The 142,941-nt window shown below is 44.5% G+C and overlaps 6 protein-coding genes, 1 long non-coding RNA gene and 2 pseudogenes across 21 annotated transcripts; 2 read left to right on the plus strand and 7 right to left on the minus strand.

Annotated features, from left to right (window-relative positions):
• Positions 1 to 303: 303 nt before the first annotated feature.
• otomp (otolith matrix protein) lies at positions 304 to 5,220 on the minus strand. The gene is made up of 10 exons (XM_052486987.1): positions 4,939 to 5,220; positions 4,611 to 4,747; positions 4,298 to 4,400; positions 4,110 to 4,188; positions 2,821 to 2,927; positions 2,537 to 2,711; positions 2,235 to 2,302; positions 1,888 to 2,072; positions 1,539 to 1,698; positions 304 to 1,459 (listed from the first exon to the last, which is right to left on the minus strand). Exons 1-10 carry the CDS (start codon positions 5,015 to 5,017, stop codon positions 1,449 to 1,451), a joined length of 1,104 nt encoding a protein of 367 aa, XP_052342947.1. The 5' UTR covers positions 5,018 to 5,220; the 3' UTR covers positions 304 to 1,448.
• Positions 5,221 to 10,581: 5,361 nt separating this feature from the next.
• Positions 10,582 to 13,689, minus strand: LOC118363192 (uncharacterized; annotated as a pseudogene).
• Positions 13,690 to 13,942: 253 nt separating this feature from the next.
• On the plus strand, positions 13,943 to 24,761 carry LOC118363859 (activin receptor type-1-like). The gene is made up of 11 exons (XM_035745134.2): positions 13,943 to 14,092; positions 18,594 to 18,635; positions 19,194 to 19,264; positions 19,359 to 19,613; positions 19,735 to 19,946; positions 20,035 to 20,134; positions 21,420 to 21,566; positions 22,904 to 23,179; positions 23,355 to 23,552; positions 23,697 to 23,827; positions 24,043 to 24,761. The coding sequence occupies exons 3-11, from the start codon at positions 19,207 to 19,209 to the stop codon at positions 24,172 to 24,174; spliced, it is 1,509 nt and encodes a 502-aa protein (XP_035601027.1). The 5' UTR covers positions 13,943 to 14,092; positions 18,594 to 18,635; positions 19,194 to 19,206; the 3' UTR covers positions 24,175 to 24,761.
• A 3,047-nt stretch (positions 24,762 to 27,808) lies between these two features.
• LOC118363861 (D-2-hydroxyglutarate dehydrogenase, mitochondrial-like) lies at positions 27,809 to 32,264 on the minus strand (annotated as a pseudogene).
• A 4,494-nt stretch (positions 32,265 to 36,758) lies between these two features.
• On the minus strand, positions 36,759 to 58,594 carry LOC127914031 (uncharacterized). The gene is made up of 3 exons (XM_052488714.1): positions 58,478 to 58,594; positions 37,799 to 38,454; positions 36,759 to 37,451 (listed from the first exon to the last, which is right to left on the minus strand). The coding sequence occupies exons 2-3, from the start codon at positions 38,087 to 38,089 to the stop codon at positions 37,044 to 37,046; spliced, it is 699 nt and encodes a 232-aa protein (XP_052344674.1). The 5' UTR covers positions 38,090 to 38,454; positions 58,478 to 58,594; the 3' UTR covers positions 36,759 to 37,043.
• LOC118363862 (uncharacterized) lies at positions 48,945 to 71,595 on the plus strand. 2 transcript variants are annotated; one of them, XR_008087672.1, is made up of 4 exons: positions 48,945 to 49,185; positions 51,154 to 51,401; positions 65,790 to 65,914; positions 71,006 to 71,595. It is a non-coding gene; the product is annotated as an uncharacterized LOC118363862 (long non-coding RNA). The 2 variants fall into 2 exon arrangements; XR_008087671.1 differs by having other exon boundaries at positions 48,948 to 49,185; positions 65,790 to 65,899.
• On the minus strand, positions 56,322 to 78,128 carry LOC118363858 (cyclic nucleotide-gated cation channel beta-1-like). 12 transcript variants are annotated; one of them, XM_052488710.1, is made up of 5 exons: positions 76,198 to 78,128; positions 75,157 to 75,183; positions 61,208 to 61,418; positions 57,362 to 59,125; positions 56,322 to 57,094 (listed from the first exon to the last, which is right to left on the minus strand). In XM_052488710.1, exons 3-5 carry the CDS (start codon positions 61,391 to 61,393, stop codon positions 56,411 to 56,413), a joined length of 2,634 nt encoding a protein of 877 aa, XP_052344670.1. In that variant the 5' UTR covers positions 61,394 to 61,418; positions 75,157 to 75,183; positions 76,198 to 78,128; the 3' UTR covers positions 56,322 to 56,410. The 12 variants fall into 12 exon arrangements, with proteins under 12 accessions (XP_052344670.1, XP_052344671.1, XP_052344665.1 ...); XM_052488711.1 differs by lacking the exon at positions 61,208 to 61,418 and adding an exon at positions 74,247 to 74,457; XM_052488705.1 differs by lacking the exons at positions 61,208 to 61,418; positions 76,198 to 78,128 and adding exons at positions 71,783 to 72,299; positions 74,247 to 74,457 and having other exon boundaries at positions 57,362 to 58,608; positions 75,157 to 76,176.
• A 2,928-nt stretch (positions 78,129 to 81,056) lies between these two features.
• Positions 81,057 to 99,171, minus strand: LOC118363194 (single-stranded DNA-binding protein 3-like). Of its 2 annotated transcripts, none has more exons than XM_052488715.1 (18): positions 98,868 to 99,171; positions 93,670 to 93,742; positions 92,977 to 93,038; positions 90,394 to 90,478; positions 88,099 to 88,188; positions 87,036 to 87,101; positions 86,590 to 86,649; positions 86,414 to 86,480; positions 85,849 to 85,916; positions 85,709 to 85,770; positions 85,506 to 85,551; positions 85,281 to 85,316; positions 85,107 to 85,161; positions 84,926 to 84,996; positions 84,685 to 84,763; positions 84,546 to 84,574; positions 84,308 to 84,409; positions 81,057 to 83,990 (listed from the first exon to the last, which is right to left on the minus strand). In XM_052488715.1, exons 1-18 carry the CDS (start codon positions 98,921 to 98,923, stop codon positions 83,835 to 83,837), a joined length of 1,263 nt encoding a protein of 420 aa, XP_052344675.1. In that variant the 5' UTR covers positions 98,924 to 99,171; the 3' UTR covers positions 81,057 to 83,834. The 2 variants fall into 2 exon arrangements, with proteins under 2 accessions (XP_052344675.1, XP_052344676.1); XM_052488716.1 differs by having other exon boundaries at positions 83,849 to 84,167; positions 98,868 to 99,170.
• Positions 99,172 to 113,845: 14,674 nt separating this feature from the next.
• On the minus strand, positions 113,846 to 137,612 carry keap1a (kelch-like ECH-associated protein 1a). Of its 2 annotated transcripts, none has more exons than XM_052488718.1 (13): positions 137,313 to 137,612; positions 130,494 to 131,048; positions 130,028 to 130,238; positions 129,103 to 129,302; positions 128,760 to 128,916; positions 118,919 to 119,011; positions 118,634 to 118,780; positions 118,441 to 118,550; positions 118,156 to 118,285; positions 117,863 to 118,059; positions 116,726 to 116,931; positions 116,217 to 116,393; positions 113,846 to 116,064 (listed from the first exon to the last, which is right to left on the minus strand). In XM_052488718.1, exons 2-13 carry the CDS (start codon positions 130,538 to 130,540, stop codon positions 115,889 to 115,891), a joined length of 1,851 nt encoding a protein of 616 aa, XP_052344678.1. In that variant the 5' UTR covers positions 130,541 to 131,048; positions 137,313 to 137,612; the 3' UTR covers positions 113,846 to 115,888. The 2 variants fall into 2 exon arrangements, with proteins under 2 accessions (XP_052344678.1, XP_052344677.1); XM_052488717.1 differs by lacking the exon at positions 137,313 to 137,612 and adding an exon at positions 137,003 to 137,301.
• Positions 137,613 to 142,941: the final 5,329 nt, after the last annotated feature.

Here is a 142,941-nt window from a genome sequence, read left to right on the forward strand (position 1 = left end):
CTGTGTGTGTGTTTGTGTGCGTGCGTGCGTGTGTGTGTGCGCATGTTATCAGTAGTGTAAAGGATGGGTGGTAATTGAATAATGACAGTACAGATCCTGATGGATCACCTGTCACTACTCCGTCCTCCATCCCTCCATCCTTGTCAACCTCTCCTTTCTTTCAATCCCTCCATACACAGCTTCAAGTCAAATCAGCTCTAATTTGAGCCGTCAGCAGTGTAAGTGGGCTAAAGGCTTAGGGGGGGGTGTGTGTGTGTGTGTGTGTGTGTGTGTGTGTGTGTGTGTGTGTGTGTGTGTGTGTGTGTGTGTGTGTGTGTGTGTGTGTGTGTGTGTGTGTTACCCCTCTATAACGGCGCCTAGAATCCACTTCTTCCAAAGCAAAGACGCCTTTGCCAACATTTTGTCATCATTTCTTTAATATATTTAAAGAGGTTGCAGAACTACAAATACAAGCAGGTGAAGAGTATTTACACACAGGTCTCTTTAGAACAATTTATATCCTGAAGACAGACAGAAAATACTGTAGTGTCACAGCACCAATATACCTCCGTAGAGTGAGTTACTCTACGGGTACAACATTAACAAAATATAGAGGTCATAAGGAATTGTTTTGATAGAGAGAACATTCTCCAGAAGAAATGATAGAAAAAAATGGTAATTCCTGTTCATTCAATGGTGGCAGTGATTTACAGTACAAACATAATTTCAGTGGCTTCAAACATCTTATCACACGTATTATCACCAATATTTCAGCACCTTCAAGGTCAATCAAAACGCTCTGAATACATGGTTTAATGCAGTGTGAGTCGGCATTTGTTTTGAATTGCTGTGTATAGAGTGTCATGGATTACTGCTCTGGGTAGAAGTTCCTATTTTAGCACAGATCTAGGATCAGCTTACCTTCCCAAAATGGAACATTAACCACCAAAACATTAACCTGACCTTAGATCAGTGTCTGGTGGCGATTTATAGCTGTAATCCCCTCTCTGTCAGGTGTAGAGTGACTAGCATGGTGGTCTGCTATACCAACCGTGGGAACGCAGTGAACCATGGGTGCACGCACGCACGCACGCACACACACACACACACACACACACACACACACACACACACACACACACACACACACACACACACACACACACACACACACACACACACACACACACAGAGATTGTGATTCAGTGAGTTAATGACATTGATATTTTTTATAGGAGGATAAGTGACTACTGGAACTGTGTGGGAGCAAAGAAACACTCCGAATATCTACCATATCATCACACAGAGGGAGGGAGGGAGGGAGGGTATAGGGGGGGGAGGGGAGGATGGAGGAAGGAAGGGAGGTGGGTATGGAGGGAGGATACGATATGGAGGGAGGGAAAGAAAGAGGTGGAGAGATAGTGAGGGGAGAGATGGAGAGGATGCTGGTTGATTTCTTTCTAGAAGGATCAGCACAAACCTGTGGGAAGAAACACAAGACATGAGAGAATGAAACCATACTGTCTCTCTCTCTCTCCACTCTCTCTCCACTCTCTTACTTTCACACTCGAAGGCCTGCAGGGCCGTGGTGTATGAGGGACCCAACCAGGAAGTGTAACTACCCACAACCCTGAGCAGGTGGTGGGTGGAGTCAGAAAACAGGAGATCTGATTGGGTGTAGCCCACTGAGCTGAACATGGTGGTGTTCCCAAACGCATTCTATAGAGAGAGAAGAGAGGGGGTGAGATGTCAAACATTTTAAATGCTCACATACATACGCAAGCACACACACACACACACACACACACACACACACACACACACACACACACACACCACACACACACACACACACACACACACACACACACACACACACACACACACACACACACACACACACCCTACCTGTAAGCGTTCCAGGTATTTCCAGACTCTACACTTGTCCTCTAGGCGTACCACCACAGCGTTAGCTGGTACCACAGCCAGGTGACACGTCTCATGGTCAAACGGCCCAGCCTCACTGCCATCCGGGCACAGCAGCTTCAGGTCCTCCAGTTCCAGGTCCATGGCCCATGATTCCATATTGTTGCCTAGGGTAGAGTAGAAGAATTGGTGAAGTGATGTGGAGGAGGCTGATCAGAGAAACTATGGAATACTGACACCTAGTGTCTCAAGCGAGAAATGCTGAAGTTTGCTAAGAGAGGAGACATTCTGAATGTTGGTCTTTGGTTAGATTTAGATCAGACTCTCACCATCCATGTTGTCAAAAATGGTGGTGTGTTTGACAAATGCCACATCGCCCAAATTCTCAGCCACACACCTGGAAGAAAGACTCAAGTCAAACACAGCTAGTTAAATAAGACACTGTTTCTCAAACCAGTCCTCTGGGATCCACAGCAATTCTACCCAAACTAATCAAGGCCTTGGTGATTCGTTGACTAGTTCAATTTGTAGACTGGTGTTGGAATATATCAAATATGTGGGATGGTTAGGGGTCCCCATGGATTGGTTTGAGAAACTTTCAAGTAGAAGAAACAGCTCCTCTCCTCCCTACCTCAGTGCCCCAGCCTCTCCATAGTGTCTCTCTCGGTGATTGTTAACACATATATGTCTCTCGTTGTCGTCTCCTATGCAGGCTTCACACAGGTTCTTAGGGTTGCTTCCTCTGGGGTCGTGTTCTCTGTCCTTTATTCCTGGTACACAGCTGTAGCCAAAGAAATCCCCCACCGCTGGAGGGACACACAGTGACACCAACAATACACACAGAGTCAGGGCCACATACACACCACACACACCAAGTCAGGGTCAGACACACACACACACACACACAGGTCTCACCTTTAGGAAAGTTGCATTGTTCATCGACACTGATCTGTGAGGTGTTGACCAGGAAGCCAATAGGAACAGTCCACCCCACCGTGGTACGGATCCCTGGGTGACAGGAGCTACAATATCCAATCAATCAATCAATGAGTCAAGCATTCAAATCGCAAAGTTGTGTGAAAGAGGCAACATTTTTTTCTCTGTCTATAAGGACAAGCCACCTGGTACCAACAAATTGGATGGTAAATTGCTGAAGCTGGACTCCCCTTTGCCACAGCTTCCGTTTAAGCCTTAGAAGACAGTATGTGCCCTCAGGCCTGGAGGAAGGGAAGGGTCATTCCACTATCCAAGAATAGCAAACCACCCTTTAATGGTTCAAACAGCCGACCAATGAGCCTGTTACCGGTGCTTAGCAAACTTTTCGAAGCAATCGTGTTTGATCAAATACAATGTTATTTTACAGAAAACTACCGTTCAAAAGTTTGGGATCACTTAGAAATGTCCTTGTTTTTGCAAGAAAAACATTTTTTTTTGTCCATTAAAATAACATCAAATTGATCACTGTAGACATTGTTAATGCTATAAATGACTATTGTAGCTGGAAACGGCTGATTTTTAATGGTATATTTAAAAATATATATTTTTATTTTATTTAACTAGGCAAGTCAGTTATGAACAAATTCTTATTTACGCCAACGTCAACAGAAGAGGCGACTCCGGGATGCTGGCCTTAGGCAGAGTGGCAAAGAAAAAGTTGTATCTCAGACTGGCCAATAAAAAGAAAATACACTAGACAGAGGAACTCTGCTTAGAAGCTCTCTTCACAGTCCCCAGCTCCAGAACAGAGGCTGGGAAACACACAGTATTAAATAGAGCCATGATTACTTGGAACTCTCTGCCATAAGACACCTTACAGGGACTGTGAAGAGACACAGAAATGTTTATATATTACATCTTGTATTATGTATTGTATTATGTATGGCATATAGTATTATTTATTATGTGTTGTATTAAGTATTGTATTTTGTATTGCATTAAGTGTTGTGTTAAGTGTTGAATTACGTATTTTATAATGCACTGTGTGTTGTATTAAGTATTGTTCTATGCATTGTATATTGTATTAAGTATTGTATTAAGTATTGTAGTGTTATGTATACTATGTATTTTATTTGTTGTGTTGCGTTTCCTGTTTGGACCCCAGGAAGAGCAGCCACTTCCTTGGCAGCAGCTAAATACGGATCCTAATAAAAAATCATTTAAAAAAATGGAACAAACAATCAATCAATTTGTCTATCTGTTCTCACCTGCGTTCATGCATCTCCAACAGGGACAGGTCACTGGAGGAGCGACGAGCCAGAGCTACAACATAGTAGCTGATACCATCTGAGAGAGCAGACAGGATAAGGTAAGACAGGTTCAACGTTTACACACGGTTTCCGTCTCCCTGTCTCCCCGTGCCCCCGTCTCCCCGTGCCCCCCCCTCCTCACTCACCCAGTCCGTTGTAAGACTCTCCAGCAGCCAGTTCTAGTCCAAAGCACCAGCCGGCTGTGTAGATGTCATCAGCAAACATGGCTGCTGCATCTGCTGTACCATTCTGAACAGACATAGGTCATATTACTGATTTAAAGAAGCAATTCACAATTCAACTACCGTTTCTCTACAGGTTGTTTTAAGGTTGCACAACTCGGGTAACTTTCCAGAAATCCTGGTTGGAGGGTTCCCAGATTTCCTGCTTATTCTCTTGTAATTCAGTGGAATCATCCAACCAGGATTTCTGAAGCCGTAAGGCTGTTTTGCCACACACCTTGATCTTCTCCATACAGTCTGTGGGACTCTGGCCACGGACACACAGCAGCGTTCCTCTGATATTCCGGGCTGTAGCACTCCCAGCCAGATCCAGACACTTCTGCTCCTCTGCCTCCGACACCACACACCAGGAGACTGGGAAAGACAAGGAATGTTGAACTGTTTTCAACTGTATTCCCACTGGAGGAAAACAGGTACAAGCATTGCACCTATGCACCTGTTGCAAATGCTACAGAAATTCTCAATAGCTTTCACATTATGATGAGGTTCACCGTAACCAAGGTGAAAACACAGAATACATCTGACCTAAAGACTCCCAGACTTACTTGAGGTTTTCTGAGTGGAGAACGAGATGAATGAGAAGAGCAGAAGAGTCACTGCCAGCCTTCTGTCCAGACGATCCATGTCGACTGACAAAATCAGAGAAATCTCCTCTCTCTCAAACTCACACTGTGAATACGAAATCTCCTCTCACACACGAGACACTCCAACTGAATGCTACAGTGGAGAAACCAGTAACCTGAGGTTTTATGGGAAAAAAATGCTTTCACATCGACCCCCTCTTATACCCTTGTCCTCGGGAACCCTCAAGCGGAGAGAGGGATGGGGGAAGGGGGGAGGGGGTCAGGTAAGAAGAAAACATTTCATTATTCTCCTCCATTCCAAAAATTCTAACCCCTGGTAGATAATCTCCTGATAATTGAAAGAGAAACGTTAGACAGCTATCCCGTTAGCTTTAGAAAGTGAGAGGAGGGGAGAGAGAGTTGGAAGGAGATGGGGGGAAGAGATGGGGAGGGGAGAGGAAGGGAAAGAGAGAGGATAGAGAGATGTAGAGGAGGGGAGTTGACGGAGAGAGAGAGAGAGAGAGAGAGAGAGAGAGGGCAGGGAGAAGAGAAGGTGAAGAGATGGAGGAGAGGTAGAGGAAGGAATGGGAGTTGATGGAGAGGGCGAGGGAAAAGAGAGAGAGGAGGGAGGGGAAAGGGAGAGTAGTAGAGGATGGGGATAGGGGGGGAAGGGGAGGCAGGTTGGCTACTTAGCTTGGCGTACCCACTCCAGTACACCTGGCATAGCCCAGCAATCTCTCTAATTAAAAGAGTGATGCAGACAGAGTGTCTCTGTGTGTAAGTCTGGTGGGAGGCTTTGCCAGGGAGAGTGGATACTCCCTGGGTCCCGCTCCGCCTGGGCTGAGATTAAAGATGTAGCCTAGCCGCCATAACAGGCTGTGTATTGTTCAGGTGTACAGTAGCCAGTCAAGGAAAACGTATTGGCTATCTGATACCTCTACCGCTCTCTCTGGGTCTCAGCTCACAAGCAGGCAGGTACACATACACGCACAGACACACGTACATGATGTCTAGCTCTACCTTGATTTAAGAGATTTAACATCTTGGAATAGGCCAGTAGAAACAACAGTACCATAAAATGATGTGTTTGCTACTCAAACCGCTTTAACTATTGCATCCAGGGGTGCAACTTTCACTGGCACATTCTGAAATGGCATTTTGTCCCCCCAAGTTTTATCATTGGAATGTGATACAAAAGGAGGCAACGGTGTGTGCTTTAGGACCATGCGGACGCCTCAGAGCGGTCGGGTAGGCTGTTTGGAGTGTTTATCCGACCGAAAAAATGTAATTAAAATAAGTTATTTCGATGATCAGAGGCAGTGTAGCTGAAGTAGTAGACTCCTCTCCCCGGTGCTGTGAAGGCACCCGGAGCACAGGGCAAGAAGGGAACAACCTTTTAAATTGTGGCCACAAGATCTTTTGGTTATAGCTAGTGGGGATGAGCTAAGATGAGGAAAATGTCAGTCAAAGCTGCAGTTGAGCTTAATGGAGGGAAGAAGCCCTAATGCAAACATGGACATATACAAGGAAAATAGCCCAATTGATATGGATGCAGTCCATATTGATCAACAGTCTAATGTCAAAGCCTCTATAAAGGGCCTAGTGGTTGAGGCCAGGGGTCGGTTTGATATTGGGCAGTATGTTTAGTAAAAGTAGGCTACCTGTATGTTGGCGGTACGGCATTGCCTATATTGGTGAAGACTTTGATGTAGATCAGATTGGTTTCAGAACTGAAGGGTCCTACTGCTCCTGAATCAGTCAAAGCCGCATAGAAGGCCACCTTCGGTCCGTCTTGTGAACACAGGAGAGAAAGTATACTTATTCAGGACAATTCACTGAAAACACTCAGAAATTCACATTTAGAAAAGATCTTTACTTATTAAACCTACTTAGTTTCTAATGAGGTGTTTTTTGAAAGTGAAGAGGAATTCTCCAATACCATAATTGAACAACACGGGAACAAGTGAAGTTTTCAGACAATGTTTCACCTGTCTTTACCTCCTCCTCCTTGCCCTTCATTTTCATTCTATGATACAATGAGGAACAATATACACTATTTACATTTCTGGTGGCCAAAAAAATACAGATTTGTATTTCAACTAAAATCTGCATACAACATCTTTCTTTACATTTGTACTCAACGTGTATTTCATTGCTTTCTATAAAGGCATGTTCTGTCACATTAAATAAAATACATTGCCAGTATTCTTGGTATTTAGCTCCTCCACGTTCATCTCACTGGCATTCAGTCTTGCTGCCAATGCTAGAATGATATCAGCAGAAACACTGTTTACCTCACAGTTAAAACTGAGAGACACATTACATGACCAACCCACTGTAGAACGTGAACTGATACACATGATCATATTTGCATTTTCACTCTCACTGGCAGTCAATCCAATTCAACTTTATTAATCATATTGATTCTCCCGCTAATTCAAAAATAAGCTTTTCTGCACAACCTGCATTCTCACTTTCACTGGCTTGGAATCTGGCTCCCAAATTCCACAGCTCCACTCTCTGTTCAACCACCATGTCTCTCAGCACTCTCAGCTCAGCCCAGACATCAGGTGATGTGGTCGTGCGTTTGCCTGTCGTGCCTGTAGCTTCAGCTCTTTGGGTCTCTATCTGAAATTCACTCACCATATTCTGTTCCCCTGTCCGTTGAGTGATGTCATTCTCTCTGCCCCCCTCCACTCTCCTCCTGAGTCCATTCCCCAGACAGACAGAACACCCTCCACTCTCCTCCTGAGTCCATTCCCCAGACAGACAGAACACCCTCCACTCTCCTCCTGAGTCCATTCCCCGGACAGACAGAACACCCTCCACTCTCCTCCTGAGTCCATTCCCCGGACAGACAGAACACCCTCCACTCTCCTCCTGAGTTCATGTCTCATTTCTCCTCCTGAGTCCATGTCCCAGACAGACAGAACACCCTCCACTCTCCTCCTGAGTCCATGTCCCAGACAGACAGAACACCCTCCACTCTCCTCCTGAGTCCATGCCCCAGACAGACAGAATACCCTCCACTCTCCTCCTGAGTCCATGTCCCAGACAGACAGAACACCCTCCACTCTCCTCCTGAGTCCATGTCCCAGACATACAGAACACCCTCCACTCTCCTCCTGAGTCCATGCCCCAGACAGACAGAACACCCTCCACTCTCGTCCTGAGTCCATGTCCCAGACAGACAGAACACCCTCCACTCTCCTCCTGAGTCCATGTCCCAGACAGACAGAACACCCTCCACTCTCCTCCTGAGTCCATTCCCCGGACAAACAGAACACCCTCCACTCTCCTCCTGAGTCCATTCCCCGGACAGACAGAACACCCTCCACTCTCCTCCTGAGTTCATGTCTCAGACAGACAGAACACCCTCCATTCTCCTCCTGAGTCCATGTCCCAGACAGACAGAACACCCTCCACTCTCCTCCTGAGTCCATGCCCCAGACAGACAGAATACCCTCCACTCTCCTCCTGAGTCCATGTCCCAGACAGACAGAACACCCTCCACTCTCCTCCTGAGTCCATGTCCCAGACATACAGAACACCCTCCACTCTCCTCCTGAGTCCATGTCCCAGACAGACAGAACACCCTCCACTCTCCTCCTGAGTCCATTCCCCAGACAGACAGAACACCCTCCACTCTCCTCCTGAGTCCATGCCCCAGACAGACAGAACATCCTCCACTCTCCTCCTGAGTCCATTCCCCAGACAGACAGAACACCCTCCACTCTCCTCCTGAGTTCATGTCCCAGACAGACAGAACACCCCACTCCATCCATCTCCTCCTCCTGAGTCCATGTCCCAGACAGACAGAACACCCTCCACTCTCCTCCTGAGTCCATGCCCCAGACAGACAGAATCCTCCACCTCCTCCTGAGTCCATTCCCCAGACAGACAGAACACCCTCCACTCTCCTCCTGAGTCCATGTCCCAGACAGACAGAACACCCTCCACTCTCCTCCTGAGTCCATGTCCCAGAACACCCTCCAGAATTCACCAGAACTCCACTCTCCTCCTGAGTCCATGCCCCAGACAGACAGAACATCCTCCACTCTCCTCCTGAGTCCATTCCCCAGACAGACAGAACACCCTCCACTCTCCTCCTGAGTCCATGTCCCAGACAGACGGAACACCCTCCACTCTCCTCCTGAGTCCATGTCCCAGACAGACAGAACAGCAACACAAGCAGAGCTACAGCACCCCTCATTCTGATACAATGCTATTTCAGATATGATATTCTACAGAGCTCAGTTCCCTTCCTTATACACACACATCGTAGTGAACCACATGAGACACAAGCTGCACGTGTTCTCAAAGGTGAAGTCTAGACAATAATAAAACCAAAGACTGATAAAATAGAAGACAATTGAGAAGGTGTTTCCTTAAAGCAGGTCATTTTGATCAATGAGGCTACGAGAATGCTTGTTGTCATTGTCTGCCAGTCGCCAAGGTCATCAGATTTCAGGTTGAAAACACTGCTCCAGATAATGGGGATAATGCTAAGATGATAGGACCTGAAGGGGCATGGACAAAGAGCCAAACACAGAGCAGTGTTCAGGGATGAGATCTACAGTGCCCTCCCAACTTATTTAAATTAGGCCAAAGTACAGAATGTCACCTTTTATTTCTCATGTTGGTCCTCTGTGTCTCAGCTGGTAGAGCAAGGCCCTTACAATGTCACGATTGTGGGTTGGTTCCCGCTGGGGCCACCCATAAGACAATGTATCCATGCACTACTGTAAGTTGCTTTGGATAAAAACATCTGCTAAATGTCATATTCTGTGTTATTATAGCGTAGGCGTTAATTAGGGAGAAAGGTTGCAAAGTTGTCTGCCCAAGTTATTGTACCGATCGAGCATGCATGCATTAAATTGCTGAAGAGGAGACTGAAGTAAAAAATATATATTGAAAAGCGGTGTGATGAAAGCTGATCAAGGCATCTGTGTCCAAAGACCTAGCTTTATTGGACTTTGATTATTTATCCAATGAAATTGCTTTATAATAAAGCAACAAAAAGTCTTGACGTCTGTCCAGATACCGGAGGGCACAGTAGTTCATCTAACTCTAGGCCACTACCAAGAAGTAAAAACTATTTCTCTCTAGAGCTCCCTACTGTATGTCCTTGGATCCATACTGATAAGCAGTCAGCCAGATACCAACACTACCAGATGGATAGTAACATTGCCGGTAACCAATTTAGTTATATGGGTGATTTCATTGGAAACTATCAGGGGGCAGAGTTGCACTTGTCTCTTCCCCCCCCCCAGATGAAAATAAAACAGGTCACAGGTCTAATTAAAAGGTTAAAATAAAACTATAAGGAGTATGGTATTGAGGTACAGCGTAAATGAAGAGTTCTCTGTTCAGACTTCGAGTTTGTGTTTTACTTGGTGCTAATGATAGTCTGTCCACAACAAGTTCCAAATGTACCTATGTCATGACTCTATAATGTAACCTAATCATCCATCCCAAACCAGAAACACTGCGCTACTGTCATATTTAACTCATTAACACATTAAATCAGGATGTCATACAGACTGCAAAACATAAACAATACAACATTCTGCTTTCATTGATGCATTTATTAATACGGGAGCCATTTGGACTCCAAAAGGCTCTGACATACACTTCACTAGAGACCATTACAGCATTCCTTATGTTGTCACACAGTGAAGAGCAGGAAGCCACTGAAGATGTGATTATTTGAGTTGTCATAGAGCCGGTTGCTTGCAGGGATGTGCATGTACACCACGTCTCCCTCCTCCAGCTCTAGACGGACTCCATTAGACAGTGTCTCATAACCGCCAGCATTATATCCCTGACTATACATGATTTTCTGTCCATTCTTATACATGCATGCATAAAAGTAAAACGATGTCTGGATACTCATTGCAGTGGAGCTAATGTAGTAGAGTCCTCTCACTGGTGCTGTGAAGACACCTGTATCAGGGGAGAGTAAAGAGGAATCAACACTTTCTGTTTCTCATGTTCTCTTTTGGCATGCAACAAAAAACAAAATCACACAAATCAACAGAATGCCATTGACGCCCGTTAGCTACACAAGAAAAGTTATAACTTTGTAGCTACAGTAAGTACCAGGCTACTTAACCTCCTAGCCTAACGGCCATAAGAGCGACTGGCCTCAGATGCCCAGGCCTATGAAGGAGGGTTTGGAAGGATGACCGCGCATGACTAAAGAGCGACAAATACATATCACATTTTCAAGGGGCGTTCAAAAAGGGACCGTGTTGGCTTGAAATCAGGCCAGAGATCAGTGAAAGTAGACTACCTGTAGCTGGGTTGAAGACCTTGCGAAGATTTTAGTGTATACCAGTCTGGTTTCAGCAACAAAGGGTCCAACAGTTCCTGAATCAGTCAAACCAGCAGAGAAGGCCACCTTTGGCCTGTCTGCGAACACAGGAAAGATAACATACAGCTGCATTACACCCTCCGGCAAAAGATTAAACGTTAATAAGCATCTATGTATGAATCAGTGTTGCAGAGTGAAACAGCATAATAATAATGGTTGGAGCTTTGAGTGAGATCTCAGGGAGAGTGATGTCACCACATGACCGAACTCTTCTACTGTGGCAGATGTGAACTATCTGGGAGTAGGGGGGAGCTGAATACAGCCAAACTGGGCGAGAGTGGAGAAGCTTTATGGCGTTTGGATAGATTCAGACCTGAACGGAGCAGGCGAATCAACTGTTACATTTTCAATTGTGTGTGTGTGTTGTAGAGTTTAAACTGAACTGTGACGTCACCCTAAGATCGAAGACGCAACTGTGGCTCTCAGAGTGACAGGCTAATGTTTTGCTAGACGTGTGTATGTTTGAGATCCTTCGATGTCGGCTCTTCCTATCATTGTGAAGCAGAATTCACCAAGCGTTGGATTGTTCACCCACTAATAGGGAACGTGAGCTGGGTTTAGACCGTCGTGAGACAGGTTAGTTTTACCCTACTGATGATGTGTTGTTGCAATAGTAATCCTATCAAGGCAATCATCTGTTTTACCTGCAGTTGCCCTCTTCAGCTCCTCCACCTGGCTCTCACTAGCACTCAGTCTGGTCTCCAGGGCTGAACAATCATTAAAAAGTCATGACTACTCTTATGTATAATGCACTTCCTATGAACAGTAAGGTTAAGTAAAGCAGCACTTATAATATACATTATGTAAACATACCTGCAAGACACCACATATTCCATAGAATTATTACAAGTACATATTCAAGTATTTCTGTCATTTAGGTGAACTGTCCCTTTTTAAACAACCAGTAAATCACTCTCACTTATTACCTGCATTCTCAGCCTCACTGGCTGTCTCTCTGTCCCCAATGGGTGATATCTTACTGCCACTCAATCCAGCTGTCAGGTCTAGAATGATAGAAATATGAAACAGTTCATGTTGACTTTGCTTGTGGAAAGAGGGGTCTGAAAAATCCCAGGACAGGAAATATGGTGGGACATTGTTGAGGCCTTATGTGCCTCTTGGCATAATAAGGCCTAAGTACATAAGTGCCTTACAATCTAAACTAAAATAAATGTCCAGCCAGAATGTTAAATGTTCATTATTTCCACTCTCAGTGACAATCAAATGTAACTTCAGTTGACTCCTGACTGTATAAAGCAATAAATAATAAGCTTAAATGACCTGCATTCTCTTTCTCCACTTTATTCTTGGTGAGCATCAGCTCCACCCTAAGATCGGTCACTGTTTCTCTGCTCCTTTGCCTCACTGGCTGTCGCTCTGACCTCCATGTTCCTCAGCTTCTCGCTCTGCTCCACCAGTGGTTCCCAGGTTGTGCACTATGTCTCTCAGCTCCATCTCAGTCCATATGGCAGGTGGTCATCTGCTCGTTGGTTGTCTCTGAAGCGCAAGTCATTTGGCCCTCTCTCCCTGCACTGTGACCCTTTTGAGTGATGTCACCCTCTCTGACCCCTCCACTCTCCTCCTGAGTCCATGTCCCAGACAGACAGAACAGCAACACAAGCAGACCGACAGCACCCCTCCTTCTGAAACGATACCTCTTCATATATGATGCACTTTATGAGGCTCAGACTTATATACACACAGCTCAGTTAAGCAGTATGTGTACAAGAGACACGTCATACTCAGTGGAAAATTACTAAAGCCATAAGGACGTTCCGGTAAAAAAAAAAACATTTGATCAGATAAGACTCAACACGTAGCAGTTCAGTTCAATCGATGTTGCAGGAGACTGTGAGAAGTCTGCAAATGCAGTGATCTCATGTCTCAGTACCATTTGTTTGTGAATAGGTACAGAACTATGTGGTAAAAAAACACACATTTGTAATATAATCAGAATCTATCAGAGCACTTCTAGAACAATTGCTGCAGCTGTAGTGTAGAGCAGACAGGGAGTGAATGGGTGCATATTTTGGGAAGGGAGGGTAGTGCATTGCAGTAGTAGGCGATGAGGGGAGGTCAGGTTTGGAGTTTAGCCGTTGGACAGAGGTTAACAACCCTAGACTTGTGATATGGGAGTAGGGTGTTCTTGGGTGAGTTTTGCATTATTCCAACTAATGATTATGATCGGGGAGGGGACGCTGATCCTAGATCTGTACCTAGGGGGAACTTCATCCCAGAGTATATGATAGGTGTGATTGACCATTGTCAGATCTCATCCATGTAGGCTGGATCTAAGCATTCCAGGCAAAAGGGAAGGTTACGCCATACTGCTTCTCCACTGATCCAGAGTGTTTCATATCTGCCTTATGTAAACACAGAAGGGGAAGGACGAGGTCAAGGGACCACGAAAGCTGAGAAAGAATGAGTTAAAGGCAATGAAAAGAAAAAAAAGATCACCTAAGTGAACCTGCCTTCACCTGTCTAGCTACCTGGCTGTCTGCCTCATGTAGACTTGTGCTACATCAGACAGACTCATTGTATATTTTGGAGAACCCCAAAATGGTTTGGCGGACTGGGGTACCCACAATGCATTATAATGGGAACGTTGTGACGTCATGTTGTTGCGCTAGAACTGCGCGACCCAACAAGAAGCCTGTGGGTGGTGGTCGATTCGTTCAGCCTTTTTACAAGTAAAAGCAACTGAATTAACTAGCACGCTAATTTGGAGTAGCACTACATAAATCAGTTAATTAAGCCCAGGTAAGCACCATTTCGCAAGCTTTTGGGGAGCTATCTGCTACTAGCCAGCTAAGGGCATGCTAACGAAGCTGAGCTAGAACAAGTAAACTGGTTCAATGTTAGCGTAGCTAAAACTTACAATAGCTTTTAGTGAATTGCAAACTAATAAACCCGTAAGTAAACGTTGGCTAACTAGAAGTTGATACAATAATACAGTGCATTCAGAAAGTATACTTTTCCCACATTTTTTTACGTTACAACCTCATTCAAAATGGATAAAATTGTACCTCCCCCTCAATCTACACACAATACTCAATAATGACGAAGCCAAAGGAAAAACTGGATTTTAGATTTTTGCAAATGTATAGATAATACATACTGAACTATCACTTTTACATAAGTATTCAGACCCTTTACTCAGTACTTTGTAGAAGCACCTTTGGCAGTGATTACAGCCTCGAGTCTTAGGTATGACGCTACAAGCTTGGCACACCTGTATTTCGGAAGTTTCTCACATTCTTCTCTGCTGATCCTCTCAAGCTCTGTCAGGTTGGATGGGGAGCGTCGCCTCACAGCTATTTTCAGGTCTCTCCAGAGATGTTACATTGGGTTCAAGTCCAGGCTCTGGCTTGGCCGCTCAAGGATATTCAGAGACTTGTCCCGAAGCCACTCCTGCGTTGTCTTGGCTGTGTACTTATGGTTGTTGCCCTGTTGGAAGGTGAACCTTTTCCCCAGTCTGAGGTTCGGAGCAGGTTTTCATTAAGTATCTCTGTACTTTGCCATGTTTAGCTTTCCCTCAATCTGCTGAAAAACATCCCCACAGAATGATGCTGCCACCACCAAGCTTCACCGTAGGGATGGTGCCAGATTTCCTTCAGCTGTGACGCTTGGCATTCAGGCCACCGAGTTACATTTAGGTTTCATCAGACAAGAGAATCTTGTTTCCCATTAGGTGCCTTTTGGCAAACTCCAAGCGGGCTGTCATGTGCCTTTTTACTGAGGAGTGGCTTCCATCTCTACCATAAAGGCCTGATTGGTGAAGTGCTGCAGAGATGGTAGAGTGACCATCGGGTTCTTTGTCACCTCCCTGACCAAGGCCCTTCTATCCCGATTGCTCAGTATGGCCAGCTCTATGAAGAGTATTGGTGGTTCCAAACTTCTTCCATTTAAGAATGATGGCGGCCACTGTGTTCTTGGGACCTTCAATGCTGCAGAAATGTTTTGGTACCCTTCCCCAGATCTGTGTCTTGACACAATCTTGTCTCGGACCTCTACAGACAATTCCTTCTATCTCATGGCTTGGTTTTTGCTCTGTCAACTGTGGGACCTTATATAGACTGGTGTGCCTTTCCAACTCCTGTCCAATCAGTTTAATTTAACACAGGTGAACTCCAATTAAGTTGTAGAAGCATCTCGAAGAAGAATGATCAATGGAAACAGGATGCACCTGGGCTCAATTTCAATAATGAACGAAGTGGAACTAACCTTCCATGGAGTTGAATTATTTTCCAGAGAACTCATTGAGTTGATTATCCCTTTCATCCCATGGTTATAATTGAACACGTTTGCCGCAAGGAATGTGTTAAACATCCAGTTGAAATAATGCACGCTCTAGAATGAGCTTCAAGAGTATTCAACAATGCCATGGTAAAATTTAGCAATACGGCTTGAGGGTGTGTGGTATATGGCCAATGTACCACTGCTAAGGGCTGTTCTTAGCCGTGGGATATTGGCCATAAACCTCCGCCTTCGTGCTATTATAAACTGGTTAACAACGTAATTAGAGCAGTAAAAATAAATATTTTGTCATACCCGTGGTACATAGTCATGGTATGTCAGACTGTCAGCCAATCAGCATTCAGGGCTCAAACCACCCAGGTTATAATGCCCTGTATAAACTGGGTGGTTTGAGCCCTGAACACTGATTGGATGACAGCCGTGGTATATCAGACCGTATACCACGGGTATGACAAATTATTTTTACTGCTCTAATTGAGTTAACCAGTTTATAATAGCAATAAGACACCTTGGGGTTTTGTTGTATATACTCAATATACAGCGGCTAAGGGCTGTATCCAGGCACTCTGCGTTGTCGTGCGTTAGAACAGCCCTTAGCCGTGGTATATTGGACATATACCACAACCCCTCAGACCTTATTGCTTTAAATAACGCACAGTAAAGCAGCATGGTAGAATTCGATGGCTTTTAGTTCATTCTTGGATGTTCGAGCTGCTTTTGAAAGCAAACGTTTAATTGAAAACATTATTGGCATTGCTGAATTAGATTTTCAAAATAGCAAGCCAGGACTAATGGTTTGGTTAGCTAAACTAGCAAGTCTGGTTACCAAGTCAACTACTGTAGCTATCTAGTAAACTAGCTAGCTACTGGAATGTCGAACACATTTATAGCAGCAAATGTGTTAAATTATAGCCATGGTATGAAAGAGATAATGAACTCGGGGCTCTATACATTCTCTAAAAAATAATGCAACTCTGTGGAAGGTCAGTTCACTCCTCTAGCGCGTTGTGGAACACACCTTCACCGTTCATTATTTTCCATTGAACTCGTTGATTATCCCTTACATAATGCACGCACTAGAATGCCCTTCAAGCCAATCAGAAAGAAGTATTCAACAATGCCATGGTATAGCCAGTTGGCTAGCCAAGTTGTCTGCCTGAGTTAGCGAACAGTAGTTAGCTAGATGGCCGAGGAGAACAGACGTGTGGAGACTGATTGCTAGCCAGTTAGCTTTCGCTAAACCTTCCAGGGCATGACACAAATCATGTCTAGCCAACTAGCTATCTAGAACATTTTCACTGGGTTGCTAACGTTAATGTCTAACTAGCTATATGTGTTTTACGGTTGACTGAAAGAGTCAAACCAGTAACTTTACTACAGTGTTGGTTTTGTACTTCCTAGACTGATGTACATCACATCATTAATGTGTTGTACAGTCACGGCCAAAAGTTTAGAGAATGACACAAATATTAATTTCCACAAAGGTTGCTGCTTCAGTGTCTTTAGATATTTTTTGTCAGATGTTACTATGGAATACTGAAGTATAATTACAAGCATTTCATAAGTGTCAAAGGCTTTTATTGACAATTACATGAAGATGATGCAAAGAGTCAATATTTGCAGTGTTGACCCTTCTTTTTCAAGACCTCTGCAATCCGCCCTGGCATGCTGTCAATTAACTTCTGGGCCACATCCTGACTGATGGCAGCCCATTCTTGCATAATCAATGCTTGGAGTTTGTCAGAATTTGTGGGGTTTTGTTTGTCCATCCGCCTCTTGAGGATTGACCACAAGTTCTCAATGCTATTAAGGTCTGGGGAGTTTCCTGGCCATGGACCAAAAATATTAATGTTTTGTTCCCCGAGCCACTTAGTTATCACTTTTGCCTAATGGTAAGGGTGCTCCATCGTGCTGGAAAATGCATTGTTCGTCATCAAACTGTTCCTGGATGGCTGGGGGAAGTTGCTCTCGGAGGATGTATTAAGTACCATTTTTTTATTTAACCCCACACATGAATGGTCTCAGGATGCTTTACTGTTGGCATGACACAGGACTGATGCTAGCGCTCACCTTGTCTTCTCCGGACAAGCTTTTTTCCCTGAATGCCCCAAACAATCGGAAAGGGGATTCATCAGTCTTCAGCAGTCCAATCCCTGTACCCTTTGCAGAATATCAGTCTGTCCCTGATGGTTTTCCTGGAGAGAAGTAGCCCTTTTTGACACCAGACCATCCTCCAAAAGTCTTCGCCTCACTGTACGTGCAGATGCACTCACACCTGCCTGTTCCCATTCCTGAGCAAGATCTGTACTGGTGGTGCCACGATCCCGCAGCTGAATAAACTTTAGGAGACGGTCCTGGCGCTTGCTGGATTTTCTTGGGTGCCCTGAAGCCTTCTTCACAACAATTGAACTGCTCTCCTTGAAGTTCTTGATAATCCGATAAATGGTTGATTTAGGTGCAATCTTACGGGCAGCAATATCTTTTTGCCTGTGAAGCCCTTTTTGTGCAAAGCAATGATGACGGCACGTGTTTCCTTGCAAGTAACCATGGATGACAGAGGAAGAACAATGATTCCAAGCACCACCGTCCTTTTGAAGCTTCCAGTCTGTTATTAGAACTCAATCAGCATGACAGAGTGATCCTCAACCTTGTCCTCATCAACACTGACACCTGTGTTAACGAGAGAATCACTGATATGATGTCAGCTGGTCCTTTTGTGGCAGGGCGGAAATGCAGTGGAAATGTTTTGGGGGATTCAGTTCATTTGCATGGCAAAAAGGGACTTTGCAATTAATTGCAATTCATCTGATCACTCTTCATAACATGCTGGAGTATATGCAACTGAAAATGTAATATTTGTGTAATTCTCAAAACTTTTGGCCACGACTGTACATTGTGCAGTTGAGAAACTAAGCAGTAATGCATGTATGATGGCTACCTGATATGAGAATGTGTCTAACTGAATCCTGCTACTGTTTGCGCTTCTCTCTTGTCCCTTCCGGAGATTTGTAGAGGCCAGACTGGCATCCCAACTGGACCGCTACAAGTAAGATCTGCTATTAGTAAGCCCATATCTGACCAGGGTTTGGGTCATTTCCAATGCAATTCACTCTATTCAGAGAGTGAGTAGCAATTTCAATTCCTCTCTAAATAGCAATTAAATTGACCCAATCCATGCTCTGATGTTGGTCTTACATTCTGCCCTTTACATTCTGCTATTTGTACATTTTTTAAATGTTTTATTTTACCTTTATTTAACTAGGCAAGTCCATTAAGGACACATTCTTATTTACAATGATGGCCTACCAAAAGACAAAAGGCCTCCTGCGGGGACAGGGGCTGGGAATAAAAATATAGGACCAAACGCACATCATGACAAGAGAGACACCACAACACTACCAAAAGAGACCTAAGACAACAACATAGTGTGGCTGTGTATTTTTCCCTGTCAACATTGCGAGTTGCAGCCCAGTTTAATTCACTCACACACGCTGCAGAGGATCGATCAATTGAGACAAAAGACATTGTGTCCCTTAAAGAGAGGAAATAAAATGACTGTGACCAGCCCTGTTCTGAGAGCTGACCGTCTCCCTCTCCCCTACAGTGCAGTGAACCAAATGGGTCGTTGTGTCTTTCTGTTCCTGCTGCTACAGACCCTGCAGACATTGGCCGAAGGTAGACATGAAGTATATCTACCGCTCTCTCTCTCATATGGCCATTTGTTTTGCATGTGTGTTAACTCTCTCCCCTTCTTCTCTCTCTCTATTAGATGGCCAGTTGCTGTGCGTGTGTGAGGGCAGCGGCTGCCTCAACTCCCCCCAGTGCGAGGGCTCTCAGTGCTACTCGTCGGTGGCGGTCAGTAGCCATGGGGCCGTAGTAACACGGGGCTGCCTGCAGGGATCAGAGAAGACCCGTTTGATCTGTTCTACGGCCTCCTCCCTCAGCCATGCCCTGCTCTGCTGCTCCAGCTTCATGTGCAACCGCAATACTACCGCCAGCTCACTACTGCCCCTCCTCACTACAGGTGGGGACTGCACCCCTTTACTTTAAGAAAAGCAAAGACTTTGGCTTGTTTCATGGCATGCTGGGTCCAGTTATAGTGATGTAACATTTTCTCTCTCTCTTCTGCCTTTCTCTCCCTCCAGCTCCAGAAGAAGAGCCTGTGAGGTATCGTGTGGAGACTCTGGCCCTGTTTGTATTGGGTCCCGTAGTGATCCTAACCCTCCTGTCAGTCCTATCTGTGTTGGGCTGCAGGAGGCTGCACCACGGCAGGCTACAGCGACTACAGGAGTTTGACCCAGAACAGGATTTGATTGACGGACTCATCACCTCTAATATTCGGGACAGCACTCTGGCTGTAAGAAGAAAAGACTTGATGAGTTTGTTTGCGTGTATTTTATAGAGAGAACCCTGATGACCTCTGTCTCTCCCACTTCTGTCTCTAGGAGCTGTTGGACCACTCCTGTACGTCAGGCAGTGGTTCAGGCCTGCCCTTCCTGGTCCAGAGAACTGTGGCCAGACAGATCAGCCTGATGGCGTGTGTAGGTACGTAGAAACGCAACAATTAGTTCAGCCTGATGGAGTGTGTAGGTACGTAGAAACGCAACAATTAGTTCAGCCTGATGGAGTGTGTAGGTACGTAGAAACGCAACAATTAGTTCAGCCTGATGGAGTGTGTAGGTACGTAGAAACGCAACAATTAGTTCAGCCTGAAGGCGTGTGTAGGTGTGTAGAAACGCAACAATTAGATCAGCCTGATGGAGTGTGTAGGTGTGTAGAAACGCAACAATTAGTTCAGCCTGATGGAGTGTGTAGGTACGTAGAAACGCAACAATTAGTTCAGCCTGATGGCGTGTGTAGGTGTGTAGAAACGCAACAATTAGATCAGCCTGAAGGAGTGTGTAGGTGTGTAGAAACGCAACAATTAGTTCAGCCTGATGGAGTGTGTAGGTGTGTAGAAACGCAACAATTAGATCAGCCTGATGGCGTGTGTAGGTGTGTAGAAACGCAACAATTAGTTCAGCCTGATGGCGTGTGTAGGTACGTAGAAAGGCAACAATTAGTTCAGCCTGAAGGAGTGTGTAGGTACGTAGAAAGGCAACAGTTAGATCAGCCTGCTGGAGTGTGTAGGTACGTAGAAAGGCAACAGTTAGATCAGCCTGATGGAGTGTGTAGGTACGTAGAAACGCAACAATTAGTTCAGCCTGATGGAGTGTGTAGGTACGTAGAAACGCAACAATTAGTTCAGCCTGATGGAGTGTGTAGGTACGTAGAAACGCAACAATTAGTTCAGCCTGATGGAGTGTGTAGGTACGTAGAAACGCAACAATTAGTTCAGCCTGATGGAGTGTGTAGGTACGTAGAAACGCAACAATTAGTTCAGCCTGATGGCGTGTGTAGGTGTGTAGAAACGCAACAATTAGATCAGCCTGAAGGAGTGTGTAGGTGTGTAGAAACGCAACAATTAGTTCAGCCTGATGGAGTGTGTAGGTGTGTAGAAACGCAACAATTAGATCAGCCTGATGGCGTGTGTAGGTGTGTAGAAACGCAACAATTAGTTCAGCCTGATGGCGTTAGTGCCTGAGGAGTGTGTACGTAGAAAGGCAACAGTTAGTTCAGCCTGAAGGAGTGTTAGTCAGGCTGGACGTAGAAAGGCAACAGTTAGATCAGCCTGATGGCGTGTGTAGGTACGTAGAAAGGCAACAGTTAGATCAGCCTGATGGAGTGTGTAGGTACATAGAATCACAACACATATAACAGACAAACACATATAATAGAAATGTAAACAGGGGTGTTGTAACAAATGAGGTCTCTCTCCCCATGTCTTTAGGTAAGGGGCGTTATGGAGAGGTCTGGAGGGGTCAGTGGCAGGGGGAGAACGTGGCTGTGAAAATCTTCTCCTCCCGAGACGAGAGGTCGTGGTTCAGAGAGACTGAGATCTACAACACAGTGCTACTGAGACACGAGAACATACTGGGTGAGTAGGAGTCCATCTCTCTCTCACCCACATCCAGCTCCCACACGCTATATTGGACACAAGCACACAACAACATTTTGAACAATGTTATGATATGAAATGGTAATATTCAAATAATATTTAATAATGGTCAAGGTTCTCCTCAAATAATGTAAGAGTGGTGGTGTTATCATATACAGTGCCTTCGGAAAGTATTCAGACCCCTTGACCTTTTCAACATTGTTACTTTACAGCCTAATTCTAAAATTGATTAAATCGTTTTCCCCCCTCAATCTACACACAATACCTCATAAGGACGAAGCAAAAACGGGTTTGTTGAAACGTTTGCACAACAAAAAAACATGAAATATCACGTTTACATAAGTTTTCAGGCCCTTTACTCAGTATTTTGTTGGTGCACCTTTGGCAGCGATTACAGCCTCGAGTCTTCTTGGGTATGATGCTACAAGCTTGGCACACCTGTATTTAGGGAGTTTCTCACATTCTTCTCTGCAGATCCTCTCAAGCTCTGTTAGGTTGGATGAGGAGTGTCGCTGCACAGCTATTTTCAGGTCTCTCCAGAGATGTTAGATCAGGTTCAAGTCCGGGCTCTGGCTGGGCCACTCAAAGACATTCAGAGACTTGTTCCGAAGCCACTCCTGTGTTGTCTTGGCTGTGTGCTTAGGGTCGTTGTCCGGTTGAAAGGTGAACCTTCACCTCCCAGTCTAAGGTCCTGAGCAGGTTTTCATCAAGGATCTATGTACTTTGCTCCATTCATCTTTCCCTCAAGCCTGACTAGTCTCCGCAACTAAAAAACATCCCCACAGCATGATGCTGCCACCACCATGCTTCAGACGTGACGCTTGGCATTCAGGCCAAAGAGTTCAATCTTGGTTTCATCAGACCAGAGCATCTTGTTTCTCATGGTCTGAGAGTCTTTAGGTGCCTTTTGGGAAACTCCAAGTGGGCTGTCATGTGTCTTTTACTGAGGAGTGGCTTCCATCTGGCCACTCTACCATAAAAGGCCTGATTGGTGAAGTGCTGCAAAGGTGGTTGACCTTCTGGAAGATTCTCCCATTTCCACATACATTTACACAAATGTCTTACCCCATAATGACAAAGCGAAAACAGGTTGTTGTGGGCAGATTGTGGGGGGGGGGGTAGTTTAATCCAATTTAGAATCGGGCTGTAACGTAACAAAATGAGGAAAAGGTCAAGGGTTCTGAATACTTTCCAAATGCCCTGTAAGACCATTACAGGTGTTCAAAAAATCTCCCGCCGTACTTAGCAGCACCCTGATGGTAATATTAAAATAATATATATTCGTTAAGATATTTGACCTCTCCGTTTCCTTCCAGGCTTCATGGCGTCAGATATGACGTCTCGGAACTCCAGCACCCAGCTCTGGCTTATCACACATTACCATGACAACGGCTCGCTCTACGACTACCTCCAGAGGGTTCCCGTGGAGACTGGGGAGGGCCTAGCGATGGCGACGTCGGTGGCGTGCGGTTTGGTGCACCTGCACACGGAGATCTTCGGCACCGAGGGGAAGCCGGCCATCGCTCACCGAGACCTGAAGAGCAAGAATATACTGGTGACCAAGGAGCTACGCTGTTGCATAGCTGATCTGGGTCAGTAGTGTGTGTGTCTGAGTGTCTGTCTTTACATGATACTAATTAGCTTCGGTACTTAAATCCAGTGTGAAAGAAAAGTCAGAGATTGATAGAACAGGGCACTCAGTCACACAGAGTAGCCATTTTGTGCCAGTATTGACCAGTTTCTCTCCTCTCTCCCTATTCCCTACAGGCCTGGCAGTAACCCACTCCCAGTCAGACAACCAGCTGGATGTAGGAAACAACCCCAAGGTGGGCACCAAGCGCTACATGGCTCCTGAGGTGTTGGATGAGTCCATCCAGACAGACTGTTTTGATGCCTATAAGAGAGTGGACATCTGGGCCTTCGGTCTGGTGCTGTGGGAGATCGCTAGTAGAACCTACAGCAACGGTGATGACTAATAATGTTTTTATTACCTTAAATAGTTCAGGAACCTCTGGCGTCAAGTGGCTTCCTCTCCTCGTCCCCTTTCCTTCACCTAGCCCATGCATCCCTTGACCCTAACACTAGATGTCCTCTTACCCCTGTGATCAGGTATTGTGGAGGAGTACAAGCCTCCGTTCTATGAACAGGTGCCTAACGACCCCAGCTTTGAGGACATGAGGAAGGTAGTGTGTCTGGAACAACAACGACCGTTCATCCCCAACCGCTGGTTTTCCGACCCTGTGAGTATGACCACTACATGACCGTTAAATGACCACACACACTGATACATGACCTTAACGGTAACACTACATTAAGGTAATCCGTTCTCAGGTTTCTGTGTTTCAAACCCTGTCTTCTCGTGTATCAACTTACAATGACCCTCTCCATCTCTTCCCCTCTCCTCTTTCTCTGTTCCCATCTCCCTCTCTCTCCCACCCTCTCTCTCTCTCTCAAGACCCTGTCTGCCCTGGTGAAACTGATGAAGGAGTGTTGGTACCAGAACCCCTCGGCTCGCCTCACAGCCCTGCGCATCAAAAAGACCCTGAACAAGATCCATAGCTCCCTGGAGAAAGGAAAGAAGTCGTGAGGAGAGGAAAGGAGGACGACTGCCAGAGGAGAGATAGAAAGAAGGCAGGGAAGTAGAGATGCCAGATCAGATGGACACAGCTGCTGCTACTGAACATGAATGTTGTTTTCCTTATTGGCTGAATGCTGAACTGAACTTGCTGGTCACTCAGTGTGAGATGGTGTTACCGTAGCCTTACCCTGCTTTAAAGGCCTGTGCACGCTGCAGGGGTCAAGGCCGGGGCTCAGACCCTCTACACACACGCACTTCTGCCCATTTGTCGTTTCAATGTTCAGCCAATCATTATGTTGCTCTACTCAGACAATCAGATGTGTATTCCAATGTAGGTACACACATGAACGAACACACACACAATCTTGAGTTCAGTTACACAGGAACAGAGCCAATAGGATCAAATGAACGCTGTGGTTGTGAACTCTATAGTAAAATATTTATGTAATGTGCTTTATGTGTAGGGTGGGACTATGATGAGGTTTTTTTTGGCTAGTAAGACATTGTGTAATTACAAAGGAAGTCAGGAGACATGCCTCCACATGCTTTGAATTGTGAGCTGTGAATGCATTACAGTTATAAATATAGGAACCACATACTGATTCACTGTTGTATGCTTTGTACAATTCCACCCAGTGCTCTTGATTTAGCTCACACCCGCACCATGTTGGCAGAGTTTTCACCTTGGGGCCAATTGACTGGTTTCAAAAGCTATAAACTCTGCCTACCCAGAGTGCAGGGCCGGCTCTAGCCTTTGAGGCCCTATGCCAGATTTGGTTGTGGGGCCCCCCACCTCGCGACAAAACATTTTTAGTGGGCCCCCTCTTTACGTCAGAGAGAGTGTTTTTTTTTAAACCTGATTTTTACTGTGTTCTATATCTTTTCACAGTATGAGGTTGGAATAATACTGTGAACATGATGATAATGCCCTTTTAGTGTAGTAGCTGTTTGGAATTTTGGACTGTTTTGGTGGGAGGAAGTTTCGGCCTTCCATGGTGACATCACCATGTGGTAAATTAGTTAATAGACCAATAAGAAAGAGTTCCAAACCTCTCTGCCAATAACATTTTTAGTTGTCCACTCCCAGACAGTGCTAGTAAAGTTTTTTGCCTTTAGAAATTACTCTTGCTAAGAAACTATTTTAGTTTGTTTTCAATTAAAATTGTCAAAAATAATCACAGGTACTTAAAGGTATACTTCCGTATTTTAGCAATGAAGCCCTTCATCTCTTTCCTCAGAGTTAGATGAACTGGATACCATTTGTATGTCTCTGCGTCCTGTATGAAGTCAGTTGTATCTGCCAGCATGTGCTAGTATCCACGAGTTCATCTGACTATGGGGAAGTAGAAAAGGTATGAAATTGTATGCACTCACTACTGTAAGTCGCTCTGGATAAGTGTCTGCTAAATGACACACAAAAAGGGTCTCATTGCAAAAATCCCATAGTATGCCTTAAGTGTTACCCAGAAAGTATTTGATATTGACATAAAAACGGCTGCATTGAACCTCAGAGGTTTTGGGGCAGAAGAAAAACGTAAACATGAACACATTTGACACATTTTGCCATGGGGTGGAGATATTTTTGCAGTTCTAAAGCTAATTTCCTGTAATTCTACACATTGAAATGACATGTCATGTTAATGTGACATGAGTGAGAATGACTTAACAAAACCAATGGTGCCCCCTTGGAGGTCAGGGACCCTGTGCATGTGCCCTCGGTATTTGGCCAAGTTTAGATCGCCGGCTAGACTAGCTACCAATCTAAACACTGTTAGCTGACATCGTTAATTGAGTGACTGACATAAGAGAAACTGCTGTTGCACAACCACATTTTTAAATTGCAGCTGGTATATTCTTCTATTCTTACTCTCAATAATAAGTTGAGACCCGGCTGAGTTTCCTTTTCTGGGGGGGATCCATAGGCCCTAAGTGACCACTTATGCCTGGAAACGGAATTGCAGGAGTGTCAGGCAAGTTTATGATTCTGCTCCCCCCAGGACCTTACCTGATCAGGATTAGTGAACGGGATCGCCAATGCATAGGAAACAGACTCGTTCCTTTTGAGAGAATGTTTTACAGGACACGGCCAGGATTAAATCCGATCTGCAGTGGCCTGGTTAGCTGAAAAACACATTGCTCGTTTTGGGGATCGGATGTGTAACTGCTTTGATTAGATTGACCTTACATTTGTAAGGAGCTGTCTGGAAAATACATGTCTTTGTAATAGGTTTTCACACTGGTAGTGAGGCAACCCAGGTGTCGCTCAATTAACGTTCCAGGTAGAAGTTTCCCCTAACCACAGAGCTATAATCAGATTACCATACTACCCACATCACATGGTCCTTCTGTAGCTCAGTTGGTAGAGCATGGCGCTTGTAACGCCAGGGTAGTGGGTTCGATCCCCGGGACCACCCATACGTAGAATGTATGCACACATGACTGTAAGTCGCTTTGGATAAAAGCGTCTGCTAAATGGCATATATTATTATTATTATTATTACATCCTAACCTTAACCACGACGGGGATGACATATCAGACCCTGTATCGGGCAACTTCTACCTACTTAAGGAGGTCAGGAGAGAAAATGTGTTTTAAGGGTAGATTGGTGTATTTCTAGGGGCTGGGTTAGATCCGTATCGCGGAAGATCCATGTGTTAGCTCGATTGAAATTTAAAGGCAACGTCCCTGAGTTCTCGGAGACTATTCACGGTAAACTCGGAGACTGTATTCACTCCTTCGGCGACGCTCGTCCCTCAACCAATATCAGTGCATGCCGAATCGTCTCCCTATCCGAAGTAAGACAATGCGTTAAACGCTGCATATTTCGGCTCAATCGGAAATTACCTTTACATTTAACTTGGATCTACCACAATAGGGAATTAATACAGCCCTTATTCGGAGGGCAGCTAACAAATGTGATTGGTTACGTTAAAGCAAGAAATATGAATGGGGTTAGAAAACATCTACACTGAGATGTGAACATCAGGGCATCAACAAGATCAGAAGGTGACCTTCTGGTCCCTGTACCTAGTCCATTGCGCCACTAGGGGGAGCCATCAGTCTTTTTACAGCACATATATAAAGTCTGTCAGAATGACAGATTTGGGAATGGTGATTGGGTAAGTATGTTGGGCTAGTGAACTGAAACCACACTGGGATTCGAACCAGTGACCTTGTGTGTCGAAACTAATTTGGTACACCCTCTACTGCAGTGGTCTAAGGCACGGCATCTCAGTGCTAGATGTGTCACAACAGACCGGGTTTGGCCGGTGTGTGCCGTCATTGTCAATAAGAATTTGTTCTTAACTGATTAAAAAAAATATGTTACTAGTCCAACACTAACCACTAAGCTACCTGCCCTTTAAAAAAAAAGTTGGAATAAAGCATGTTTTACCACCTAACAAGCCTTTCTTTATTTGCCATTCACCTGTAGCTGCAAACTGCCAACATCCAACCAATCACATCTATTCTCCCCTCAGAACAAGATCGAAAAAGGAAAACTCCACTGAGCTTTAAACATCAGAGGGCAAGGTGGAGCTACCACCATATTGTTTATACCACTCCAATCCTTTCAGACCTACACAAGTATATAGTGTAGGGGTTAGGGGTCAGTTTGTAATTGGGCATCTATGAGTCCCTTTTGGAAAATGAGCAGGCACAATTATTTACATAAAAAGAACCAACCGTACATCTAGTTGTAGAGAATCCGTATTCATTCACAAAATGAGTTTATTTTGTTGCTGTACATTTTTTATTACATGTAATAAAACAATATCTGCACTGTTACCAAACACCATCTGCTGTCTTCAATTCTGGTGGTAAATAACAAACTGATTACAGACACTTGTACAATGAGAGAACTATGGCCACGGTTATCAGACTGGTCTACTGGGGCCTCATCAGTGCAGGGTAGAGTTGAGTATCAGAGATAGTTCACTAGGGCCGGGATTCAATCCGATCGCAGATTTGGACAATGCACCACCTAAAGGTCATTTCCGATTGAGCAGACATATGCAGGGTATACTGTGAACGTGATCTCTGAACTCGGAAATATTGACTTTAAAACGTGTACTGCTGACAAAGTGAGATCAGATTGAATCCTAGCCTAGACAAGCCTTACAGTACCTTTACACAACAATAACACTCTACCAGAGACCTGGGCCTAGATTCACAAAACACTTCTTATGCAAAAAAAAGTAAGACATTTCTTGTTAACCCTGGAGTCAGCAGTGGAGGTGGTCAGGAGTCTGTAGTCTGGAGGGGGGTTTGGGTCAGGGTTAGTTGAGTTCATTGGGTATGGTCGTGAAGGGTGAAAGGTCATCTGGTAGTTTCTTACGAGATTTGAGTCGAGGTCAGGTCAGGTGTTAGGGTGAATTAAGTTAATCAGGTAAGGAGCAATATGGTCATTGCAGGTCATCAGGCAGGGTCTTATAAGGGTTGAGAATGCCTTTGTGGTCTAACATGGTTTTAATGTTCCCCATCAGAGCGACAGCCAGGCTGGCTTTACTGTAGTAAATATAGTTCCTCTTTTTCAGGCCCAGGCCGTGCTCTGCGCTGATGCTGCCCTGGAAACGGGCCGTCCACTCATAGACAAAGGGTTTGATGGAGGCCAGGAGGTCGGGGTCTTTGGTAGGAGAGGTGATGTTCAGGTGGAGGTTACCATCACCTGGTGGGAGGAGAGGACACACACACACAGAGTCAGGCACGCATACACACACACACAGTTAGACAGTCACACACACTTATGTGAGATATTGTAGTATTCCAAATAAATTAGACAAACAAAAAGAAACAGAACCACACACACACACAGATAGTCTTACCAACGTGTCCGTATCCCACCACACTCTTGGCTCTGTCTCTCAGGTGTTCTCTCATATCTGTGACCAACTGGTAGATCCGTTCTACAGGAAGTGAGATGTCGTATTTATATGTGAAACCATCATGAGTTAAAGCCTCTGTTACCCGCTCGCGCAATGACCAGAGAGCCAAAACACACACCACACAGTAACACATACAGGAACACACACAGGAACACACACAGGAACACATACAGGAACACACACAGGAACACATACACACAGGAACACATACATACAGGAACACATACACACAGGAACACATACACACAGAAAACACAATGAGGCAACATGTCTTGCATCCTCCAATGTTTTATCATTATTTTTAATGATTCTCTTCTATTTGTCAGTTTGATATCAACATATTTATAAATGAAAGTCACCTTGATTTTGGCCTCCTCCGTTGCTACGGTCCCGTCGATAACTTGGGATGATGTCATGGCCTCCTCCGGAAACTGGTGCAACTTCTCCTCATCGTGGGTGGGGTTAGAGCCGGACGTTTCTATGACGACGTAGAACGGACAATCTGCAGAACAAAGCAGGAAATAGATAAGTGGCTTTGAACCAATCAGAGTTAGATTTAGTCAAACTAACAATTACTAGAAAGTTCAGTTCAAAAGCATTAGAAAATCTGTGTGTGTGTGTGTGTGTGTGTGTGCGTGTACCTGTGATGGGGTTAGCCAGTTTGAGGTGTGTGTTCAGTAGTCTCATACACTCTCTGTCCAGGAACTCAAAGGCTGAGAGGATCTCTCCCAGCATGCCTCTACACCGCTGGAAAGTCTGCAGCAGCTTCTCAAAGCTCTCACAGCCTGGACACACACACATCACAATAAATTGTCATGACGATCATCTCACAGAAGAAACACATTACATGCATCATATATTGGACTGCGTCAGAGTGTGTAAACATGAATAAGTCAAAAGGAGGATGCATATGTGACATCAGATGATCACCAGTTACATGGTCAGAAGGGGTCATGAGATCAGGTCACACCTACCCAGGAAGGACACGTTGACGGCTTTATGTTTCCGTGGACACAGGATGGTTACCGCGGTGATGACCCCCAGCGTGCCCTCTGACCCGATGAACAGCTGTTTGAGGTAATATCCTGTGTTGTCCTTCCTCAGGGTGGCTAGGCAGTCCAGGACCCTTCCGTCTGCTAGCACCTACACACAAATACACACACAGAGTATTGGTGCTGTCCTTTATAGTTAGTTGAATTTCAACAGGCATAGCCCCCCCCCACCCCTACTGACCGCCTTTAGTCCTAATACTGTCCTAACTACCATAGCGTAGCAGCCTCAGCCCTCCAGCGTTAGTGGCCACGTTGCTTCCTATATGGCAGCTTCCCTTTGCCCCCAGGTCCAGAGGCATGATGTAGTTCCTGTACTCTAGGTAAAGAGACAGGCTCTCCAACACACAACCTGTTTGGCACGACCGAATACCTAGCGGGAGAGGAAGAGAGAGAGAGAGAGAGGCTCAACTGGATTGGACTGTAAAACACTAGGGCAAAACTTTGAGAATTGGAACAGGAAATTCGACGCGTAACTGACCAGTGAATACTGACAGTTACCCTAGAATTACAGACGATACTGACCGGAGACAGAGTCGAAGTTGAGGATGTTGTTCATGAGAGCGGTAGAGAGGATGATCTCCTCATAGACAGGAACACTGCCTCCCACCAGCCCTGTGTTACCACCCTGAGGACTCACTGCCAGGTTACGACTGTTACAGTACCTACAGGAGAAACACAACACAACATTAGAACACAGTTACACTGCCTGCTACCAGTCATGTAACACTGCAACAGTAGAGGAAACCTGGCTTCATACACTAGAAGACTGGAGAATAATACCCAAGGATCTGAGAAACTTCCTCTGTAGTCTGGGGCCTCAGCAGAACCTCACTGAAACCTGCACAGACAGAGAGAGGAGATCAACACATCAACTCAATACAACAATAACAAGTACATAAACAGTTCCTAACAACCCTAAGGAGGAGACAAAGGTAGCAAGCTCTTTCCCGCACAATCTCCCTCCTCTGACCTATCTTTCTACATTTGAGTTATTTAGCAGACACTCTTATCCACAGCGACTTACAGTAATGAGTGCATACATTTTCATATTTGTTTGTACTATTTGTTTCTCTCACTCACTCACTACCTTTCTTTCTCACAGACTTGAGCCAGTCCACATTACTGGCCTCCAGTATATCTGGGTCAGTGATGGTCCTGTCTGGTATTATCTTGCTAAAGAAGGCCAGGTCCTCTGAAGTTACCCTGGAGAAAGGCCTCCTCTCTGGGGCAGCTGCGGGGGACGGGGTGGGTCTCTCTCCCCCAGCATGGAGCTCCCGACAGCGGACGCCACAAGACCCGGGCCTGGGTGTCTGGAGCAGGCCGCTGCTAAAGCCTGGGGGTAAAGTTCTGACCACGGCTGGAGGTGAGGCAGTGCTGAGTGGACTCAGCCACCTGAGAGCAGTCCTCAGACGCAACCTTCTGTGGGGGAGACCAGCCATGGCTGGGGAGAGAGCGGATGCCTAGAGTGGATGGGGAGGGATACTTAGTTAAATTGCAAAGTGTATTATTTGGATGTTTTACATCCACTGACTTTAAGTTTGACAAAGTATTCCTGCAGAAGTAACACCAATCATATAACTACACAATCGAATTGTGTAAATCTAACCACAATCTAATGGTTAAAACACACATACACACCAGTAAGCTAGTGCCATGCAACAATGCAATGCTTCCCCTTGTTAACCTACTTTCGTTAACATACTGTACCTGTCACTGTAGTTCAGTCGCGTTTGTGCTTTTCTTAGCTTCTAAGAATGTGCACCATTGTCATTAGATGGCCGACGTTTTCCTTGAATACAACAGCACTGCAACTTTAGATCAGACTTGTTATGACATGGGCTATTATTAGCTAACTAGTTAGCTACTAACGTTACAAGTCAACCACTGAAAAATACAAGATGTGGCTATAGCTAGCTAACATTACTTTGTATAACGTCTGCTACCAACCAATCTGGGAACGTGGTTGGATGCAAGTGTCTCTATTCGTGTCGTATAATGTCGCAAACATAGCTGTCACTAAGTGCAAGGGCAGATGAAGCTACAACGTCAAGATTGTTGGTCAATCAATTGTTTACATCAAGGACAGATAGTTAGGAACCTTGTAATAAAAACTAGTGGGAGGTCAGGACCCTTTTGCTGAAAACACAGTTCTGAGGAGGTGCAACACAAAAATATTATTTCTGCTTTTGAACCTTCACAATAAAAGCTTATATCGGATAAAAACTCTCCTCAAACTTTAGAATAAAGAATAATATTTTTACGTATTATATAACATTTCAATGGCCACTGGTCTATGAATGATTTCTGGGTATAACAGCAGTTCATCTTCTGAATTTGATAATAAATGAATCTCCCTCGGCAGAGACGATTGGGTTGCCTACCTCCCACAATGTTAATAATGTTCCATTGCCCTAAGTACTTTGAGCACCCTCCCTTTGCCAAGATAACAGCTCTGAGTCATCTCCTGTAATGTTTGATGAGGTGGGAGAACACACCCTCCCTTTGCCAAGATAACAGCTCTGAGTCATCTCCTGTAATGGTTGATGAGGTGGGAGAACACACCCTCCCTTGGCCAAGATAACAGCTCTGAGTCATCTCCTGTAATGTTTGATGAGGTGGGAGAACACACCCTCCCTTTGCCAAGATAACAGCTCTGAGTCATCTCCTGTAATGTTTGATGAGGTGGGAGAACACACCCTACCTTTGCCAAGATAACAGCTCTGAGTCATCTCCTGTAATGTTTGATGAGGTGGGAGAACACACCCTCCCTTGGCCAAGATAACAGCTCTGAGTCATCTCCTGTAATGTTTGATGAGGTGGGAGAACACACCCTCCCTTTGCCAAGATAACAGCTCTGAGTCATCTCCTGTAATGTTTGATGAGGTGGGAGAACACACCCTCCCTTTGCCAAGATAACAGCTCTGAGTCATCTCCTGTAATGTTTGATGAGGTGGGAGAACACACCCTCCCTTTGCCAAGATAACAGCTCTGAGTCATCTCCTGTAATGTTTGATGAGGTGGGAGAACACACCCTCCCTTTGCCAAGAGAACAGCTCTGAGTCATCTCCTGTAATGTTTGATGAGGTGGGAGAACACACCCTTCCTTGGCCAAGATACCAGCTCTGAGTCATCTCCTGTAATGTTTGATGAGATGGGAGAACACACCCTCCTTTTGCCAAGATAACAGCTCTGAGTCATCTCCTGTAATGTTTGATGAGGTGGGAGAACACACCCTCCCTTTGCCAAGATAACAGCTCTGAGTCATCTCCTGTAATGTTTGATGAGGTGGGAGAACACACCCTCCCTTTGCCAAGATAACAGCTCTGAGTCATCTCCTGTAATGTTTGATGAGGTGGGAGAACACACCCTCCCTTTGCCAAGATAACAGCTCTGAGTCATCTCCTGTAATGTTTGATGAGGTGGGAGAACACACCCTCCCTTTGCCAAGATAACAGCTCTGAGTCATCTCCTGTAATGTTTGATGAGGTGGGAGAACACACCCTCCCTTTGCCAAGATAACAGCTCTGAGTCATCTCCTGTAATGTTTGATGAGGTGGGAGAACACACCCTCCCTTTGCCAAGAGAACAGCTCTGAGTCATCTCCTGTAATGTTTGATGAGGTGGGAGAACACACCCTTCCTTGGCCAAGATAACAGCTCTGAGTCATCTCCTGTAATGTTTGATGAGGTGGGAGAACACACCCTCCCTTTGCCAAGATAACAGCTCTGAGTCATCTCCTGTAATGTTTGATGAGGTGGGAGAACACACCCTCCCTTTGCCAAGATTACAGCTCTGAGTCATCTCCTGTAATGTTTGATGAGGTGGGAGAACACACCCTCCCTTGGCCAAGATAACAGCTCTGAGTCATCTCCTGTAATGTTTGATGAGGTGGGAGAACACACCCTCCCTTTGCCAAGATTACAGCTCTGAGGCATCTCCTGTAATGTTTGATGAGGTGGGAGAACACACCCTCCCTTGGCCAAGATTACAGCTCTGAGTCATCTCCTGTAATGTTTGATGAGGTGGGAGAACACGTATGAAGGGAAGGGATTTGAGACCATTCCTCTATACAAACCCTCTCCAGATCCTTCAGAGTCCTTGGTCCTTGCTTGTGGACTTTCCTCTTCAGCTCACCCCACAGGTTTTCAATGGAGTTTATGTCGGTGGACTGGGATGGCCACTGCAAAAGCTTGATTCTATGGTCAGTGAACCATTTTCGTGTGGATTTGGAGGTATTCTTTGGATCGTTGTCCAGCTGGAAGATTCAACAACGACCCAGTTTTAGCCTCCTGGCACAAGTTTTGACCTAAAAATCTCCTGGTACGTGATGGAGTCCATGTCATTTAACCTAACAAGGTTCCCATGGCCTTTGGAAGTAAAAGAGTGTGGATTAGGTTATGTTCTGCATGGCCATGGCACTTTTTACACCAAACCCAATTTTTCAGTTTTTGATTTGTTAAAAAAGTTTGAAATATCCAATAAATGTCGTTCCACTTCATGATTGTGTCCCACTTGTTGTTGATTCTTCACAAAAAAATACAGTTTTATATCTTTATGTTTTAAGCCTGAAATGTGGCAAAAGGTCGCAAAGTTCAAGGGGGCCGAATACTTTCGCAAGGCACTGTATATAGCGGTTGGTCTTTCAGTATATTTTATGAAAATTAATATATATTTCTTCAGCATTTTCTAGAAAGTTGGCCATTTAAGTGCATTATGTAGTTCTATGGAGGACATCTCATAACCACATTGGAGAACCATTCTTGCTGCATTTTATTGTGCTATTATGTGTCGTCTCTTGAGGTCATCAACACCTGCATTACCCCAGACAACAGAAGTTCATGTGACGATGGATGACAGCTCATGAGATTTGTTTTAGAGTTCTCTCTATCTATCGCAACGGTATAAGCACAGGTAATATAAGTAGAAGTATAAGCACTGAATGCTCTAGCATTCCCTCTGATAGGCTATGTTTGCCATTGTCGTGTCTTTAGCGGATTAAGTGATATGACATGCTATTCTATAAAATAATTTCTCCGTAATTAATATCACCTGATTGAGCAAATCATGTAAATGAAATTAACTAGAGAGTTGGGCACCACAAAGTAATATTTATAGAGCTGTTTCCTTCCGAATAAACTCTTAAAGACCTAGTAAAATTTTACATCAATAGCAGTCAATATCAATCGTCATCTTAATTCAGTCTCATCTGAAAGTTGTAAATTCTTCAGCAATACAAAATTGGGTTGAATTATTTATTTACTAAATACCTAACTAATCACACAGAATTACACATACACATAATTAAATCATAACTTGATTACAAATTACGTCATTACGTCACAAATTACGTCATGAAGGAAAACGTCCCTAGCGGGCGGAACAGCTTGGGTTTGAGTGAAGGAGCGGGAAGACTGAGGAACAAAGGGAAGAAGCTGTGCCATCGTAAATACAGTATCTGATGCATTCTAAATTACTGCCCATATGGAAAAGGAAAATGCAATAAATATTTACTCTGAGCTGCGCTTCGGTAGGTTGGCGGTAGATGGAAGGCCGTGTTGCCCAACCGAGTCCTTTGAAGAATGTCTCTGGTTGTCAATTGGATACGTTGTAGTAACGTCATTGTGTGATAGACGGGATACTCTGTCTCTTCCTTCCTAACCCTCGTTTGCAGCGGCTATTGCTAACTCAACGGCTAGGAGGTGAATAAGAGTTCAAAGTTCATACCATTCTACACCAAAGCTCACGCTGATGTTGGCTTCGTTCTGTAGTTATTATCTGAACCATTCTGACATAGGACCGTCGTCCTCACGTCCTCGGAACAGATAGTTATATTGTCGTCAAGGGCTTATATTAGGAAGGGAGAGGAGGGCGTGTTTGAAAAGTTTTATAGCCCATGTCCCTTCACAGGGGCGGGCCACTGATTGAGCAGAATGAAAACCCAAATCTCACATTTTAGAAGCTAAAATCACATTTCATTTCATCACGAATAATTTCATATTCAAACATTTAAATTGAACAACAATTCCATGTGAATCCGATAACTCTGATGTGCAGACTTTCCACTGTAGAGTTTATGTTATCTTATCATTGATGAGAATGTCTCAGATGACAACCGAACTGACATCATATTCATTAAGTACCACCGCATATGTTCAATTGATCGGATTACCAGAATATAGTTAATTTCCCCCACCTTCTGATGTTCCCAGAATCTCTATGTTAACCAAGGGTTTTGCAAATGTAACCTCAGTAGGGTAGAGAGAGGAAAAAGGGGGAAGAGGTATTTACGACTGTCATTGGGCGGCAGGGTAGCCTAGTGGTTAGAGCGTTGGACTAGTAACCGAAAGGTTGCAAGTTCGAATCCCCGAGCTGACAAGGTACAAATCTGTCGTTCTACCCCTGAACAGGCAGTTAACCCACTGTTCCTAGGCCATCATTGAAAATAAGAATTTGTTCTTAACTGACTTGCCTAGTAAAATTAAAATAAACCTACCCCCAGGCCAACATATTACACCTATATCTCCCTGTACATCTATCCAATACTTTCAAGATGTAGGAGTGCTTAGTGTTTATACTGTGTTATGCAGTATGACTTGACAAAAATCAGAGTGAAAAAAATTGTATTCTCTTTTATTCTTTGTTTTTTTCATTGCATGCAAAAATACAGTATCCCTTCCTTCTCTCTCTCTCTCTCTCTCTATTACCCAGTCTACTCATCCATCTTCAAGCTTTCATCCCTTCCCTGCTCTTCTATCACCCTCTCAGTTCCACCTCCAGCTGGCTCCCTCTTCCTCTTCCTCTCCTCTCATCTTTTCTCTCTTCTTCTTCTCCTTTTCTTGAATCTTTCTCTCCATTTCCAAGAATGCAGCTTGAGCTTTCTCTCTCTTTTTCAGCTGCTCAGAACACTTCTTCTCTTTCTTAATCCTGTCTTTCATCATGTCATTATGTATCTTCATCAGCCCCTCTAACCTCTTTTTCTCTGCCTTTTCCTTCTCTTTTCTTTCCTTCTCTCTCTTTCTCTCTCTCCTTCATCTCTTTCTTCTCCCTCTTTTTTTGCTCCTCCTCCTTGTCTTTCATCTCCTTTCTCTCTTTCTCTTCATCTTTCAACTTCTTATTCAGTTTCATATTTTTCTCTTTTTCCTCCATCTTCAAGAACGGGATTTTCTGCATTTGGTTCATGAGCAGAAAGCCCACTCTTCCCAGGATGGCCTCTGCTCTCTCTGATGAAACCGTCCCATTGGAGCACTTGGAATGGGCACAATCCCCCACACTCTTCAATCCCTCCCTCGGGCTCACCTCCTCAGTGACGCTCCTCTCTTCACTCTCAATTTCAATGCCTATCCAATAATCCTAACAGGAAGACATTGACTCTAGATGTAATATTGTTCCAATGTGGCACATTCAATACACAACTGAGTGATCAACATACAATGATGGCCTCATGGGGCACCCCATTAGATTTTACAATACCTATAGATGTTCTTCCTGGGTCCATACTAAAAGTAATACAAATGCTAACCCTAGTGAGGGGTGATGTTTTATACTATGAGCAAAGAGCAGCAGGGTTGGGGTCAATTCCATTTAAATTCCGGTCAATTCAGGAAGTTCTCTAAAATTCCAATTCTCTTCAATGCTTTGAATTGAAATTGAACTGACCCCCAACCCTGTAAAGTAGTACTGTAAAATACGACACCTACCATTGCCTCTTCCAGGGTCCAGGGCCTGGGTTCCTCATCCTCTGACCTGAATATGGAGGCTCCCACTCTAACAGGCATCTTAGTGATCACGCAGATCAGAGGGTTGGGCAGCTCATCATTGCGGGTTGCCAGAGTTAAGTTAGCATCTGGGAACAGCTGGTGAGTGTGAGGGAAGAGATCCAACTCTTCACTAGTGCCCTTCACTTTCTGCTCTGGCTGCTTGTGGTCCTTGTCATGGATGCATGCCAGGCTTGGAGGAAGTGCATGGACAGGGCTTTTATCACCCATCATTTCCTCTCTCTTGACAGTGGATGAAACTGCACTTGCCTCTATGTCAACTGAGCACTGTGTGGTGTTCTCAACTGTCTCCTCTGGCTGTTTGTGGTCAATGTTGTGGGTGCAGGGCAGCCTTAGAGACAGTGCTGTGGGTGCAGGAGGACTTTATCAGCCAAAAACTCCTCTTGGAGGACAGTAGACACGGAAGGGGCTGCTTCACGGGCAACTGGACACTTGCCCTCTACTGCCTCCCCTGGCAGTTTGTCGTCAAAGACACGTGGCAGACCTGGAGGCAGCATTGGGACAGGGCATTTAGCTGCTGATCTGTCCACTCCATCAACAGTAGCTCTGCCTGAAGTGGCTTCTGTAGCAAATGAGACCTCATAGGAGGATTCCTCTACTGTGTGTTCTAGAGGCATGAAGTCATCGTCAAAGACACGTGGCAGGCATGGAGGCAGCACTGAAGGAAGAATTCCAGCTGCCCATCGGTTCTCTCTCTTGACAGTTGCTGTACCTGCAGTGTCCACTGTGGCAACTCGGCACTCCGTGGCTGAAACAGCAGGCTGGGATGTTTCTGGGACATTGAATGAATTGCCAATGAACCGCTGAGCCAGTGGTGGGAGGGAGAACGGATAGAATCTGTCCTCTTCCTTGATATTAGATATTGCCACTGGAGCATCTGAGACCTCAGTGGTTCCCTTTACTGTCTGCTGAGGTGGAATGGAGTCATCGTTAAAGAAGTGTGGCAGGTATCGATGCAGCATTGAGGATAGATGTGTATCTGTCGATAAGTCCTCTCTTTTACCAGTAGATACATCTGCAGTGGCCTCTGTGGCAACTGGGCACTCAGCAGGGACAAAGTAGGAAAATACAATGAACCGCTGTGCATCCTGAGTGCGTATGGCCAATGGAGAGGGGGGATGTAACATGGTTGGTATAGGCCTCCGATTGGTGAAAGCCAGTGGTGGGAGGGAGTCAATACAGGGAGCCATGAACTCAGTGAGTGGACGGTTGGTCACATCTCTCACATTCTGCAGGAGAAAAGAAACAGACATGATGAAAGTGATCACATTCAGTACATACATACTTTGTGAGTGAACACTATGTACTTATACATCACATATACAGTGCCTTCAGAAAGTATTCAGACCCCTTCACTTCTTCCGCATTTTGTTACCTCACAGCCTTATTCTAAAATTGGTTAAATCATTTTTTTCGCTCATCAATCTACACAAAATACCCCATATTGACAAAGCAAGAACAGAATCGTTCCAAATTCATTCAAAATTAAAATAATGGGAATATGCTTTCGTATTCAGTACTTTGTTGAAGCACATTTACATTTACATTTAAGTCATTTAGCAGACGCTCTTATCCAGAGCGACTTACAAATTGGTGCATTCACCTTATGACATCCAGTGGAACAGCCACTTTACAATAGTGCATCTAAATCTTTTAAGGGGGGATTACTTTATCCCATCCTAGGTATTCCTTAAAGAGGTGGGGTTTCAGGTGTCTCCGGAAGGTGGTGATTGACTCCGCTGTCCTGGCGTCGTGAGGGAGTGTGTTCCACCATTGGGGAGCCAGAGCAGCGAACAGTTTTGACTGGGCTGAGCGGGAACTGTACTTCCTCAGTGGTAGGGAGGCGAGCAGGCCAGAGGTGGATGAACGCAGTGCCCTTGTTTGGGTGTAGGGACTGATCAGAGCCTGGAGGTACTGAGGTGCCGTTCCCCTCACAGCTCCGTAGGCAAGCACCATGGTCTTGTAGCGGATGCGAGCTTCAACTGGAAGCCAGTGGAGAGAGCGGAGGAGCGGGGTGACGTGAGAGAACTTGGGAAGGTTGAACACCAGACGGGCTGCGGCGTTCTGGATGAGTTGTAGGGGTTTAATGGCACAGGCAGGGAGCCCAGCCAACAGCGAGTTGCAGTAATCCAGACGGGAGATGACAAGTGCCTGGATTAGGACCTGCGCCGCTTCCTGTGTGAGGCAGGGTCGTACTCTGCGGATGTTGTAGAGCATGAACCTACAGGAACGGGCTACCGCCTTGATGTTAGTTGAGAACGACAGGGTGTTGTCCAGGATCACGCCAAGGTTCTTAGCGCTCTGGGAGGAGGACACAATGGAGTTGTCAACCGTGATGGCGAGATCATGGAACGGGCAGTCCTTCCCCGGGAGGAAGAGCAGCTCCGTCTTGCCGAGGTTCAGCTTGAGGTGGTGATCCGTCATCCACACTGATATGTCTGCCAGACATGCAGAGATGCGATTCACCACCTGGTCATCAGAAGGAGGAAAGGAGAAGATTAATTGTGTGTCGTCTGCATAGCAATGATAGGAGAGACCATGTGAGGTTATGACAGAGCCAAGCACCTTTGGCAGCAGTTACAGCATAGAATCTTCTTGGGTTTTTCGCTACAAACTTGGCATGCTTGTGTTTGGGGACTTTCTCCCATTCTTCTCTGCAGATCCTCTCAAGCTCTGTTAGGTTGGATGGGGAGAGTTGCGGCACAGCTATTTTCAGGTCTCTCCAGAGATGTTTGATCCGGTTCAAGTCTGGGCTCTGGCTGGGCCACGCAAGGACATTCAGAGACGTTTCCCAAAGTCACTCCTGCGTTGTCTTGGCTTTGTGCTTAGGGTCGTTGTTCTGTTGTAAGGTGACCAAACGCCCCCAGTCTGAGGTCCTGAGCGCTCTGGAGCAGGTTTTCTTCAAGGATCTCTCTGTGCTCCGTTCATCTTTGCCTCGATCCTGACTAGTCTCCTAGTCCATGCCACTGAAAAAAATCCCCACAGCATGATGCTGCCACCAACGTGCTTCACGTTGACGCTTGGCAATCAGGCCAAAGATTTCAATCTTGGTTTCATCAGACCAGAGCATCTTGTTTCTCATGGTCTGAGAGTCTTTAGGTGCCTGTTGGCAAACTCCAAGTGGACTGTCATGTGCCTTTTACTGAGGAGTGGCTTCCATCTGGCAACTCTACCGTAAAGGCCTGATTTGTGAAGTGCTGCAGAGATGGTTGTCCTTCTGGAAGGTTCTCCAATCTCCACAGAGAAACTCTTGAGCTCTGTCAGTCACCATCGTGTTCTTGGTCACCTCCCCGACCAAGGCCCTTCTCTTCCGAATGCTCAGCTTGGCCGGGCGGCCAGCTCTAGGATGAGTCTTGGTGGTTCCAAACTTCTTCTATTTAAGAATGATGGAGGCCACTGTGTTCTTGGGGACCTTCAATTCCGCGTAGATTTTTTGGTACTCTTCCCTAGATCTGTTTCTCGACACAATCCTGTCTCGGGAACTCTACGGACAATCCCTTCTACCTCATGGTTTGGTATTTGATCTGACATGCACTGTCCATTGTGGGACCTTATATAGACAGGTGTGTGCCTTTCCAAATCTTGTCCTATCAATTTCATTTACAACATGTCCAATCAAGTTGTAGAAACATCTCAAGGACGATCAATGGAAACAGGATGCACCTGAGCTCAATTTCGGGACTCATAGCAAAGGGTCTGAATAGTTATGTAAATGAAGTAATTCTGTTTTTAAATGTAATACATTTTCAATACAAATGTAACACAGTTTTTTCGCATTGTAATTGTGGGGTATTATGTGTAGATTGCTGAGCATTTAAATGTTATTGAATACATTTTAGAATGAGGATGTAAAGTAACAACAGGTGGAATAAGTGTCTGAATACTTTCCCGAAGGCACTGTATATATCTAGTGACCTCTCAGATGCTCTGCACCAGTCTGTACCAACCCTGGGTCTTCTAGCTAACGGGTCAACTAAGTGTAAAAAATACATGCACTACACCCAGCACAACATTTCACATTTTAGACATTTATCAGAGGCATTTATCCAGAACGACTAACAGTTAGTGCATTCAACTTAAGGCAGCTAGGTGGGACAACTACATTATCCTGATTTGAAGGTCTACGAGAGATCGCTTGGTCTTGTTATTTTAATTTTTTTAAAGACAAGGCAAAACCATAATAACTGAGGACAATGTACATAACAATAATCAGAGACATACAGAATACAACACAGACAAAATACTGTTAACTTACATTCCATGGCATATGGCACATTTTGCCCGTATATTGACATATTTGCTTTAATCAATATTGGTCATCAACTCTAGTCGACTTTGTCAAAGTTCGTCTTGTTACCTCCTCAATCAGGCTTGGCATTTTCCTCTTCTCAAACCAAATCCTCTTCATCTCCTTCTCCTGCTCCCTCTGGATCTGTCTCACCAGAGCCAACCTGGCTCCCAGCTCCATCATGTAGTCTGTCTGGATCTCCCTTTCCTTCAACTGACACTCAGCCCTCCTCTGTGTCAGCGTTGAACCGTCCATGTCTTCCTCCTAGCTAACAATAAGTCTGGAAAATACATAACGTCGTAGTAAGTGGTGTGTTGCTAACCAAAGAATAATACATCTCTTTACACGTTTCTTCCCGTTTACTTACAATTAATTAACTTCAGGCTCTCTCTGTACCTTACTATTGAGCCTTATTCAACCCCCTCATGTTACGCCACTCCATATTGGCCCTGGTTCTCACAAACCACACTAATCACTTATATAATATCATTCAAAAAGGTTTTGGGGGAAGAAAGTGACTCTATATCCATCATGGACCTAACTTGTTGTACACTTTCACCTATTTTAATCACACGTCTTCTCTTTGAGTGCCTTTGAGAGCAACTGAATGTAAATAGGTACATATTTGGTACATATTTATTGAGATTATTGATTGTAATATATGTTGGGGATTAACACAGAGATGGGGTTTTCTTTCATCAATAGAATGTATTTGCCATTAGGCTGGCTGACTACAACAACTGTAACATCTCAGTTGTCAGGATGAACATTTAAAAAAAAAAATGGATTCAAGCAAACTGTCTCTCGTCAGTAGTTTCACTTGTCACCATGTTTGCATGTCAGGCCTACTTAAAGGGTCATGTTAGTACACAAGTCATTTGAAAAGTAGTTATTCTACAGAAACATAGTTAAACAGTAAGTTATAGTACAACCTACCTCTCAAGTAAGCAGCGTGTTCTCTTGCTAATGAAATAGGACATGAATAATCTGTCAGTGGTTAGTTGAATCAATCTCTTTGCACTGTTCTGTTTGTCTGTGCAACAGCTAACCTCCCAGAATCAGAATCTTGTGATGTCACAATGAAGGCCCCATTGCTATGACTACCCACAGAAGCTCTCATGTGTAATCAAATGCTGGAACAATTCACTTTTTTAAACCTATGCAGCACAGTCATGTGCAATATTTACATTGAATCCATGTAACCAAATGTTTTATTAAAATAAAATGCTCTACCTCTTATCAAATTGTTGACCATTCATAGTACAGGTGTTTTGCCTATTTCAAATTTAATATGTTTTAGATTTCACAACTAGCATCCAGGTTTACTTAGGTTATTTGTTTGATCTTAGCCTTTCGCTAATGTCAGTGTCTCTCATCAAAATCTTCATCATTAATAAAATATATAGGCTGCCTTACTACATAGAGTAAAACAGGTCTTCTGTAGACTGTGACACCTCAGTGAGTGTTCAAGAAAACATCTCTCCTCAATGGCCTCAGCTATTAGCCATATGATCAACAAGGTCAAATGCTGCACTAAAATCAAGAAGCAGCTCAACTATAAGTTTATTTTGGTCAAGTGACCTGAGCCATTGATCAGTTAAATCAACTAGAGCTGTTGCAGTCGAGGGATCTTCACGGTTCGCATGCTGGAAGAGAAATAAGATGTGCTGGGTGTGTAATTATCTAGGCCTGAAACATTTGATTGAAGAGTAGGTGTCCCTGAATTCTTGCATTGTAGTTAAATATATTATTAATTAAGGAAATCAATATCAGCTGACTATAGAACAGTAGTTTTAGACCTGCCAACTGGTCCCATTGTTTAAAAACTTGTTTGAAATGTTTCTTATCCATGTCTTTCCAGATGATCTAACCAATCAGACTCAAGAGCATCACATATTCCTCCATTCATTCCCCTTTATCATATTCCTCTATCATATTCAGTGGTGACTCGTCCTTCAGGGCAGGTGGGGCTCAGCTCCACACTTTTATGCAAAAAACTGGCTTCCTGTTCTGCATGTTGTTTTAACACGAATACACATCACATATCAGTTTGTAAACATTGTAAAAATACATAGGATTGGATTTATGTTCAATTTGTTTGCTGAAGCTTTCTTTCCCCTCTGATCCTTTGGTGGAATCAGTTTGGTGGTGATGGACTTGCCCATCATTGTAACAATCAACCTGTCAATGTTGTCAGAAAAAAACACTTTGCACACCTGTTGTGCAGAACCGCTCTGGTTAAGAAGATGGTACAGAAACGACCTGCTGCGTCGACTGTCAGCACCAACAGTGACATTTTTCTTAGATTGCTGTGCCACCATGTGGAAGATCCATGTCCTCTTCTCCTTATACTTCATCTCCCAATATTTTTCCCATATTTCCTTTCGCCAAACCTCTGAAATATTCTGAGTACATTGCCTCTTGTATTTGGGACCACATGGCTTACCCATTGGTGGAATCTTGGATTTCTTGTTTGATCGGTGTTCTGGAGTTGTGTCCACGGGCTCAGCTGCCACTTGGGCTGGAACATCCAACTCTGAAGGTGGATGATAATCTTCATCATCATCATTGGCAATTGATTTCTCTTCCTATAGACTGATGTCTAAGGAGTCAGAGACCATCCACTGGTCCTCTATTTCTTCAGATAGTGTTGACACTGTGACTTCAGTTAAAGGGGGTAGATCAGGAATCTTTGTTGGAATGTGGCCCTCAAACTCAACTGAAATAAATAGAGCAGGGACCTGCATCCTAATGATTCTAATGATTCTATTTTTTTATTTTTTATTTCACCTTTATTTAACCAGGTAGGCTAGTTGAGAACAAGTTCTCATTTGCAACTGCGACCTGGCCAAGATAAAGCATAGCAGTGTGAACAGACAACACAGAGTTACACATGGAGTAAACAATTTAGCAAGTCAATAACACAGTAGAAAAAAATGGGCAGTCTATATACAATGTGTGCAAAAGGCATGAGGAGGTAGGCGAATAATACAATTTTGCAGATTAACACTGGTGATAAATGATCAGATGGGCATGTACAGGTAGAGATATTGGTGTGCAAAAGAGCAGAAAAGTAAATAAATAAAAACAGTATAAAAACAGTATGGGAATGAGGTAGGTGAAAAGGGTGAGCTATTTACCAATAGACTATGTACAGCTGCAGCGATCGGTTAGCTGCTCGGATAGCTGATGTTTGAAGTTGGTGAGGGAGATAAAAGTCTCCAACTTCAGCGATTTTTGCAATTCGTTCCAGTCACAGGCAGCAGAGTACTGGAACGAAAGGCGGCCAAATGAGGTGTTGGCTTTAGGGATGATCAGTGAGATACACCTGCTGGAGCGCGTGCTACGGATGGGTGTTGCCATCGTGACCAGTGAACTGAGATAAGGCGGAGCTTTACCTAGCATGGACTTGTAGATGACCTGAGCCAGTGGGTCTGGCACGAATATGTAGTGAGGGCCAGCCGACTATAGAGCATACAAGTCGCAGTGGTGGGTGGTATAAGGTGCTTTAGTGACAAAACGGATGGCACTGTGATAGACTGCATCCAGTTTGCTGAGTAGAGTGTTGGAAGCCATTTTGTAGATGACATCGCCGAAGTCGAGGATCGGTAGGATAGTCAGTTTTACTAGGGTAAGCTTGGCAGCGTGAGTGAAGGAGGCTTTGTTGCGGAATAGAAAGCCGACTCTGGATTTGATTTTTGATTGGAGATGTTTGATGTGAGTCTGGAAGGAGAGTTTGCAGTCTAGCCAGACACCTAGGTACTTATAGATGTCCACATATTCAAGGTTGGAACCATCCAGGGTGGTGATGCTAGTCGGGCATGCGGGTGCAGGCAGCGATCGGTTGAAAAGCATGCATTTGGTTTTACTCGCGTTTAGGAGCAGTTGGAGGCCACGGAAGGAGTGCTGTATGGCATTGAAGCTCGTTTGGAGGTTGGATAGCACAGTGTCCAATGACGGGCCGAGATATAGAATGGTGTCGTCTGCGTAGAGGTGGATCAGGGAATCGCCCGCAGCAAGAGCAACATCATTGATATATACAGAGAAAAGAGTCGGCCCGAGAATTGAACCCTGTGGCACCCCATAGAGACTGCCAGAGGACCGGACAGCATGCCCTCCGATTTGACACACTGAACTCTGTCTGCAAAGTAATTGGTGAACCAGGCAAGGCAGTCATCCGAAAAACCGAGGCTGTTGAGTCTGCCGATAAGAATTTGGTGATTGACAGAGTCGAAAGCCTTGGCGAGGTCGATGAAGACGGCTGCACAGTACTGTCTTTTATCGATGGCGGTTATGATATCATTTAGTACCTTGAGTGTGGCTGAGGTGCACCTGACCGGCTCGGAAACCAGATTGCACAGCGGAGAAGGTACGGTGGGATTCGAGATGGTCAGTGACCTGTTTGTTGACTTGGCTTTCGAAGACCTTAGATAGGCAGGGCAGGATGGATATAGGTCTATAGCAGTTTGGGTCCAGGGTGTCTCCCCCTTTGAAGAGGGGGAGACATGGGGATCTCAGACGATATGAAAGAGAGGTTGAACAGGCTGGTAATAGGGGTTGCGACAATGGCGGCAGATAGTTTCAGAAATAGCGGGTCCAGATTATCAAGCCCAGCTGATTTGTACGGGTCCAGGTTTTGCAGCTCTTTCAGAACATCTGCTATCTGGATTTGGGTAAAGGAGAACCTGGAGAGGCTTGGGTGAGGAACTACGGGGGGGCGGAGCTGTTGGCCGAGGTTGGAGTAGCCAGGCGGAAGGCATGGCCAGCCGTTGAGAAGTGCTTATTGAAGTTTTCGATAATCATGGATTTATCGGTGGAGACCGTGTTTCTAGCCTCAGTGCAGTGGGCAGCTGGGAGGAGGTGCTCTTGTTCTCCATGGACTTCACAGTGTCCCAGAACTTTTGGAGTTGGAGTTACAGGATGCAAACTTCTGCCTGAAGAAGCTGGCCTTAGCTTTCCTGACTGACTGCGTGTATTGGTTCCTGACTTCCTGAACAGTTGCATATCACGGGGCTATTCGATGCTATTGCAGTCCGCCACAGGATGTTTTTGTGCTGGTCGAGGGCAGTCAGGTCTGGAGTGAACCAAGGGCTGTATCTGTTCTTGGTTCTGCATTTTTTGAACGGAGCATGCTTATCTAAAATGGTGAGGAAGTTACTTTTAAAGAATGACCAGGCATCCTCAACTGACGGGATGAGGTCAATGTCCTTCCAGGATACACGGGCCAGGTCGATTAGAAAGGCCTGCTCACAGAAGTGTTTTAGGGAGCGTTTGACAGTGATGAGGGGTGGTCGTTTGACTGCGGCTCCGTGGCGGATACAGGCGATGAGGCAGTGATCGCTGAGATCCTGGTTGAAGACAGCGGAGGTATATTTGGAGGGCCAGTTGGTCAGGATGACGTCTATGAGGGTGCCCTTGTTTACAGAGTTAGGGTTGTACCTGGTGGGTTCCTTGATGATTTGAGTGAGATTGAGGGCATCTAGCTTAGATTGTAGGACTGCCGGGGTGTTAAGCATATCCCAGTTTAGGTCACCTAACAGAACAAACTCTGAAGCTAGATGAGGGGCGATCAATTCACAAATGGTGTCCAGGGCGCAGCTGGGAGCTGACGGGGGTCGGTAGCAAACGGCGGCAACAGTGATAGACTTGTTTCTGGAGAGAGTAATTTTCAAAATTAGTAGTTCAAACTGTTTGGGTATGGACCTGGAAAGTATGACATTACTTTGCAGGCTATCTCTGCAGTAGACTGCGACTCCGCCCCTTTGGCAGTTCTATCTTGACGGAAGATGTTATAGTTGGGTATGGAAATCTCTGAATTTTGGTGGCCTTCCTGAGCCAGGATTCAGACACGGCAAGGACATCAGGGTTAGCAGAGTGTGCTAAAGCAGTGAGTAAAACAAACTTAGGGAGGAGGCTTCTGATGTTGACATGCATAAAACCAAGACTTTTTCGATCACAGAAGTCAACAAATGAGGGTACCTGGGGGCATGCAGGGCCTGGGTTTACCTCCACATCACCCGCGGAACAGAGAAGGAGTAGTATGAGGGTGCGGCTAAAGGCTATCAAAACTGGTCGCCTAGAGCGTTGGGGGCAGAGGATAAGAGGAGCAGGTTTCTGGGCATGGTAGAATATATTCAGGGCATAATGCGCAGACAGGGGTATGGTGGGGTGCGGGTACAGCGGAGGTAAGCCCAGGCACTGGGTGATGATGAGAGAGGTTGTATCTCTGGACATGCTGGTTGTAATGGGTGAGGTCACCGCATGTGTGGGGGGTGGGACAAAGGAGGTAACAGGGGTATGCAGAGTGGATCTAGGGGCTCCATTGTGAACTAAAACAATGATAACTAACCTGAACAACAGTATACAAGGCATATTGACATTTGGGAGAGACATACAGCGAGGCATACAGTAATCACAGGTGTTGAATTGGGAAAGCTAGCTAAAAACAGTAGGCGAGGCTAATCAGCTATTCTGTCATGGATGATAATAATTAATACTGAAATGTTCAAACATATGATCATAATCCTTTTCAGTTATTCTATAATATAGGATATAATCAATGTGGATTTTATCTTGTGCAAACATGATCAACATCATTTTCACTGTCATAACTCAGTTCATCTATTAATTTCATACCTGCTCCCAAAAAGGGTGTTACATTTTCATTTTTACTTACAAATACAAAAAAATTGCATGGATGGACATTGACAGGAATAAGATCTAGTGTTAACGTGGTTGGACTGTCCTAATACACCCTCACATGGCAACTTTGATCCGTATAGATACTAATCATCTAGACCACGTGGATTGGTGGAAGTCATGCAAAACAGTTTTTCCCGCATTCATGTAATGATGGCACTGAAGCAGACACATTGAGCACACGTATGGTATGTTAACGCTTGTTGTACTAATTACATATGCCACCAACAAAGGTGATGGATCCAATTTGAGATTTTAACTTTCCTGACCAGGACAGTCACGCAATACTGGAATATAAAAGAAAACCAGAAACCCTGAACATGTGAGTAGATATATTATTAATGATCTAGCAATGCTGTGTGTGCGCTCATCCGGAAAACGAGTGTGGGTGGCTTTTGACAGTTCAGTATGGGGTGCACGTCCAACTGACCGTCAACTGGCTAGAGATCGTGTGTGGTGTAACGTTATGGATTCAAATAACCCATTGAATGTCAGAATACAACTATAGGGATTATATTAATTCTAGGTAAAATAGATTAAAGCTAGTATAAACTGCTGGTCGTCTCTTATGGGAACATGTAGCGCAAATCTATTGTTTCATGCTAATGCTAGCTAGGTAGGTTTTGACATTTTGGAAGGGGCACGTCAGCTTTAGCTAGGTGGCTGTCACTGGCTAGAAATCGTGTGTATGGTGTACTGATTCAAAGAAACCATCAGATTAAATTTCAGAATACAATTCATTATATGGCGTTTGCAGATCTCTTATGAGAGCAGGTAGCATTGTTAGTCTATGCTCGCTAGCTAGCTTAGCTTGCTAGCTAGCTAATTCATTTTGAATTCAGATCTACTTAGCTAGCTAGTTCTTACCAGTGTCTGGATGTTGGTGTTTCAGAGCAAGTTCAACCATCATTTAACCCCCGGGAATGCTGTTCCATGGTGTTGTATCCCGAGATTAGCAATGTATGTGTGTGTAGGTGTCAGTCAGTGTCATACAGGTTCGATTGCATCACTATCAGAATAAAATGATATGATACAAAGGTAAAACGCAGTAACTGCAGCCAAGGGCAGGTTGAAACCAAACTAAAAGGCATCAAGTTCAGTTACTGCCATTTACCTTGGTTTCACAGTAACTTTTTGCAGTTACTGCTTATACGAACCTCATTTTCTCCAAAACACAATACAATAGAGGCAGGATACTTGTCCACATGATTAATCATGCATTTAATGTAACAAAAATGACATGAACTCATTTTTGACCAAATGAGCAGTTACTGCCTTTTTGCTTGGGAGGGCAGAATAGTGAAGACTATGAAATAACACATATGGAATCATGTAGTAAGCAAAAAAGTGCTACAAAATACATTTTATATTTGAGATTCTTCAAAGTAGCCACCCTTTGCCTTGATGACAGCTTTGCACACTCTTGGCATTCTCTTAACCAGCTTCATGAGCTAGTCATCTGGAATGCATTTTAATTAACAGGTGTGCCATGTTAAAAGTTAATTTGTGGAATTTTTTGTCCTTAATGCGTTTGAGTCAATCAATTGTGTTGTGACACGGTAGGGGTGGTATACAGAAGATAGCCCTATTTGGAGAAAATTAACAAGTCCATATTATGGCAAGAACAGCTCAAATAAGCAAAGAGAAATAACAGTCCATCATTACCTTAAGACAAGACATTGAAAGTTTCTTCAAGTGCAGTCGCAAGAACCATCAAGCGATATGATGAAACTGGCTCTCATAGGACCGCCACAGGAAAGGAAGACCCAGAGTTACCTTTGCTGCAGAGGATAAGTTCATTAGAGTTACCAGCCTCATAAATTGCAGCCCAAATAAATAATTCACAAAGTTCAAGTAACAGACACATCTCAACATTAACTGTTCAGAGGAGACTGCGTGAATCAGACCTTCATGGTCAAAATTCTGCAAAGAGATCACTACTAAAGGACACCAATAATAAAAAGAGACTTGCTTGGGCCAAGAAACACAAGCAATAGACATTAGACTGATGGAAATCTGTCCTTTGGTCTGATCAGTCCAAATCTGAGATTTTGGTTCCAACCTCTTGTCTTTGTGAGACGCAGAGTAGGTGAACGGATGATCTCCGCATATGTAGTTCCCAGCGTGAATCATGGAGGAGGTGTGATGATGTGGGGTTGCTTTGTTGGTGACACTGTGATCTATTTAGAATTCAAGCACACTTAACCAGCATGGCTACCACAGCATTCTGCAGTGATCCGCCATCCCATCTGGTTTGCGCTTAGTGGAACTAATAATTTGTTTTCAACAGGACAATGACCCAACACACCACCAGGCTGTGTAAGGGATATTTGAACAAGAAGGAGAGTGATGGAGTTCTGCATCAGATGATCCAGCCTCCACAATCACCCGACCTCATCCCAAGTGAGATGGCTTGGGAAAAGCAGCCAACAAGTGCTCAGCATATGAGCGAACTCCTTCAAGACTGTTGGAATGGCATTCCAGCTGAAGATGGTTGAGAGAATGCCAAGTGTGCAATGCTGATATCAAGTAAGTTTAGTAAGTTCAAGACAACTGGTAACTCTGGAAAAAGGAGCTATGACTTGGAAAATACATTTTCATTTTTCATCCAGCTAGGAATTGTAAATTTGGAACTCGACCTGGATCACTCTTTGAAAGAGCTGAGTTCCCACCTTGAAAGATCACTGAATCGAGAATCATGATTCAAAGTTTTTTTTTGAGTTCCCAGTTGTCTTGAAAGCACCATGAATCCAGAGAAAATGAACAAGTCCATATTATGTAGGGGTGGTATACAGTTTGATGACAAAATTTACCCACGAAGGACCGCCGCACCACCTTCCTGCTCAAGTGAGCACAGCACAACAAGTTGAGTCCAAAAATGTCTTGTATGATTCTTCATAATTGATTTAATTAGGCAGGGAGAAATGTATACTGTAGCTAAGAAATGAATACTAAGTGTATGTTGTGTAGTAAGCTGCTAGTAGCCCATGTGCCTCACTGGATGAAGGAACTATTTCCCTGCCAGACAAGGCTCTAGCTGATAGCCAGGTGTAGCAGTGGTAAGGTGTTGGGACTCTGCTGTTGGGACAGCTTTATGTAGGCTATAACAGTTTGTGGGCACTGTTTGTCACGTTATTGGGCAATTAATATATTGTTTATCAAATCAAATTTGATTTGTCACATACACATGGTTAGCAGATGTTAATGCGAGTGTAGCGAAATGCTTGTGTTGTGTAGTATAGTGGCTTTGTTGGCATTCATCCCACACATTTTTTTATTTTCCCACCAAGATTTACAAGCTCAAATCGCCACTGATCATATTCCATCTATAATATTCTCGCTGTCATATTCCCCCCTATCATATTCCTCTCTATCATATTCCCCTCAATAATTTTCTCCGCTATCATTTTCCTCTCAATCATATTCCTCTCTATCATATTCTGTGTATTATATTCCCCTATATCATATTCCCCGCTATCTTTTTCCTCTCCATAATTTCCCTCTCTATCATATTCCCCTGTATTATAATAATCTATATCATATTCCCCTCTATCATATTCTGTGTATTATATTCCCCTATATCATATTCCCCTCTATCATTTTACTCTCTTTCAAATTCCCCTCTGTCAAATTCCTTCTATCATATTCCTCTATCATATTTCCTCTATGGCTGCTTTGCGTGATGTATTGTTGTCTCTTCCTTCTTCCCCTTTGTGCTGTTGTCCCTGCCCAACAATGTTTGTACCCTGTTTTGTGCTGCTACCATGTTGTGTTGCTGCCATGTTGTGTTGCTACCATGTTATTGTCATATTGTGTTGCTACCATGCTGTGTTGTCATGTGTTGCTGCCATGCTATGTTGTCGTCTTAGTTCTCTAGTAGGGCAGAGACTGTCCCAAGATCGCGTAGCAGTCGGAGGTGTGTTTTCTTGTCCTGTCTTGTCCGGTGAAAATATTGTCCGGTGAAAATATTTGCTTTCCTCGTTTATTTCTATATTTTTCATATACAGTGGGGAGAACAAGTATTTGATACACTGCCAATTTTGCAGGTTTTCCTACTTACAAAGCATGTAGAGGTCTGTAATTGTTTTATCATAGGTACACTTCAACTGTGAGAGAAGGAATCTAAAACAAAAATCTAGAAAATCAGAAATCGGTATTTTTGGGCGCCGATTTGCCGATTATAAAAAATAAAAATTAAAAGTTATTTTTATATATAAATATATATACCTTTTTTAAAACCTTTATTTAACTAGGCATGTCAGTTAAGAACACATTCTTATTTTCAATGACTGCCTAGGAACTGCCTCGTTCAGGGGCAGAACTCCAGATTTTCACCTTGTCAGCTCGGGGATCCAATCTTGCAACCTTACAGTTAACCCAATAACGACCTGCCTCTCTCTCGTTGCACTCCACAAGGAGACTGCCTGTTAAGCGAATGCAGTAAGACAAGGTAAGTTGCTAGCTAGCATTAAACTTATCTTATAAAATCAATCATAATCACTAGTTAACTACATGGTTGATGATATTACTAGATATTATCTAGCGTGTCCTGCGTTTCATATAATCTGACTGACCATACAAGCATACAAGTATCTAAGTATCTTACTGAGCGGTGGTAGGCAGAAGCAGGCGCATAAACATTAATTCAAACAGGCTTTCTTTGCGTTTTGCCAGCAGCTCTTTGTTGTGCGTCAAGCATTGCGCTGTTTATGACTTCAAGCCTATCAACTTCCGAGATGAGGCTGGTGTAACCGAAGTGAAATGGCTAGCTAGTTAGCGCACGGTAATAGTGTTTCAAACGTCACTCGCTCTGAGCCTTCTAGTAGTTGTTCCCCTTGCTCTGCATGGGTAACGCTGCTTCGATGGTGTCTGTTGTCGTTGTGTTGCTGGTTCGAGCCCATGGAGGAGCGAGGAGAGGGATGGAAGCTATACTGTTACACTGGCAATACTAAAGTGCCTATAAGAACATCCAATAGTCAAAGGTTAATGAAATACAAATGGTATAGAGGGAAATAGTCCTATAATTCCTATAATAACTACATCCTAAAACGTCTTACCTGGGAATATTGAAGACTCATGTTAAAAGGAACCCACCAGCTTTCATATGTTCTCATGTTCTGAGCAAGGAACTGAAACTTTAGCTTTCTTACATAGCACATATTGCACTTTTACTTTCTTCGCCAACACTTTGTTTTTGCATTATTTACACCAAATTGAACATGTTTCATTATTTACTTGAGGCTAAATTGATTTTATTGATGTATTATATTAAGTTAAAATAAGTGTTCATTCAGTATTGTTGTAATTGTCATTATTTCAAAAAATAAAATAAAAATTGGCCGATTTAATCGGTATCGGCTTTTTTGGTCCTCCAATAAACGTTATCGGTATTGGTGTTGAAAAATCATAATCGGTCGACCTCTATTCTGTATACATCTGGCCCTTCTTTGGACACTGTGTTATCAAACCTAAACTCTCCTTCCCCACTCACATTAAGCATCTCTAATCCAAAATTAAATCTAGAATCGGCTTCCTATTTCGCAACAAGGCCTCCTTCACTCATGCTACCTTGACTTCGGCGATGTGATTTACAAAATTGCCTCCAACACTCTTTTCAGCAAATTGGATGTAGTCTATCACAGTGCCATCCGTTTTGTCACCAAAGCCCCATATAATACCCACCTCTGCGACCTGTATGCTCTCGTCGGCTGGCCCTCACTACATATTCGTTTCCAAAACCACTGGCTCATCTGTAAATAGCACACCCAACTACCTCATCCCCATATTGTTATTTATTTATTTTTCTCTTTTGTACCCCAGTATCTCTACTTGCACATGATCCTCTGCACATCTATCACTCCAGTATTAATGATAATTTGTAGTTATTTCGCCTCTATGGCCTATTTTTTGCCTTACCTCATTAATATTATTACGTTTGCACAAACTGCACATAGATTTTTTCTATTTTGCTATTAACTGTACGTTTGTTTAACCCATGTGTAACTCTGTTGTTTTTGTCGCACTGATTTGTTTTATCTTGGTCAGGTTGCAGTTGTAAGTGAGAACTTGTTCTCAACTGGCCTACCTTGTTAACTAATTGACGCTACCCATTCCGTTAGCATTAGGATCATTTTCATCAACAACCGCTGAATTGCAGAGCGCCACATTCAAATAATATTACTACAAATATTTATATTCATGAAATCACAAGTGCAATATAGCAAAACACAGCTTAGCTTTTTGTTAATCCACCTGTCGTGTCAGATTTTGAAAATATGCTTTACAGCGAAAGCAATCCAAGCGTTTGTGTAAGTTTATCGATCACTAGACAAAACATTATGGACACCTAGCAGCTTGGTCACGAAAATTAGAAAAGCAATAAAATGAATCGCTTACCTTTGATGATCTTCGGATGTTTTCACTCACGAGACTCCCAGTTACACAATAAATGTTCCTTTTGTTCCATAAAGATTATTTTTATATCCAAAATACCTCAGTTTGTTTGGCGCGTTGTGTTCAGAAATCCACAGGCTCGAGCGGTCACAACAACGCAGACAAATTCCAAATAGTATCCGTAATGTCCATAGAAACATGTCAAATGTTTTTTATAATCAATCCTCAGGTTGATTTTAAAGTATATAATCGATAATATATCAACCGGCACTGTCCCTTTTTCAGTAGGAGAGGGAGAGTCAATGGCTGCACTACTCTGTTGCGCAAGCAAAACTCATGCGAACACCCAGCTATCCACTACGCAATGTTATCTTGCTCGCTCATTTTTCAAAATAAATGCCTGAAACTATGTCTAAAGACTATTGACACCTTGAGGAAGCGATAGGAAAGGGAATCTGGAGCTAAGGCAGGCTATGGAACATGGAGCTTTCAAAATAGAGGCCACTTCCTGGTTTTATTTTCCTCAGGTTTTAGCTTGCAATATCAGTTATGTTATACTCACAGACAATATTTCGACAGTTTTGGAAACTTTAGAGTGTTTTCTATCCTAATCTGTCAATTATATGCATATTCTAGCATATGGGCCTGAGAAATAGGCCGTTTACTTTGGGAACGTTCTTTTTCCAAACATAAAAATAGTGCCCCCTAGCTGAAAGAGGTTAAAGTGTTGTGTTGTCTCACTTGTCGTGATGTGTGTTTTGTCCTATGTTTTAAGTTTATTTATTTATTTTTAATCCCAGCCCCCATCCCCGCAGGAGGCCTTTTGCCTTTTGGTAGGCCGTCATTGTAAATAAGAATTTGTTCTGAACTGACTTGCTGAGTTATATAAAAGAAAATATCATATTCCTTCTATCAAATTCCTCTGTATCATATTCCTCTCCACCCTCCAACTCCCCCCCTGTTCTTCCTCAACTCCTCATCATTAAACTCTCCCCAGATTTGTGAAAAGTAAACATTTTGTGTTTATACAGTGTTGTACAGTATGCCTTAACAAAAATCAACAGTTAATATTTTTAATTTTATTTTTAAATGCTTTCTTTTTCATTGCATGCAAAAATACAATATCTCTCCCTCCCTACTCTCTATTACCCAGTCTACTCATCCATCTTCAAGCTTTCATCCCTTCCCTGCTCTTCTATCACCGTCTCAGTTCCACCTCCAGCTGGCTCCCTCTTCCTCTTCTTCTCCAGTCTCTTCCTCTCCTCTCTCCTCATCTTTTCTCTCTTCTCTTCCTTTTCTTGAATCTTTCTCTCCATCTCCAAGAATGCAGCTTGAGCTTTCTCTCTCTTTTTCAGCTCCTCAGAACACTTCTTCTCTTTCTTAATCCTGTCTTTCATCATGTCATTATGTATCTTCATCAGCCCCTCTAACCTCTTTTTCTCTGCCTTTTCCTTCTCTTTTCTTTCCTTCTCCCTCTTTTTCTCAGCCTTCATGACTTTCTTCTGCTCTTTCTCTCTCTCCTTCATCTCTTTCTTCTCCCTCTTTTTTTGCTCCTCCTCCTTGTGTTTCATCTCCTTTCTCTCTTTATCTTTCAACTTCTTATTCAGTTTCTTATTTTTCTCTTTTTCCTCCATCTTCAGGAACGGGATTTTCTGCATGTGGTTCATGAGCAGAAAGCCCACTCTTCCCAGGATGGCCTCTGCTCTCTCTGATGAAACCGTCCCATTGGAGCACTTGGAATGGGCACAATCCGCCTCACTCTTCAATCCCTCCCTCGGGCTCACCTCCTCAGTGACGCTCCTCTCTTCACTCTCAATTTCAATGCCTATCCAATAATCCTAACAGGAAGACATTGACTCTAGATGTAATATTGTTCCAATGTGGCAAATTCAATACACAATTGAGTGATTAACATACAATGATGGCCAATTAACCCGAGTGAGGGGTGATGTTTTATACTGTGAGCAAAGAGCAGCAGGGTTGGGGTCAATTCCATTTCAATTCCGATCAAAAGACTCTAAGGTTCCAATTCTCTTCAACGCTTTGAATTGAAATGGAACTGACCACCATCCCTGTGAAGTTTTAGTGTGAAATAGGACACCTACCTTTTCCTCTTCCAGGATCCAGGGCCTGGGTTCCTCTGACCTGCATATGGAGGCTCCAACTCTAACAGGCATCTTAGTGACCACGCAGGTCAGAGGGGTGGGCAGCTCATTGCAGGTTGCCAGAGTTAATTTAGCATCTGGGACCAGCTGGTGAGCATGAGGGCAGATATCCACCTCCTCAGTAGTGCCCCTCCCTTTCTGATCTGGTTGCTTGTGGTCCTTGTCATGGATGCATGCCAGGCTTGGAGGAAGTGCATGGACAGGGCTTTTATCACCCATCATTTCCTCTCTCTTGACAGTGGATGCAACTGCACTTTCCTCTATGTCAACTGAGCACTGTGTGGTGTTCTCAACTGTCTCCTCTGGCTGTTTGTGGTCAATGTTGTGGGTGCAGGGCAGCCTTAGAGACAGTGCTGTGGGTGCAAGAGGACTTTCATCAGCCAAAAACTCCTCTTGGAGGACAGTAGACACGGAAGCGGCTGCTTCACTGGCAACTGGACACTTGCAGGTGCCCTCTACTGCCTCCTCTGGCAGTTTGTAGTCATTGTCAAAGACAAGTTGCAGGCTTGAAGGCAGCACTGAGGGAAGACCTGTAGCTGCAGATGGATCCTCTCTATGAGCAACTGATGCCTCTGAGCACTCAGTGACGCCCTCTATCGTCTCCTCTGGCTGCTTATGGTCATTGTCCAAAACGTGTGACAAGCTTGGAGGCAGCCTTGGAGCAGGGCTTTTATCCAGGTCCTCTCCCTGGACAATGGATGTGCCTACAGTGATCTCTGTGGCAAGGGAGAACTCGGGTACATCCTCTTTTTCCTCCTTGGTCAGTTTGTGGTCAGAGTCACAGATACATGGCGAGCTTGGAGGCAGTGCTGCAGGGTCAGGAGGGCTTTGATCAGCTGCCATGTCCTCTTTGAGGTGAGTGAACACATCATTGGTTGTTTCACTGGCAACTGGACACTTGTTGGTTCCCTCTACTGCCGCCCCTGGCAGTTTGTAGTCAATTTCAAAGACACGTGGCAGACCTGGAGGCAGCATTGGGACAGGGCATTTAGCTGCTGATCTGTCCACTCCATCAACAGTAGCTCTGCCTGAAGTGGCCTCTGTAGCAAATGAGACCTCATAGGCATCCTCTACTGTGTGCTCTAGAGGCATGAAGTCATTGTCAACTACTGGTGGCAGGCATGGAGGCAGCACTGAAGGAAGAATTCTAGCTGCCCATCGGTTCTCTCTCTTGACAGTTGCTGTACCTGCAGTGTCCACTGTGGTAACTCGGCACTCCGTGGCTGAAACAGCAGGCTGGGAGGTTTCCGGGACATTGAATGAATTGCCAATGAGCCGCTGAGCCAGTGGTGGGAGGGAGAACGGATAGAATCTGTCCTCTTCCTTGATATTAGATATTGCCACTGGAGCATCTGAGTCCTCAGTGGTTCCTTCTACTGTCTGCTGTGGTGGAATGGAGTCATCGTTAAAGAAGTGTGGCAGGTATCGATGCAGCATTGAGGATAGATGTGTATCTGTCGACAAGTCCTCTCTTTTACCAGCAGATACATCTGCAGTGGCCTCTGTGGAAACTGGGCACTCAGCAGGGACAAAGTAGGAAAATACAATGAACCGCTGTGTATCCTGAGTGCGTATGGCCAATGGAGAGGGGGGATGTAACATGGTTGGTATAGGCCTCCGATTGGTGAAAGCCAGTGGTGGGAGGGAGTCAATACAGGGAGCCATGAACTCAGTGAGTGGACGGTTGGTCACATCTCTCACATTCTGCAGGAGAAAAGAAACAGACGTGATGAAAGTGATCACATTCAGTACATACATACTTTATGAGTGAACACTATTTACTTATACATCACATATACAGTGCCTTCAGAAAAGTATTCAGACCCCTTCACATTTTCCACATTTTGTTACCTCACAGCCTTATTCTAAAATTGATTAAATACTTTTTTTAGCTCATTAATCTACACACAATACCCCATATTGACAACGCAAAATCAGAATTGTTCCAAATTCATTACACTTAAATAAAATTGGAAATGTACATGAGTATTCAGTACGTTGTTGAAGCACCTTTGGCAGCGATTACAGCATAGAATGTGTTTGGGTTTTTTGCTACAAACTTGGCATACTTGTGTTTGGGGAGTTTCTCCTATTCTTTTCTACAGATCCTCTCCAGCTCTGTTTGGTTGGATGGGAAGAGTTGCGGCACAGCTATTTTCAGGTCTCTCCAGAGATGTTCGATCCGGTTCAAGTCTGGGCTCTGGCTGGGCCACGCAAGGACATTCAGAGACTTGTCCCGAGGTCACTCCTGCGTTGTCTTGGCTTTGTGCTTAGGTTCGTTGTTCTGTTGTAAGGTGACCCCTCTCCCCCAGTCTGAGGTCCTGAGCGGGATTGGAGCAGATTTTCATCAAGGAACTCTCTGTGTTCCGTTCATCTTTGCCTTGATCCTGACTAGTCTCCTAGTCCATGCCCCTGAAAAACATCATGATGCTGCCACCATGCTGCCAGATTTCCTCCAGACGTGACTTTTGGCAATTAGGCCAAAGAGTTCAATATTGGTTTCATCAGACCAGAGCATCTTGTTTCTTATGGTCTGAGAGTATTTAGGTGCCTTTTGGAAAATACCAAGCGGGCTGTCATGTGCCTTTTACTGAGGAGTGGCTTCCATCTGTCCACTCTACCATAAAGGCCTGATTGGTGATGTGCTGCAGAGATGGATGTCCTTCTGGAAGGTTCTCTTATCTCCACAGAGGAACTCTTGAGCTCTGTCAGAGTCACCATCGGGTTCTTGGTCACCTCTCTGACCAAGGCCCTTCTCCGAATGCTCAGCTTGGCAATGCGGCCAACTCTAGGAAGAGTCTTGGTGGTTCCAAACCTTTTTTATTTAAGAATGATGGAGGCCACTGTGTTCTTGGGGACCTTCAATTCCGCATAGATTTTTTGGTACTCTTCCCTAGATCTGTTTCTCGACACAATCCTGTCTCGGAACTCTATGGACAATTCCTTCGACTTCATGGTTTTGTGTTTGCTCTGACATGCACTGTCAACTGTGGGACCTTATATAGACAGGTGTGTGCCTTTCCACATGTCCAATCAAGTTGAAGAAACATCTCAAGGACGATCAATGGAAACAGGATGCACCTGAGCTCAATTTCGAGACTCATGGCAATACTTATGTAAATAAGGTATTTCTGTTTTTAAGTTTAATACATAAGCAACAAAAAATGTAAAACAGTTTGCTCACTTTGTAATTTTGGGGTTTTGTGTGTAAATTGCTGAGAATTTTAATTTGATTTAATCCATTTTAGAATGAGGATGTTAAGTAACAACAGGTGGAATAAGTGAAGGTGTCTGAATACTTTCCCGAAGGCACTGTATATATCTAGTGTCCTCTCAGATGCTCTGCACCAGTCTGTACCAACCCTGGGTCTTCTAGCTAACGGGTCAACTAAGTGTAAAAATACATGCACTACACCCAGCATTACATTTGATATTTTAGACATTTAGCAGATGCTTTTGTCCAGAACGATTTACAGTTAGTGCATTCAACTTAAGGTAGCTAGGTAGGACAACTACATTATTCTGATTTGAAGGTCTATGAGAGATCGCTTGGTCTAGTTATTTAATTTTTTTAAAAGACAAGGCAACCATATGAACTGAGGACTGTGTACACAACAATACTCAGAGACATACAGAATACAACACAAGAAAAGTTATCAGACAAAATACTGTTAGCTTACATTCAATGGCATATGGCACATTTTGCCCGTATATTGACATATATTTGATTTAATCAATATTGTTCAACAGAACTCTAGTCGACTTTGTCAAAGTTGGTCTTGTTACCTCCTCAATCAGGCTTGGCATTTTCCTCGTCTCAAACCAAATCCTCTTCATCTCCTTCTCCTGCTCCCTCTGGATCTGCCTCACCAGAGCCAACCTGGCTCCCAGCTCCATCATGTAGTCTGTCTGGATCTCCCTTTCCTTCAACTGACACTCAGCCCTCCTCTGTGTCAGCGTTGAACCGTCCATGTCTTCCTCCTAGCTAACAATAAGTCTGGAAAATACATAACGTTGTAGTAAGTGGTGTGTTGCTAACCAAAGAATAATACATCTCTTTACGATGTTTGTACACAAGTCATTTAAAAAGTAGTTATTCTTCAGAAACATAGTTAAACAGTAAGTTATAGTACAACCTACCTCTCAAGTAAGCAGCGTGTTCTCTTGCTAATGAAATAGGACATGAATAATCTGTCAGTGGTTAGTTGAATCAATCTCTTTGCACTGTTCTGTTTGTCTGTGCAACAGCTAACCTCCCAGAATCAGAATCTTGTGATGTCACAATGAAGGCCCCATTGCTATGACTACCCACAGAAGCTCTCATGTGTAATCAAATGCTGGAACAATTCACTTTTTTAAAATCTGTTGAGCACAGTCTTATGTAATATTTACATTGAATCCATGTAACCAAATGTTTTATTAAAATAAAATGCTCTACCTCTTATCAAATTGTTGACCATTCATAGTACAGGTGTTTTGCCTATTTCAAATGTAATATGTTTTAGATTTCACAACTTGTATCCAGATTTACTTAGGTTATTTGTTTGACCTTAGCCTTCCACTAATGTCAGTGTTGCTCATCAAAATCTTCATCATTAATAAAATATATAGGTTGCCTTACTACATAGAGTAAAACAGGTCTTCTGTAGACTGTGACACCTCAGTGAGTGTTCAAGAAAACATCTCTCCTCAATGGCCTCAGCTATTAGCCATATGATCAACAAGGTCAAATGTTGCACTAAAATCAAGAAGCAGCTCAACCATAAGTTTATTTTGGTCAAGTGACCTGATCCATTGATCGGTTAAAACAACTAGAGCTGTTGCAGTTGAGGGATCTTCACGGTTCGCATGCTGGTAGAGAAATAAGATGTGCTGGATGTGTAATTATCGAGGCCTGAAACATTTGATTGAAGAGTAGGTGTCCCTGAATTCTTGCATTGTAGTTCAATTTATTATTAAGGAAATCAATATCAGCTGACTATAGAACAGTAGTTTTAGACCTGCCAACAGGTCCCATTGTTTAAAAACTTGTTTGAAATGTTTTTATCCATGTCTTTCCAGTTGATCTAACCAATCAGACTCAAGAGCAGTGTAATTACTGACAGTGTAACAAAGTTGAAACTGCATCCTTTGTGTGTCTTCCACTAAGATACCAGTTGCATTTACATAGAGATGTAGGTTCTGCATCTGTCACATTACATACTGTTTGACAAGTAGCCCATGTCTTGTTATAGGAATAAATGTGAAATGCAGCACTGAAATGGTTTGAATTACATTAAATGATTACCTGTCAGAGACCACCCACTGGTTCTCTATTTCTTCAGATAGTGTTGATACTGTGACTTCAGTTAAAGGGGGTAGATCAGGAATCTTTGTTGGAATGTGGTCCTCAAACTCAAGTGAAATAAACAGAGCAAATAATCAGGGACCTGCATCCTAATGATTCTATTCTGTCATGGATGATAATAATTAATACTGACATTTTCAAACATATGATCACAATCCTTTTCAGTTATTCTATAATATAGGATATAATTAATGTTGATTTTATCTTGTGCAAACATTATCATAATCATTTTCACTGTCATAACTCAGTTCATCTATTAATTTCATACCTGCTCCAAAAAGGCTCTTACATTTTAATTTTTCTTTACAAATACAAAAAAATTGCATGGATGGACATTGACAGGAATAGGATCTAGTGTTGACGTGGTTGTACTGTCCTAATACACCCTCACATGGCAACTTTGATCCGCATAGAGACTAATCATCTACACCACGGGGATTGGTGGAAGTCATGCAAAACCGTTTTTTCCGCGTTCATTAATGATGGCACATTGAGCACACGTTTGGTATGTCAAAGCTTGTTGTACTAATTACATATGCCACCATTAAAGGTGATGGATACAATTTGAAATTTTAACTTTCCTGACCAGGACAGTCACGCAATAGTGGAATATAATAGAAATATAATAGAAAACCAGAAACCAGAAACCCTGAACAATGTGAGTAGATATATTATTAATGATCTAGCAATGCTGTGTGTGCGCTCATCTGTCATCTATTTGGCGTGTGCTACGGCCCAAACAGTAGCCTGTGTAAAGTTGGTGTAATAAACCGTCAATTCGTAAACTCAAGCCTCTGTCTGGACAATTGTTCATTTATGATCTAGTCAGGTCATTACATTATTAATTATCGAGCAATGCTGTGTGTGCGCTCATCCGGAAAACGAGTGTGGGTGGCTTTTGACAGTTCAGTATGGGGTGCACGTCCAACTGACCGTCAACTGGCTAGAGATCGTGTGTGGTGTAACGTTATGGATTCAAATAACCCATTGAATGTCAGAATACAACTATAGGGATTATATTAATTCTAGGTAAAATAGATTAAAGCTAGTATAAACTGCTGATCGTCTCTTATGGGAACATGTAGCACAAATCTATTGCTTCATGCTAATGCTAGCTAGGTAGGTTTTGACATTTTGGAAGGGGCACGTCAGTTTTAGCTAGGTGGCTGTCACTGGCTAGAAATCGTGTGTATGGTGTACTGATTCAAAGAAACCATCAGATGAAATGTCAGAATATAATTCATTATATGACTAACAGATTGACGTTCGTATCAATTGCAGATCTCTTATGAGAGCAGGTAGCATTGATAGTCTATGGTTAGCTTGCTAGCTAGCGAATTCATTTTGATGTCAGATCTACTTAGCGGGCTAGTTCTTACCAGTATCTGGATGTCAGCGTTTCAGAGCAAGTTCAACCATCATTTAACCCCCGGGAATGCTGTTCCATGGTGTTGTATCCCGAGATTAGCAATGTATGTGTGTGTAGGTGTCAGTCAGTGTCATGCAGGTTCGATTGCATCACTATCAGAATAAAATGATATGATACAAAGGTAAAACTCAGTAACTGCAGCCAAGGGCAGGTTGAAACCAAACTAAAAGGCATTAAGTTCAGTTACTGCCATTTACCTTGGTTTCACAGTAACTTTTTGCAGTTACTGCTTATACCCCCTTTTTCTCCAAAACACAATACAATAGAGGCAGGATACTTGTCCACGTGATTAAGCATGCATTTAATGTAACAAAAATGACATTAACTCATTTTTGACCAAATGAGCAGTTACTGCCTTTTTGCTTGGGAGGGCAGAATAGTGAAGACATCAACACTATGAAATAACACATATGGAATCATGTAGTAAGCAAAAAAGTGCTACAAAATACATTTTATATTTGAGATTCTTCCATGGAGCCACCCTTTGCCTTGATGACAGCTTTGCACACTCTTGGCATTCTCTTAACCAGCTTCATGAGGGAGTCATCTGGAATGCATTTTAATTAACAGGTGTGCCATGTTAAAAGTTAATTTGTGGAATGTTTTTCCTTCTTAATGCGTTTGAGTCAATCAATTGTGTTGTGACAAGGTAGGGGTAGTATACAGAAGATAGCCCTATTTGGAGAAAATTAACAAGTCCATATTATGGCAAGAACAGCTCAAATAGCAAAGAGAAACAGTCCATCATTACCTTAAGACAAGACGTTGAAAGACGTTGAAAGTTTCTTCAAGTGCAGTCGCAAGAAGCATCAAGCGATATGATGAAACTGGCTCTCATGAGGACTGCGTGAATCAGACCTTCATGGTCAAAATTCTGCAAAGAGATCACTACTAAAGGACACCAATAATAAAAAGAGACTTGCTTGGGCCAAGAAACACAAGCAATAGACATTAGACTGGTGGAAATCTGTCCTTTGGTCTGATCAGTCCAAATCTGAGATTTTGGTTCCAACCTCCGTGTCTTTGTGAGATGCAGAGTAGGTGAACGGATGATCTCCGCATATGTAGTTCCCAGCGTGAATCATGGAGGATGAGGTGTGATGATGTGGGGTTGTTTTGTTGGTGACACTGTCTGTGATCTATTTAGAATTCAAGCACACTTAACCAGCATGGCTACCACAGCATTCTGCAGTGATCCGCCATCCCATCTGGTTTGCGCTTAGTGGAACTAATCATTTGTTTTCAACAGGACAATGACCCAACACACCACCAGGCTGTGTAAGGGATATTTGAACAAGAAGGAGAGTGATGGAGTTCTGCATCAGATGATCCAGCCTCCACAATCACCCGACCTCATCCCAAGTGAGATGGCTTGGGAAAGGCATTCCAGCTGAAGATGGTTGAGAGAATGCCAAGTGTGCAAAGCTGACATCAAGTAAGTTTAGTAAGTTCAAGACAACTGGTAACTCGGGAAAAAGGAGCTACGACTTGGAAAATACGTTTTCATTTTTCATCCAGCTCGGAATTGTAAATTTGGAGAGCTACGACCTGAAGATCACTGACGTAATCATGATTCAAGCTTTTTTTTTTAGTTCCCAGTTGTCTTGAAAGCACCATGAATCCAGAGAATGCCAGACCTTGATGACAAAGTTTGATGACAAAATTTACCCACGAAGGACCGCCGCACCATCTTCCTGCTCAAGTAAGCACAGCACAAGTTGAGTATAAAAATGTTTTGTATGATTCTTCATAATTGATTTAATTAGGCAGGGAGAAATGTATACTGTAGCTAAGAAATGAATACTAAGTGTATGTTGTGTAGTAAGCTGCTAGTAGCCCATGTGCCTCACTGGATGAAGGAACTATTTCCCTGCCAGACAAGGCTCTAGCTGATAGCCAGGTGTAGCAGTGGTAAGGTGTTGGGACTCTGCTGTTGGGACAGCTTTATGTTGGACAGCTTTATGTAGGCTATAACAGTTTGTGGGCACTGTTTGTCACGTTATTGGGCAATTAATATATTGTTTATCAAATCAAATCCAATTTTATTTGTCACATACACATGGTTAGCAGATGTTAATGTGAGTGTAGCGAAATGCTTGTTGTGTAGTATAGTGGCTTTGTTGGCATTCATCCCACACATTTTTTTATTTCCCCACCAAGATTTACAAGCTCAAATCGCCACTGATCATATTTCCGCTGTCATATTCCCCCTATCATATTCCTCTCTATTATATTCTCTCTAACATATTAACCTGTATTATAATAATATATATCATATTCCCCTCTCATATTCTGTGTATTATATTCCCCTATATCACATTCCCCTCCATCATATTCCCCTCAATAATTTTCTCCGCTATCATTTTCCTCTCCATCATATTCCTCTCTATCATATTCTGTGTATTATATTCCCCTATATCACATTCCCCTCCATCATATTCCCCTCAATAATTTTCTCCGCTATCATTTCTCTCCATCATATTCCTCTCTATCATATTCTGTGTATTATATTCCCCTATATCATATTCCCCTCTATCATTTTACTCTCTTTCAAATTCCCCTCTATCATATTCCTCTCTATCATATTCTGTGTTTTATATTCCCCTATATCATATTTCCCGCTATCTTTTTCCTCTCCATAATTTCCCTGTCTATCATATTCCCCTGTATTATAAACTATATCATATTCCCCTCTATCATATTCTGTGTATTATATTCCCTTATATCATATTCCCCTCTATCATTTTACTCTCTTTCAAATTCCCCTCTGTCAAATTCCCTCTATCATATTCCTCTATCATATTTCCTCTATGGCTGCTTTGCGTGATGTATTGTTGTCTCTTCCTTCTTGCCCTTTGTGCTGTTGTCCCTGCCCAACAATGTTTGTACCCTGTTTTGTGCTGCTACCATATTGTGCTGCTGCCATGTTGTGTTGCTACCATGTTGTTGTCATATTGTGTTGTCATGTGTTGCTGCCATGCTATGTTGTCGTCTTAGTTCTCTCGTTGGGCAGAGACTGTCCCAAGATTGGGTAGCAGAAAATCAGAAATCGGTATTTTTGGGCGCTGATTTGCCGATTATTAAAAAATAAATTAAAAGTTATTTTTATTTTGATATATAAATATATATATATATCTTTATTTAAAACCTTTATTTAACTAGGCAAGTCAGTTAAGAACACATTCTTATTTTCAATGACGGCCTAGGAACTGCCTCGTTCAGGGGCAGAACTCCAGATTTTCACCTTGTCTGCTCGGGGGATCCAATCTTGCAACCTTACAGTTAACCCAATAACGACCTGCCTCTCTCTCGTTGCACTCCACAAGGAGACTGCCTGTTACGCGAATGCAGTAAGCCAAGGTAAGTTGCTAGCTAGCATTAAACTTAACTTATAAAAGACAATCAATCATAATCACTAGTTAACTACACATGGTTGATGATATTACTAGATATTATCTAGCGTGTCCTGCGTTGCATATAATCTGACTGAGCATACAAGCATACAAGTATCTAAGTATCTTACTGAGCGGTGGTAGGCAGAAGCAGGCGCATAAACATTAATTCAAACAAGCTTTCTTTGCGTTTTGCCAGCAGCTCTTCGTTGTGCGTCAAGCATTGCGCTGTTTATGACTTCAAGCCTATCAACTTCCGAGATGAGGCTGGTGTAACCGAAGTGAAATGGCTAGCTAGTTAGCGCGCGGTAATAGTGTTTCAAACGTCACTCGCTCTGAGCCTTCTAGTAGTTGATCCCCTTGCTCTGCATGGGTAACGCTGCTTCGATGGTGGCTGTTGTCGTTGTGTTGCTGGTTTGAGCCCAGGGATGAGCGAGGAGAGGGATGGAAGCTATACTGTTACACTGGCAATACTAAAGTGCCTATAAGAACATCCAATAGTCAAAGGTTAATGAAATACAAGTGGTATAGAGGGAAATAGTCTTATAATTCCTATAATAACTACACCCTAAAACGTCTTACCTGGGAATATATACGACTCATGTTAAAAGGAACCACCAGCTTCCATATGTTCTCATGTTCTGAGCAAGGAACTGAAACTTTAGCTTTCTTACATAGCACATATTGCACTTTTACTTTCTTTGCCAACACTTTGTTTTTGCATTATTTAAACCAAATTGAACATGTTTCATTATTTACTTGAGGCTAAATTGATTTTATTGATGTATTATATTAAGTTAAAATAAGTGTTCATTCAGTATTGTTGTAATTGTCATTATTTCAAAAAATGAAGAAAAAATTGGCAGATTAGTCGGTATCGGCTTTTTTGGTCCTCCAATAATCGGTATCGGTGTTGAAAAATCATAATCGGTCGACCTCTATTCTGTATACATCTGGCCCTTCTTTGGACACTGTGTTATCAAACCTAAACTCTCCTTCCAGACTCACATTAAGCATCTCTAATCCAAAATTAAATCTAGAATCGGCTTCCTATTTCGCAACAAGGCCTCCTTCACTCATGCTACCTTGACTTCGGCGATGTGATTTACAAAATTGCCTCCAACACTCTTTTCAGCAAATTGGATGTAGTCTATCACAGTGCCATCCGTTTTGTCACCAAAGCCCCATATAATACCCACCTCTGCGACCTGTATGCTCTCGTCGGCTGGCCCTCACTACATATTCGTTGCCAAAACCACTGGCTCATCTGTAAATAGCACACCCAACTACCTCATCCCCATATTGTTATTTATTTATTTTTCTCTTTTATAACCCAGTATCTCTACTTGCACATGATGATTTTTTTTTTATCTTGGTCATGTTGCAGTTGTAAGTGAGAACTTGTTCTCAACTGGCCTACCTTGTTAAAAACTAATTGACGCTACCCATTCCGTTAGCATTAGGATCATTTTCATCAACAACCGCTGAATTGCAGAGCGACACATTCAAATAATATTACTAAAAATATTTATATTCATGAAATCACAAGTGCAATATAGCAAAACACAGCTTAGCTTTTTGTTAATCCATCTGTTGTGTCAGATTTTGAAAATATGCTTTACAGCGAAAGCAATCCAAGCGTTTGTGTAAGTTTATCGATCACTAGACAAAACATTATGGACACCTAGCAGCTTGGTCACGAAAATTAGAAAAGCAATAAAATTAATCGCTTACCTTTGATCTTCGGATGTTTTCACTCACGAGACTCCCAGTTACACAATAAATGTTCCTTTTGTTCCAGAAAGATTATTTTTATATCCAAAATACCTCTGTTTGTTTGGCGCGTTGTGTTCAGAAATCCACAGGCTCGAGCGGTCACAACAATGCAGACAAATTCCAAATAGTATCCGTAATGTCCATAGAAACATGTCAAACGTTTTTTATAATCAATCCTCAGGTTGATTTTAAAGTATAGAATCGATAATATATCAACCGGCACTCTCTCTTTTTCAGTAGGAGAGGGAGAGTCAATGGCTGCACCACTCTGTTGCGCAAGCAAAACTCATGCGAACACCCAGCTATCCACTACGCGATGTTATCTTGCTCGCTCATTTTTCAAAATAAAAGCCTGAAACTATGTCTAAAGACTGACACCTTGAGGAAGCGATTAGGAAAGGGAATCTGGTTGATATCCCTTTAAATGAAGCTAAGGCAGGCTATGGAACATGGAGCTTTCAAAATAGAGGCCACTTCCTGGTTTTATTTTTCTCAGGTTTTCGCTTGCAATATCAGTTCTGTTATACTCACAGACAATATTTCGACAGTTTTGGAAACTTTAGAGTGTTTTCTATCCTAATCTGTCAATTATATGCATATTCTAGCATCTGGTCCTGAGAAATAGGCAGTTTACTTTGGGAACGTTCTTTCTCCAAACATAAAAATAGTGCCCCCTAGCTGAAAGAGGTTAAAGTGTTGTGTTGTCTCACTTGTTGTGATATGTGTTTTGTCCTATGTTTTAAGTTAATTTATTTATTTTTAATCCCAGACCCATCCCCGCAGGAGGCCTTTTGCCTTTTGGTAGGCCGTCATTGTAAATAAGAATTTGTTCTGAACTGACTTGCTGAGTTAAATAAAAGAAAATATCATATTCCTTCTATCAAATTCCTCTGTATCATATTCCTCTCCACCCTCCAACTCCCCCCTCTTCTTCCTCAACTCCTCATCATTAAACACTCCCCAGATTTGTGAAAAGTAAACATTTTGTGTTTATACAGTGTTGTACAGTATGCCTTAACAAAAATCAACAGTTAACATTTTAAATTTTATTTTTAAATGCTTTCTTTTTCATTGCATGCAAAAATACAATATCTCTCCCTCCCTACTCTCTATTACCCAGTCTACTCATCCATCTTCAAGCTTTCATCCCTTCCCTGCTCTTCTATCACCGTCTCAGTTCCACCTCCAGCTGGCTCCCTCTTCCTCTTCTTCTCCAGTCTCTTCCTCTCCTCTCTCCTCATCTTTTCTCTCTTCTTCTCCTCCTTTTCTTGAATCTTTCTCTCCATCTCCAAGAATGCAGCTTGAGCTTTCTCTCTCTTTTTCAGCTCCTCAGAACACTTCTTCTCTTTCTTAATCCTGTCTTTCATCATGTCATTATGTATCTTCATCAGCCCCTCTAACCTCTTTTTCTCTGCCTTTTCCTTCTCTTTTCTTTCCTTCTCTCTCTTTTTCTGTTCAAACTTCTCTCTCTTTTTCTCAGCCTTCATGACTTTCTTCTGCTCTTTCTCTCTCTCCTTCATCTCTTTCTTCTCCCTCTTTTTTTGCTCCTCCTCCTTGTGTTTCATCTCCTTTCTCTCTTTCTCTTCATCTTTCAACTTCTTATTCAGTTTCTTATTTTTCTCTTTTTCCTCCATCTTCAGGAACGGGATTTTCTGCATGTGGTTCATGAGCAGAAAGCCCACTCTTCCCAGGATGGTCTCTGCTCTCTCTGATGAAACCGTCCCATTGGAGCACTTGGAATGGGCACAATCCTCCTCACTCTTCAATCCCTCCCTCGGGCTCACCTCCTCAGTGACGCTCCTCTCTTCACTCTCAATTTCAATGCCTATCCAATAATCCTAACAGGAAGACATTGACTCTAGATGTAATATTGTTCCAATGTGGCAAATTCAATACACAATTGAGTGATTAACATACAATGATGGCCAATTAACCCGAGTGAGGGGTGATGTTTTATACTGTGAGCAAAGAGCAGCAGGGTTGGGGTCAATTCCATTTCAATTCCGATCAAAAGACTAAGGTTCCAATTCTCTTCAACGCTTTGAATTGAAATAGAACTGACCACCATCCCTGTGAAGTTTTAGTGTGAAATAGGACACCTACCTTTTCCTCTTCCAGGATCCAGGGCCTGGGTTCCTCATCCTCTGACCTGCATATGGAGGCTCCAACTCTAACAGGCATCTTAGTGACCACGCAGGTCAGAGGGGTGGGCAGCTCATTGCAGGTTGCCAGAGTTAATTTAGCATCTGGGACCAGCTGGTGAGCATGAGGGCAGATATCCACCTCCTCAGTAGTGCCCCTCCCTTTCTGATCTGGTTGCTTGTGGTCCTTGTCATGGATGCATGCCAGGCATGGAGGCAGCACTGAAGGAAGAATTCCAGCTGCCCATCGGTTCTCTCTCTTGACAGTTGCTGTACCTGCAGTGTCCACTGTGGCAACTCGGCACTCCGTGGCTGAAACAGCAGGCTGGGATGTTTCCGGGACATTGAATGAATTGCCAATGAACCGCTGAGCCAGTGGTGGGAGGGAGAACGGATAGAATCTGTCCTCTTCCTTGATATTAGATATTGCCACTGGAGCATCTGAGTCCTCAGTGGTTCCCTCTACTGTCTGCTGTGGTGGAATGGAGTCATAGTTAAAGAAGTGTGGCAGGTATTGATGCAGCATTGAGGATAGATGTGTATCTGTCGACAAGTCCTCTCTTTTACCAGCAGATACATCTGCAGTGGCCTCTGTGGAAACTGGGCACTCAGCAGGGACAAAGTAGGAAAATATAATGAACCGCTGTGCATCCTGAGTGCGTATGGCCAATGGAGAGGGGGGATGTAACATGGTTGGTATAGGCCTCCGATTGGTGAAAGCCAGTGGTGGGAGGGAGTCAATACAAGGAGCAATGAACTCAGTGAGTGGACGGTTGGTCACATCTCTCACATTCTACAGGAGAAAAGAAACAGACGTAATGAAAGTGATCACATTCAGTACATACATTCTTTATGAGTGAACACTATTTACTTATACATCACATATACAGTGCCTTCAGAAAGTATTCAGACCCCTTCACTTCTTCCGCATTTTGTTACCTCACAGCCTTATTAAAAAATTGATTAAATCATTTTTTTCGCTCATCAATCTACACACAATACCCCATATTGACAAAGCAAAACCAGAATCGTTCCAATTTCATTACAATTAAATAAAATTGGAAATGTACATGAGTATTCAGTACGTTGTTGAAGCACCTTTGGCAGCGATTACAGGATAGAATATTATTGAGTTTTAACGCTACAAACTTGGCATACTTGTGTTTGGTGAGTTTCTCCTATTCTTTTCTACAGATCCTCTCCAGCTCTGCTAGGTTGGATGGGGAGAGTTGCGGCACAGCTATTTTCAGGTCTCTCCAGAGATGTTCGATCCGGTTCAAGTCTGGGCTCTGACTGGGCCACGCAAGGACATTCAGAGACTTGTCCCGAGGTCACTCCTGCGTTGTCTTGGCTTTGTGCTTAGGTTCGTTGTTCTGTTGTAAGGTGACCGCTCTCCCCCAGTCTGAGGTCCTGATCGGGATTGGAGCAGATTTTCATCAAGGAACTCTCTGTGTTCCGTTCATCTTTGCCTCGATCCTGACGAGTCTCCTAGTCCATGCCGCTGAAAAACATCCCCACAGCATGATGCTGCCACCACCGTGCCGAAGGTGCCAGATTTCCTCCAGGCGTGACGCTTGGCAATCAGGCCAAAGAGTTCAATCTTGGTTTCATCAGACCAGAGCATCTTGTTTCTCATGGTCTGAGAGTATTTAGGTGCCTTTTGGAAAACACCAAGCGGGCTGTCATGTGCATTTTACTGAGGAGTGTCTTCCATCTGTCCACTCTACCATAAAGGCCTGATTGGTGATGTGCTGCAGAGATGGTTGTCCTTCTGGAAGGTTCTCCTATCTCCACAGAGGAACTCTTGAGCTCTGTCAGAGTCACCATCAGGTTCTTGGTCACCTCTCTGTCTCGGATTTCTACGGACAATTCCTTCGACCTCATGGTTTTGTGTTTGCTCTGACATGCACTGTCAACTGTGGGACCTTATATAGACAGGTGTGTGCCTTTCCAAATCATGTCCTATCTATTTAATTTACCACATGTCCAATCAAGTTGAAGAAACATCTCAAGGACGATCAATTTGGAAACAGGATGCATCTGAGCTCATTTGAGACTCATGGCAAGGGGTCTGAATACTGATGTAAATAAGGTAGTTTAATACATAAGCAACAAAAAATGTAAAACAGTTTGCTCACTTTGTAATTATGGGGTTTTGTGTGTAGATTGCTGAGAATCTTTATTTTATTTAATCCATTTTAGAATGAGGATGTAAAGTAACAACAGGTGGAATAAGTGAAGGTGTCTGAATACTTTCCCTTTTTGTATAGATCTAGTGTCCTCTCAGATGCTCTGCACCAGTCTGTACCAACCCTGGGTCTTCTCGCTAACAGGTCAACTAAGTGTAAAAATACATGCACTACACCCAGCATTACATTTGTCATTTTAGACATTTAGCTGATGCTTTTGTCATGAACGATTTACACTTAGTGCATTCAACTTAAGGTAGCTAGGTGGGACAACTACATAATCCTGATATGAAGGTCTACGAGAGATCGCTTGGTCTTCTTAATTAAAACAATTTCAAGACAAGGCAACCATAAGAACTGAGGACTGTGTACATAACAATACTCAAAGAGAGACATACACGATACAACACAAGAAAAGTTATCAGACAAAATACTGTTAGCTTACATTCCATGGCATATGGCACATTTTGCCCGTATATTGACATATATTTGATTTAATCAATATTGTTCAACAGAACTCTAGTTGACTTTGTCAAAGTTGGTCTTGTTACCTCCTCAATCAGGCTTGGCATTTTCCTCGTCTCAAACCAAATCCTCTTCATCTCCTTCTCCTGCTCCCTCTGGATCTGTCTCACCAGAGCCAACCTGGCTCCCAGCTCCATCATGTAGTCTGTCTGGATCTCCCTTTCCTTCAACTGACACTCAGCCCTCCTCTGTGTCAGCGTTGAACCGTCCATGTCTTCCTCCTAGCTAACAATAAGTCTGGAAAATACATAACGTTGTGGTAAGTGGGTGTTGCTAACCAAAGAATAATACATCTCTTTACACGTTTCTTCCCGTTTACTTACAATTAATTAACTTCAGGCTCTCTCTGTACCTTACTATTGAGCCTTATTCAACCCCCTCATGTAACGCCACTCCATATTGGCCCTGGTTCTCACAAACCACACTAATCACTTATATAATATCATTCAAAAAGGTTTTTGGGGAAGAAAGTGACTCTATATCCATCATGTGCCTAACTTGTTGTACAGTTTCATCTATTTGAATCACACCAGTCTTCTCTTTGAGTGCCTCTGAGTGCAACTGAATTTAAAGAGGTACATATTTATAGAGATAATCGATTACAATGCATGTTGGGGATTATCACAGAGATGCGGTTTTCTTTCATCAATAGAATGTATTTGCCATTAGGCTGGCTGACTACAACAACTGTAACATGCCATCTCAGTTGTCAGGATAAACAATTTTCTCACAAAAAAATGGATTCAAGCAAACTGTCTCTCGTCAATAGTTTCACTTGTAAGTCGCTCTGGATAAGAGCGTCTGCTAAATGACTTAAATGTAAATGTAATGATTGCATGTCAGGCCTACTTAAAGGGTCATGTTAGTACACAAGTAATTTAAAAAGTAGTTATTCTTCAGAAACATAGTTAAACAGTAAGTTATATTACAACCTACCTCTCAAGTAAGCAGCGTGTTCTCTTCCTAATGAAATAGGACATGAATAATCTGTCAGTGGTCAGTTGAATCAGTCTCTTTGCACTGTTCTGTTTGTCTGTGCAACAGCTAACCTCCCAGAATCAGAATCTTGTGATGTCACAATGAAGGCCCCATTGCTATGACTACCCACAGAAGCTCTCATGTGTAATCAAATGCTGGAACAATTCACTTTCTAAAAATCTGTTGAGCACAGTCATATGTAATATTTACATTGAATCCATGTAACCACGTTTTTTATTAAAATAAAATGCTCTACCTCTTATCAAATGGTTGACCATAATACAGGTGTTTTGCCTAATTCAAAGTCAATATGTTTTAGATTTCACAACTCATCCAGGTTTACTTAGGTTCTTTGTTTGATCTCAGTCTACCACTAATGTCCATTTTTTTCATCATCCTCATCATTATTAATTAAATACATGCTGTAGGCTACCTTACTACACTAAAACAAGTCTTCCATAGTCTATGCCACCTCAGTATCACAGTTCCAAGAAATGAGGTTTCAAGAAAACATCTCTCTTCAATGGCCTCAGCTATTAGCCATATGATCAACAAGGTCAAATGTTGCACTAAAATCAAGAAGCAGCTCAACTATAAGTTTATTTTGGTCAAGTGACCAGAGCCATTGATCAATTAAATCAACTAGAGCTGCTGCAGTTGAGGGATCTTCACGGTTCGCATGCTGGTAGAGAAATAAGATGTGCTGGATGTGTAATTATCTAGGCCTGAAACATTTGATTGAAGAGTAGGTGTCCCTGAATTCTTGCATTGTAGTTAAATATATTATTAATTAAGGAAATCAATATCAGCTGACTATAGCACAGTTGCTTTAGACCTGCCAACAGGTCCCATTGTTTAAAAACTTGTTTGAAATCACCCCTGATCTGGGCTTTGACATGATCTGACATCTCGTTTGTTTGAGACATTTCTCGTTGCTGCTCATCCTATTATTATTATTATATTAATGTCCTTCTTGAAGTAGCATACATCTGAGGCTACCTCTTTTTTTCCAGATCCTTATGTTCTTCTCTTCTAGGTTGGAATGTGTGTCCTCTGTCGTCTCTCCCATCTCTGCAGATCCCAGAGATCAGATTACTGTCCGTCTTCCGAGCCTCTCCATGTTCACCACGTTCATCTTCTCTGCCGTTTTCCTCTCTCGGCTGTGGCACTCTATCTTTTAGGATCTTCCTCCAGTTTCAGCTGGTAGGCCACATTCCTGATCAGTCTGTTGATCTGGAAGTTTCTGGCTCTGACCAGAGCTGGTGTCCGGCATTCCGGCTGTCTCGGAGGCATCTCCAAGGTGTGCTAGGCAGACAGTTCCGAGACACAGGCTCAGCGTAGATCTCTGTGCAGATGGAACAGGACAGGTGCTCTGCTGGTCAGAGGAAGCTGTGGTCATAATGGAGATGACTGTGCTCGTGCTCAGTGTGTGAGAGAAAGAGGCAGTATCAGAATACCCATATTAGCATACTAAATAGTATGCAAAAAAATATGTTTTATAGTATGTGAAAGTATGCAGCGTTCACATGCTAGTCGGAACTAGGAAACTCTGGAATGTCCGACTTGCTGATTCGTTGAATGCGACACGTATATAACTACAACCAGTAAGCAAGTCTGACATTTCCGAGTTTCTTCGTTCCGGTTAGCACATAAACGCAGTACTCTGAATGCGTCATCTAATGCACGATTGCATTGACTCCGTCATTTGTACATGTTGGTACAGCGCTTCAATTTAGCTAATTATCAGCTGTTGTCAAACACGTGAGTGGGAAAAGAAGAGTGAATTCTGCAAGGGTGGGCAACTCCAGCCCTCGAGGGCCTGATTGATGTCACACTTTTTCTCCATCCCTAGCAAACACAGCTGATTCATCAAATTGCATTCTAAACTGAAGATCATGATTAGGTTATTATTGGAGTCAGGTGTGTGAGCGGGGGCAAAACTGTGACACCAGTCAGGCCCTCATGGATTGGAATTGCCCACCCCTGTTACGAGATCAAATGCCAAAATTAGTACATACCCTAATCTAACTGCCTGTAGCTCAGGATCTGAAGCAAGGATATGTTTATTCTTGATACCATTTGAAAGGAAACACTTTGAAGTTTGTGTTAATGTGAAATTAATGTAGGAGAATATAACACATTAGATCTGGTGAAAGACAAAAACAACCGTTTTTTTTTGTACCATCATCTTTGAAATGCAAGAGAAAGGCCAAAATGAATTATTCTAGCCCAGGTGCAATTTAGACTTTGGCCACTAGATGACAGCAGTGTATGTGCAAAGTTTTAAAGTGATCCAATGAACTATTGCATATCTATTAAAAATGTTTTATCAAGACTGCCCAAATGTGCCTAATCGGTTAATTCATACATTTTCAAGTTCATAATTGTGCACTCTCCTCAAATAGCATGGTATTCCTTCACTGTAATATAGCTACTGCAAATTGGACAGTGCAGTTAGATTAGCAAGAATATCAGATACGTCCTGTGATTTGTTTTTGTTTCTTACAACCTCATGCTAATCATATTAGCCTACGTTAGCTCAACCATCCTGTTGACGGGACACCAATCCTGTAGATAAAGTACACAGTCAAATTAACATTTGCTTTAAAGCCCTCACTCAGAATACTGACTAACTTCTTGTAAAGGTAGGGACATGTGACTATCATAAAGCAAGACAGACTCAAATTCAGCGACAACTTTCAGCGTGGGGAAAAGGCTACAACAGAAGGGAATAAAGGATGGGTTTTATATCCATACAGTATAAATAGGAAATATCTAATAAACAAATGATTCCAACTAATTCTTTGGATTGGAGATTACTGCTTTAGACTGTTGATATGAAAGCACACATTCAGGTCAGCAAGCACTAAATAAGTGTCCAGCATGCTCTAGAGGTTATTACAAGTAACTACACATATCACACCACAACAGCTAACATAGGGTCTCACTCCCGCTCCTCCTTTCCTCCTCTCCCTCTTATCTCCTCTGTTCTTCCTCTATTCCTCCTCCTCTCCTCCTCCTCCTCTCCTCTCAGCGGCTCCAGCTGGATAGAGTGACGTCGAGGTGGCCTCTCACTGGAGGGAGGGAGAGGGGGAACAAAGGAGGACGAGGAGAGGGGTAGAGGGGGCAGAAAGCCCGGTCTAAATATTGTTTTAATGGGAAGAGCGGGGGAGGAGGAGAGAGTGCGAGAAAGGGGCGGAGTGAGAGAAAGAGGGGAGGAGGGTGAGGGCACCTGCGTCCGACACACCATGCCTACTACACCTGCAACAGGTAGGCCAAGGGGCGGGACCTGTAGGTGAGACTCATAGCACGATAGGGGAGGCAGGTGAAGAAGGGGTGGAGCTGGAGTCAAGGAAGGGAGGGTGTTCCTACGAGCTCCCTGCCAGCGAGAGGGAGAGCAGGGAGGAAGTCTGTCCACAGAGCACTTCCGGGTCATTGGATCGCCTCCGATGACATTAGATCCCCCTCTACAATGTAAAGCAGTTTGAGTACTGGGGTGTTCTCTGTATAAATCCAAGGTGGAACCTCCAGGGGCTAGCCTCCTCTCAGGGGACAGTCTGCTCTGGGCTGCCTGGGAAAGGTGCTCCTCTGTGGGAAAGAGGAGAGAACAAGAGGCCCCGGAAGATGTCTCCTTATGGTAGAGATGGACAGATCGACTCTCCTTGTCATCTCCCACCTCTTCCTCTAGCCCGGCCTTCTCCCTCATTTCCTTCTTGAAGTCGTGATGAAGAGAACCTTTTTCTCCCTTACGTTCTTCCTCTCCTCCCTCTACCTTCCTTTCCCTCCTTCCCTCTTGGTAGACCTTGTTAAGTCGAGCCAGATTGTGAATAGCTAGCCATGGTTCAGACCACTGTCGCTGTCTGGGAGGGGTGACACAGGACTGGTCCACTGGACTCAGCTCACATGGGGAGAATCTGCTGCTGCTGCCGCCACTCCCCCTCTTACCTGGGATGAGATAAGAAAGGATGAGACAGGTTCCTGAGATGTTTAACACCTTCCCCCCTCCCTCCCTCTAACCTGATCCTCTGAAATTGAACACATTCTCTCCCTCAAGTGAGTTGGGTGAGCCCGTCTTGATGATGATGTCAGAGGGTGACATGCAGGTGACAGGTGATGCATCGGGAGACGGCAGAACGTTCAGGTAGCGCCTCGTCACCGGTCCTCCGCTCACACCCATCTCCGTGGTGATGATGATGATGTCACGGCCTTTGGCGCGGCATGCGTCCAGTAGCACCTGGGGAATGTAATGGTCAGTTATAATCATTTCACAACACACACACAGTCTTGTATAATTAACATTTTGGGGACACACTATTCAGTCCCATTCAAAACACTATTTTCCCTAACCCATACCCTTAACCGAACCTTAACCCAAAAATCTAACCCTAAACCTAATTCTAACCTTAAACCTAAACCCCCTAGAAATAGCGTTTGACCTTGTGGGGACCAACAAAATGTCCCCTCAAATGTTTGTTTACTATTCTTGTGGGGACTACTGGTCCCCACAAGTATAGTTAACTACACACACACACCCTCCTCCTCCCTCCTGACCTGTAGTGTAGGCTGGTGCTGTGCGTTGATAGCGTAGACCATAGCTGAAGCTCCAGAGTAGTCCTCCATACTGGGGTCAGCTCCAGCTGTGAGGAGAGTAGAGGCTATCTGAGCTCCAGCCCTCTCCATACAGGAATACATCAGAGCTGTACGGCCTGACCGGTCCTGGGCATTAGGGTCTGCCTGGGTGGGGAAAGATAGGGTGGGGTTAGGATGTAGGTAGGCGCGCACACACACACACACAGTAGGCCTGTTTAGAATAGAATACGATAGAACCCCACAAGGGAAAATTAAACCTACAGAGCTCTCCTTTAAAAGTAGACACAGACCTGGTTGTCTAGTAGGTATCTGAGCAGTTTCAGGGTTCCAGGTCCAGTGGGTTCCCCTCTCAGGGCTTTACACGCTGCCAGGAGAGGAGTCTCTCCTCCCGGGTTTCTCTCGTTGACCTGGGCACCACCCTCCAGGAGCAGTCTAACGAGGCGAAGCTTCCCCAGCCTCGCTGCTCCAATCAGGGGACTGCCGTCTGGCAGGAGGTCCTGGGGGACCGACATGGTCTGGAGGAGAGGAAAAGATAGAGAGGCAGTCAATCTGACAGCCGAAAGTCAAATAGCGAGTTAGCATCCAAACGTACCTGGGTTGTCTGAGGTCCTGGGTTGTTAAGGTTTGGACACTGATACACATCCTCTTCGCTCCGTCTCACTCCGTTCTAACTCTCTCCTGTACGAGGAGCGTGGGGTCCTGTCTCAGGTGAAGGGCAGGCGTGGGTAGCGGTGAGCGTTCAAAGTTGTCAATGGTTTTCAGCTCTAAATGTCACCTGTTGCTGAGTCTCCACACTACAAAAGGCTCTGGGAAGGACTGATCGAAGTCAGCTTTGAACGGCCTTCATCTGGCAGACCACCGCCTGAGTTCAAACAGCCCAGAGGGGTGTGTGTGCAGAAATGGCACTCTAAAACCAATTTTATTGGTCACATACACATTTAGCAGATGTTATTGCGGGTGCAGCGAAATGCTTATCAAAAAAACAAAATAAATACTGCAAAGTTGCTTAGGAGCTAGAAGCAGAGCTGCCATGTCTGTCAACGCCATCTTGTCACTACACAGAATGGTGATAAAAAGACCTGTGGATAAGGAGGAATGTTTTCTGGCTATTCTGCCTATAGATAGGCCTGTAAACACACACACACACACACACACACACACATCCTTTGCCCTCATCGTCAGCAGTGCAAGAGAGCGCAAACTAATTGAGGTGATGGGAACTAGAAACCTCTAAAAGGTGTTGAAAGAACTAAATGTCTTGGCAAAAGTAGTGAATTCACTTTATTTGTTTTTTTGATGTATCATCTACAACAACGAGAAGGACACAGGGGTGAAAAAAAAACAGATGACTCGGTGAAAAACCCAAAACAACTGACATTTATTGTTGATGCAAGATCTCCCCCTTTTTTTTTTCTCTTCCCAATAAGCAACTTTATCAGTCTCTAAAGAAACTTTATTACAACAAAGAAAACATACAAATAGGAAACGTTTTATTACTACACAAGACATTTAGGAGTAGAAACTAGCCTATCAGGAAATACAAAGCAAACCCAGGAAGCAGTTCTTCACCATGTTTTATCCAGATTGGCATGATACCATGTTGGCCCCTTAGATTATGTTCCCGCTGCTTTTGAAAATAACCTGAATATGGCAATATTCCAACCAAATGTCATGGGATCATTTATATTACACAGCACTGCAAGAGATGGGTCAAAGTTCTTTCAGTTGGATCTTCAAATCAAGGTGGCACCCAATCTAAAAAGGGGTTGACAGGATTTAAAAACACAGGATCATTGTAATGGACTAAATGTTCTGGAAAAACAAACTGCCTCGTATCCAATGCTGCTTTGTCGTCAAGAGGAAAAACATGGCCTGCGGCTCAAATTTAAAGTGGCTTCCTCTCCTCACGTCATCTCCTTCGTCTGCACAGATCCATCTTCCACGTCAGTGCAGGCAAAGGGAGAGGAGGACGCTACTTTAGACTAGCGAGAGATGGACAAACCCAAGGAACAGTCAAATGTGTCGTCACCCGCTGTCCCCTCCTTTCAACCCAGAATGAAACAATACGTCACCATAGAAAGAGACAAATGACCAACAATGTGACAAACGGTGATTTTTCATACAGGAGAGGCGTTTGCACCGGTGCACAGTTTGACACCACTAGGGCCAGGAGGTTTCCCTGAACAGGTCACAGTCAGGAAACAACTTGAAAAAAAAGCTAGAGCCATAGAGAATAATAGTGGCCAAAATGCCGTTTTAGCAAGGGCAGCGCCATTGAGGGCTTTCGCCATACTAAAGTAGTCAACCGGATGGGGGTCCCTATGGGTTGTAGCCTCAATGGCGCTGCCCATGCGGTCACCGATAAAGAGGCGTCCTCTTCCGTATGGGCAGAGTGGAAAGGTCAAAAGAAGGTCATGAGTTTTTCCAGAGCACATGAAATGACAAGGACCACAGGAGGTCGGTGCACCTTAATTGGGGACGGAGGCTTGTGCTAATGGCTGGAGCCCAAATCAGTGAAATGTTACATTCAAACATGGTTCCACGCTCCAGTTCAGACATTATGAGCCATCCTCCCCTCAGCAGCCTCCACTGACAAGGGCACATAAAACACTCCTAGCCCTAGTTATGGTAAGTAAATATATCTCACATTTTAAAAACTAAACAGTGTCACGGTTCATTTTCCAATAATTATCCTCTTCCAACAAACAGTTATTACGAGGGACGGGAGATTTCCCTAACAGCTTGACCTGGCCAGGAAATACTCTGGACTCTTAACGTTAGTTGTAGCTCCCTAAGTAATGATCCAATATAGAGGGTTGCTCCTGGTCCTAGTTGTGTCAGAGATAAACAGTGAGCTACTGTAAAAACACACACCGTCTCTTTTCATACCCAGTTGGTCAGAATCAAGTCGTTTCTCATCAGTCATTGGTTGTGACGGAAATATCAAAACATGTCATGATATCAAAATTCACTTTACAGTATTTACAACAAACCAAAGACAGATGGAGACGTCACAAAAGGAGAGAGAGGTGGTTGGGGAGGGGGAGGGTGTAGGTGTAGGTAGGCCGATTGGTTGGTTGTGTGTGAGTAAGGACAAATGTTGTCCTCTTGAGGGGGGGAGTTACCATGGCAATTGCCACACCACCTCCTGATTGGCTCAGCTCTGTTACGAGAGTCCTTTAAGCATCCAAGCAGAATAATTTCACAGAAGGTCAGAAGAACTGCCCTCCGGGTAAAAAATAAAAACCAGACACTTCCAAGATGTCTTCCTCTAGGTGGATGCTGATTGGTGCAGAGTGATTCCAGAGTGTGCAGATAGAACAGGTTGACAATAAGTCTGTCTCAAAGGAAGATTAAACAAATAAATAAGACTGCATCCTCTGCATGTTCAGGGTCACTTAGTCTACGACAGAGAAAACGCCTTCTCGGGGGGGGACATTACAATTTAAAGTACCATGATGGACCAAGGTGCTGTTCTCTGACTGGGCAGTAGATTGTGGGTTTTCCTTAAGGAGACTAGTGAAGGTTCACCGTCCTGTGACGTTACTAACGAAGAGGTCATCAGTGGGTGCATGCCCTTTCAACAACAACAAAAAACTCCAGAAATTAAATCCTACATTTTAAAATAAACAGAATCATTATATTATTAAATCATAACAATAAAATATTATAAAAGAATAGCAATAAAACATTACATACAGAGTAATGGAAAACATCACAACACTTGTTTTTTAAATGTACACAGAGTGAACGAGGGGGGAGGGGGGCTAGACGACACTTCCATGTCTAGGTCTCAAATGACACCCTATTCCTCTAAAGTAGTGCACTACATAGGGAAAGGGGGATCATTCGAGATTCGTTCCCTGTATCCACCCCTGTATCCATTAGAAACACAATCAAATCCATAAGAAACAATAAAAACATCAAAATAAAAGTGAATGCCAATGTAAATGTTTGTCGACCTTCCAGACAGTTACTGACAGAACCCTACCATGCTGTGTCCTGAAGGGTGTCCATGTTATCCAGTCTCTCCAGCATCCCCTCTCTCATTGTCCAGACCCTGACAAGAAGTCAGAGAGGCAGGGGGCAGGGTTAGAGAGTAGGGACTTCCTGTGTCTCTGTTTCCTGTCTAGGCCACAGACAGCATCGGGAAGCTCCGCCTTCACTAGAGGCCCAGCATGCCCCAGGGCTGTCCTAGAAGCCTGGGTAGCGGCAAGAGTTCGAGGGGGTGGAGGTGAGGTGGGAAAGGCAGAATGAGTCCGATCCAAGGTGAGGGGTTGGAAAATCCAGGTGGAAAGGTACAAAAACAAAAATAACCAAAAGAAAATACAAAAATAAAGAAATTAAAATTACACACTCATCGTCATGTTGGGTGAATACTGTGAAGAGAGAAGGGGGGGGGGGTGGTAGACATGAGTGAAAAATGTAAACGCTACAACATTACATACCAGGTCACCCACCCTGGTTCTTGAGGGGTCAAGGTATGAGGGTCAGGGGGTCATTGGCCAGCAGTACTCACACTTTCACTTTGGAATGGGTTGAGGAAGTTTCCACCCATCTCTCCATCGTCCCGCGGCGTCCCGGGAGGGTTGCTCATACCCCCCATGTTGTTAGGAGAGTTCTGGATAGATAGAGAGTAAGATAACTCTATAAATATGTTGTACCACAAGTTATTTGACCAGCAGCTCCAAGACATGTCCCTCTGTCTGTTTGAGAGATTGAAGTCACATGTTGTAGAAAAGGGGATTTATATTCACCTTTGGCAACCCGTCCATGTCCCCAGAGCCTGAGAGACCATGAGAGAAAGATGAGATTCAAAACAGTTCAACCATGCACTGAACATTTTGTCACCCTTACGACTGCATTAATAACAGGTTTCATAACCCTGCCACCCACCTAGTGAGCCATTCATGTGGTGAGGTTCCATGGCTCCCATAGCTCCCATCGGTCCATCAGGCCCCGGGCCCATAGGGAACTGGGAGAGAACATAAAGATGTTTCAGTGAAACTGGACCTTCGGACTGCTTTTATTGCCCTATCTAATCAGCAGGGGGATAAAGTCATACTGTGTCATACTGTATGGTGGTGTCACGCTGCGTGACATCACGCGGTGGAATACGACGTGTAATGTGACTCACGTTGGGTCTGTTTCCTCCTGGTCCTATAGGGTTCATCATAGTGTAGATGTTTTCACTGGAGTTGTTGGAGTCTGGGGGAGACGAACACAATAAGTACAACATTAGTCCACAGAGAGAGAGAGGCAACACACAGAGTGTAAATATAGTACTGGTGCTGGGGGGACATATTTAAGAGACGCACCACCTGGGCTGGGCATGATGGGAGTTCCGGGCGGCCCCCCTCCTCCTGGAGGACCCTGGGAAACAGTTCAAAAAGGTCAATAAGAACAGTGCACACAATTTCCCCCATTTCCACAGCTAAGGAACAGTTTTATAAGTGACAAGTTATTGAAAACGCTGACGGTTGGCTACTCACCACATAGTGGCCGGGAGATGAGGAGGAGTATTGTATCTGTGATGAGAGAAGGGAATATAGAGGTTAGGGGGGTCATAGTTACTGCCGGGGGAGATTCTCAACTAACCAGTAGGTCTTTCCTCCAGCAACAAGAGGGCAGTATTGTACATTTTCAAGCCATCTTAAATAATAATCATTATAATGAATCATCTAATCTATGGCAAATTGAGCGAGGAAACAACTTACTGAGTTCGCATTGGGACCAGGCCACGGTCCTCTACCACCAGGTCCCCTGAGAGACAGAGACAGACTAAGTATAGGGAAACACTGCCATAAACCAAGAAAACAACAGTTCAACAGTCATGATGTTCGACATGACATTCCATATTCAACCATGAACCTGGTGCTATGGGATAGACTGTATTTCTCCCTATGGAGGGAACACTTACATGTTCATCCCAGGCATAGGACCACCCATGGAGTTAGGAGGGGGTCTCATACCCCCGTAGTTCTACATAGAGAGAAGAGATAGTGTCAAAACTATAGAGCGTGTGTGTGTGTATGTGTGTGTGTGTGTGTGTACACTTACCTGTGGACCCATGGGCCCCATTCCTCGTGGTACGTTCATTCTCATTGGCCCGCCCATATTAGGATGTCCTACAGGAGAAAAGATGACAAGAACACAGTCTTAACACCAACACACACTGGTAGTTAAAGACACTGATGGTCTAATATGGATAATTCGATTCACTTAGCAAACACTTTTATCCAATGAGACGGTCACCTCCACACCTAATCCACATATGGTCAGTCTGAACCAGGAAGGCAGGGTTAATGGCAGGCAACAGACTAAACTCTCCTCTAACCTCATTAACTGGGACCCCTGTTGGGTTAAACAGTACTCTATAATCTGAACCTGTAATCTCAAGCCAAAACTCAGAGACCCACACTATCCCATCTTCCACCCAGATGACCCCTAGATCTGTAAGGTCCTGGGGGCACCGGCGTTCTCAGAAAGGAACGTCACTTGAAAAACTGCAAGCTTTCATAAACACAAGCATGAATAATGTGTACACACACACACACACACACACACACACACACACACACACACACACACACACACACACACACACACACACACACACACACACCTTGTGGTCTGGTGGGGTCCATGCTGTTTGGCAGGAGAGGCTGAGAACCAGGGATTCCCCCAGGAGGCTGAGGGAAACAGATGGACGAGAGAAGGGGCGATGGTGAGTATGGACCACCAGCACATACCTACCTGGAAGTGCATGTTCAGCTGTATAGGTGAGCGTGTGGTCCATACCTGATTTGGCATTCGGAGAGATGGGCGGGGTCCACCTGGAAACCGTGGCGACATGAAAGGCTGAGAGAGAGAGAGAGAGAGTTTGTCATTCCCACTGAAAAGGAGTTGAGCAGACAGATGGACAGAGTGTGAATGGAGGAAGGGGGTGAGAACACAGAACACTAAAACAATGAGCCGGCTAATTAACAAGATATTTTACAGAGGAAGCTTGTCTTCAAGGATGCAGGCGTTGCTCTCATCCCTTAGCCTTACATGTAGTGGTACATGTAGAGCATTGTGTGTGTTCTGTCTGTCCCGTGCACATGTGCACTCAGTGTGTTGGTCCACAGTGGCTCCTCTTTTGTTTTATTGATGAGGGGTTGGTGGAGTGTGTCTGTGTGGAGGCTAAAGCTTCCCCCCCCAGAACAGCTCCAGAGGAGAGTCAATTATTTATGTGTGTTTGTTACCTGTCCGTGTGGTCCCATGCCGTGGGGGGGCTGTGCGTGAGGAGACTGCTGGGAGCCTGGCGGACCCTAAGAAGAGAAGAGTGACATCAGAGAGAGGAGATAACAACTACAGCTGCAGGGACAAGCCAATCAGGGATGTGGAAGAGAAGCTAGGCAGTAGCCAATCAGAACACCGAGGGGGAGAGGAGGGCATTTTTCCTAATCCATGGTAAGAGGGTGTCTTCACCACTAGAGGGCACTGTTGACACAACTATAAAACACAGCTCAGAACAACAGTGGATCAGAGGAGCCTACAGCATGTTTGGTCACCGTCCATCCCACACTGTTCAACATCAGGACATGCAACAAGACTGAGGAACTGCTTGAATGTGCATGAATGACTTCAGGTTTGTTTTGTGAATTGTGTGGGTCTTCAATTTTTTTTTTTATTAGCGAACAAACACCAAGCACACCCATGATAATAGCAACACAGGCATATTTGCAGCAAGCAGCTCTTGCTAATGATAAGGCCACTTGTACAAAAAGGACAACACAGGCACAGACACCCTCCTCCCTCACTTGTGTTATAAATAGCACTTCCGTGCCTCTCCTCTTTTCTCGCTCCCTCACTATTCTCTTGCCATCTCCCACTTTCACAGACTTCCTCCCTCCCATTCTTTCATTTCAGCTCTCTCGAGTTCGCTCTTCCACTCTCGACAGACAATGAAGTGATCGCCACAGAAACAAACACATTGAGGCCCATCTCTCTCCGTTCCACCTTATCATCGCCGCTGCCAAATGCCAGGGCTGTCCATCACGCTGTCTGGCTTTGTGTGTGTGTGTGTGTGTGTGTGTGTGTGTGATCTATATATGAGAGGAGAGAGGGATTATTGGAGGTGGAGAGAAAGAGGGGGGTGGAGAGCAAGAGAGGGAGGTGAAAAAGAAGTGTGAGGAGATCTAGGAAGAGAGGGAATAAAGTAATGGATGATGAAGATGATTGGCGGAGTGGAGGGAGGGAGTTTTACCATGCGTAAAGTGAGGGGCGAGGGAGGTAGCAAAAGAGATGGATGAAGAGGTATATTACCTGGAAGAATCCAGGCGGCATGGGTCCTCCTGGCATACCATCATTAGGAGGCATATTCCCCATCACAGGACTGGGGGCTGCTGCCGCACTCTGCAACACACACACACACACACACACACACACACACACACACACACACACACACACACACACACAAAAAGATGAAGCACAGAGTCACACAGACACAGACCATCCTAAAAACCTGCCCTTTCCACTTTATGTTAAACTGACACACACCTTGTCTTTATACATTTATGCTAATTCTGCCCATGAACAGGCCACTGAGTCCCTGGGGACAACATAGGGTCTTCCCTCCATCTTGCTCTCTTTCCCCGGCTCATTCCCCTTAACCCTCTCCAAACATCTGCACTCCTCCTCTCCCCTCCACGGCCCTCACCCTCCCCTCCCACGGACCTAACCTCACCTCTCCTCCCCCTCCCACAGCCCTAACCTCACCTCTCCCTCCCACAGCCCTAACCTCACCTCCCCCGGCCCTAACCTCACCTAGCCCTAACCTCACCCCAGCCCTAACCTCACCCCAGCCCTAACCTCTCCTCCCACAGCCCTAACCTCACCTCTCCTCCCACAGCCCTAACCTCACCTCTCCTCCCACAGCCCTAACCTCACCTCTCCTCCCCCTCCCACAGCCCTAACCTCACCTGGCCCTAACCTCACCTCTCCTCCCCCGGCCCTAACCTCACCTCCCACAGCCCTAACCTCCCCTCTCACAGCCCTAACCTCACCTCTCCTCCCAGGCCCTAACCTCACCTCTCCTCCCCTGGCCCTAACCTCACCTCTCCTCCCCTCCCACAGCCCTAACCTCACCTCTCCTCCCCCCACAGCCCTAACCTCACCTCTCCTCTCCTCCCCTGGCCCTAACCTCACCTCTCCTCCCACAGCCCTAACCTCACCTCTCCTCCCACAGCCCTAACCTCACCTCTCCTCCCCCTCCCACAGCCCTAACCTCACCTCTCCTCCTCCTCCCACAGCCCTAACCTCACCCTCCCCCGGCCCTAACCTCACCCTCCCCCGGCCCTAACCTCTTCCCCGTCTCTCTCACTTCCTTTTGCCCACTCCCCCTCTCTCATCTCTTGCAGTAGCTAGTCGAAGCTGTTGCTATGGAGACTGGTCCTTTGCTCCCCGTGCCTCTAGCATCCCCCTCTCAGAGAGAGGGGGAGAAGAGGGAGGTAGGAGAAAGAGACGAGAGAGAGAGAGAGAGTGACGGGTTTTCAGTAACAACCTCTAGCCAGGCCCTAACCACTTGTGTGGATATGAAATAATTGGATAGATATAGGCAATATGGTGAAAACTCCACCTATCATACCAGAGGGCAAGGTTCGTATAGAAATACCATTAACCAGGCTACTGGCATCATGCTTGACATATCGACAAAACACAGACAAATCCTAAATCCTACACATCAATGACAAATAACTGTACATCAATAAAGCTACATGGTGGACTATCACTCACCCACACAAACATAAATAAATGTCAACACACAGTGACAGGAAGCACCACAGGGGAAGGTTAATGTCTGGCTCAGCCAATAGGAATCCACCACCATGAATAATTAATCAACAAATCAAAATTGATTATTTGATTGGGTGATGTGGTATGTGGCTCACCGATACTGAATGGAATTGATCTATCCAGCCCACACACACAGAGAGAAAATGGACAGATCAATGGTGCTCAACACATTATTGACCTTTTCAATGGTAAGACAAACAAACACTGGAAGATTTAGGGAGAGAGAAAGAAAAAGGGGGAGAGAAGAGTGGTAAATCGCCCCCCCACAAAAAAAGAGATGAGTGTAAAGGGGGCAAAACGAGAGAGGAAAGAAGGTTAAGAGAGGTACAGGATAACTAAATCATTTGTTTTCTATGGACTTAGAAAACAGCATGTCTTAGGCCACACACACACACACAGAGACGCACCCCCCCCCCCTGCCAGAATGCTCTACATGGATATAGACACACACCTTGTGAGTTTGAGTGACCATCTGGTCCTTGAGACTGGCAAACTGGCACTTCACTCAAACAGTTGCCAGCCACGGCAGACAAAACAGAGCACACAAAGCATGCACACACACGGTTAACCAGCTCTCTCTGGCACCGAGGATGCGAAAGCCCCCCTTGCTCTGGGCCAGATGCCAGGGCTGCAACACACAAACCCACCCACAAATCCCTGGCTTAACCCCGGCCCAGTGCTGGGCTTACTGGATTAAGACCTCCATTCCATTATCTCCACACACTGACGATAGCCACACACACACTTGGGCCGGTCACTCACGTAATCATGGAAGGCCTTGGCCTCGCTGGAGTGTTCGCAGTTCTCCCGTCTGTCCGGTGCAGCGCAATACAAATCCCAGAATACACTGCAACAGGAAATAGAGGAAGAGGGTTCATGTCAGGGAGCACCTGATGAGACAATCGAGGCGATAAAGAGGTCAAGCGAACTCCAAAGCAATGGAATTGCCATGGAGACGCATGAAGGACCGTGGGGGAAAGATCCCGACTCTTCTCATTGCCCCCCAGCAAAATCAGCCGACATTTAGGCTATTGTTGACATGTGTATTTCACACTATGTTGAGGTAGAAATCTCAATATAATGCTTGTATGGATGTCAACCCCAACACGCGTTCATGTTATCATTACAATTAGAGGTCGGCTGATTAATCGGAATGGCCAATTAATTAGGGCCGATTTCAAGTTTTCCTAACAATCGGAAATCACCTTTTTTGGACACCGGTTAACTGCCTTGTTCTATGGCAGAACGACAGATTTTTACCTTGTCAGCTCGGGGGATTCAATCTCCAACCTTACTAGTTAACTAGTCCAACGCTCAAACCACCTGCCTCTCATTGCACTCCACGAGGAGCCTGCCTGTTACACGAATGCAGTAAGAAGCCAAGGTAAGTTGCTAGCTAGCATTAAACGCATCTTATAAAAAACAATCAATCATAATCACTAGTTAACTACACATGGTTGATGATATTACTAGTTTATCTAGCGTGTCCTGCGTTGCATATAATCCGTTGCTCCCACGTGTACCTAACCATAAACATCAATGCCTTTCTTAAAATCAATACACAAGTATATATTTTTAAACCTGCATATTTAGTTAATATTGCCTGCTAACAAGAATTTATTTTAACTGGGTAAATTGTGTCACTTCTCTTGCAACAGAGTCAGGGTATATGCAGCAGTTTGGGCCGCCTGGCTCGTTGCGAATTGTTTGAAGACTATTTCTTCCTAACAAAGACAGCCAACGTCGCCAAACGAGGGATGATTTAACAAAAGCGCATTTGCGAAAAAAGCACAATCGTTACACGACTGTGCCTAACCATAAACACCAATGCCTTTCTTAAAATCACTACACAGAAGTATATATTTTTAAACCTGCATATTTAGCTAAAAGAAATCCAGGTTAGCAGGCAATATTAACCAGGTGAAATTGTGTCACTTCTCTTGCGTTCATTGCACGCAGAGTCAGGGTATATGCAACAGTTTGGGCCACCTGGCTCGTTGCGAACTAATTTGCCAGAATTTTATGTAATTATGACATAACATTAAGGTTGTACAATGTAACAGGAATATTTAGACTTAGGGATGCCACCCGTGAGATAAAATACGGAACGGTTCCTTATTTCACTGAAAGAATAAACGTCTTTGAGATGATAGTTTCTGGATTCGACCATATGAATTACCTAAGGCTCGTATTTCTGTGTTATTATGTTATAATTAAGTTTATGATTTGCTAGAGCAGTCTGACTGAGCGATGGCAGGCACCAGCAGGCTCGTAAGCATTCATTCAAACAGCACTTTTGTGCGTTTTGCCAGCAGCTCTTCGCAATGCTTCAAGCATTGATCTGTTTATGACTTCAAGCCTATCAACTCCTGAGATTAGGCTGGTGTAACCGATGTGAAATGGCTAGCTAGTTAGCGGGGTGCGCGCTAATAGCGTTTCAATCGGTGACGTCACTCGCTCTGAGACTTGGAGTGGTTGTTCCCCTTGCTCTGCAGGGGCCGCGGATTTTGTGGAGCGATGGGTAACGATGCTTCGAGGGTGGCTGTTGTCGATGTGTTCCTGGTTCGAGCCCAGGCAGTGGGGAGGAGAGGGACGGAAGCTATACTGTTACACTGGCAATACTAAAGTGCCTATAAGAACATCCAATAGTCAAAGGTATATGAAATACAAATGGTATAGAGAGAAATAGTCCTATAAATACTATATAAACTACAACCTAAAACCTTACCTTGGAATATTGAAGGCTCATGTTAAAAGGAACCACCAGCTTTCATATGTTCTGAGCAAGGAACTTAAATGTTAGCTTTTTTACATGGCACATATTGCACTTTTACTTCTCCAACACCGTTTTTGCATTATTTAAACCAAATTAAACATGTTTCATTATTTATTTGAGGCTAAATAGATTTTTATTGATGTATTATATTAAGTTAAAATAAGTGATTCAGTATTGTAATTGTCATTATTACAAACAAAAAAATAATAATAATAAATGTAAAAAAAAAAAATATATATATATGGCTTTTTATGGTCCTCCAATAATCGGTATCGGTATTAAAATCATATTCGGCCAACCTCTATTACAAATCAATCGCATTATATAGTTAAAAACAACTGACCACCAATTTCTGTATGCTAACCAGCTTATATACGAACGGCAGTTAGCATTTAGCAGTCACTTCTAAATGTTACTTGGAGAAAACAGCTAACATATATCCAAATGGGACTTAAGTAACCACATTGTGGGCCTGTTACAGTCGATAAATGGCAACACACACACACGAGATATTCTAATGGAATACAAACGTGTGAACACAAGAAGATGCAAGGGGCTGAGATACTCACCACCACCACGAGTGCAGGAATCCAGGAGGCTCCCCTAACGTAATATTCTTTTCCCATCGTATCTGAAAGAGAGAGAGCAACATGCTGTCTCGTTCTAAACTCAGCAGGAGAGGAGACTGTCAGGGTGGGTGTGTGCCGGTAGAGTATGTGTGAAACTCATTCCACTGACGGCTGAGCGTCTGCAGGTTCTCACTCCCTTTGTACTTGATTGATGAATGAAGGTCACTGATTAGTAAAGAACTCCCCTCACCTGGTTGTCTAGGTCTTAATTGAAAGGAAAAACCAAAAACCCAGACACTTGGCCCTCCGTGGAATGAGTTTGACACCCCTGGCCTAGAGGTTAAGAACACATAATCAGTCCGTCTCAGCCAGTCAACGCTGTCCCTCTTCGCGACCACACTCTCCCTTACGCAACTTCTTTCCCTACCTCTCAGTCAATACCCCCAGACAGTCACACCTCGTTCTACCCCTTTTTGTCAACGCCATCCTTCCCCTTCGCTCTCTCGGTCTCCCTCTACCACCGTCTAGGATACCGCTACCTGTCCACAGCTCTCTACCTCAGTGTCCCCCTCTTGTCCTCTGTCATTCTCCACCTTTCTCACTCTCGTCCCTTACTTATTGGGAAGGACCAAAGTCGGCGACCACCAGGCTAGAGGTAGGACGACATCGGACAGAAAGGTGTGTGCGTCTTACCTCTGACAAGAAGGTCTGTGCAGACTTCTGTGCTCCTACATGCAGCAGGTACTCATATACGTACAGCGCTAACCTGCAACAGAGGAGAACAGGACCTTGAATTAGCAAAACTATAGAAAAAGCCATGGGAGTTAGCATTAGCAAAGATCTGGTTGAGGATTACACAAACCTACGAGAACAACCAGGTGGATCAGATGAGTTAACATGACATTTTTGGAGCTAGATTTTCTGTGTACTGTCAAACATAGCTAAGTTTATCGCTAGTATGGCCTAGTAAAAATCAGCAGGTAAACTAGCAGTTAAGAGCGTTGGGCCAGTAACCGAAAGGGCGCTGGTTCGAATCCCTGAGCTGACTACGTGACAAAAATATATATTTTGATCTGCCCTTGGGCAAGGCAATTAACCCCAACTGCTCCTGTAAGTCTGTCTGGATAAGAGCGTCTGCTAAATGACTCAAATGTCAATTAAACCAGATTGACCACTGTGCTCACACTGGCTGCATACCAGCCTCCAGGTCCACCGCAGCTACTCTTGAGATAGCCGACTCCTCTGCCCACCAGAGGCCCCCCCCACCTTGGCTCCTCCATAACTCTCTCATGCATGTTCCTCACAATTGTATGTTGTCCTTTCCTGTTCCCATATATCCTGCATGCCAGCCTACCTACATGTTTGACACATGACTCTCATGGCCTTGAAGATGTAAAGGACATGTAAAGACTAAAATAATGTTGGGCTTTTAAAATGGTTCCCTTTCTGACTGCTCACGTGATAGGCCTGGGGTAATAATGTAGAGAAAAGATTTTAAGTTATAAAAGCCAATAAATTGGTATTATGCCTTTATCATATTCTGTCATTCCAACACATTTCAATGACAATACCCCTGAGATTAATGTTGTATTTAATGTTATGGCTATGATGGTGACAACTTTAACTTTGAGTTTTTTGTACAGGTTTGAATGAGACAATGCTTAACGTTATTCATTCAATAAAGTAGTCTTATTTATATTATTACTCGTTTATGTCTTTGCTTATCACGTCAGACTAAATGCTATTTGTAATTTGTTTTGGAGCAGATGTGTTGAATATACTACGCAGATAAGTGTCTGATCAAGGAACATTCCATGGAATTCTTTTTAAATACCATTGGTCACTAAAACAACTTGTTCACAGTAAAAGGTATTTATATTCTTGTTTCATATTATCAATCCTTACAAAACAAGAGACTCAATATGTTCTAAGTGTTTTCGATCTTTATTAGAAATTGTTGTAAATTGCAGTTATTTGGGGGGCATAGATTTTCATGCAAGATACATTTTCGCAGGTGTTCTTTCTTGACCGATTGTCATTTGAGAGGGCAGTTTCTAAACATTCAAAATAGGTATCATGTTTTCATTATGCTCATTAATGCACGCAGAGGTCATGATCCAGTGGAACAATCCGCTCAGGCTGGAAAGGGTTAACATGGCATACGTCATAAAGTGTAGCACTGATGGAAATTTGCTTCAAAAAGCTAAAATATGTAACTTTTTGGGCGACCCGGCAAAAGTCATAGAAACGTGAGTTACAGATCTGTCACTCATTGAAAGCCTAAGAAGTAGTATCTCTTCTATGTGCGCTATTTCGATGCTTCCCATTTAAATTATATTTTTGCATCTTTTACTTTTGTAAACCAGTTTTCAAACAGCTGAAAATGAAATATTTTGGGTTATGGAAACAATTTCACAGCAGTCTAGATGGTACAATTATTCTCTACACTATGCTCACTTTTTTGTCCAACAGAATTTTGGCAAACTATTAGAATTAAGAGAAATTTCTGCATAGTGCCTCTTTAAAAATGCAAACATTTCACCCCATGGAAAAGTGGGTAGAATTGCAGAAAACTGTAAATCTTTTTTCCCCCATACATATTGGACCATGACCTAAATGGTCCAAAAGTGGCTTCTTACACCTGAATACCAAAACATCCAGAAGATTAAGGTGCTCAAAGTTGACCCATTTCACATACCATGAGACAGCCATGTCTTCACCACTATAAAAGATAAAACAGTTGAGTTTGATATCATTTTTTTTTTACTTACAAAAACAAGTTTGTCAAATTATTTAATAATTTCATGAAAAACAATATGTTTTATATTCAAATATGTTGTAGTTTAGACCTTTCACCATCTGAGGTTTGTGTTGTGCCTGCCATCAGTTGAGGCGCAACAGCTTGCGAATACAATATAAGTAGTTGATTCGGCCCATGTAATTTGAAAATATCTAAATACTTATTTTCTGTGTATTTGAGTAACAAAATATACATGTATTTGAATCCAGGTCTGGTGTGTGTGTACAGTCGTAAGGGCAGTCTCACAAGACAGGACCATAAATAGCTGAGGGGTGTTCCCACCCTGTGATCACAGATAAAACAACTGGTGAGACAGGACAAACACACTGCCAGAGAAGAGTACGAACCGTCTTAAGAGTAGGAGGTAATTGTGAGGTTTCAGCTCTTCAGACAGGCGAGCCTGTGATTTATGAGCCAGGTCGTCAGAGGTAGTGGTTCTAACACACAATTGTCTGTGGCTGCCTGGTGGTGTAGTAAAGTTTACTGTCAGTCTTGGTGGGTCAGTTAAGACTCTCACACACACCTGACCAATGCACAGGGCAGTCAATGATTTGAAAGTCACTTAGCTCTGAGACTGCTGGTTTGCTGGTTTAGAGTGTGGGTCTCTCAGCACACACACACAAACTGATCAGTGTTCACAGTGAATAAAGTAACGCTGCCTAAACTTTCAATGCATTTTCTCCCAAAAGGTGGGGAAATGTAGCCAAGCCACTGGGGGTTAACATCCTTTCTCTTATGATACGTGCCATGGGATCTTTAACATCCCATCCGAAAGACAGCACTCTACACAGGGAAACGTCCCCAATCACTGCCCTGGGGCACTGGGATACTTGTTTTTTTTAGATCACAGGAAAGAGTGCCTCTGCTTAGCTTCAGAGGCAAGCCAGAAGTGGGATGCATGGTGAGTAAACTGCCTTTACCCCCCACTACACCACTGACTTTGGTTAGTGTAGGTCTACTCTCTCACATACACACCTTCTCCTGACCGTTTACAGAAGGCTATGGTTAACGATCAAACTACCGATCTCCCCCACAAGGGCACTGATGAAATGTTTATGTGTGATGAGAGGCCTGTGTGTGTGTGTGTGTGTGTGTGTGTGCATGGGGTGGGGGGCTATGTGCACCTGGTCTGCTGCATTATTTAAGCTCACGCATTGACAGGAAGAGAGTTTCTTGAGCTGCAACACTGGGAGATGTTTTGATGGGAAGGTAGTGTCTCTGCACACACACACACAATTAGTCAGCAAAGGGACAGCTCACTCCTCCCTCAGTCCCTTTCTCTCTCACACAAACTTCCCCCCTGATGTTCACCACCAGTACACCTGACATCCTGCCTGTGGCTGCAGACAAAACCCCTCTTTAAACATGGATAGGACAGCCCACCAGCAAACACTCTCCTTCTCACAGACAGAGAAACACAGACATTGCTCCATCTCAGAGCGACCGCACACACCGCTCCGACTCACAGCACAGAGCAACCGCTTCAGTCAGACACTCAATAATTCAACACAGAAGAGGGAGATGAGGACTTGGAAGGGAGGAAGGGAGAACTGGGCATTGGAGAGGAGGGGAAGAAAGGAGAGGGGACAGAGGAGGAGAGGGAAGGGAGGTGAGGAGGCAGAATAATAGAGACAGAGGGGAGGAAAAATCAACAAAAGTTTGCCTTCTGAGCTAAGCTATGGTCTGCCCAGAGCTCAAGTTCTGGGGTTGATTCATAAAATCAATTAGGCTAGATTGTAGATGAACATAATCATATCAAGCACAGCAGCGACATACACAGAAGGAGCAGACAAATGTGTTGACAATTTATTTGCACATCCAAGGGACAGGGCTTAGAACAGCTTTAATTTAAATATGGGCTGAAATGTGTGGGGGAAAGTACGGGCAAATAATAAGGCATCGGCTTTGTTGACATTTGGCAAGACAAGGGTAAAAGAGAGCTATCTACAGCTTGTCAGTAAAGCTCAAATAAATCAGTACGAATAGCCTAGTAGTTGTGTTGTTCACAGTGCATACTTATGAGTATCTGGTTCTGCAGGTTATACCATACAAATTTGAAATCTCTTTAGAAACCAAATAACACATGCTGTGACAAACATGTTTAGGAAAGAAACATAAATGCAACACAGTAGCACTGGGTGGATACGATAAAGTTTACTGTCGTACTAACAGCCAGTTCAGTGGAACATCATCCTGTACGGACAAAACGGCATCCGTAGCTAGCAGACAAAGGGATAGGTAAGCTACCGCTATCTGAGCTAGCACACAACCTCGTTTGTAACTCCAACTATTCGGCTAAATGCTCAGCGTAGTGGCCAATTTTAAACGATAGAAAACCTCGTTTTATAAAGAACACGTATTTTACTCTTTAATAAGGGCTAAACAAACTGTTTGGACACAGTTATCATACTTGCCGCTAGCTAGCTCCTAGCCTACCTAGCAGTAACTCGCGTATGAAGGTACACATTCATACACTGTAGAGTGAGTTCGAATAGTTCCTTTTTGGAACGTTGGACACTCCTTTGTTACATTGAAACAAAACCGGTTACATTGGTTTCAACTTTGTAAAAGCTATCAGTCGGCTACGTTATTTCACCATAAACTAATCCCAGGCTTCCTGAAACACACAAGCATCTTCACGAATGCATTGTTCCCAATACCCAGAGAAGTAGGGATGCTCTTTTCCACTCAATTCTAAAATGCAACATATTGCAGACCGTTTTAAAACAAATGATTTTTTCAATGTTGTTTAATATCGCCAATGTCATACACGAAGTTAATAATATACTGTACCGGATGAGAATGAAACTAGTAGGAATGGATACCTTGGTAGTAAGCTAACGTTTAGCTAAGCTAGCAATCAACCCCCAATAACTATTTGCTTGTTAGGGAGGGCTACAAGAATTCACCGATGCAAGAAAACCTGAAAAACAAAGACCCTAAACAACTACGGAGAGCATATCGTATCCTAATCTGCACCCTTTCTATGACAACAAGCGAGGTGGTGTATGTGAGCGTTGGAGATAACAGTAGATATCCTAGCACTAGTGTCTCTAGCTGGTGTTTGTGACATTGCACTATTCCCACTTACTTTTCTCTTGCTTGGTTATCTGAGGGCACAACAGCACCTTTCCCCTTGGCGTACATCCTTGAAGCTGGTTTCGATACTTTTTATTCAGTCCGGTTCCGACACCTGTCAAAGAAAGCGACCACGTACGATCTCCATAGCTACACAGCAGTAGTGTTCTCTCGCTCACTGTGCCCCGGTGTCTTTTTTTTCTAGCAGGCTACATCCATCCTCAACATTGCGGAACCGAACAGGGGCTGCTGCCGTCGCGGGGAGCTTGAAACCGTCTGTTGGTGATCTTTTTTTTTTCAGTCGCTATTCCAGGGTTTTACCCACGCTCCCCCTGTTATAGAATGGTGGGGGCTTCTTAAAGGGATAGATCCCTTTTTTTTGTTTATTTGCCAAACTAAATTATGATAGACTGGTCAGTGTTCTTCATTCCTGGGCTTGGAGTCCCACATGGATGTGCGCAGGGTTTTGATCACTAACATGCCTCTTTTAACAGTACCCTACTGTGTCCACATGTAACTGTGTGCTCTGTAAGGTATGTTCCGGACAGGACGAATGGTATATAACAGGTCTGTGTCCTGTTTATATATAGTTCTATGGCTGTGTTTACACAATAAGCCAAATTCTGATCATTTTGCCACTAATTGGTCTTTTTACGAATCACATCAGATCTTTTCATGTCAGATCTTTTCCAGAGCTGATCTGTTTGGTGAAAGGACCAATTTAGTGAAGAAAAAAATATCAGAATTGGGGTGCCTGTCTAAACACAGCCTATGTGAGGGAAGGGAATAATGAATCAAATGTGTACATGTATACCAAGTATGAAGTTGAGGGATGGGTGTGTGTCCTGTCCCTTTAAGAATGTGTGTGAGTGTGGGTGCAGTGCAGTGTGTGTGTGTGTGTGTGTGTGTGTGTGTGTGTGTGTGTGTGTGTGTGTGTGTGTGTGTGTGTGTGTGTGTGTGTGTGTGTGTGTGTGTGTGTGTGTGTGTGTGTGTGTGTGTGTGTGTGTGTGCGTGTGTGTGTGTGTGCAGGAGCGAAGTGATCTGCTTAAATGTTGCTCATCTGTGGGAAGGACACACTGACTGCATGCATGTGTCATTCTTCGGGTTAGCCACCTCCACTGTTTTCCAAAGGACACACATAAGCAAACACATTGTCCAAAAAAGGGGTAAAGAGAGTGTACCAAGAGCTTGGACACAAACACAGAGCTGTCAGCGTTCTTGTGTTGCTCCAATAGGGTAGAGAGTGAGGGAGAGTGTGTTTGTATCTACTCAGCTCTAGACCTCAAACTCTATCACTGTCTCATCATAGCATCAGTATCGATTGGCCTGAGCCCACATACCTCTCAGAACACGCATACTGTTGAGGGAATGTGCCTGTGTGTGTGTGTATGTGTGTATATTTCTGATAGGGTTAGGGTAATTATAAATCAACTCTACTCCTGGAATTCAGAGGTATTCACCCTAATGTACACACGCACACACACACATCTCACACACACTCCAAACAGGTTGTGTTCAATCGAGCCAGACCTGTATTTTCAATCACTCCAGAAGAGGACCTCTCAGAATATTACATTCACATGTTTCATTGCTAATTGAATGAGGCCGTTTGACTCACCAATTAGGCTGTTTGTTGGATTTCTGGATCAGTATTCACTAGATTCCTATAGATGACTTCGTCTCAAAGACTTGGGCCCCGTTTCAATGCTGTAAGAAAGAAAGAGGTTACTGGAACAGGGCTCTAACATGAGCATGTCAATACCACAATCTAGCTAGTAGAGAGTGTGAGTTTAAGTAGTAGCACATTGAATCAATGTGGTTAACTATTTTGCTTCTCACACTTCCTGATAGTTATACTATCTCTCAGAATAGCTGTTACCTCTAACAACAGATCTAGGATCAGGTTACCCGACCTCACATTCTGATCATAACCATTAACAGGACTGAACAAGTGTCTGACCTGGGACCAGCTAGGCTGCGTTTACACATGCAGCCCAATTCTATTCTGATTATTTTTCCACTAATTGGTATTTTGAGCAATCAGAAGAATTGGCCTGCCTGTGTAAACACAGCCTTAGAGTTAAGGGAAATGTCTACCTTCTCCTGTATCTCTCTAATCTCTGTTTTCTCTCAATACTTTCTATTTCTTTAGAAATGTAATCTCTCTAAAGATCATACTGCCTGGTTTCTCTACGCCCCTATTTTCACTGTCTGAGGGGAAAACCACAGACAACCACTGCCTCGGAATGACGCTGCCTCTCCTTGCTTTTTCAGCCTCTTTTTCTCTCCTCTCCTTTCCTCTCCCCTTGTCTCCCATTCCACCCATCTTCTCCATCCTCCCCACACCTTGTGCAAGCTGCAAACAGGTATATCAGTTGTAGGCGTTGTTCAACAATGTGTACCTGGACTGTACTTACACCTTACCTGCTCATGCTAATTACTCGCTAATGATTACCTGCTAATTACCATGTAAGTACATGGGTTTTAGCGCCACAACATATAGGTGGACCATATTTCCAGAAACTAAAATGGCAGGTTGCTGTTTTATACTGAACAAAAATATAAATCTCAACATGCAACAATTTCAAAGATTTTTGCTGAGTTACAGTTCTTATAAGGAAACCAGTCAATTGAAATAAATGAATTAGGCCCTATTCTATAGATTTCACATGACCAGGCAAGGGAACAGCCATGTGTGGGCCTTGGAGGGCATAGGCCCATCCACTTGGGTGCCAGGCCCACCTAATGGGAAGCCAGGCCCAGCCAATCAGAATGAGTTTTTCCCCACAAAAAGGGCTTTATTACAGACAGAAATACTCCTCAGCTCCTTCTCCCCTCAGACAATCCCGCAAGTGAAGAAGCCGGATGTGGAGGTCCTGGACTGGTGTGGTTACATGTGGTCTGTGGTTGTGAGGCCGGTTTGACGTACTGTCAAATTCTCTAAAACAAATTAACGTTGAATTCTCTTGCAACAGCTCGGGTGGACATTCCTGCAATCTGCATGCCAATTGCGGGCTCTTTCAAAACTTGAGACATCTGTGGCATTGTGTTGTGTGACAAAACTGCACATTTTAGAATGGCCTTTTATTGTCCCCGGCACAAAGTGCACTTGTGTACTGATAATCCTGTTTAATCAGCTTCTTGATATGCCACACCTGTCAAATGGATGGATTATCTTGGCAAAGGAGAAATGCTCACTAACAGAGATGTAAACAAATTCGTGCACAACTTGAGAGAAATAAATGTATGTGCGTATGGAATATTTCTGGGATCTTTTATTTTATTTCATCTCATGAAACATGGCACCAACACTTTACATGTTCCGTTTATATTTTTGTTAAGGGTAGATATGAATCGTATCAGCGTGGTTGTAATCAGCCAGTGGAAAACAAAGGGGATCCAGAGGGAGAGAAAGGGAGAGATGTGGGAATTTGAGAGAGTTGACTAATATTCCGAGAGATTAAAGGAGAGAAAGAAAAAGAGAGGGAGAGGGAGAGAGAGATTGTGTGTGTCTGTATAAAGAGGTCAGACTGGGCTTATGAAACTGTCTATGACCTAACCTGCCCTATTTCTGACAGAACACAACTCTGTACAGTCATATCATAGGCATACAAACACACACACACATACACAGGCTTTGGGATCAGAATGTCAAATATCACCACTTCAATCTAAGTAAAGTTTTGATACTGAGTGTCAATAATGGCAAACTTTTAAACAGTTGGAACAGAGTCAAGTACATCTGACCTAAGAGCCCTGAAATAAAAACACATGGATGGTAAATAGGATCCAGATTGCATGTCCTCTTAAAGAAGGGTTTTAACAGTGGCACGCACACACACACACACACACACACACACACACGGAACACAGATTTTTCATTAAAGGAACACAGACTGTGGTGTGATCTATTACTACACGACCTAAGAGTCAGACAGTACACTGATGTTCTCAGCTTTTAACACTATTTTATTTAAATATTGAATTCAATCAAACTGTTACTGCAATAGTTATCTGGTCATGTCTTGATATCGCTTTATTTCCCGAATTGCTAAATGGTTTTATGTAAAATGACCACATAACTACTTTCCCAGGTATGTTTGCTGACTGAATAAATAATGCTCTATTCTATCCCCCCTCCCAATCTCTCTAAATATTCTCTCTCTTCATTGCTTTCCCTTTCTCTCTCCCCTCCCCCCTCTCTCCTCCCTCTCCCGTCTTTCCCATTCTCCCTCCCCCTCTCTCTATCCTACTCCCTCCCCCTCTCTACCCATCTCCCCCTCTCTCCTTCTCCCTCCCCCTCTCTCCCATTCTTCCTCCCCCTCTCTCTCCTTCTCCCTCCCCCTTTCTCACCTTCTCCCTTTGCTCTCTCTCCCCTTCTCCCTCTCCCATCTTTCCCATTCCCCCACTCTCTCCTTCTCCCTTCCCCTCTCCCCCCTCTCTCCTGCTCCCTCCCTCGCGCTCTCTCTCCTTCACCCTCTCCCATCTTTCCACTTCTTCCTCCCCCTTTCTCTCCTTCTCCCTCACCCCTCTATCCCCTTCTCCTTCCCCCTTTCTCTCCTTCTCCCCCACCCCACCCCTCTGTCTCCTTCTCCTTCGCCCCTCTGTCTCCTTGTCCCTCACCCCTCTATCCCCTTCTCCATCCCCCTTTCTCTCCTTCTCCCTCACCCCTCTGTCTCCTTCTCCATCCCACTTTCTCTCCTTCTCCCTCACCCCTCTGTCTCCTTCTCCCTCACCCCTCTCTCTCCAGTAGAGAAGGTTCTGCTTGGCATTATGTTTGTCCTACCTCTGCTCTTGGTGTCACATGCAGTGTTACGTATGTACACACACACCAAAAACAGGGCCTGTGTGTTTGTGTGTATATGGAGTGTGTTGTCTGGGGGTTTTGATACATGCGTTGTTGACAGTCTCGCCCCTCTGCCAGAACTACAGGGCCCCTCTACCCCTCTGTGGGCCTCTAAACCTCTCTTTCTTTTCTCTCTCCGTCTTTCTCGTTCTATACCGCTGTCCCTCTCCCTCTGAGCACTCCATACCTCCTGCTCTCTCTCCCTCTCTCCCTGTCCCTTCTCGCCTCTCCCTCTGAGCACTCCATACCTCCTGCTCTCTCTCCCTCTCTCCCTGTCCCTTCTCGCCTCTCCCTCTGAGCACTCCATACCTCCTGCTCTCTCTCCCTCTCTCCCTGTCCCTTCTCGCCTCTCCCTCTGAGCACTCCATACCTCCTGCTCTCTCTCCCTCTCTCCCTGTCCCTTCTCGCCTCTCCCTCTGAGCACTCCATACCTCCTGCTCTCTCTCCCTCTCTCCCTGTCCCTTCTCGCCTCTCCCTCTGAGCACTCCATACCTCCTGCTCTCTCTCCCTCTCTCCCTGTCCCTTCTCGCCTCTCCCTCTGAGCACTCCATACCTCCTGCTCTCTCTCCCTCTCTCCCTGTCCCTTCTCGCCTCTCCCTCTGAGCACTCCATACCTCCTGCTCTCTCTCCCTCTCTCCCTGTCCCTTCTCGCCTCTCCCTCTGAGCACTCCATACCTCCTGCTCTCTCTCCCTCTCTCCCTGTCCCTTCTCGCCTCTCCCTCTGAGCACTCCATACCTCCTGCTCTCTCTCCCTCTCTCCCTGTCCCTTCTCGCCTCTCCCTCCATTCACCTATCTCTAACACACACGGTGGCAGGGCTGTACTCTACCTCTCCAAGGAGTAGTGTTTAACTCACCGACGAGGGGTTTAAGGCAGAGGATGTTTGTGAGTGTGGTGGTGGTGGGGAAAGTAAATAGTTTAGTGTTTCTGTGCTGACTCCACATATGATCCCCATTAGCTAACGGGGGTACATACACACACTCACGGTGAAGGATGACGTTAATCCAGTGTTAGCCATAATGGGTCCATTCTAGCTGTTCAGCAGTATCTACTGCAGACATCACAAAGCACTTGTACATACCTGCTCTATTCTATTATGTTCTATCCAGATGTGGTGAATGAAACATTCATCTTTCTATTTTGCTTTAAAGGTTTATCAATTGCTTGTCAAAATCTGATGTGGATTTAAAAGGTTCTAAAGATTATTAGTTGTCGAAAGAGGTGAAAACAACATATGAACCATTTTTGTTATTAAAAAAGTCAAATGTCAATGCACATTCTTCTAGTCAATGTCTCCGTACCAAGTCCAGAGTGTCATGTTTCAGATGTAAGTAGAACTGAGTTGACAGCCCGTAGCTTTCCAAAGTTAGAGCTCAAAGTCTGATGGCACAAGTGACCATATCGTTGGCCATTTTAAATCGTGTCAGTATGTCAGATTAGCTCAATCGCCAATTTCTCGGCCTCTGAGTATCACAGAAACACAACACTTTGAATGAATAGCAGACAAATGTTCATAACAAGTGGCTGGATGAAATGTGTCAAAATATCTGTTCAAAACAGGAAAAACATTCAAATATATATTTGAAAGATCAAATTTGACTATAAATGTGTGCATTTCTTTATTTAAACATTTTACAGCAGTGAGCTAAATCAAGGTATTGGTATCTTAAACAAATCTACTTTAAAACAAGTATTCACCTTCACACACATGGTTGTGGGCTTAAAAAGAAGAAGACACCTGCACCATGTCAGATATAGAGTTGAAATGTATTACATTTTGAGTTTCCATCCCAATATTACACTTCATATACATCACAGAAGACTGAAATATAGCAAAACCGTTTGACTTATTGCAAAACCGGATTTTAGGGTTAACAATGTAGCAACATGAAAAACATAATCAACAACAACCACAGAAGCACCATAGGGGATAATCAGATCTTAAATACACTAATGCTTGATTGGTCCTGGGGATTCACTGTATTCTTTTAACACACACACACACACACACACACACACACACACACACACACACACACACACACACACAGTGAGTATGTATGCTATAGTCCAGGTCTTGAGCTGTGTTTGAAGCATTAGGATTATTGTGTGAATGGCTACATAGGACCTGTGGAGTCAAGTGTCACTAGTCCTTCTCCCTTAACTGCTACCACTGTTCATTTACCAGCCATATGTACAGTACAGGATATGGGGAGAGAGAGAGACGGGGGAGAGTTTTCTGTTATTGAGAAAAATTGTCCAAAATATTATTATTCTATCTCTTCTGTTTGTCTTTTCTTTTTTATTCTGGAGAAAATAAAACGACAACATGACAATCATAGTTCACGTCACTAAGATGTGCACTGGCATGGAATACACTGGCATTACTCTATTATAATGTCATCATTAATGATAAATGTGTTATAGCATAGGCAGGCCTACATTTTCACATTAAATGATATAAGAAAGGTGGATGTGGTAGACTAGAGAAACAAACAAGAAAACATTAAAGCCTTTTAATAAAGATGACAAAGTACTTTTCATTCAGTAGAAATGGGCAGACATGTCAACATGCTTTCTCCCTCAGTCCACTAACCTTTTCGTTATCATAAATGTACTAATTCCTTATTATGGCGGGGGGAGGGTAAACTGGTGACTTCAACAGCCGTTCTGTGACCCAAAAAACTGTCAGTCTTTGCCTGGAATAAATTGTGGAATATACTATTTCCAAGAACAAGGGGGGGGCATATTTGACAAAACATTGCATTCATAACCAATGACTGCTCAACTTGAATTCGGACTGCTTTAAAGTCTAAAATAAACAACAAAGAAGACGAATAGGCTTACTTTTTATTTCGACGAGTTTTGTGTATTTAAAGGGGTTGGTTTAAGAAGGACGTAACATCGCAGACCCCCGCCATTCGGTGCTGCGTTTCGAGCGGCCTCATAGTAGAATCAATTCAGCTAGGGGGAGCTTGAAACTGTCAACTGATGCTTTCCTCGGAGCTCTGGAGAAACACAGTCAAACTGAATACAGTCAGCTAGTGGGATATCAGCAGCACCGCACAAATTGCACACACTGTCGATCACACTCATTAATCTTTGCTTTTCCTTGACCGATTATCAAATGAAGAATTATGTGAAGTTTAATAACAGTGTAATACAATAACTACATGAAGGCTAAACTTAAACTCTAGTCATTATGTTTTGAGCACTGAAATGGACTGCATAACGTTCAACACTTCATTCATATACACTCAAACAGGGTTTAAAAACATGTCTTCATATGCTAGGATGCAAAATGAATATGCCCACATTCAGAAGATCTCTCACAACAAAAATGGATCAAAATTCCAATTCAACTTGAAAAGAATATCTGAAATGATCCCTGATCATAATCCATATAACCTGAAGCCTCTTTCTCTATTGTGTGAAGTTGAAGGCATTGTAACAGTTGGGGGGTAAGTAAGGAGGTGGGGGGGCGATGCACAGCAACCATCACATCTACATGGGGCCTTGTGATGAGTGTGATTTCTAGTAATCGCCGTCCCAAATGGCACCCTATTCCCTACCATACTGTAGTGCACTAATTTTGACCAGGGGCCCATACACTGTGAAGGGAATAGGATGCCATTTGGGACAGGCCGTCATGGATGGTCTTACCTGGTCACTGTGTCCAGGCCACCACACCTGGAGCAGGTTGAACTGGACAGGTAACAAACTAGATGCTTTGGAGCTTTGAGCACATACACACTCTCACACACACACACACCCGCGTGCTGTACTTATGTCACTCATGTACGTACATTACTTTGCGTCACAGGGAACATGGCTTGGGGGAAAATCAGGTACACTATTCCATTGTGTGTGTGTGTGTGTGTGTGTGTGTGTGTGTGTGTGTGTGTGTGTGTGTGTATCACCCATATGCATCAATGTAATCTGTGTGTGCCTGTGTGTGTGTAGTGTGTATATATGTGTATGTGTGTGTGCGTTACCACCAATGTCACCTTCATGGAACACTAAACATGGAGCATCCTTCAGAATGTAACAGATAAGGTTTGTAGGCAGGGAGGGATGTTGATGTGTGTGTGTGCCGTTGGAGCTTCAGAAGGCAACACAATGTTTGCAGGCAGAGATATTGATAAGGTCATCCCTTCCCAAGGTCACTTCCACAGGTATGCGCATTCCATTTCAACCTCTATATATCACACACAACTAAAAACATTCAATATGATCTGTTTCTATGTGTTTAAGACGGGTTGAAACCAAGCTCTGCTTTCTTTAAGGACACACTGCATAGACTGAAGCAAGAGCCAGTCAGATCAGGAACAGTCAGTGTGTGTTGCGTGTCAGCGTGTGCCATGTGTTTGCCATGTGAGTAAGAACCTCTCCTACTCTCCACTCTCCTCCTTCCACCTCCTCTCTCTCCTATTTCCACCTCCCCTCTCATTCTTCCAACTCCTTCCCTCTCCTCCTCTCTCCTCTCCTTCCACCTCCCCCCTCTCTATTCCTTCCATGTCCTCTCTCTCCTCCTTCCACCTCCTCTCATTCTTCCACCTTCTCTGACTCCTCCTTCCACCTCCTCTCTCTCTCTACCTCCTTCCAACTCCTACCTCCCTCCACCCTCCCCCTCTCCTCCTATCACCTCCTTTCTTATCCTTCCACCACCTCCTCTCTCTCCTACCTCCTGTCTCTCCTCCTTCCACCTCCCCGCACACCTCCTTCCACCTCCTCCCTCTCTTCTCCTTCCACCTCCTCCCTCACTCCTTGTTCCACCTGCTCCCTTTCTCCTCCTTCCAACTACTCCCTATCTACTGCTTCCACCTCCTCTCTCTCCTCCTTCCACCTCCTTTCTCTCCACCTTCCACCTCCCCTCTCCTCCTTCCGCCTCCTCCCTCTCTACTCCCTCCACCTCCTCCCTCTCTTCTCCTTCCACCTCCTCACTCACTCCTTGTTCCACCTGCTCCCTCTCTCCTCCTTCCAACTACTCCCTATATACTCCTTCCACCTCCTCTCTCTCCTCCTTCCACCTCCCGTCTCTCCTCCTTCTACCTCCTCCCTCACTCCACCTTCCACCTCTCCTCTCTCCTCCTTCCACCTCCTCTCTCTCCTCCTTCCACCTCCTCTCTCTCCTCCTTCCACCTCCGTTCTCTCCACCTTCCACCTCCCCTCTCTCCTCCTTCCACCTCCTCTCTCTCTACTCCTTCCACCTCCTCCCCTCTCTACTCCTTCCACCTCCCCTCTCTCCTCCTTCCACCTCCTCTCTCTCCTCCTTCCACCGCCCGTCTCTACTCCTTCCACCTCCTCTCTCTCCTTCTTCCACCTCCTCCATCTCTCCTCCTTCCACCTCCTTCCATATTCTCTCTCTCCTCTCCTTCCACGTCCTCTCTCTCCTCCTTTCACCTCCTCTCATTCTTCCACCTTCTCTGACTCCTCCTTCCACCTCTTCTCTCTCTCTACCTCCTTCCACCTCCTCCCTCCCTCCCTCCACCTCCTCCCCCTCTCCTCCTTTCACCTCCTCTCTTATCCTTCCACCTCCCTTCTCTCCTCCTTCCGCTTCCTCCCTCTCTACTCCCTATACCTCCTCCCTCTCTTCTCCTTCCACCTCCTCCCTCACTCACTCCTTGTTCCACCTGCTCGCTCTCTCCTCCTTCCAACTACTCCCTATCTACTCCTTCCATCTCCTCTCTCTCCTCCTTCCACCTCCCCTCTCTCCTCCTTCCACCTCCTCTCTCTCCTCCTTCCACCTCCGTTCTCTCCACCTTCCACCTCCCCTCTCTCCTCCTTCTACCTCCCCTCTCTCCTCCTTCTACCTCCTCCCTCTCTCCACCTTCCACCTCCCCTCTCTCCTCCTTCCACCTCCTCTCTCTCCTCCTTCCATCTCCGTTCTCTCCACCTTCCACCTCCCCTCTCTCCTCCTTCCGCCTCCTCCCGTCTGCTAAATGACTTAAATGTAAATGTAACTCCCTCCACCTCCTCCCTCTCTACTCCTTCCACCTCCCCTCTCTCCTCCTTCCTACTCCTCCCTCTCTCCTCCTTCCACCTCCTGTCTCTACTCCTTCCATCTCCTCTCTCTCCTTCTTCCACCTCCCCATCTCTCCTCCTTCCACCTCCTCCTTCCATATTCTCTCTCTCCTCTCCTTCCACCTCCTCTCTCTCCTTCTTCCACCTCCTCCATCTCTCCTCCTCTCATATTCTCTCTCTCCTCTCCTTCCACCTCCTCTCACCTCCTTCCACCTCCTCTCTCTCCTCCTTCCACCTCCTCTCATTCTTCCACCTTCTCTGACTCCTCCTTCCACCTCCTCTCTCTCTCTACCTCCTTCCACCTCCTCCCTCCCTCCACCTCCTCCCCCTCTCCTCCTTCCACCTCCTCCCTCTCCTCTCCTTCCACCTCCTCTCTCTCTACTCCTTCCACCTCCTCTTTCCCATCCTTCCACCTCCTCCCACCTCCTCTCTCTCCTACCTCCTGTCTCTCCTCCTTCCACCACCTCCTCTCTCTCCTACCTCCTGTCTCTCCTCCTTCCACCTCCCCTCACACCTCCTTCCACCTCCTCCCTCTCTTCTCCTTCCACCTCCTCCCTCACTCCTTGTTCCACCTGCTCCCTTTCTCCTCCTTCCAACTACTCCCTATCTACTGCTTCCAACTCCTCTCTCTCCTCCTTCCACCTCCTTTCTCTCCACCTTCCACCTCCCCCTCTCTCCTCCTTCCGCCTCCTCCCTCTCTACTCCCTCCACCTCCTCCCTCTCCACCTGCTCTCTCTTCCACCTCCTCACTTCCACCTCCTTGTTCCACCTGCTCCTCTCTCTCCTCCTTCCAACGACTCCCTATCTACTCCTTCCACCTCCTCTCTCTCCTCCTTCCACCTCCTCTCTCCTCCTTCCACCTCCTCTCTCTCCTCCTTCCACCTCCGTTCTCTCCACCTTCCACCTCCCCTCTCTCCTCCTTCCACCTCCTCTCTCTCCACCTTCCCACCTCCCCTCTCTCCTCCTTCCGCCTCCTCCCTATCTACTCCTTCCACCTCCTCTCTCTCCTCCTTCCACTCCCTTCTCTCCTCCTTCTACCTCCTCCCTCACTCCACCTTCCACCTCTCCTCTCTCCTCCTTCCACCTCCTCTCTCTCCTCCTTCCACCTCCGTTCTCTCCACCTTCCACCTCCCCTCTCTCCTCCTTCCGCCTCCTCCCTCTCTACCTCCCTCCACCTCCTCCCTCTCTACTCCTTCCACCTCCTCACTCACTCCTTGTTCCACCTTCTCCCTCTCTTCTCCTTCCACCTCCTCCCTCACTCCTTGTTCCACCTGCTCCCTCTCTCCTCCTTCCACCTCCTCCCTCTCTCCACCTTCCACCTCCCCTCTCTCCTCCTTCCACCTCCTCCTCTCTCCTCCTTCCACCTCCTTCCTTCCACCTCCACCTTTGTTCCACCTCCCCTCTCTCCTCCTTCCACCTCCTCCCCTCTCTACTCCTTCCACCTCCTCCACCTCCTTCCACCTCCTCTCTACTCCTTCCACCTCCCTCTCTCCTCCTTCCACCTCCCCTCTCCACCTTCCACCTTTGACCTCCTTCCTCCTTCCACCTCCTCCCTCTCTCCTCCTCCACCTCCTTCCACCTCCTCCCTCACTCCTTGTTCCACCGGCTCCCTCTCTCCTCCTTCCAACTACTCCCTATCTACTCCTTTCACCTCCTCTCTCTCCTCCTTCCACCTCCCCTCTCTCCTCCTTCCACCTCCCCTCTCCCCTCCTTCCACCTCCTCCCCCTCTTCTCCTTCCACCTCCTCCCTCTCCCCTCCTTCCACCTCCTCCCTCTCTTCTCCTTCCACCTCCTCCCTCACTCCTTGTTCCACCTGCTCCCTCTCTCCTCCTTCCAACTACTCCCTATCTACTCCTTCCACCTCCTCTCTCTCCACCTTCCACCTCCCCTCTCTCCTCCTTCCGCCTCCTCCCTCTCTACTCCCTCCACCTATTCCCTCTCTTCTCCTTCCACCTCCTCCCTCACTCCTTGTTCCACCTGCTCCCTCTCTCCTCCTTCCAACTACTCCCTATCTACTCCTTCCACCTCCTCTCTCCTCCTTCCACCTTCCCTCTCTCCTCCTTCTACCTCCTCCCTCTCTCCACCTCCCTTCTCTCCTCCTTCTACCTCCTCCCTCTCTCCTCCTTCCACCTCCTTTCTCTCCACCTTCCATATTCTCTCTCTCCTCTCCTTCCACCTCCTCTCTCCTCCTTCCACCTCCTCCTTCCATATTCTTTCTCTCCTCTCCTTCCACCTCCCCTCTCTCCTCCTTCCACCTCCTCTCTCTCCTCCTTCCATTTCCACTCTCTTTCAGTCAAATATACACACTTTTCGTGCTCATCGTTCCCCTCTTATCAGGGGCAGATTCAGATCTTAGGTGTGAGACCTGGGATACCAGGTGAACGCTGCCCTGGCTAGTCAGCCAGTGAGGAATGAAAACCAGCAGTACTAGAGACCTGGAGGTTTGTATGTGAATATGCCTGACCCTAAAGACTCCTACTGAACACACACAGAGATAACATCAGCTAGCACAGAGGGGGAGGGGTCGAACAGGCACACACACACACACACAGAGAGATAAGGAAACAGTAGTCTGACGTAAACCAGTGGTGACTAATGCAGTGACGTCTACTAAACAGTCCTATGACCATGGTTAGAATACAGAATGAACAACACACTCCAATGTGTCCTGTTGTTATGTGCTTTCTGTTATGTGCCCTGTTGTGTTCTCATCCCTCTAGTCTTTGGTAGTCGTCTTCCTCCACCTAGTGGTGGTTAACCAACATGCTCCCACAGTGACGAGGCTCTACTGCAGCGCAGCAAGAGAAACGAAGCACACGTTTTAATACCTCTGGGCCCTGGTCAAAAAATATGGCACTATGAATTGAATAGGGTGCCATTTGTAACGCAAACTATGTGAGGTCAGAGAGAGAACGGTCTTCATTTCAGCTTCTCTGGAGCTTCCTCCTATGATGTGGACAAGACAACAAACACTGTATGTGAACGATAATAAGGTGCACTTGGAATCTGAAAACACTGCATGTGAAAAACTGCTGAAGTTATGGTCAGAGTTGTCGATAGTGAGCGGGGACATGATGGCACAGTCAATTAGAAGAGTCTCTGAGAAGTTCTGTAGCAAAATAGATTTCATTAAATGACTAGAGGGGCTATGTCAAATAAGCCCTCAGAGTTCCAGAATAGAGTGAAAATGGCAGCCGTTGTGGTCAGGGAGAAAAACCAAAGCAGTCTAATTGGAATGAATGGCAGTACAGGCATAATCCTGGTTTAATGTATACTGGACAATTTAAGGAAGGAATATGATATATTGGAAATGATGTAATACTGTCAACCTAAAATATTGTCATATATTCATAAATACAGTTTATACGGGTTTTATACAATTTTCAGTTCTTTTTAAAACTAACATATATGTAAACAGACCATCAATGTCTACATTTGTTTTCTTGGAAAACAGAGTGATATTATATGATACAATATCAGTACCTGTTGCATTTACAACTTGTCTAAATCCTATCATCAACTGATTTCAGCTGGTATATGGCTGTGGATTGACTGTATTGTTTGAATAGAATGTTGGCATATTGGCAGTTAATTTGAAACATTTATGGAATCATTCCTCTAAAATTAGCTGGCAAGCTAACACACACAGAGTTCAGAAATTCTTCATCTTCATTATTTGACACTATCTTATCACAGCACTGGCAAACCATGGTTGACAAACTCCCTGGCCAAAATGTCTGACCTTTATCTGTAAGATTTAGACAAGTTGTAAATGCAACAAGTACTGCTATTGTATCACTCTATTTTCCAAGAAAACACATGTAGACATTGATGGTCTGTTTACATATATTTTAGTGTTTGAAATCTTGCAGGCCGAAATCTCTTGAGATGCACCATGTTCGTTTTCAAGTGTCCAAATAGGAAAAAAACGAAACAAACAATACTTAGTAACGAGAATAATATGGCAACTACTCTCTGATAATAACAAAATATATTTTAAAAATACATACATTAACAGCATAATAGGGCTACAAGTAAAACTACTGCTCCAACTACTAATACAACTAATAAAACTAAGTACCTATAATATATACATAAACTCAGCAGAAAAGAAACGTCCTCTCACTGTCAACTGCATTTATTTTCAGTAAACTTAACATGTGTAAATATTTGTATGAACATTACAAGATTCAACAACTGAGACATAAACTGAACAAGTTCCACAGACATGTGACTAACAGGAATGGAATCATGTGTCCCTGAACAAAGTGGGGGTCAAAATCAAAAGTAACAGTCAGTATCTAGTGTGGTTACCAGCTGCATTAAGTACTGCAGTGCATCTCCTCCTCATGGACTGCACCAGATTTGCCAGTTCTTGCTGCGAGATGTGATCCCACTCTTCCACCGAGTCACATGCAAGTTCCCAGACATTTCTGGGGGGGAATGGCCCTAGCCCTCACCCTCCGATCCAACAGGTCTGAGACGTGCTCAATGGGATTGAGATCCAGACTCTTCGCTGGCCATGGCAGAACACTGACATTCCTGTCTTCCAGGAAATCACACACAGAACGAGAAGTATGGCTGGTGGCATTGTCATGCTGGAGGGTCATGTCAGGATGAGCCTGCAGGAAGGGTACCACATGAGGGAGGGGGATGTCTTCCCTGTAACGCACAGCATTGAGATTGCCTGCAATGACAACAAGCTAAGTCCGATGATGCTGTGACACCCCAGACCATGACGGACCCTCCACCTCCAAATCGATCCCGCTCCAGAATACAGGCCTCTGTGTAACGCTCATTCCTTCGACGATAAACGCAAATCCGACCATCACCCCTGGTGAGACAAAAATGCAACTCAAAAGCGCAACTTTTTGCCAGTCCTGTCTGGTCCAGCGACGGTGGGTTTGTGCCCATAGGCAACGTTGTTGCCCGTGGTGTTTGGTGAAGACCTGCCTTACAACAGGCCTACAAGCCCTCAGTCCAGCCTCTCTCAGCCTATTGCGGACAGTCTGAGCACTGATGGAGGGATTGTGCATTCCTGGTGTAACTCGGGCAGTTGTTGTTGCCATCCTGTACCTGTCCCGCAGGTGTGATGTTCGGATTTACCGATCCTGTGCAGGTCTTGTTACACGTGGTCTGCCACTGCGAGGACGATCAGCTGTCCGTCCTGTCTCCCTGTAGCACCGTCTTAGGCGTCTCACAGTACGGACAATGCAATTTATTGCCCTGGCCACATCTGCAGTCCTCATGCCTCCTTGCAGCATGCCTAAGGCACGTTCATGCAGATGAGCAGGGACCCTGGGCATCTTTCTTTTGGTGTTTTTCAGAGTCAGTAGAAAGGCCTCTTTAGTGTCCTAAGTTTTCATAACTGTGACTTTAATTGCTAACCGTCTGTAAGCTGTTAGTGTCTTAACGACCGTTCCACAGGTGCATGTTCATTCATTGTTTATGGTTCATTGAACAAGCATGGGAAACAGTGTTTAAACCTTTTACAATGAAGATCTGTGAAGTTATTTTGATTTTTAAGAATTATCTTTGAAAGACAGTGTCTTGATTAAAAACACAAACTGTTTGTTCTTAAAATTTGAAAAATGGCTCTTAAATTCACTGTGATTCCAGTCAGTTGGGTCTTTGTAGCCGAAAGGTTTTATTCTAACCTCAGGATGTACCCTTGGAATGTGTAATGGCTGCTGTTGTTGAAATAAGTCATGTCAGTCTTGTAAATGTTAGGTGTTCCTTAAATTTAAGTTGATACATTTAAAAATAAATTGTTACCAATGCAATTGTCTTCTGTTTGGGAGTGACAGCCCATTTAGTGATTCAGGCAATGTGTCTTATAATGGCATCATATGAAGGTTCATGCCCATTCTAGTATTCTAATTCCTAACTCTTTCTCTGTCGCACCCTAATAATGGTGAGGTCACTTTGAAGTCATTGTGAGGTCACTTCCTCCCCCTGGTCCACTTCCTACTGACTCCACATAGAATTAGAATGATCAGAACAGACATTCCTGATTAATTCAAACTTTGTGGCTTTGGATAAAAGTGATCTAAGAGCTTTGTACTTTCTACTCATTCTAATTCTACTGCAACAAGTCCTGCTCTGCCGCCATGTTGAGTCAAATATAAAAAGAGTTATGATGAGTCATGTCTCCTCGCTCTAACTCTATGTCACTTCCTCTTCTTCTTCCTCCTCGGGCAGGTTGCCGGGGCAGGGCTCCATTGTTACTGCGACGGCCATTCCGCTGCGTCCTAGTAACATGTTGGTGATGGACGTCCACTGGTTGGTGTCAGGGCAGTAACTCTCAACACTGGACAGAAACCCTGTGGAGTTAAAACCACCTGGAGGCAGGAGGGAGGGAGGACGAGGGATGGAAGGGCAGAGAGAGGGAAACAGGATGGGTGAATCCAAGTCTCAGTAGGAGCAACATGGTATATCTGGTTCTAAAGTTGGCCAAACTCTCCAGAGAGATGGCAGGTTTCTCCAGGCTCACCCAGTATGAAGATGCGCCCCTGGTAGATGGTGACCCCGTGAGCGCTGCGGCAGTGCTGCATGGAGGCCACTGGCTCCCACACATCTCTGGTTACACTGTACCTCTCCATGGAGCTGAGCTGGGTATGACCGTCATACCCCCCTACTGCATACAGGTATGAGTCCACACACACCACACCTACACACACACACACACACACACACACACACACACACACACACACACACACACACACACACACACACACACACACACACACACACACACACACACACACACACACACACACACACACACACACAAGGGAGAAACAGAGAGAGAGAGAGATTATCCACACACCTTTACAGGTGTATACACACACACACACACACACACACACACACACACACACACACACACACACACACACACACACACACACACACACACACACACACACAGAGAGAGAGAGAGATTATCACACACACACACACACACACACACACACACACACACACACACATTCTCACCTAGTCCACTGCGTACAGTGGTCATGGGGGCCAGTTGGTGCCAGGTGTTGGAATCGGGGTGGAACCTCTCTGCTGTGTTCCAGCGGTTCTGGCCGTCGAACCCCCCCACCACATACAGAGACCCCTCGCAACCTGCTACCCCCGCCCCCAGACGGGCTACTGACATGGGGCTCACAAACACCCAGCGGTTCGCCTCTGGGTCATACCTGGCAGAAAGCGAGAGAGAGAGAGAATTTATGGTTGTTATTGTCTTAAAGCTGTAATATCTAACTTTTTGGGCGTCCCGACCAAATTTCCATAGAAATGTGACTTAAAGAAAGAACGTCTAAGAAGCAGTAGATCTGTTCTATGCGTGTTATTTCTATGCTTCCCATTCTTAAGTTTTGCTTTTGAATCTTTTACTTTCGGTTTCGTACACCAATGTCAAACAGCTGAAAATACAATATTTTTGGTTATGGAAAAGATATTTCACAGAGGTTAAGATGGTTCAAAGATTCTCTACACTATACTTGCTTGTTTTGTCACAAACATTCAAATTAGGCAAACAATTAGAAAGTGTGCGATTTCTGCATAAGTGCAATGCTCATTATCATTGTTATCATCATGACCTGAGTGCATGGGACTGTAGGTGCTGTCAGAGTGTGAGTTAGATAGTATAATTAACTTATTGTATCGGAGCCAGGCAACTTACAGTGGATTAAGATAAAGCTACGTACTTTGTGAGGTGTCTAGTAACAAGTTAGGTGGGAGGATAGGAGAACAGCTGAGAGGAGAGGCAAGGGTGGATGGATGGAAGAAGGGAAGGAAGATATTTGAAAAAAGGCAGGTTGGACACATCTCTGAGGTATTCTACCAGAGCCACGGGTCCTGTAATGACATTCCGCTGAAGATGATTTCCTACCTTTTAGCCGCTTAGCAGCGAGTTGTGAAGCATTCCCAACCGGATTGACATTCCTTGGAAGCAGGTACCAACACAGTCGGACCAAAGGCTGTCACACTAATTAGTCCCCCACCTCGGGCTCAGGAATTCCTACATTATCTTGGGGAATTTACACTACATCTCACTCTCTTTCTGCTCTCTCTCCTCTCCTCTACACCCCCCCCCTTCTCCTCACTATTTCTCTCCCCCCTCCTCACCTCTCCACAGTGCTATGATGTGTGGACCCCTGGGACCCCCCCACGGCGTAAATGCTCCCGTCCACCACAGCCACCCCCACCCTGTTCCTGGGGGTGTTGAGGGAGGCGTGCTGGCTCCACTGATTGGTCATGGGGTTGTAGCAGCACAGGGAACTGGACTCAGTGTTGTTCTGTAGGGACAGGTTCCTGCCTCCCACCTGAGGAGGAGGGAGAGAGGGAGGGAAGAAGAGGGGGAGGGGTTAGATAGACAGACAAGGCTGTAAAAAGCAAGGTGTGTGCGTGCGTTCGTGTACCGTGTAGAGCAGGCCAAACAGCACACAGGAGCCCAGGCCACTGCAGGGAGAGCCCATGTCAGCTAGCTTCAGCCAGATGTTCCTACCAGGGTCATAGGCCTCCATAGAAGACAGAGAGTGCTGCCGATACCTGGGATGGAACACAGGAGGATCAGACAGTACATAACCATAATAGGATTATATCATCATATCCTATCTTCCAATCATCTCATTGTATTGTATCGTGTCCTACGCTCTCCTATCCTACGACACCCCACACCATCCCATCATATGTTTGTAGACTACCCTCCGGCTACGTAGATAAGCTGTGTTCCACGGTGAGGCGCAGGGGGGAGGGGCTTCCTCAACGCCATTTCCTGGAATATCTTAGACAGGAAGTCTCTACAGGAGTTGGCCTGGAATGAAGGAAGGTATCAATCAATCCCAGCAGCCGGTCATAGATGAATAGACGACATAGGTTTCATAGATAGGGACTTGCCTTGCTGAGGATGGGGCAGGACTGGAGCTGTATCTTGATGAACTTGGGAGGCAGAGCGTAGACGTGGAGAGCATTGAGGAGGGCGTGGAGATACGGAGCTCTGCTCTCCACGTCCCATCGCACCCAGTCTGTACAAGCCTTGTACACCTGACATCAAGGGGCTCATGGTCAAACTTTGGCAGGCGGTTATCTTGATTTTCACATAGAAATATGCATATAAGTGAAGTATATAAATATACACCTCAGGATAAACCATGTATAATAGAATAGAAATCAAATCCATACCTCTGACTCACAGAGCACCTTGAGGCTGTCCTGGCTGATGAGCTCCAACAGCTGACAGTGAGACAGACTGAAGAACTCCTCCTCTTTGGTTACCTGGGGTAGGGACAAATAGACGCACAGTCAACACGCGTCACATGCTCACACACACAGACACAATCCGTCAATAAGGCATGTCTATGTCTGACTACGCACACTGTTTTTGTTTACAGGGAAGAGGTGACGTCAGGGGACCCTTCACCAAACAACAGTTGCAGACTTCTCATTGGTCTTATACAACATTGACAAGACTTACCTACCTTGACTTTTTAATAACGTGTCTCTTGTACACGTACTGCTTAACTGATGTGTGTATATAAGGAGGGGGCCTGAGCCTCATGAAGTGCATCATATCTGAAGAGGCATTGTATCAGAATGAGGGGTGCTGTAGCTCTGCTTGTGTTGCTGTTCTGTCTGTCTGGGACATGGACTCAGGAGGAGAGTGGAGGGTGTTCTGTCTGTCTGGGACATGGACTCAGGAGGAGAGTGGAGGGTGTTCTGTCTGTCTGGGACATGGACTCAGGAGGAGAGTGGAGGGTGTTCTGTCTGTCTGGGGCATGGACTCAGGAGGAGAGTGGAGGGTGTTCTGTCTGTCTGGGACATGGACTCAGGAGGAGAGTGGAGGGTGTTCTGTCTGTCTGGGGAATGGACTCAGGAGGAGAGAGGAGGGTGTTCTGTCTGTCTGGGACATGGACTCAGGAGGAAAGTGGAGGGTGTTCTGTCTGTCTGGGGAATGGACTCAGGAGGAGAGAGGAGGGTGTTCTGTCTGTCTGGGACATGGACTCAGGAGGAGAGTGGAGGGTGTTCTGTCTGTCTGGGGCATGGACTCAGGAGGAGAGAGGAGGGTGTTCTGTCTGTCTGGGGCATGGACTCAGGAGGAGAGAGGAGGGTGTTCTGTCTGTCTGGGGCATGGACTCAGGAGGAGAGTGGAGGGTGTTCTGTCTGTCTGGGACATGGACTCAGGAGGAGAGTGGAGGGTGTTCTGTCTGTCTGGGGAATGGACTCAGGAGGAGAGAGGAGGGTGTTCTGTCTGTCTGGGGCATGGACTCAGGAGGAGAGTGGAGGGTGTTCTGTCTGTCTGGGGAATGGACTCAGGAGGAGAGAGGAGGGTGTTCTGTCTGTCTGGGACATGGACTCAGGAGGAAAGTGGAGGGTGTTCTGTCTGTCTGGGGCATGGACTCAGGAGGAGAGTGGAGGGTGTTCTGTCTGTCTGGGACATGGACTCAGGAGGAGAGTGGAGGGTGTTCTGTCTGTCTGGGGAATGGACTCAGGAGGAGAGTGGAGGGTGTTCTGTCTGTCTGGGGAATGGACTCAGGAGGAGATAGGAGGGTGTTCTGTCTGTCTGGGGAATGGACTCAGGAGGAGATAGGAGGGTGTTCTGTCTGTCTGGGACATGGACTCAAGAGGAGAGTGGAGGGTGTTCTGTCTGTCTGGGGAATGGACTCAGGTGGAGAGTGGAGGGTGTTCTTTCTGTCTTGGGAATGGACTCAGGAGGAGATAGGAGGGTGTTCTGTCCGTCTGGGGCATGGACTCAGGAGGAGAGTGGAGGGTGTTCTGTCTGTCTGGGACATGGACTCAAGAGGAGAGTGGAGGGTGTTCTGTCTGTCTGGGGCATGGACTCAGGAGGAGAGTGGAGGGTGTTCTTTCTGTCTGGGGAATGGACTCAGGAGGAGAGTGGAGGGTGTTCTTTCTGTCTGGGGAATGGACTCAGGAGGAGATAGGAGGGTGTTCTGTCTGTCTGGGGCATGGACTCAGGAGGAGAGTGGAGGGTGTTCTGTCTGTCTGGGGAATGGACTCAGGAGGAGAGTGGAGGGTGTTCTGTCTGTCTGGGGCATGGACTCAAGAGGAGAGTGGAGGGGTCAGAGAGAGTGACATCACTCAACAGGGACACAGTGCAGGGTGAGTGAGATGGAGAGACGACCAACGAACAGACCACCACTCCCCCCCTGACATCTGGACCGAGATGAAGGAGCTGAGAGACATAGTGCACAACCTGGGAACCATCGTGGTGGAGCAGAGAGAGAGGTCAGACTGACAGCCAATGAGGCTGAGGTATAGAAACACAGTGGTGGATCTTAGAAGTCACCATGGGGAAGATGAAGATTAAAGGACACAGGTGATTTAACAGGTATAGTTGTAAAGGTGTAAATTAAAGGGACTAAGTCAGTCACAGCGTCCCAATGTTTATAGTGATTTGAAGAAGGGTTAACATTGTTTCATGTTGGATGTAAAGTTACTGGTGACTCTTAGTGTGAATATATGTCTGTGGTTTTCAGGCCTGGAGGCCAGAGTGCCAGTGAGAGCTGACGAGGTCAGCTGCAGTTCTAGTAAAACGGATGTGAACAACATTGATTTTGAGTTGGGGATCAGTTAATTTCACTAAATCGACATTGCTGCAGAATTCACTGTTGCACAACTATAATGTATTAAATACAATTGAGAACCCGTGAACCATAAAATACACTGTCATTTGCACTCTGTGATTGTGAATAGAAGAATGATGTAATTGAATCAGTATCATCAAGTAATTATACCGTTTTCTCTCCTGTGTTCATGGGCACACCAAAAGTGGCCTCCTCTGCTGGTTTGAGCCACAATGGACCTGTAGGCCCCTTCAATAATGTCACCACCCCGGTCTACACCAGAGTCATCACCAATATCGGCAAGGCCTACGACCCGACAACAGGTAGTCACTTTACGACCCAACCATACAGACTGTTTTTGACTGACTTTAGTCTAGGAGTTCAAGCTATATTTATTTTTATTTATTTTTTATCTTTATTTAACCAGGTAAGCTAGTTGAGAACAAGTTCTCATTTACAACTGGGACCTGGCCAAGATAAAGCGTAATTCGCGCAATTCGACACAAACAACAACAAACAACAACACAGAGTTATAAATGGAATAAACAAAACATACAGTCAATAATACAGTAGAACAAAAGAAAACAAAAAGTCTATATACAGTGAGTGCAAATGAGGTAAGTTAAGGAAATAAATAGGCCAATATAGCAATTAAACACTGGAATGGTAGATCGGCAGAAGATGAATGTGCAGGTAGAGATACTGGGGTGCAAAGAAGCAAAATAAATAAATACCAGTATGGGGATGAGGCAGGTAGATAGATGGGCTGTTTACAGATGGGCTATGTACAGGTGCAGTGATCTGTAAACTGCTCTGACAGCTGGTGCTTAAAGCTAGTGAGGGAGATGTGAGTCTCCAGCTTCAGAGATTTTTGCAATTTGTCCCAGTCATGGGCAGCAGAGAACTGGAAGGAAAGACGACCAAAGGAGGAATTGGCTTTGGGGGTGAGATATACCTGCTGGAGTGCGTGCTACGAGTGGGTGCTGCTATGGTGACCAGTGAGCTGAGATAAGGCGGGGCTTTACCTAGCAGAGACTTGTAGATAACCTGTAGCCAGTTTCTTTCTTCCTAGATTTTGGCCTTTCTAGGGAGTTTTTCCTAGCCACCGTGCTTCTACACCTGCATTGCTTGCTGTTTGGGGTTTTAGGCTGGGTTTCTGTACAGCACTTTGAGATATCAGCTGATGTACGAAGGGCTATATAAATAACATTTGATTGATTGATTGATTGATTGATTGATTGATTGATTGATTGATTGATTGATTGATTTGGCGATGAGTACGAAGCGAGGGCCAACCAACGAGAGCGTACAGGTCGCAATGGTGGGTAGTGTATGGGGCTTTGGTGACAAAACAGATGGTACTGTGATAGACTGCATCCAGTTTGTTGAGTAGAGTGTTGGAGGCTATTTTATAGATGACATCACCGAAGTCGAGGATCGGTAGGATGGTCAGTTTTACGAGGGTATATTTGGCAGCATGAGTGAAGGATGCTTTGTTGCGATATAGGACGCCGATTCTAGATTTAATTTTGGATTGGAGATGCTTAATGTGAGTCTGAAAGGAGAGTGTACAGTCTAACCAGACACCCAGGTATTTGTAGTTGTCCATGTATTCAGAGCCGTCCAGAGTAGTGATGGTGGACGGGCGAACAGGTGCAGGCAGTGATCGATTGAATAGCATGCATTTAGTTTTATTTGAGTTTAAGAGCAGTTGGAGGCCACGGAAGGAGAGTTGTATGGCATTGAAGCTCGTCTGGAGGTTAGTTAACACAGTGTCCAAGGAGGGGCCAGAAGTATACAGAATGGTGTCGTCTGCGTAGAGGTTTATCAGAGAATCACCAGCAGCAAGAGCAACATCATTGATGTATACAGAAAAGAGAGTCGGTCCGAGAATTGAACCCTGTGGCACACCCATAGAGACTGTCAGAGGTCCGGACAACAGGCCCTCTGATTTGTAATGTCTCTTATGGATGGCGGTTATGATGTCGTTTAGAACCTTGAACGTGACTGAGGTGCACCCATGACCAGCTCTGAAACCAGATTGCATAGCAGAGAAGGTATGGTGGGATTCGAAATGGTCAGTAATCTGTTTGTTAACTTGGCTTTCGAAGACCTTAGAAAGACAGGGTAGGATAGATATAGGTCTGTAGCAGTTTGTGTCTAGAGTGTCACCCCCTTTGAAGAGGGGGATGACCGCGGCAGCTTTCCAATCTTTGGGACTCTCAGACGATACGAAAGAGAGGTTGAACAGGCTAGTGATAGGGGTTGCAACAATTTCGGCAGATCATTTTAGAAAGTGAGGGTCCAGATTGTCTAACTCAGCTGATTTGAAGGGGTCCAGATTTTGCAGCTCTTTCAGAACATCAGCTATCTGGATTTGGGTAAAGGAGAAATGGTGGGGGCTTGGGCGGGTTGCTGTGGAGGTTGCCGGGCAGTTGACCGGGGTAGGGGTAGCCAGGTGGAAAGCATGGCCAGCCGTAGAGAAATGCTTTTCGAAATTCTCAATTATAGTGGATTTATCGGTGGTGACAGTGTTTCCTAGCATCAGAGCAGTGGGCAGCTGGGAGGAGGTGCTCTTATTCTCCATGGACTTTATAGTGTCCCAGAACTTTTTTGAGTTTGTACTGCAGGATGCAAATTTCTGTTTGAAAAAGCTTGCCTTAGCTTTTCTAACTGCCTGTGTATATTTGTTCCTAACTTCCCTGAAAAGTTGCATATCACGGGGGCTATTCAATGCTAATGCAGAACGCCACAGGATGTTTTTGTGCTGGTCAAGGGCAGACAGGTCTGGAGTGAACCAAGGACTATATCTATTCCTAGTTCAACATTTTTTGAGAGGGTGAAGCTTATTTAAGACGGTGAGGAAGGCACTTTTAAAGAATAGCCAGGCATCATCTACTGACGGGATGAGGTCAATGTCATTCCTGGATACCCCGGCCAGGTCGATTAGAAAGGCAAGGGAGCGTTTGACAGTGATGAGGGGCGGTCGTTTGGTCGCAGAACCATTATGGATACAGGCAATGAGGCAGTGATCGCTGAGATCTTGATTGAAAACAGCAGAGGTGTATTTGGAGGGCAAATTAGTTAGGATGACATCTATGAGGGTGCCCGTGTTTACTGATTTGGGGTTGTACCTGGTAGGTTCATTGATCATTTGTGTGAGATTGAGGGCATCAAGCTTAGTTTGTAGGATGGCCGGCGTGTTAAGCATGTCCCAGTTTAGGTCACCTAGTAGCACAAGCTCAGAAGATAGATGGGGGGCAATCAATTCACATATGGTATCGAGGGCACAGCTGGGGGCAGAGGGAGGTCTATAGCAAGCGGCAACAGTGAGAGACTCTTTGGTGGTTTTCCTAAACCAGGTTTCAGACACGGCTAAGACATCTGGGTTGGCAGAGTGTGCTAAAGCAGTGAGTAAAACAAACTTAGGGAGTAGGCTTCTAATGTTAACATGCAAGAAACCATGGCTTTATTAAAGAATGTATGCAAAATGTTCTTGTCCTCTGCTCCAGGTATCTCCACACCACCAGTAAGAGGAGTCTACTACTTGAGATTCACTGCCATGAACAACTTTTCCATTGCCTTCAGAAAGTATTCACACCCCTATACTTTTTCCACATTTTGTTGTGTTACAGCCTGAATAAAAATTCAATTTTGTTTGTAGAACATTGAAAATCTGAAATGTCTTGAGTCAATAAGTAATCAACCCCTTCTTTATGGCAAGCCTAAATAAGTTCAGGAGTAAAACTGTGCTTAACAAGTCACATAATCATTTGCATGGACTCACTCTGTGACCACTAACATTGAGTGGCTGCTACCAACATACTGACTCAAACCTCTAGCCACTTTAATAATTAAAAATTGGATGTAATAAATGTATCACTAGTCACTTTAAACAATGCCACTTTATATAATATTTACATACCCTACACTACTCATCTCATATGTATATACTGTACTCTATACCATCTACTGCATCTTGCCTATGCCATTCGGTCACCGCTCATCCATATATTTATATGTACATAATCTTATTAATTAATTTAGTCTTGTGTGTATAGGGTAGTTGTTGTGAAATTGTTAGATTACTCGTTAGATATTACTGCATGGTCGGAACTAGAAGCACAAGCATTTCGCTACATTTCACATTAAAATCTGCTAACAATGTGTATGTGACCAATAAAATGTGATTTGATTTGATCAATAATAGTGTTTAACATGATTTTTGAATGACTACCTCATCTCTGTACCCCACACATACAATTATCTGTAAGAACCCTCAATCGAAAAAAAGTGAATTTCAAGCACAGATTCAACCACAAAGACCAGGGAGGTTTATAATGCTCCCAAAGAAGTGCACAACTTGGTAGATGTGTAAAAATAAAAAAGCAGGTGCTGAATATCACTTTGAGCATGGTGAAGTAATGCATTAGGCTTTGGATGGTGTACCAATACACCCGGTCACTACAAAGATATATGTGTCCTTCCTAACTCAGTTGCCAGAGAGGAAGGAAATTGCTCAGGGGTTTCACCATAAAACCAATGGTGATTTTTAACAGTTACAGAGTTTAATGGATGTGATATGAGAAAACTGAGGATGGATCAACAGCATTGTAGTGACTCCACAATATTAACCTAAATGACAGAGTGAAAAAAGGAAGCCTGTACAGAATAAAAAATATTCCAAAACATGTATCCCTTTTGCAATAAGGCACTTAAGGTATACTGCAAAACATGTGGCAAAGAAATGTACTTTTTATCCTGAATACAAAGCATTGTGTTTGTGGGAAATCCATCTGAGTACAACTCTTCATATTTTCATGCATGGTGGTGGCATCCTCATGTTATGGGTATGCTTGTCATCGGCAAGGACTAGGTTGTTTTTTAGGATAAAAAGAAACGGAATAGAGCTAAGCACAGGCAAGATCCTAGAGGAAAATCAGGTTCAGTCTTCATTTCAACAGACACTGGGAGACAAATTCCCTTTTCAGCAGGACAATAACCTAAACCACAAGGCCAAATATACACTGGAGTTGTTTACCAAGATGATATTGAATGTTCCTGTTTTGACTTAAATTGGCTTGAAAATCTATGGCAAGATTTGAAATTGGCTTTCTAGCAATGATCAACAACCAACTTGACAGTGCTTGAAGAACCTTTTCAAAATAACAAAATGGGCAAATATTGTACAATCCAGGTGTGCAAAGCTCTTAGAGACTTTTACCCCAAAAGACTTATAGCTGTAATTACTGCCAAAGGTGTTTCTAACAGATATTCTCTCAGGGGGGTGGATACTTATCTAATCAAGATATGTGTTTCATTTTTAATATTTTTTTATTTAAATAAATGTTAGAATTATTCTTCCACTTTGACAGAGTATTTTGTGTAGATCGTTTACCAAAAATGACAATGAAATCAAATTGAAACACACTTTAACAACAAAATGTGGGAAAAGTCAAGGGGTGTGAATATTTTCTGAAGGTACTGTACATGTACAAGAAAGGTCAGAGAATCCTGTATAATTACGACTTCAAGCCTGACGATAAGCATAAGCACATTTCTAATGCTTTCACTCTAGAACTGATGAAGGGTGTATATACTGTGTACATGTGCAACCCTACATTGTGGAAGCTCTGGGATTCCTACCAAAACCATTACCCATTCAGTGGTGTCATGACGTTGGCCTGGGGGTAGGTTTATGACAGTCATAAATACCTCTTCCCCCCTTTTTCCTCTCTCTACCCTACTGATGTTACATTTGAAAACCCCTTGCTTAACATAGAGATTCTTGGAACCTCAGAAGGTGGGGTGGAAATGAACTATATTCTGGTAATCTGACCAATTGAACATATGCGGTGGTACTTAATGAATATGATGTCAGTTCGGTTGTCATCTGAGACATTCTCATCAATGATGACATAAACTCTACAGTGGAAAGTCTACACATCAGAGTTATCGGATTCACATGGAATTGTTGTTCAATTTAAATGTTTGAATATAAAATTATTGGTGAAGAGATGAAATGTAATGTTAGCTTCCAAAATGAGAGATTTGGGTTTTCATAAGGTTAGGGCTCTGCTCAATCAGTGGCCCGCCCCTGTGAAGAGACATGGGTTATAAAACTTTTCATACACACCATTCTCGCTCCACTATATAAAGCCTTGACGAAAATATAACCTCCTGTTCTGAGGATGTGAGGACGACGGTCCAATGTTAGAATGGTTCAGATAATAACTATAGAACGAAGCCTAACATCAGTGTGAGCTTTGGCTGCGAATAGTATGAACTTTGAACTCTTATTCACTACAGAAGTGATACCTCCTCGCCGTTGAGTTAGCAACAGCAGCTGCAAACGAGGGTTAGGAAGGAACAGACAGAGTATCCCGTCTATCACACAACGACGTTACTACAACGTATCCAATTGACCACCAGAGACATTCTTCAAAGGACAAAGGACTCGGTTTGGCAACACAGCCTTCCATCTACCACCAACCTACTGAAGCGCAGCTCAAAGTAAATATTTATTGCATTTTCCTTTTCCAAATGGGCGGTAATTTAGAATGCATAAGATACTGTATTTACGATGGCACAGCTTCTTCCTTTGTTACTTAGTCTTCCCGCTCTTTCACTCAAACCCAGACCCTTTTCTTTTGTGTAACAAGCTATCATATCTGTTCCGCCCACTAGGGACGTTTTCCTTTATGACGTAATTTGTAATCAAATTATGATTAATTATGTGTATGTGTAATTCTGTGTGATTAGTTAGGTATTTAGTAAATAAATAATTAAACACAATTTTGTATTGCTGTTTCAACTTGTTAGCCAGGGTTCGTGAAGATAACCAAGAATTTACAACTTTCAGGTGAGACTGAATTAAGGTGACGATTAATATTGACTGCTATTGATGTAAAATATTACTAGGTCTTTAAGAGTTTATTCGTAAGATAACATCTCTATAAATATTCTGTCGTGGTGCCCCGACTCTCTAGTTAATTACATTTACATGATTAGCTCAATCAGGTAATATTAATTACGGAGAATTTATTTTATGGAATAGCATGTCATATCACTCAATCTGGCATAGCCAAAGACACGACAGTGGCTTCCTGCTCTTCACAGTGTGAAAACATAATGGATGCTGTAATGGTCTCTTTAAGTCTGTATGTCAGGGCCTCTTGGTTCTTCTAACGACTATCAACAAAAGGCAAAATCGTTTTTGTCTCGTTGATGTTTTATACTCTTTATGACAACGTGCTAAAATAGCTCATGTGTACAGCAATATGACAGCTGCTTGACAGACAGCAACATTATTTTGGCCCAAATCCAACCCACATCTGAAAGGTTACTTCAGGTCACTTCAGACACATAGCCAGCCATATTGGCTACATTATGTGAATGAGATACAAAGTGTGTGTGTGTGTGTGTGTGTGTGTGGTTCCTACCTCGTTGAAGTGTGTGTTGATGTACTCGCGGCTCCTCAGGTGCAGCTCGGTGCAGCCAATCTCCTCAGCAAACCGAGCGATGCCGATCACGTTGGCAGGCTCCAAGTTTTTAGTGAGGTAGTCACAGCAAGCCTTAGCCACGTCTTCTATCTGGTACCTGACACACACACACACACACACACACACACACACACACACACACACACACACACATCTGTTCAATGAAATAGTCACAACACGCCTTAAAAGTTACAGAAGGATTCATCATATAAGACACCAGGAAGAACTTTATATGTAAACCATCTTCCAGTCAAATTATTTATGTCACCACATAGACTCATACCTCATAGCGGCCAGTAGGAGGTGCAGCACACACTTCTCCCCCACGGTGATGCGTGAGGTGTAGGCAAAGTCAATGAGCCTCCCTACCACCAGGGGGCAGACATCACGTAGCGTCACCTCGGAGGCGTGGCACTCCTTAAAGCTGCTGGTGAACATGGCTTTGAAGTATGGGCTGCAGGACGCCAGCACCACTTTATGCACCTGAGGTTGGGAGGGGAGGTGTGGCCAATCTTATACATGTGTGTGGGGTGCAGGCTTTTACTCCAACCAAGCAGTACAACACATGATTCAACTAAGAAAGTATTTTACAGCCTTTTGCTTTGATAAGCAAACCCCCAGGGTAATGCACGAGGTTAACGCTGTATTTTTTAAAGTTACATTTTTTTTTTACCCCTTTTTCTCCCCAATTTCGTGGTATCCAATTGTTGTAGTAGCTACTATCTTGTCTCATCGCTACAACTCCCGTACGGGCTCGGGAGAGACGAAGGTTGAAAGTCATGCATCCTCCAATACACAACCCAACCAAGCCGCACTGCTTCTTAACACAGTGCGCATCCAACCCGGAAGCCAGCCGCACCAATGCGCCGGAAGAAACATCGTGCACCTGGCCACCTTGGCTAGCGCACACTGCGCCCAGCCCGTCACAGGAGTCGCTGGTGCGCGATGAGACAAGGACATCCCTACCGACCAAGCCCTCCCTAACCCGGGCGACGCTAGGCCAATTGTGCGTCGCCCCACGGACCTCCCGGTCACGGCCGGTTACGACAGAGCCTGGGCACGAACCCAGGGACTCTGATGGCAAAGCTGGCGCTGCAGTACAGCGCCCTTAACCACTGCGCCACCCGGGAGGCCCATAACGCTGTATTTTACAGTCAAGTATCACCTTATACAGCTTTATAAGTAGGAACAAAGAGCAGCCATCTCACCTTGAAGTCAACGGTCGTGTCCTTATAGGTGACGTGTAGGGTGATGTCACACAGCATCTCGTGCCTTCTGAAGTCCTCCATGGCCTGCAGGGCTCTGGAGGGGTGGGTCTCTATGGTGTAGTCCAGGTACCCAGACCCCCGCATCGATGGCACCGCGATGGCAGAGAAATCTGCATCCCTAGTGAGGCGCTTCTTCCTGGGGCACAACATCCTGACCGATGGGAGGGGGGTTGTCTGTCTTAGAGACGGATTAATCAATCAATGGACTAAGTATAGATTTTCCCTGAATCCCCCAAGTCGACTTTTGCACCCGATTAATCCTTATTGAATGATTGTAACACAGTGCATAGTGCATAGTCACTCAGCGCGTGATACTTATCAATACTACTAAACGTTCACAGGTGGGGTTTTACACGCAGTATCTGTTATTACAAATCAAAGTCCTACACAAGTAACACCCACGTACCCCTCCGTTTGTCCGATTTGATGATTATAACTTCCATCCATCACCATTGGCAGTATTTCCTCCAGAGTCAATGTGTTGATAATATGTTCACCTCTCTAGCATAGCTATCTAGTGACTAGCCTGTTACAACACACACATCCTCAACGCTAGTCAGTCAGATATCACAGAAAAAAACAGTCATGTCGCTGAGATTACTGATTTCACCCAAAGACTTCTAGTTCAGCCCAGCAATTCCATATTCAGCCCAGAGACTCCAATTTTAGTCCAGAAATGCCTAAATTAGTCTGTGATATTTCAGCTTTTGGTCCTGATATTCCTGGTTTAAGAACTATTCCTATTTAGTCCATGGAGTTCTAGTTTAGTCCAGAGGTTCCATCTTTAGAGCAGATATTCCTGATTTAGTCCATGAGATTCCAGCTTGGTCCTTTGGTGTTGCGCTTCTAGTTCTGGAGTTCAGGAATGAATCATTGGTTGGCAATTCTTCACTTTTTGTCCTCTAAATCCACTGCGTCCAAGATAGATGACATCAGGGATGATCTGGCGGCTTCTGTTTGTCTGGGAGCAAATTAATACAATATAGTCATTAGGAGAGGCAGCATGTGTGTATCCAATGGAGTGTGTATATCAAATGTGTTAACACCCCCCCACACACACACACACCACTGTCAACAGACCTAGGGCTGTGATGATTATGGAACTTTGTGTAAAGATGAATTGTCATGCAAATGACCATGGTTATTGTCATAATTGTAATTCTGCTACAAATGTTTTGAGCTTGTAACATATCCTTTAAAATTAACTTTGGCATACCTCATGAATAGAACACAGCATTGGTGACACCCCTGTCTCTAAAACAAATGGTTTTCACCTCTTAAACTTTTGGAAATGAAGCTGTTCTGCTCGTAAAATGATTACCAACTTTACCCTCTTCACGTACACTGAACAAAAATATAAAACGCAGCATTCAACAATTTCAACGATTTTACTGAATTACAGTTCATAAAAGGAAATCAGTCAATTGAAATGAATGAATCAGGTCCTGACCTATGGATTTCACATGACTGGGTATACAGATATGCACAGATATATCACAGATATAGTTGAAGTCGGAAGTTTACATACACTTAGGTTGGAGTCATTAAAACTCATTTTTTCAACCACTCCACAATTTTATTGTTAACAAACTATAGTTTTGGCAAGTCGGTTAGGACATCTACTTTGTGCATGTGATTTTTCCAACAATTATTTACAGACAGATTATTTCACTTATAATTCACTGTATCACAATTCCAGTGGGTCAGAAGTTTACATACACTAAGTTGACTGTGCCTTTAAAAAGCTTGGAAAATTCCAGAAAATAATGTAATGGCTTTAGAAGCTTCTGATAGGCTAATTGATATAATTTTAGTCAATTGGAGGTGTACCTGTGGATGTATCTCAAGGCCTACCTTCAAACTCAGTGCCTCTTTGCTTGACATCATGGGAAAATCCTGAGCCAAAACCTCAGATTTTATTTTGTAAAAGGTACCACATTCATCTGTACAAACAATAGTACGTAAGTATAAACACCATGATGACCGCGCAGTCATCATACCGCTCAGGAAGGAGACGCGTAAAGGACCCTGTGAAGATGCTGGAGGAAACAGGTACAAAAGTATCTATATCCACAGTAAAACAAGTCCTATATCAACATAACCTGAAAGGTCGCTCATCAAGGAAGAAGCCACTGCTCCATAACTGCCATAAAAAAACAAGACTACGGTTTGCAACTGCACATGGAGACAAAGATGCTACTTTTTGGAGAAATGTCCTCTGGTCTGATGAAACAAAAATAGAACTGTTTGGCCACAATGACCATCGTTATGTTTGGAGGAACAAGGGAGAGGCTTGCAAGCTGAAGAACACCATCCCAACCGTGAAGCACTGGGGTGGCAGCATCATGTTGTGGGGGTGCTTTGCTGCAGGAGGGAGTGGTGCACTTCCCAAAATAGATGGCATCATGAAGAAGGGAAATTATATGGATATATTGAAGCAACATCTCAAGACATCAGTCAGGAAGTTAAAGCTTTGTAGCAAATGGATATTCCAAATGGACAATGTTGCCACAATACTTCCAAAGTTGTGGCAAAATGGCTTAATGACAACAAAGTCAAGGTATTGCAGTGGCCCTCACAAAGCCCTGACTTCAATCCCATAGAAGGTTTGTGGGCAGAAGTGAAAAGTGTGTTCGAGCAAGGAGGCCTACAAACCTTACTCAGTTACACCAACTCTGTCAGGAGGAACGGGCCAAAATTCACCCAACTTATGGAAGCTTGTGGAATTCTACCTGAAACGTTTGACCCAAGTTAAGCAATTTAAAGGCAATGCTACCAAATACTAATTGAGTGTATGTAAACTTCTGACCCACTAGGAATGTGATGAAAGAATTAAAAGCTGAAATAAATCCTTCTCTCCACTATTATTAAGACATTTCACAGTCTTAACATAAAGTGGTGATCCTTACTGATCTAAGACGGGGAATTTTTACTAGGATTAAATGTCAGGAATTGTGAAAAACTGAGTTTAAATGTATTTTGCTATCGTGTGCGTAAACCGCTGACTTCAATTGTAGCTTGACAAAAAGGAGGGAGGGGTCGTGGATCAGAAAACCAGTCAGTATCCGGTGTGAACTCCATTTGCCTCATGCAGCGCGACACATCTCCTTCGCATAAAGTTGATCAGGCTGTTGATTTTGGCCTGTGGAATGTAGTCCCACTCCTCTTCAATGGCTGTACGAAGTTGCTGGATATTGGCGGGAACTGGAACACGCTGTCGTACGCGAGGATCCCAAACATCCTCAATGGGTGACATGTCTCGTGAGTATGCAGGCTATGGAAGAACTGGAACATTTTCAGCTTCCAGGAATTGTGTACAGATCCTTGCAAAATGGGGTTGTGCATTATCATGCGACAATGGGCCTCTCTTCACAACGTTGACATCAGAAAAACGCTCACCCACACGATGCCATCTGCCCGGTAAAATTGAAACTGGGATTCATCCGTGAAGAGCACACTTCTCCAGCATGCCAGTGGCCATCGAAGGTGAGCATTTTCCCACTGAAGTCGGTTTCGACACCAAACTGCAGTCAGTCAACACCCTTGTGAGGAAGACGAGCACACTGATGAGCTTCACCGAGACGGTTTCTGACAGTTTGTGCAGAAGTCCTTTGGTTGTGCAAGCCTACAGTTTCATCAGCTGCCCGGGTGGCTGGTCTCAGACGATCCCGCAGGTGAAGAAGCCAGATGTGAAGGTCCTGGGTTGGCGTGGTTACACCTGGTCTGAGGTTGTGAGGCTGGTTGAACGTACTGACAAATTCTCTGAAACGACAGCTCTGGTGGACATTCCTGCAGTCAGCATGCCACATCTGTGTCATTTTGCTGTGTGACAAAACTGCACATTTTAGAGTGGCCTTTTATTGTCCCCAGCACAAGGTGCACCTGTGTAATGACTATGCTGTTTAATCAGCTTCTTGATATGCCACACCTGTCAGGTGGATGGATTATCTTGGCAAAGGAAAAATGCTCACTAACTGGGATAAACAAATTTGTGCATAAAATTTGAGAGAAATACGTTTTTTGTGCGTATGGATTTTTAAAAAATTTTTTTATTTCAAGCTCATGAAAGATGAAACCAACACTTTACATGTTGCGATTATATTTATGTTCAGTATGAATATTAAAAATTGCTATTTGGTAAACTATATGAGAACTTCAAGCATAGTTTCACTTCCTTATGGCTTATAAATAGAAGACAAACAGTCATACCAGAAATTACATAGGCCTAGTGTGGTGTGTGTCACCCTAAAGCTAGCCTGATCACAAGTCACAAGACCTACACCCACCAGCCAGGAGAGAGAGTGGGGAGAGAGAGTGAAAGGGGGGAAGGAAAGAGAGGGGATGGAAAGAGTGTGGTGAATGGCAAAAAGAGGGAGGGGATAGAAAAAGAAGGGGAGTGAGGAGGAGGAGAAAGAGAGAGTCTTTCATATTCAACCCCCCCCCTACCTCCTATAAAGGTCCATTGTCCTGAGCTGTGTCCCCTGGTACTGAACTCCTGATCTGGCTTAAGGGGTTTTAACACACCAAAACTAACCCTGTCGACACAGCAAATAGGCGTACAGTCCACAGGGCACAGAGTGAGAATCTGCAGAACTTCAACTACTGAAACAAAGTTACACCGCTAACATACAGTACCAGTCAAAAGTTTGGACACACTTACTCACTCAAAGGTTTTTCTTTATTTTTACTATTTTCTATATTGTAGAATAATAGTACAGATGTAAAAACTATGAAATAGCACACGGAATCATGTAGGAACCAAAAAAGTGTTAAACAACTCTAAATATATTTTATATTTGAGATTCTTCAAAGTAGTCACCCTTTGCCTTGATTGACAGCTTTGCACACTCTTGGCATTCTCTCAACCAGCTTCATGTGGAATGCTTTTCCAAAAGTCTTGAAGGAGTTCCCACATATGCTGAGCGAATGCCAAGAGTGTGCAAAGCTGTCATCAAGACAAAGGGTTGCTACTTTAAAGAATCTCAAATATAAAATATACTTTGATTTGGTTACACTTTTTTGGTTACTACATCATTCCATATGTGTTATTTCATAGTGTTGATGTCTTCGTTATTATTTAACAATGTAGAAAATAGTACAAATAGGGGAGAAACCTAGAATTAGTAGGTGTGTCCAAACTTTTGAATGGTACAGTATATGCTATACAATGTAACAAATACTAGTTGAAACTAAGATGCAGTTTTACAGCACACACTGTTCAAACACTGTGACAGTATCCAAAAGTTAACCATTAACAGAACAGTGGGTGTGTCCACGTGCAATAGAACCAACAAGAACACACAGTGCTGTTCTATCACTGAGGGTTGCATCTCAATACTTTGAATTGGCTTCCTCTCCTCAGCTCATCCCCTTCATCATTTAACAACCTGACTAGAGGCATTTAACTAGGCTACCCTGCCTAGTGGTTAGAGCATTGGACTAGTAACCGGAAGGTTGCAAGTTCAAACCCCCGAGCTGACAAGATACAAATCTGTCGTTCTGCCCCTGAACAGGCAGTTAACCCACTGTTCCTAGGCCGTCATTGAAAATAAGAATTTGTTCTTAACTGACTTGCCTGGTTAAATAAAGGTAAATAATATGAATATATTTACAAAATGTTATTTGCTATGTCATAGCCTGACACGACAGTATTCACGCAATGCTGCTTGACACCGTTATCCATGTCAATAAAATAATTTCAGGCTAGAGGTTACATGCTGAGCAACCAAACATGGTCAGAAAATTCTAAATTAACTGCCAATAAATAAGTTCTCAATTGTTTAACTTCAGGTCAATTGGATGAGGATAATGTTTAATTATTTCATAACAGGATGTGCGGATATACAGTACACACACACACACACAACAGAGCAGAGGCACGTTTCAACATTATGACTAATGAGAAGGTGGTTCTGACCAGACAGGTGACTCACTACAACACTTATAGAATAGGATTGTTTGTGTGTGTGTGTGTGTGTGTGTGTGTGTGTGTGTGTGTGTGTGTGTGTGTGTGTGTGTGTGTGTGTGTGTGTGTGTGTGTGTGTGTGTGTGTGTGTGTGTGTGTGTCACTATTTTGCACTGTCATAAGGTATCTGGCACAGACATATTTGACTACAAAGAAAAAAAAGTTTTTCCAAGAACATAAAAGTCAACATACAAGTCAAACAATGATTAGACAATATATCAAACCATAGGCCCTAAAGCTGAACAAGGCTACTGAACCCAGTTGTGACATGATAACTTCCTATGCAGGGGAAGGGTTCAACTCTGTTCACTGGAACAACTGATAAGGTGCACATAATCGGAAACCACTCAAGAGTGTACTAATAATGCTGATGACAGCATGCATGACAACATGCAAAACCAATACCTTTATCTTGTTTATGTTCATTCATAATCATGACTCACTCCATAAATCAGCTATATTCATGTTATAGATAAACGTATTCCCTTGAGATTGTCGTTATTTATACTTATCAGAATGTTTATATAGACTCTCAAACGCATAACTTTCTCTCAATTGTTCTCTGCCTCAAGGGCCCCCTACGGGCTTGAACACAGGGGCTTCAGACCCCGTAAGCACCTGCATTAATCAGCCTCGGAATACGCACTATGCAGCTGTTGCAAGAGCTCATTTTCACTGGTAGCAAAAAACAACAACTGATAGGCAGCTTAAACGTCTTCAATTCAACCATTATTGCAATGCAATTCAACGTCAGGTTTCCAGGCAAGTTTAGATTGAGATATATGAGCGGGAGTTAGTCATGTGCGGCGCTCATCTGCTTCTTAATCAGTTTTCACTTCCTTTTCGACTGCAGTGCATTCAACAACAATATGACATGTCAAAAGTAAAATATTACACACATCAGACCCTGATGTAGCCTAGCCTATATGCTCAAATCAGTAGATACTCACCTCCCCTGCTATATTATATTTTAGGCTACAGGGATTTATTCCAAAATAGTAGTTTCCATCTAGTGTTGTTTTCGCGGTTAAGGACACAGAAAACAATGTGGCGACGACACATTCGGCTCACTGACTGTCAGTATGGAAATCAGGTTGTCAAACTGCAAACGCAGTTGTCCTTTGATGACGCAACCGCGTAGACCTTATTTCGGCACAAAAACAAAACTTGCCACTTCACTTGTAAATGACATCGCACCTATTGAATAAAACGAGTGACTTTTTTTCGGATACAATTTAGACACATCCAGATGCACAATACCTTGTTTGAAGCTGGCTCCTGTGCTGTGTGCGCCTGAACGCTGCGCGTTTCGTATTGACGTGGGGCATTCACATCACAGTAGATGCATTATATGCGCGCTGCGCGATTTCTACATCACCATGACTTAGCAACTTCAACTTCACAGCAGCATAGCCCCGCAGTACAACTCCATTACTGACACACTGCAAGTCGGCAAGTACGCACAAAACAACAATAACAACATTCCAAGAAATTAACCCGATTACCCGACGATTATAACGCAAAATACGCCAAACCAGCGCAGTTCAGCGTGGCTTGTAGACTATCTATGACATCAGACATTTATACGCTAAAAACAAATCAACGCCCACATACTAAGGTCCTAAACAGTTTATTTGAGTCATAAATAAATATAGTGCTCCAGGCCTATTCAATTAAACATGCAGTATCTCATATTGAAAGTCAAATAGATCACGAAGGGTATGTGTGTGTGTGTGTGTGCAAGGTCAGCAGTTTATGAACAAAGAAACTGTACACATTGCTATGTGGATATGGGGATGCGTCGTTTGATGGAACAGTATCATCAGACAGCCCAGCATCAGAACGTTCTGGGTGGTGTCCCATTCTGATGTGGAGGCATCTGGCGGAACGGTTTAATGGAACACCATGACGTTTGCTGGCATGCATTTCCCATAAGAATTACAGCCACATTCTCGACCTAGTGGTTGTGGATCCGTAAACGGTTCGTTCAATCAATGATTTCTCAATATGCATGATAGGATCACAAATAAACGTAGCGTGTGTGATTATGTATATGTACATAAACCCCTGTCTGTATCTGTAATTATAACGTCATTACAGAACATAGTGAAAGGATTGTGGGCAGGTGACCTGTGGGCAGGCGCGTGTGCGTTTTTTCTTTTATTAACAGTGCTGATAGGAGAAAATAAAGTGTAACTACCATGTCACAGTGACACAGCGGTATGGCTGCATCTCAATCTATATGAAGAGGATTCCTTTCTTAGTCTCCCTCTCCTCGTTTCGTTTTCTTCGTCGGCACGTATGTGAAATGATTGGACAGTTGAAAGCAAATACCTACTTTATTTATAATATCCCTCCCCATTTCTAATCTTAGTGTAGGTGTTTATTATTCCTTATGTATTATAAGCTGAAAAACAATGAAAACTGTTTATCCCACATGGGTTCAACCAGTGTGTGCAAAGTGGGATGTATGACAATTTCCTCTGAGAGCCACATACACTGAGTGTACAAAACATTAGGAACAATGTCCTAATATTGAGTTGCACCCCCTTTTGCCCTCAGAACAACTTCAATTCATTGTGGCATGGACAAAACAAGGTGTCCAAAGCATTCCACAGGGATGATGGCCCATGTTGACTCCAATGTTTCCACAGTTGTGTCAAGTTGGCTGGATGTCCTTTGAGTGGTGGACCATTCTTGATACACACAGGAAACTGTTTCGCGTGAAAAACCCAGCAGCGTTGCAGTTCTTGGCACACTCAAACCCAGTGGTGTAAAGTACTTAAGTAAAACATACTTGAAAGTACTACTTGAATAGTTTTGGGGGTATCTGTACTTTACATTACTATTACTATTTTTGGCAACTTTTACTTTTACTTCACTACATTGCTAATGAAAGTAATGCACATTTGACTCCATACATTTTCACTGACACCCAAAAGTATAATTGGTTGAAATCTAGAAACATCATTATATATTTATTAATGAGAAATGTGAAATGTTCGAGCTGTGTTAGAGCTGTCAAATCCACAAGTGTCTCCTTGTGCTACCTTATCACCTAAACTGCCAATATCAAACAAATCCCATGAAGTCGTGTCAGAAGTTCCTGCAGCCGCGTTAATAGTTCAAACACCTGAATGTGTGATGTTCTATTGTAGGCTATAGGCCCTACTCCCGATTAGACTGATAAGATTTATATCCCCCCACCCAAATTAACATGGAAATGATGCAATAGCCTACAGTTTCTATCGCGGTATGGAAAATATCCCACTGGGCACAGACGTCAATTCAACATCTATTCCAAGTGGGTTCAACATAATTGATTTGAAATGACGTGGAAACAACATTGATTCAACAAGTGTGTGTGGGAAGGAAGTGAGTGGTTTGTGACGCACAAGAGCAACCGTTGGTTAGCGCTCAATCTGATTGAATCAACCCTCTAATTTTAGAAAGAAGATGAAAAAAAAAGGTCTGGAGTACAGCAGAGTCTATATGGAAACTAGTGATGCGTTGCCACTTATCAAACCAATCATGGTTTTTTTCATGGGTGGAGTTGGCTGGCAGCAGACTGGGATGTGGGTGAAGAAAGCAGCAGACTTGGCACTGGAGGAAGCAGGTTAGACTGTAGTGGTGAGCAGCCTGGGTGGGGCACGCAGCAGGTTGGACTGTAGTGGGAGCAGCCTGGGTGGGGCACGCAGCAGGTTGGACTGTAGTGGTGAGCAGCCTGGGTGGGGCACGCAGCAGGTTGGACTGTAGTGGTGAGCAGCCTGGGTGGGGCACGCAGCAGGTTGGACTGTAGTGGTGAGCAGCCTGGGTGGGGCACGCAGCAGGTTGGACTGTAGTGGTGAGCAGCCTGGGTGGGGCACGCAGCAGGTTGGACTGTAGTGGTGAGCAGCCTGGGTGGGGCACGCAGCAGGTTGGACTGTAGTGGTGAGCAGCCTGGGTGGGGCACGCAGCAGGTTGGACTGTAGTGGTGAGCAGCCTGGGTGGGGCACGCAGCAGGTTGGACTGTAGTGGGAGCAGCCTGGGTGGGGCACGCAGCAGGTTGGACTGTAGTGGTGAGCAGCCTGGGTGGGGCACGCAGCAGGTTGGACTCTAGTGGTGAGCAGCCTGGGTGGGGCACGCAGCAGGTTGGACTGTAGTGGTGAGCAGTCTGGGTGGGGCACGCAGCAGGTTGGACTGTAATGGTGAGCAGCCTGGGTGGGGCACGCAGCAGGTTGGACACTGTAATGGTGAGTAGCCTGGGTGGGGCACGCAGCAGGTTGGACTGTAGTGGTGAGCAGCCTGGGTGGGGCACGTAGTGGTGAGCAGCAGGTTGGACTGTAGTGGGAGCAGCCTGGGTGGGGCACGCAGCAGGTTGGACTGTAGTGGTGAGCAGCCTGGGTGGGGCACGCAGCAGGTTGGACTGTAGTGGGAGCAGCCTGGGTGGGGCACGCAGCAGGTTGGACTGTAGTGGGAGCAGCCTGGGTGGGGCACGCAGCAGGTTGGACTGTAGTGGTGAGCAGCCTGGGTGGGGCACGCAGCAGGTTGGACTGTAGTGGGAGCAGCCTGGGTGGGGAACGCAGCAGGTTGGACTGTAGTGGTGAGCAGCCTGGGTGGGGCACGCAGCAGGTTGGACTGTAGTGGGAGCAGCCTGGGTGGGGCACGCAGCAGGTTGGACTGTAGTGGTGAGCAGCCTGGGTGGGGCACGCAGCAGGTTAGACTGTAGTGGTGAGCAGCCTGGGTGGGGCACGCAGCAGGTTGGACTGTAGTGGTGAGTAGCCTGGGTGGGGCACGCAGCAGGTTGGACTGTAGTGGGAGCAGCCTGGGTGGGGCACGCAGCAGGTTGGACTGTAGTGGGAGCAGCCTGGGTGGGGCACGGTTGGACTGTAGCAGGTTGGACTGTAGTGGGAGCAGCCTGGGTGGGGCATGCAGCAGGTTGGACTGTAGTGGGAGCAGCCTGGGTGGGGCATGCAGCAGGTTGGACTGTAGTGGGAGCAGCCTGGGTGGGGCACGCAGCAGGTTGGACTGTAGTGGTGAGCAGCCTGGGTGGGGCACGCAGCAGGTTGGACTGTAGTGGTGAGCAGCCTGGGTGGGGCACGCAGCAGGTTGGACTGTAGTGGTGAGCAGCCTGGGTGGGGCACGCAGCAGGTTGGACTGTAGTGGTGAGCAGCCTGGGTGGGGCAAGCAGCAGGTTGGACTGTAGTGGGAGCAGCCTGGGTGGGGCACGCAGCAGGTTGGACTGTAGTGGGAGCAGCCTGGGTGGGGCATGCAGCAGGTTGGACTGTAGTTGGACCCCACCTCTTCAAGGAATACCTAGGATAGGGTAAGTAAGGGTAAGTAATCCTTCTCACCCCCCCCAAAAAGATTTAGATGCAAGTGGCTGTTCCACTGGATGTCATAAGGTGTATGCACCAATTTGTAAGTCGCTCTGGATAAGAGCGTCTGCTAAATGACTTAAATGTAATGTAATGTAATGTAGTGGTGAGCAGCCTGGGTGGGGCACGCAGCAGGTTAGACTGTAGTGGTGAGCAGCCTGGGTGGGGCACGCAGCAGGTTGGACTGTAGTGGGAGCAGCCTGGGTGGGGCACGCAGCAGGTTGGACTGTAGTGGTGAGCAGCCTGGGTGGGGCACGCAGCAGGTTAGACTGTAGTGGTGAGCAGCCTGGGTGGGGCACGCAGCAGGTTAGACTGTAGTGGTGAGCAGCCTTGAACATCTTGGCCACGTTCTGTTATAATCTCCACCCGGCACAGACAGAAGAGGACTGGCCACCCCACATATGCTCTCTCTAATTCTCTCTTTCTTTCTCTCTCTCGGAGGACCTGAGCCCTAGGACCGTGCCCCAGGACTACCTGACATGATGGCTCCTTGCTGTCCCCAGTCCACCTGACTGTGCTGCTGCTCCAGTTTAAACTGTTCTGCCTTATTATTATTCGACCATGCTGGTCATTTATGAACATTTGAACATCTTGGTCATGTTCTGTTATAATCTCTACCCGGCACAGCCAGAAGAGGACTGGCCACCCCACATAGCCCGGTTCCTCTCTAGGTTTCTTCCTAGGTTTTGGCCTTTCTAGGGAGTTTTTCCTAGCCACCGTGCTTTTACACCTGCATTGTTTGCTGTTTGGGGTTTTAGGCTGGGTTTCTGTACAGCACTTTGAGATATCAGCTGATGTACGAAGGGCTATATAAATACATTTGATTTGATTTGATTTGGGTGGGGCACGCAGCAGGTTGGACTGTAGTGGTGAGCAGCCTGGGTGGGGCACGCAGCAGGTTGGACTGTAGTGGTGAGCAGCCTGGGTGGGGCACGCAGCAGGTTGGACTGTAGTGGGAGCAGCCTGGGTGGGGCACGCAGCAGGTTGGACTGTAGTGGTGAGCAGCCTGGGTGGGGCACGCAGCAGGTTGGACTGTAGTGGTGAGCAGCCTGGGTGGGGCACGCAGCAGAGAAGTCAGTAGTGGTGTGGTAGTGAAGTCATCCAGAAGACTACCAACTGTGAGGTCCATTGCATAGTCCTCAAAATCAGTCTCCTCCGACTCAGGGCCCATGTCCTGCATGGCCTTCCCAGTCTGCCTGAGCAGGTAGTCCAATCCACAGCAGGTAGTCCAATCCACACCAATCAGCTCTCCTGAAAATGAAACAAGACAAAAATAGATGAATCTGATTACTCACAATATCGTCATCATATCAAAACACTGATTGTTACGTGCTCCCACTCCCCCTCTTCGGTGCTCGAGGTCACCAGTTCACTCATTACGCACACCTGCCACCATCGTTACATGCACCTGTGCTTAATTATGGTACTCACCTAGACTCCATCATGTCCTTTACCTTCCGTACATCTGTCACTTCCTCCGTTTCACTCCCGAGTCAGCATCGATGTTTCTCCTGTCCAGACGCTGTTCTTGT

The sequence above is a fragment of the Oncorhynchus keta genome, chromosome 30 (assembly GCF_023373465.1).
Source record: "Oncorhynchus keta strain PuntledgeMale-10-30-2019 chromosome 30, Oket_V2, whole genome shotgun sequence".
Classification (NCBI taxonomy): Eukaryota; Metazoa; Chordata; class Actinopteri; order Salmoniformes; family Salmonidae; genus Oncorhynchus; species Oncorhynchus keta.

What these genes read in the sequence shown, in the direction of transcription:
- otomp (XM_052486987.1), bottom strand. Translation starts at nt 5,017, where the DNA reads ATGGATCGTCTGGACAGAAGGCTGGCAGTGACTCTTCTGCTCTTCTCA. An exon ending in TTGGAGATGCATGAACGCAG is followed by an intron (nt 2,928 to 4,109) that starts GTGAGAACAGAT and finishes TGGATATTGTAG; the next exon opens with CTCCTGTCACCCAGGGATCC. An exon ending in GGAGAGGCTGGGGCACTGAG is followed by an intron (nt 2,303 to 2,536) that starts GTAGGGAGGAGA and finishes TCTTTCTTCCAG; the next exon opens with GTGTGTGGCTGAGAATTTGG.
- LOC118363859 (XM_035745134.2), top strand. Translation starts at nt 19,207, where the DNA reads ATGGGTCGTTGTGTCTTTCTGTTCCTGCTGCTACAGACCCTGCAGACA. An exon ending in TTCGGGACAGCACTCTGGCT is followed by an intron (nt 19,947 to 20,034) that starts GTAAGAAGAAAA and finishes TTCTGTCTCTAG; the next exon opens with GAGCTGTTGGACCACTCCTG. An exon ending in CTGTTGCATAGCTGATCTGG is followed by an intron (nt 23,180 to 23,354) that starts GTCAGTAGTGTG and finishes TATTCCCTACAG; the next exon opens with GCCTGGCAGTAACCCACTCC.
- LOC127914031 (XM_052488714.1), bottom strand. Translation starts at nt 38,089, where the DNA reads ATGATGGGTGATAAAAGCCCTGTCCATGCACTTCCTCCAAGCCTGGCA. An exon ending in GGACCCTGGAAGAGGCAATG is followed by an intron (nt 37,452 to 37,798) that starts GTAGGTGTCGTA and finishes TCTTCCTGTTAG; the next exon opens with GATTATTGGATAGGCATTGA.
- LOC118363858 (XM_052488708.1), bottom strand. Translation starts at nt 61,393, where the DNA reads ATGGACGGTTCAACGCTGACACAGAGGAGGGCTGAGTGTCAGTTGAAG. An exon ending in TGCCAAGCCTGATTGAGGAG is followed by an intron (nt 59,126 to 61,207) that starts GTAACAAGACCA and finishes TTTCTCCTGCAG; the next exon opens with AATGTGAGAGATGTGACCAA. An exon ending in GGATCCTGGAAGAGGAAAAG is followed by an intron (nt 57,095 to 57,361) that starts GTAGGTGTCCTA and finishes TCTTCCTGTTAG; the next exon opens with GATTATTGGATAGGCATTGA.
- LOC118363194 (XM_052488715.1), bottom strand. Translation starts at nt 98,923, where the DNA reads ATGTACGCCAAGGGGAAAGGTGCTGTTGTGCCCTCAGATAACCAAGCA. An exon ending in CCTATGCCTGGGATGAACAT is followed by an intron (nt 85,552 to 85,708) that starts GTAAGTGTTCCC and finishes TCTGTCTCTCAG; the next exon opens with GGGACCTGGTGGTAGAGGAC. An exon ending in CCACATGAATGGCTCACTAG is followed by an intron (nt 84,575 to 84,684) that starts GTGGGTGGCAGG and finishes ATGGTCTCTCAG; the next exon opens with GCTCTGGGGACATGGACGGG.
- keap1a (XM_052488718.1), bottom strand. Translation starts at nt 130,540, where the DNA reads ATGGTGATGGATGGAAGTTATAATCATCAAATCGGACAAACGGAGGG. An exon ending in CATCATAGCACTGTGGAGAG is followed by an intron (nt 116,932 to 117,862) that starts GTGAGGAGGGGG and finishes GCTTTCTGCCAG; the next exon opens with GTATGACCCAGAGGCGAACC. An exon ending in CACTGTACGCAGTGGACTAG is followed by an intron (nt 116,394 to 116,725) that starts GTGAGAATGTGT and finishes GTGTGTGTGTAG; the next exon opens with GTGTGGTGTGTGTGGACTCA.